At 37.2% G+C, this 134,175-nt stretch overlaps 5 protein-coding genes and 2 pseudogenes across 6 annotated transcripts; 4 read left to right on the top strand and 3 right to left on the bottom strand.

Moving 5' to 3' along the window:
* The first annotated feature begins 18,659 nt into the window (after positions 1-18,659).
* Positions 18,660-22,279, top strand: LOC143543455 (zinc finger BED domain-containing protein RICESLEEPER 1-like). Its single transcript, XM_077035772.1, has 3 exons — positions 18,660-18,830; positions 19,845-21,824; positions 21,932-22,279. Exons 2-3 carry the CDS (start codon positions 19,865-19,867, stop codon positions 21,982-21,984), a joined length of 2,013 nt encoding a protein of 670 aa, XP_076891887.1. The 5' UTR covers positions 18,660-18,830; positions 19,845-19,864; the 3' UTR covers positions 21,985-22,279.
* A 31,906-nt stretch (positions 22,280-54,185) lies between these two features.
* Positions 54,186-56,727, top strand: LOC143543439 (bidirectional sugar transporter SWEET2-like). Its single transcript, XM_077035761.1, has 6 exons — positions 54,186-54,531; positions 55,203-55,239; positions 55,372-55,588; positions 55,674-55,832; positions 56,113-56,232; positions 56,313-56,727. The coding sequence occupies exons 1-6, from the start codon at positions 54,465-54,467 to the stop codon at positions 56,424-56,426; spliced, it is 714 nt and encodes a 237-aa protein (XP_076891876.1). The 5' UTR covers positions 54,186-54,464; the 3' UTR covers positions 56,427-56,727.
* Positions 56,728-57,089: 362 nt separating this feature from the next.
* Positions 57,090-58,254, bottom strand: LOC143543447 (uncharacterized). Its single transcript, XM_077035765.1, has 2 exons — positions 57,762-58,254; positions 57,090-57,131 (listed from the first exon to the last, which is right to left on the bottom strand). Exons 1-2 carry the CDS (start codon positions 58,221-58,223, stop codon positions 57,090-57,092), a joined length of 504 nt encoding a protein of 167 aa, XP_076891880.1. The 5' UTR covers positions 58,224-58,254.
* A 970-nt stretch (positions 58,255-59,224) lies between these two features.
* LOC143543438 (S-adenosyl-L-methionine:benzoic acid/salicylic acid carboxyl methyltransferase 3-like) lies at positions 59,225-60,852 on the bottom strand. Its single transcript, XM_077035760.1, has 4 exons — positions 60,707-60,852; positions 60,218-60,625; positions 59,874-60,128; positions 59,225-59,791 (listed from the first exon to the last, which is right to left on the bottom strand). Exons 1-4 carry the CDS (start codon positions 60,779-60,781, stop codon positions 59,423-59,425), a joined length of 1,107 nt encoding a protein of 368 aa, XP_076891875.1. The 5' UTR covers positions 60,782-60,852; the 3' UTR covers positions 59,225-59,422.
* Positions 60,853-80,697: 19,845 nt separating this feature from the next.
* LOC143543446 (S-adenosyl-L-methionine:benzoic acid/salicylic acid carboxyl methyltransferase 3-like) lies at positions 80,698-103,450 on the top strand (annotated as a pseudogene).
* A 7,096-nt stretch (positions 103,451-110,546) lies between these two features.
* LOC143543437 (S-adenosyl-L-methionine:benzoic acid/salicylic acid carboxyl methyltransferase 3-like) lies at positions 110,547-111,998 on the top strand (annotated as a pseudogene). The gene is made up of 4 exons (XR_013137071.1): positions 110,547-110,624; positions 110,718-111,125; positions 111,247-111,500; positions 111,597-111,998. The product of XR_013137071.1 is annotated as an S-adenosyl-L-methionine:benzoic acid/salicylic acid carboxyl methyltransferase 3-like (transcript).
* A 6,278-nt stretch (positions 111,999-118,276) lies between these two features.
* On the bottom strand, positions 118,277-120,088 carry LOC143543436 (S-adenosyl-L-methionine:benzoic acid/salicylic acid carboxyl methyltransferase 3-like). Its single transcript, XM_077035758.1, has 4 exons — positions 119,634-120,088; positions 119,146-119,553; positions 118,771-119,025; positions 118,277-118,645 (listed from the first exon to the last, which is right to left on the bottom strand). The coding sequence occupies exons 1-4, from the start codon at positions 119,706-119,708 to the stop codon at positions 118,277-118,279; spliced, it is 1,107 nt and encodes a 368-aa protein (XP_076891873.1). The 5' UTR covers positions 119,709-120,088.
* Between the last annotated feature and the right edge of the window lie 14,087 nt (positions 120,089-134,175).

Below are 134,175 nucleotides of genomic sequence, written 5' to 3'. Positions count from 1 at the left end.
TATGAGGTCAATTTACGTAGCTTTGGTGTACCAATCATGCCCTAAGACATTGGTTAGCGTTTCGAATTTAAGCATGAGTGCGGCTGATAATAAACCACAAATGCCAATTGTTTTTCATTGTGATTGAATTCACCTGCATAAATAGGTAACAAATATGCAATCAAAGTGTTCAAATCATACCGTAATTCAACATTGTAGGGTCTCCCCCCTAATTTTAAATGTCAATTTTTTTTGGAGGTGGTCATGTTTTAAGTTTTAGATAATACCAGATGTAATAGTGGATAATTGGAATATTGCTTTTGTAGTTTCTACTTGTGAGTTTATGTTGTATGTTTCTTGGATAAGCTTTGTAGATTAATTCTTATATACAATACTACTACATTTCTGTTAGTGAGTTTTTAGTTTTATTGAATGGTATTTTTGGTTATATTAGTTAATTAGGTGCTATAATTGTTGCTTCATATTTGATTGATTATTGGTTAGCATAAGTCAGGTAGGAATGTTTGATTTGTGGTTGTTGTAGGTATTAGTGTTTGAATCATGTTGAAGAGAATCTAAGTGCCCTAATATGTAAATAGAATGTGTGGCTGTAATAGTCTGCTTATCAGTGTTCACAAACATATAGAATATAGTTAATTTTGGATTATGTAGAGATATGGGACCAACATTTTGATACAAGCAATTACTTTTCATTCCAGCTTGACAAAAGGGATTGCAGTCTTGGAAAGGAATGAAGATTCATACAGCTAGCTTCCACTAAAAGGCCATGGTATGTTTCTTCAAAAGATTATACAAAAGAAGTTCATTTTTTAAGAAACTTTACTTCGACTTTTAGGAGTCAAAAAGAGTCCTTTTCTAAAGTGTTAGTTTCTTCATTTAATTTTTCTTGTGTTTGTATTTTTAGATCACAGGAACCTTCTGCATTTGGTAAGATATTGTGCAGAGAAGGCTCAACACATGTTTATGTATGTCTATGTGCAAAGGTTGAGTAAGCTCTGTTCTTTCTATCTTTTGAGGTGTTAAAACTTAAAATGGGTGGGTTGGGGTAATGTGTCAAAACGGGTCGGTTTGACTAGAAAGAGTTTTATCTTTTTCCAAAAAACATTATTGATTGATGGGAGAGTTATTTAACTCATTGTAAACGGATTGATGGGCCAACTTGGACACACCTGTTTATTTAAGGGGTTCGTATTAGTTTTGGGTTAAATCGGAAATCGTCACCTTAAATCATGATCATGTATTCATTTATTTTTCTGTTACATCAAAAGTTGGGTATGGTTTTAAGATATACATATATATTAAGTTTTCAAATATGATAGTTTTTAATAGGTTGATGCAGAGGTATAATGTTCCTAAATGACTGTTGTTGTCAATAGATAGGGTGGCGAGTCATTTTTCCGATTATGAAGGGCATCTACTTCTGGTTCTAAATAGTTGGCATCATGGATCTTTTGGTCACAGGTAGCTTCAGCTACTGCAGCCTACAGTCAAAGGGTTACCACAACCTTTTTTTAACAATAGCCGTTCATTTAATACATACGTGTTTATTTTTTGTGTCGGACAACTCTGAAACTGTCCTGCGCAACGCGTAGGGCATTTAACTAGTTAAGATTAAAAGCGTTAGTTGAGCACGTGTTTGGTGTAGTGGTCAATTGAACATGACACATTATTTTGTGTGGATAGTGACTATTTCAAAGATAATGGTGTGCCTCAGAGCCTACTAATGCTCTAGACGAGTATCCAAATATGGTTTGTCAATCCTAATTACACTGAGGTGGTGGAAAGACAAAGATAGGAGAGAGGTCACTGACTATCAAGGCCAAGGCCCATGTACATGGACGATTCGTAAAGGAGATGACACTGAATGTACGATAGACGGTGATAGTTGGTAAGGTCCGTGACATTATATGGGTAAAAAACAAATGGAAGCTCAAACGAACAAATGGAAACCACAAAGAGTAAAAGAAGATTAAAATAAGGGACTCGCCTCCTTAATCATCCCACGAGTCTCTAATATCTCCGTTTAGTGAAAACAAAAGCCAACAGTCGCTGCTAACCCCGTTTATTGAAAACATAAGCGACACTATTCAAATGATCAAATGGAGGCCCAAAAGAACAAATTGAAACCTCAACGAGTAAAATAACTAGAATGTGGGAATCACATTTTTAATCATTTTACAAGTCCCTCATAGCTTTGTTCTGCAAAAACAAAAGTTCACCGGTCATTGCTAGCCCCTCTTATTGATAATAGAAGTGACACTTTTTAAACGTAAAAAATGAAGCCTAAACAAACAAATGGAAACCACAAGTAAAAGAATACCATAATAATGGAATCCCTCCTTAATCACCCCAGGAGCCCCTAATAGCCCCGTTCAGTGAAAACAAAGCCCACCAGTCACTGTTAGCCCCATTCAATGAAAACATAAGCGACACTTTTTAAATGAACAAATGAAAACCGAACGAACAAATGAAAACCACAAAGAGTAAAAGAAGACTAGAATGAGGGAATCACCTCCTTAATTATCCACGACTCTCTAATATCCTAGTTTAGAGAAAACAAAAGTTCGTCAGTCGCTGCAAGCCTCATTTAGCGAAAACAGAAGCAACACTTTTCAAACGAACAAATGAAAACTCAAACAAACAAATGGAAAGCACAACATAAACTAGAATATTGGACTCCCCACCTTAATCATCCCACGAGTCTCTAACATTCCCTTTCAGTGAAAGTAAAATCCCAGCAGACGCTGCTAGCCCCATTTGTTGAAAATAGAAGCGGCACTTTTCAAATGAACGAATAGAGGTCCAAACAAACAAATGAAAACCACATCAAAGAAGACTATAATGCGGGAATAACGATTTTAGTCATCTCATGAGTCCTTGATAGCCTCGTTTAGTGAATATAAAAACCGACCTCTCGTTGCTAGCTCCGTTCAGTGAAAACAAAAGTGACATTTTTTAAACGAGCAAATGAAACCCAAATGAACGAATGAAAACCACAACAAGTAAAAGAAGAATAGAATGGTAAACTTTCCTAGTTTGTCATCCCACGAGTCCTTGATATCCACGTTCAGTGAAAAAAAAGGCCATCGTTCACTGCTATCCCCATTCCATGAAAACAGAAACAACACTTTCAAACGAACAAATGAAAACTACAACAACTAAACGAAGACTATAATGAGGGACTCACTTCCTTAATCATCCAACTAGTCCTTGTTTAATGGAAACAGAAGCGACACTTTTCATAAGAACAAATGAAAACCACGAGTAAAAGAATACTAGAATGTGGGAATCACATTTTTAATCATCCCATGAGTTTTAGATATCTAGGTTTAATGAAAAAAAAATGTCAAACAATCGCTACTAGCCGCGTTTATTGAAAACATAATTGACCTTTTCAAATGAACAAATGGCGGCCAAAACAAAAAAATAGAAACCAAAACGAGTAAAAGAAGTCTAGAATGTGGAAATCACTTTTTTAATCACCCACGAGTCCCTGATAGCCCCATTTAGTGAAAAAAAAGTTCATCAGTCGTTGCTTGCCCCATTTATTAATAACAATAATGACACTTATCAAGCGAACAAATGGACGACCAAAAGAACAAATTGAAACCACGAAGAGTAAAAGAAAACTAGAATGAGAGAATCACCTTTTTAATCATCCTTTGAGTCCTTGAAGACCTCGTCCAGTGAAAACAAAAGTCCAACAGTCGCTACTAGTCACACTTATTGACAACAGAAGCCTCACCTTTCAAACGAACAAATGGCGGCCCAAACGAAAAAATGGAAACCACAGCTAGTATAACAAGTCTAGAATATTGCACCCCCTTCTTATCATTCAAGGAGTCTATGATATCCTCGTTTGGTTATATTGAAAGCTCTTAAGTCACTGCCAGCCCCATTTATTTTTTTTTAGAAACGACACTTTTCTAACGAACAAATATATGCCAAACAAAAAATTGGAAACAACAACGAGTAACGGAGCACAAAAATTTGGAGAAGCGACTTTTTAATCATCCCACGAGTCCCTTCTAGCCCCGTTAAATGAAAACAAAAGTCCGTCATACGCTGCTAGCCCCGTTTATTTATAATATAAGTGACACTTTTTAAACGAGCAAATGGAAACCACAACGTGTAAAAGAAGACTAAAATGAGAGAATCCCCTTTTTAAACATCCCTCAAGTCCTTGATTAGTTATGTGAAAAAAAACCCACCAATCGTTGCTAGCCCCGATCAGTATTAACAAAAACGTCACTTTTCAAACGAACAAACTAAAACCCAAACAAAAAAAATGGAAATCACGACTAGAATGAAAGAGTCCACCTATGGGTAGACCTTATTGTGGACCGGGAGGGGTCGTGGACCCCCTATTTTTATCCTTAGAAGTCTATAGTTTATGTATTTTATGAGGAAATAATTATATGAGAGTTGCAGGTTTCATAATTTTGAAGGTGAAATAGAAAGAGAATGATTAGGGAAGAAGATGAAGTTTGCATTGAGACTTGAGGAAAAAAGTTAAAAAGAAAGTTGTATTTTTAATTTTGTAGAGGTGATCTGCAAAAATTTGTTTTTATGTTCTAATACGTATTATGTTTCCTTCTTCATATACCTCCAATATAATGTGTAAAAATTGTAGTTTTTAATTATAAATTACACCCACCACCATAATCATCCCACGAGTCTCAGATATTCCAATTTAGTGAAAACAAAAGCCCAACAGTCATTGCTAGACCCGCTTATTGAAAACACAAGCGACACTTTTCAAACAACAAATGACGGCCCAAACGAACACATGAAAACCACAATGAGTAAAAAAAAGACTAAAATGTGGGAATCGCCATTTTGTTCATCCCACGAGTCCTTGATTGTGACATCTGCCCTGATCCGACCCGACCCAGGTACCCGTTTCTCTGACCCGATCTCTTTCTTTTATGATTTAATATTTATTTATACTTATATTTTACTTTTAATAATAATATATATTTTCCTTCCCGCCTCTTTCTCTCTTTTTCTTTCCGCCGTCCCGTCCCTCTTCTCTCTTTCCGCCTTCTTTTCCCTCTTGTCGCCGTCCCGCCCTTACGCCTTGTTTCCCTCTTTTTCTTCTCTTTGCTTGTCCTTTGTTCCTTCCCGCCTAAGGTTGTCTGCGCAGCTCCACGCGCCAGACTCCTTTCAAGGAAGCCTGCGTGAAGACCATCTGTTCCAGCGATACGCGAGACGAACTCTTCTCGCAGCGCGCTAAGAATTGTAATTCTTCTCGCAGCGCGCGAAGAACGGTAGTTCTTCCCGCGACGCGCTAAGGATTTGTAGTTCTTCTCGCAGCGCGCTAAGAATCGTAGTTCATCCCTCGACGCGCGAAGAATTATAGTTCTTCCCGCGGCGCGCTAGGAATTATAGTTCCTCCCGCGGCGCGCTAAGAAATGTGATTCTTCCCGCGGCGCGCCTTAGCCTCCTCGCGCTAAACCCTTTGAGTTTTCTTCTGTTTAATCTAGCCGTTGCTTTTGTGTTGTCTTGTCTTTTGTGCTGTTGACCTAATCTGCTTTATGTCTGAAAAGTTACTTTCGGCGCAGCATGCGCACCAACCCCATTGGTTGGCAGATAAAGTGACTGACATAATCTTTTGAGATCTGCTTTTGCCATGCTTGACCAGTACCTTTATCTGAACCGCCCATGCCTTTTTACTGTTCCCTGACAGCTTTATCTTGCCTCTGCAGCTGCCATATCTTTCCATATCTTTTGCTTTTGGATTCTTATGCTTTTTGATATCTTTTGCTTGATCCTGTTAAAGATCTTTTCCCCTTTTCTAGGGATTATGTCCCCTAGGGTTTCTCTATAAATAATAATAATATTTTCATAACACTACACACACAAAACACTTAATCTCTCCTGTTCTCTCTTGCTCCTTGCTCTCTCTGCCGCCTCCTCTCTGCCTCCGTCTCCCTCCCTGTTCTGTCCTGCTTTTCCGGTAACATTATATAATAATAATTTACTTATTAATTATGCTAACTTGTAATCAAGACTTAAAACAAATCATTAAAACGATAATCTTATTTATAGGTTAACTTGTGCTTGTTTAAAGTTGGTTCTTGCTTTATCTTACACCGCATCATTTATCAAGTGAGTAATCTCGTACCTAATCCCTTTTTGCTTTTAATGTTTTGGGATGTTCATGTGTTCATACAAACTTAGAGTCTTAAACTTGTTTATGAACTTTAGTCGCGCAGTATCCCATGTGTTGAGGATGTAGACTTGGCTGTTTATTTGTATGTGTGGATCATTAACCGTCTTGTCGGTCTATTCCGCAGTTCTCATGGTACCATTAGATGAACACGGGAGAACTATCGTTTATGATTTTCTCTTTTGTTTGCACATGCACAGTTTGTCTTGTTTGTGAGCTCAATTGTGAGCACTGGCAGTCTATGAATCTTAGAGTTGGTCCCGATCAGATTACACCCTTGTTGAAAACCAGACATACACATGTTGCGCGCAGATTTATTGTTATCTATGTATTGTATTAAACTTGATTTCTCACCAACACGCAAGTGTTTGACGTTTATTTTAACACATGTTCAGGTTTGCTGTAGCTGTTCTGAAGCTTGTGGACACGTAGGAAGTTTGTACTTTTGGACCTAGATTAAAATGTATCAAGACAAGTTATTGCTGTTCGAATATTATGATTTATAATATATTGATTTATGATGATTTATGTTATCTTGTGTTTACCCTGCGCGTGCGCGAATGAATGTATTTATTAAATATTGACACCCAATAGTGTCACGAGTAATGAAACAATATGTGGCGCCCCGATGTATAATCCGCCTTTGGTCGGGGTGTTACAGATTGGTATCAGAGCTCGTTGACTTTAGGATAGGTGGTTAGACGTAACGGCCTAGAATACCTAAGAGTCCCTTCTCGCGCATGAGAGAAATCTCATGTTTGCGCGCTTATTGTTAATTACTCGTTATTTATGAATATGCTCGCGCTTGCGCAGTGTATGATTTTATGTTTTATTTCGCGATATTTCGATTTTTGTTGAAATTCGATTTTATTGATTTTACTTACATATTCGTTTGTTGGGTTTGAAAATCCGAAAAGTCATGGTGATACATGAATAGTTGATTTTCAATTTCCATTTACGATTATGTTCTGAGGTTGGAGACTTGAAAAGTCATGGTGATACATGAATTGTCAACCTCCAATACTCATTTTCTTGTACATCTTATATTGAAGATTGAAAAGTCATGGTGATACATGAATCGTCAATCTCCAATACTCGTTTGCTCGTATATTTTAAATTGGGAATTCGGAAAGTCATGGTGATACATGAATTGTCGATTCTTGATTCGAATTTGTTACCTTTATTAAGTCTGCATTTAAAGTCATTTAATCTACTTTAACTTTTGATAGTATCTAACCCTGCGAAACCAAGCTTTATAAAGTTATACTTTGCGATAAAACCAAGATATTAACTAGAATTAAAACTTTTATAGAATGCCTCCGCTATCTCGTCGATTTCAGAGAAGAGAAGCCTCGCGCATGCGTAGACAGCAACGTTCCCAGGAAATGGCCACCGCAATAGCCCAAGCTTTGAGCCAAAACAGTACCAACACCTCTGGTTACAACATTAAATCCTTCAACGCGGGTAACCCTCCAAAGTTCACAGGTCTTGAAGGAGCCACCGTGATGCTCCAGTGGCTTGAGAAAATAGAAAACACTTTCCTCCACACCCAATGCCCCTCAGACAGACGAACCCTATATGCTTCCAGTGTCCTGGAATCTAGAGCGCTTACATGGTGGAATGGAATAGCTCATGCGCGTGGCGCAGAAGCTGCTTCCAGCATGCTCTGGGAGGAATTTAAGGAAATTCTTACGCGAGAATTCTGCCCTCCCAACGAAGTTAAGCGCCTGGAGGAGGAATTTTGGAATCTTAAGCAGTACAGTGGTGAAGCGCGCGAGTACGCGACGCGCTTCCATGAACTAAGCCTGCTTGTCCCTCACCTTGTTACCCCTTCCCGCCGAGCCATAGAGAAATTTCTTGGGGGTCTCCCCATGGAAATTCAAGATTCTGTATGGGCCAGAAACCCAGTAACCCTCTCTGACGCCATCGAGTTGGCCGCTGTACTCAGCGACAACCATGTCAGAGCAGGAACTCTGTTCCTGCGGGGAGCTGAGAAGATCAAACTCACCAAAACTGTCCCTGAACCCGCATAAACCAAACCAGAACCCTCAAACCATAACCAGAAACGTAGGCGCAGACAAGCTTACGCGCTTACCAGCCCACCCATTGTCCAGCAACCCGCATACCAACCCCCAGTTTACGCGCCTAACCCTCTGTCAGCCTACCCAACTCCCGCTATAGTCCACAACTATGCCTTAACCAATCCAGCACTCCCTGCCCCGCCAACCAAGAAACCTTACACAGGAAACCACCCCTTTTGCCCAACCTGTAGACTCCACCACCCACCTCAAGTCCCATGTCGACTTTGTACCCGATGTGGCCGCGCTGGTCACCTTGCTGAGAACTGTAGAGTCCTTCCCGCCAATCCAATTGCGCCAACACCACCAGTCTACCCGCAGAACCCACAACCAACCTACCAAAACCCACGACCCAGATCGTGCTTTAACTGCGGTGATCCCAGTCATTTCCGGAACGCGTGCCCGAGACTACAAGTGCAAATCACGCAAGCGAATCCGGTGAACCAGATTTCGAACCAGGCGACACGTGGACGAGCTTTTAACATAACCGCGCACCAAGCGCAAGCGAATAATGACGTAGTTAATGGTACATTTTTGCTTAACGGATTTTATGCTTCTGTACTTTTTGATACTGGCGCCGATCGAAGTTTTATTTCTCACGCGTTTGAGCAGAAGCTTGCGCGACCGCGCAACGATTTAAAAGAAAATTTTTCAGTTGAATTGGCTAATGGTGAAACTGTTTTAATTAACTCTGTGATCAAGGATTGCACGCTTAACCTTAACGAAAACGATTTTCTGATCGACCTCATCCCCATGCCTCTTGGAAGCTTTGATGTTATTATTGGTATGGACTGGCTTTCGAAGAATCGCGCCGAAGTTATTTGCGCCAAGAAGATGATTCGCATACCTCGAGAAAATGGTGGTCTTCATATTTACGGCGAGAAACCCTCCCGCGGTCTTAAACTTATGTCTTGCGCCGAAGCCCAAAGACTCATGCGGAAGAAGTGTATTGCATTTCTAGCCCATGTGGTTAAACCTGCTGAAGAGAAGAAGCTTCGCGATATCCCTGTTGTGCGTGATTTCCCTGAAGTTTTTCCTGATGATCTTCCTGGTATCCCTCCCGCTCGTGAAGTCGAGTTCCGTATTGATCTTGTCCCTGGTGCTTCCCCCGTAGCTAAATCTCCTTACCGTCTTGCGCCCGCTGAGATGCAAGAATTGGCAAGCCAACTTCAAGAGTTGACTGCTAAAGGATTCATCCGCCCTAGCTCTTCGCCCTGGGGTGCTCCGGTGTTGTTCGTTAAAAAGAAAGATGGATCGTTTCGCATGTGTATTGATTACCGCGAGTTGAACAAACTCACCATTAAGAACCGGTATCCCTTACCGCGCATTGACGACCTCTTTGATCAGCTCCAAGGTGCCTCTTGTTTTTCCAAGATTGATCTCCGCTCTGGCTATCACCAGTTGCGCATCCGCGATGAAGATGTTCCGAAGACTGCTTTTCGAACTCGTTATGGCCATTTTGAATTCTTGGTCATGTCCTTCGGTTTAACCAACGCACCCGCCGTTTTCATGGATCTAATGAATCGGGTGTGTAGGCCTTTCTTGGACCGTTTTGTGATCGTGTTTATCGATGATGTTCTCGTGTATTCTAAGACCAAGGCCGAGCATGAGCAACATCTCCGATTGGTATTGCAAAAGCTTAGAGCCGAGCAACTCTATGCTAAGCTTTCCAAGTGTGAATTTTGGTCGGATGAAGTACAGTTTCTTGGTCATGTTGTAAACAAGATGGGTATTCATGTCGACCCATCCAAAATTGAAGCAATCAAGAACTGGATTACGCCATCCTCTCCTTCTGAGATCCGTTCCTTTCTGGGCTTAGCTGGTTACTACCGGCGATTTATTTCGAACTTCTCGAAGATCGCTTTGCCTTTAACAGCTTTAACGCACAAAGGTAAACCGTATATTTGGGGCTCGAAGCAAGAAGAAGCCTTTCTGACGCTCAAGCGTTTGTTATGTGAAGCTCCTGTTCTTGCGCTACCTGAGGGTAATGAAGATTTTGTCGTGTATTGCGATGCATCCAACCAAGGTCTCGGTTGTGTTCTTATGCAACGAGGCAAGGTTATCGCTTACGCATCAAGGCAACTCAAGGTTCACGAAAAGAATTATACAACTCACGACCTCGAACTTGGTGCAGTGGTATTTGCCTTGAAGATCTGGAGACACTACCTTTATGGTACTAAGTGTATCCTCTACCCTGACCATAAAAGCCTTCAGCATATCTTTGATCAAAAGGAACTCAACATGAGGCAACGCCGATGGAACGAACTCATCAGCGATTACGATTGTGAGATCCGGTATCATCCTGGTAAGGCTAATGTGGTAGCCGATGCGCTCAGCCGAAAACCCTGCCAACTTAACTGTATCTTGCCGCGCACCCAGCTTCACTTCGCGCCGATTCAAAGCAACCTTGAATCGCGCATTCGTGACGCACAGCGCGCATCCATCAGTAATGGTAACCTTCGCGCCGAGTTAGCGTGTGGCGCGGAAGCGCATTTTGACCCTAATCTGAGTGGAATTCTCTGCTATCTCAATCGCATCTGGATTCCCTTTGATGAGAATCTTCGCGCTGATATCCTGAGTGAAGCGCATAAATCTCGGTATTCTATTCATCCTGGCGCTGATAAGATGTACAAGGATTTGCGCATTACTTATTGGTGGCCCGGTATGAAAAAGGATATTGCTGTGTTCGTAGCTAGATGTCTGACTTGTTCTAAAGTGAAAGCTGAACACCAACGCCCATCTGGTTTGCTCGAACAACCTGAAATTCCTACGTGGAAATGGGAATGTGTAGCGATGGACTTTATTACCAAGTTACCTTTGACAGCAAGCAAACATGATAGCATTTGGGTAATAGTGGATCGTTTGACTAAGTCTGCTCACTTTCTGCCCATTCGTGAAAACTACCGTGTTGAGCAACTCGCGCAGCTTTATGTCAAGGAAATTGTCTGCCGCCATGGTACTCCTTTGAGCATCATATCCGATCGCGATGGCCGTTTTATATCTCGCTTTTGGAAATCTCTCCAATCTGCGCTAGGAACTCGCTTGGACATGAGTACGGCATATCATCCTCAGACTGACGGTCAGTCTGAGCGAACTATTCAAACTCTTGAGGATATGCTCCGATCTTGTGTTCTTGATTTTGGAGGTAATTGGGATTCACACCTGCCTTTGATCGAGTTCTCTTATAATAACAGCTATCATTCCAGTATCGGTATGGCCCCATTTGAAGCACTTTACGGTCGTAAGTGCCGCTCCCCGATCTGTTGGAGCGAAGTGGGTGAAACTCAAATCACAGGACCCGAACTTGTTCAAGAGACAACCGATAAAATCGCCAAGATCCGTGATCATCTACTGACTGCCAGAAGCCGACAGAAGAGTTACGCAGATCGTAGGCGAAAGCCTCTCGAATTTCAAGTTGGTGATCTTGTTCTCCTCAAAGTGTCGCCTTGGAAAGGTGTTGTCCGCTTTGGGAAGAAGGGTAAGCTTGCTCCTCGTTATGTTGGTCCATTCAAGATTCTCGCGCGTGTGGGAAAAGTTGCCTACAGACTTGACCTGCCGCCCGCGCTCAGTAATGTGCATCCAACGTTCCATGTATCCAATCTCGAGAAGTGTTTAGCTGACGAGAACCTTCACATTCCACTTGATGAAGTTCAAGTTGATGAAACTATGCATTTCGTTGAAAAGCCTGTTGAGATTATGGATCGCGAGGTAAAGCAAACCAAGCGCAGTCGTATCCCTATCGTGAAAGTTCGCTGGGAGTCCAAGCGCGGAGCCGAGTTTACATGGGAAAGGGAAGATCAAATGAAGATCAAGTACCCGCACCTGTTCTCTGCGCAACCTACTTCGAGATAAATTTCGGGACGAAATTTCTTAAAGTAGGGGAGACTGTGACATCTGCCCTGATCCGACCCGACCCAGGTACCCGTTTCTCTGACCCGATCTCTTTCTTTTATGATTTAATATTTATTTATACTTATATTTTACTTTTAATAATAATATATATTTTCCTTCCCGCCTCTTTCTCTCTTTTTCTTTCCGCCGTCCCGTCCCTCTTCTCTCTTTCCGCCTTCTTTTCCCACTTGTCGCCGTCCCGCCCTTACGCCTTGTTTCCCTCTTTTTCTTCTCTTTGCTTGTCCTTTGTTCCTTCCCGCCTAAGGTTGTCTGCGCAGCTCCACGCGCCAGACTCCTTTCAAGGAAGCCTGCGTGAAGACCATCTGTTCCAGCGATACGCGAGACGAACTCTTCTCGCAGCGCGCTAAGAATTGTAATTCTTCTCGCAGCGCGCGAAGAACGGTAGTTCTTCCCGCGACGCGCTAAGGATTTGTAGTTCTTCTCGCAGCGCGCTAAGAATCGTAGTTCATCCCTCGACGCGCGAAGAATTATAGTTCTTCCCGCGGCGCGCTAGGAATTATAGTTCCTCCCGCGGCGCGCTAAGAAATGTGATTCTTCCCGCGGCGCGCCTTAGCCTCCTCGCGCTAAACCCTTTGAGTTTTCTTCTGTTTAATCTAGCCGTTGCTTTTGTGTTGTCTTGTCTTTTGTGCTGTTGACCTAATCTGCTTTATGTCTGAAAAGTTACTTTCGGCGCAGCATGCGCACCAACCCCATTGGTTGGCAGATAAAGTGACTGACATAATCTTTTGAGATCTGCTTTTGCCATGCTTGACCAGTACCTTTATCTGAACCGCCCATGCCTTTTTACTGTTCCCTGACAGCTTTATCTTGCCTCTGCAGCTGCCATATCTTTCCATATCTTTTGCTTTTGGATTCTTATGCTTTTTGATATCTTTTGCTTGATCCTGTTAAAGATCTTTTCCCCTTTTCTAGGGATTATGTCCCCTAGGGTTTCTCTATAAATAATAATAATATTTTCATAACACTACACACACAAAACACTTAATCTCTCCTGTTCTCTCTTGCTCCTTGCTCTCTCTGCCGCCTCCTCTCTGCCTCCGTCTCCCTCCCTGTTCTGTCCTGCTTTTCCGGTAACATTATATAATAATAATTTACTTATTAATTATGCTAACTTGTAATCAAGACTTAAAACAAATCATTAAAACGATAATCTTATTTATAGGTTAACTTGTGCTTGTTTAAAGTTGGTTCTTGCTTTATCTTACACCGCATCATTTATCAAGTGAGTAATCTCGTACCTAATCCCTTTTTGCTTTTAATGTTTTGGGATGTTCATGTGTTCATACAAACTTAGAGTCTTAAACTTGTTTATGAACTTTAGTCGCGCAGTATCCCATGTGTTGAGGATGTAGACTTGGCTGTTTATTTGTATGTGTGGATCATTAACCGTCTTGTCGGTCTATTCCGCAGTTCTCATGGTACCATTAGATGAACACGGGAGAACTATCGTTTATGATTTTCTCTTTTGTTTGCACATGCACAGTTTGTCTTGTTTGTGAGCTCAATTGTGAGCACTGGCAGTCTATGAATCTTAGAGTTGGTCCCGATCAGATTACACCCTTGTTGAAAACCAGACATACACATGTTGCGCGCAGATTTATTGTTATCTATGTATTGTATTAAACTTGATTTCTCACCAACACGCAAGTGTTTGACGTTTATTTTAACACATGTTCAGGTTTGCTGTAGCTGTTCTGAAGCTTGTGGACACGTAGGACGTTTGTACTTTTGGACCTAGATTAAAATGTATCAAGACAAGTTATTGCTGTTCGAATATTATGATTTATAATATATTGATTTATGATGATTTATGTTATCTTGTGTTTACCCTGCGCGTGCGCGAATGAATGTATTTATTAAATATTGACACCCAATAGTGTCACGAGTAATGAAACAATATGTGGCGCCCCGATGTATAATCCGCCTTTGGTCGGGGTGTTACATTGATAGCCTTGTTTAGTGTAAAAAAATTTCCACCGGTCGCTGCTAGCCCCGTTTATCGGTATCCAAAGTGACATTTTTCAAATGAGCAAATGGAGGCCCAAACAAACAAATGGGAACCTCAACGAGTAAAAGAAGACTATAGTGAGACATTTAATTATAAACCATTAATCTCTCATATATACACCCAATGTGGGATTCGCCTAAGGTATTACAAACACCCCGTTGGACTTATCGCCTTCGATGACGTTTGCCTCACCATCCAATACAGGATGCGGGATTCACCTAAGGTGTACCTCTCGACACCCCCGCGGACTCGCCATCCTTGATGAGGTTTGCCCCCACCATCCCAAATAGACCAGGAGTGGGTTTGATACCATTTGTACCATATGGTCCATCGTACCACCAATACTATCCGCTTTGCCCACGAAGAGCTCGCAAATTTGTTTTTGGCTGCGAGACTTACCAAGAGGTCACCCATCTTGCTACTACTCCCACATGAGCACGCTTAACTGTGGAGTTCTGCTCTCATCCACTAGAATTAAACTCAAAATGCGTTGAGATTTATGTGGCAGATTATTTACTTACGAACCAAAAATCTCTCATGTCCACGGCTGATGTGGGATTCATCCAGGGTGTTATAGTTGAACTACATTATATATAAATGCATGAGAGCTCATTTGAGTTCATTCATTAAATAATATATATACGTCTTCATCACCAAACAACCCTAACAAGTCAATATAAACGTAAATAAAATAAAAAAAATTAAAGTTTAACTTTAACTAACACCTAAACACATCATACAACAAAATATATATATTTGATAATACTATAAAAAATAAAAAAGCTAAACTAACCCACGTAACACACGTGGGCTAAAATATAGTGATTTATAAATATATAGACAAAATAAGAACAAATATCTAAGCCTTGGTGGCTTTGTATAACCTTTTTGTCTGGGTCATTGTTTCAACCTAAGCCCAATTTTATCACATCTTGAATTCAATGTGATTATTTTTTCGATTAAATAAAAAAGTATTTCAACTCCCATGTCTTGTCCCTTTTTTTAATGTAGCATGGAGGCATTGGCTTGTTAGAGCCGTTGATATTGGTATGTTGGAAGGGGTGAAGTGGGGGCCCGGTTGTTTCTCATATGCTCTACGCGGATGACGTCTTGATCCTTGGGAAATGGAGTAAGGAGAATGTGGAAAATTAATATCCATAAGTCTGTTTTATATGGCTTGGGAGTACGGAGGTTAATAGTATGTCGAATGTGTTGGGAAACTTCCTTTTGTTTACCTTGGTCGGGGCTAATATGAATAGAGTTTTAATTGGGAACCGATTGTATATTCGATTAAAGTCTTGGAAAGCTAAACTTTTATCTATGGGAGGTCGCCTTAATCGGTGCTTTCGAGTCTTCCGGTTTACTGCCTATCCCTTTTTAAAGTTCCTTTGGCGGTAGTGGAGGATATGGAGAAGATGATGAGAAAATTCTTGTGGACCGGGTGTAGGGATGGTAGAGCGCTTCATTGGGTTTCTTGGGAAAAGGTTACTAGACCTAAAAATAATGGCGGGTTGGGTGTTTCCAAGATTGTCGACGTTAATACGGCTCTACTTGCTAAATGGGCTTTCCGATTCAAAAGTAGCAAGGCTGGATTGTGGCGTTTGGTTATTCAAATTATTCATGGGGGGAAAGGACGATGGTCGTTTCTTCCTTTAAAAAATATGTACACCGGGTGTTGGAAGAATATAGTGCGTCCGTTGGATAGTTTGGTGGTTAGCGACTCGTCTTTTAAGTATTGTATCAGGGGTAACCTAGGGAATGGGGCTGGTATAAAATTCTGGAAAGACTTGTGGTTCGGCAATATTCCGCTTATGCTTCGATGGCCAACTCTTTATGCGCAGGATAAGTTTAAAAATGCTGCAGTGAACGATCGGCTTCTGCAGGTTGGAAACCAAGCTGTTATTGCTGATTCCTGGACTCTGAAGACAGATTCAGTGGCGGCGATTTATGAATTTCAAGACGTCTTGTTTGTCATCTCCCAAGTTCAGTTCAAAGAGGCTGCAGATAGTTGGAGTTGGGCTCCAAATAAGGATGGTTTATTCTCAGTTGCGGAAGTTAAGAAATGGCTTATTAAAGATTGTTTTCCTCCTTCGATCCAGTGTATGAAGTGGGAGAGTTGGGTCCCTTTGAAGGTTAACATTTTTACTTGGAGATTGGAGTTACACCGCATTCCGACTCGAATGGCGCTTCTGAATAGGAAAGTAAATATTCTAGATCCCTTATGCCCTTTGTGTAATGCTATAGACGAAACAGGTACCCACCTTATGATCAATTGCGGATTCTTTTTTGGAGTGTGGAATAACATATGGAATTGGTGTAAACTGTATGGGTGGTGGCCGGGTTCGATATCCGAGTTGTTGGAGCTGCAAGTCGTGGTTAATAATTCTAAATGGGAAAGGAAGATATTGCGAGGCATTATTACGATTACTTGTTGGATGATATGGAGGGAGCGAAACAAAAAGGTCTTCCAAAATTCGGCACCTCAAGTGATGGAGATAGTCGCTAGTGTGAAGGCTTGTTCCTTTTTTTGGTTGAAATATCGTTCTAGACTTAAGGATGTTGATTGGATTGAATGGGTTAAATACCCTACGTATATGTTGTAATTGGTGTGGCGGGTCTTGATTAGAGGCCTTGCCGTTTGTTAATGAAATTTTCTGTTCAAAAAAAAAAAAAATCAATCATTATTCATCCAAGAGTGCTTGACCATCTTCGTATCTTCATATTGTCATATTGGTACATTTAATTAAGTGATCAGAAAATATGTGTATATAAATTTATAAAATGAATTGATCAATTACATAATATGACAATATAACATAATCAAACAACACATAACTTAACAAATCATGTCGAAGTTGATGATCTTACAAATCATATAGATCATGGAACCTTTATAGGTATTGTTCAAATTTCTTTGTGGCTCCTCATACATAATTTGATGGAGCCTCCTCATCATTACCGTCACCACCTGACTAACTAGTTATGGTAAATCCACTGTTTTCTATAAACACAATATACATTATAACGCATGCATACATTATATTGTTTATCACTTCCGTGCTTCAAGTTGCTATTTTAGCTTCGCACAATCGCATACCGAGAGCCTTAAGGATACTGGAGGTCTTTCAATATCCTTTTACAACATAAAAAACTTATATCCTATTTCAAAAATATATTCAAGACACATAATCTATATACTTGAAAAAAAGAAAAAACATCACTAGTGTCTTGTTTCTTTTAAATATTTTTAACATTCCAACAAGTATCAAACACTACACATATACATAAAAGGCCACAGAGTAACTAACTAATCACACATATTCACTATATGCATATAACTATATAAGTGTATAACACTCGTTGCTCAACAATCAACATCCATCCTTCGCTCAATTTCATCGATGCATAAAACCATAAAAAAAATATCATATATTTATTTTAGTTTTTGATAATTTAGTTTATGCAACAAAAATAAATCCTAAAAATAATTTACATTTTTCTTTGAACGACCAACGAATCCTTAAAATGGATTACTGGTTAAATACATACACACGCCTTTCAATCTGGGGAAAACCCTCACCTAAAGCCAACGTCCGTGAACAGTCGCCCAAATGTACGACAATGTGGTGTGATAAAACCTCGTTCAGTTCTAGTATCCACTAGTGCACACCACATATTCGCCTAGTCTCTTATCATCACCCGGTGGCACAGAAACTAAATGATGGGGACATAATTTAAACATGGGTCACATAAAATACCAAATATCTCCTTTACCACTCCACCACAAACTCATTGGCAATGAAAATAAATCCTCAAACATGATTTAGATAAACAAGTAAAAGAACAAACAAACAAATAAATAAACAACTGAAAGAAAAAAGAAAGGAAATAAGGAGTTAGAAATAAGAGCTGATGGTGGAATGGTGAAAAAGAGACATGTTATGGGTGTTAAAAAAAAATTCGAATCCCTATCCGAAATGTCTGATGATTTTTTGAATATATTTCGGATACTTTGATAATTTTTTGGGTATTCAAAATATTTTAAAAAGTAGTTCTTTAAGTTTTTTCTATAATAATTATTTTTTCGAATATCCGATTCACAATCCGATCAGATATCCAAAATTTCATATTCGGATAGTAAAATGCATTGTTCGAAAGGTCCGGATATCCGACTATGAACACCCCTACTTGTTGTTCCATGTGACTCAGGTTCAATTCATACACCCAACATTTACTTTAAGCGTGACCCTAGTTATGATTAGAGATTAGACGAGTATGTGACATTCGAATCGAACAAATTTTATCTTACCGCACTATCGTGCCTTCGGACGGGTGTTCACGTGCGTTGACTTTAGATGAGGGCTTTCTCCAAAGCAAAAGAAGTATGTATCCCGGTAAAATAAATTTAGTCAGGAGTCTATTTGTAGGATTCGTTAAACATTCAAACAAAAAAAAATAATAATAATAAAAATAAAAAAAGAAATAGGATCCGGCAAGCACATCCATAACCATAAACCCACCCTAAAAGATTCGGCAAACAAACCCTAATAACCAAACCAAAAAAAACCCCAAATCCTGACCCAATTCGGAACCCTAATTCTTTAAACAATCTTCTCGGATCTTCCAATCGGACTCTGACATACCACCCGCTGCAAATAAGGTTCCAATTAATCACTCTTTATTATTATAATTTCCACATTCCACATTGTTTATTACAATTTACATTACATCTTTTTCTTTATTATTATTGTTATGTTCATACTGTAATTGATATGTTAATTTCATATACTATACATTCATTTATGTAACTCGATCGTACAGAATTGCCGTTTAATTTCAAAAGTACTAATTTTTTCATACAAGTATATACACAACTTGAGTTTTCAATTTTGAAAATCGGATACATGTTAATATTATCAGTGTTGTAAAAATCGGTCTAGGGCTCTAGGCGGTCGGGTACTCGTAGGCGGTAGGGTGCCAAGGCGAGTTTCTTTAACTCGGCCAACGGACAAACTCGGAGTAGTGACTCCAAATAGAAGCTAGTCGGTCCAACTCGGTCAAGTCGCATTTTCACAGTTTTTATCATCTTTCACCGATTTTCGCTGTTTTTTACGTGCTTTTCACCGATTTTCATTGTTATCACTGATTTTCGTTGTTTTACACTGATTTTAGCTGTTTTTCACATATTTTTCACCGAGCTTCATTTTTTTACACTGATTTTCTCTGGTTCTCACTTTTTATTCACCGATTTTTGCTGTTTTTCACGTATTTTTATAGATTTTTCCTATTTTCGACGAGATAACTTGGAAGAAGAGGGTAAATGATTACTATGTCTTTAATAATAAATAATGAATATTGGTTAGATGTAGCCTTTTGATTTATATTAATATTCACGTATTATGTTATAAATATACGAAAACTTATAATATTTGACATATATAGTTTTCCCAAAAATATTTTTTTTTTAATTTACCATGTCTGAGTACTCTGTCAACCGACCTAGCAGCGCCTAGTAACTTCAGCAACCATGATTCATGCGCTTTATTATTATTTGACTGCAACTACATATTAGAATAATACCTTGTTAATTCGAACTGTAATACAATTTAAAAATGGATGAATTAGTGTCCTTTCTTTAGTTATGTGAAATCTAACAATTTTGATGCTCAAATAGGTTTCTGTAAACTTTATGTGATGGAAATACAAGCTGAAATTCCCGCCAAAAAGCCGAAAAGATTAACATCAGTGGTGTGGAATCACTTTGAACGGGTCAGGAAACCTGAAGCATGTTATGCAGTATGTGTTCATTGTCAAAAGAGGCTGAGTGGATCAAGCAACAGTGGGACGACTCATTTACGAAATCATTTAATGAGATGTTTAAAAAGATCAAATTTTGACGTGTCACAAATACTTGCAAAACGAAAAAGAAAAGACGAGCCCGTCACGATTGCGAGTGTCGGGTATGATGACGTTCAAAGAGTTAATGAAACTCCTGTTCCAATATCTTACCAGAAGTTTGACGAGTCAAAGATCGATGAACCGGTCAACTTTATAAGTGTTAAGTTTGACCAAGAAAGGAGTCGGCTTGACTTGGCCCGTATGATCATGTTACATGAATATCCACCGTCTATGGTTGAACATGTCGGGTTCAAAGTCTTTGTCAAGAATCTTCAACCGATGTTTGACTTTTTGACGACGAGTGTTATCGAGTCTGACTGTTTGACCATATACGCGAAAGAAAGACAAAAAGTGTTTGATGTTATAAAAAACCTACATTGCAGAATTAGTCTTGCTGTTGGTTTTTGGTCTTCAGCCGATAACGTTGACTTTTTAAGTTTGACCGCGAACTACATCGACGAAAACTGGAAAGTTCAGAGGAAAATATTGAATTTTTTGACTTTGGATTTATCTCAAAACGAAGACGCGTTATCCGACTTGCTTATAAAGTGTTTAATCGATTGGGATGTTGACCAAAAGCTATTCTCGTTGACTCTCGATGATTGCTTCGGGTACGACAATTTAGCATCAAGAGTTAAAAACTGGCTAGTGGAAAACCGACCTGTTTTGAAAAACGGTGAGTTATTCGATATACGATGCGCTTCACATTTAATGAAAACCCTTGTTCAAGATTCATTGGAATCGATTAAGAGCGTGACCGAAAAGCTTCGAGAAAGTGTTCGGTTCACTAAACTTTCATTAACAACTCATGATAAATTCGACGAGTTTGCTCAACAGTCCGGGATTAATACCGAAAAACGTTTATTTCTTGATAACCAAATGCAATGGAATTCTACATATCTTATGCTTGAAAGTGTTCTAGAATACAAAAACGCGTTTATTTTACTTCAAGAACACGAACCGATCTACACAACGTGTTTATCGGATGAAGAATGGGAACGGGTAGGGACCGTTACATCTTTTGTAAAACTTCTTATTGAGGTTATAAACGTCTTTTCACAATCACAAACCAAATACTCGACTTCAAACGTGTTTTTCGCAGAATTATGCGATGTTCACATTCAACTAATCGACTACTGCAAGAATCCGGACGCGTTTATAAGTTCTCTCGCAATGAAAATGAAAGTCAAGTTTGATGAATACTGGGAGAAAAGCGGGTTAGCGTTAGCAATCGCAGCAATTTTAGACCCGAGATTTAAAATGAAGCTGGTGGAATATTATTATAAACAAATATACGATACCGAAGCTTCGGAGCGTCTATGTGAGGTTTCCGAGGGTATACGCGACCTCTTTAACGAGTATTCCGTACAGCTAGGTTCAGATGATGATGTGGCGGGCCAGGCTGGCAGTACAAGTAATGTCACACGGGATCGGTTGAGAGGTTTTGATAAGTTTCTTAATGAAACTTCGAACCAACAAAGTTCGGGTTCGGATCTCGAAAAGTATTTAGACGAACCCGTCTTTCCAAGAAATTATGATTTTAGTATTTTGAATTGGTGGAAAGTGCATACGCCGAGGTACCCGATTCTGTCCGTGATGGCACGTGATATCTTGGGTGTACGCGTGTCCAATATTACTGCTGACCTGGCGTTTAGTACAGGTGGCAGAGTGGTTGATAATCGTTTGAGATCCGTTGACTCGGATATCCGCCAAGCTTTGTTTTGCGGGCAAGATTGGTTGCGGATAGAGCCTGAAGGTAAATGTTCAACGGGTCGGTTTTGACTTTTGACCCGGCCCAGTTTGTTAATTTTAGTTAAATAATTTGTTAATCTTCACACTGACACGTTTTTCGGGTTTTATCAGATACGAATGGCTCAAGCCTCTCTGTGGTTCCCCTTGCAGTTGAATTGACATAATTGCCCTTGCCTAATATAGGTATGATATGTTACTGAACTTGGTTTTAAATTGTAGTTAGTTTAATATTTTTTTGCTAATTTTGTTGTTTATATGATTTGTTGTGATGCAAGATTGATAGGATTTGATAAGTATAGTTTGGTTGAAATGCTTCTTGGATAAGTCTTCATTGCAGCAGTAAGGGTAAAATGGTAATTAGAGCTACTGCATAAAACTTTGTTTCTTGATTTTGAACTAAGATTTTTATTGTGTAAAACTTCTAATTTGAGAATTGGCCATGATGAGTTTGATTTGATGCAGTTAGTGTATTGATTACATATAGTTAGACAATTCATAAAAAATGTAAAAATGCTTATTGACATGACTTTTTTTAAAATGAGTTTTAAAAAAAAAGTGTTTGGATTAGCTTTTGTGGAGGAAAAAACAAATAAGTCAATAAGCTGTTTTCTAATACGTGTTTGGATTAGCTTTTGTTGGAGTGTTAGGGTAAAGGATAGGTAGATTGGTAATTTTCAGACAAAAAGTCAAACATCATTCTAAAAAGTCAGAATTTACGACTTTTAGAAACTAACTTTATAATATTTTCAATAAGCTAAAATAAAAAGGATTTTTGTGATTGTCAAACACACTAACTTGACATTTTGAAAAAAACAAATAAATCAATAAGTTGTTTTCAAGCTCAATTCAAAAGATGTCCGAATTTTTAGTTTAATAAAAGCATGTGACATGAGGAAACAAACATAGAAAATATCCATCACACATGGGGATTTGGTTGCTCTAATGAGGGCTTATAGTTGGTTTTGAACTCGGTTCATGATCCAACTCAGTTGATCCATTTGTTGGCTTGCAATATATCAATTATCAAGTCCCCAATTCTTTAGCAAATTGTTTTGTTGATTTGGTCGTGATGATTAAGTTAAGTGCCTTGTTGCTTGGGTGTCCCTTGTGATTAGCGATGAAAAAATAACCGAAACCTCACTAAAGTTTCGAAACATGAAACATCCGAGACGTGTATTCAGGTATTGGATTATTGTTAAAATTCAAACATATTTTTTTATCATTCAAATTTTTATAGTTTTACTTTAATATCAAATAAAACAGCATATTTTTAAGCATATATTTTTATGATGATAATTAGGGATGGCAAAAAAAAAAAAACTTGAGCCCAATACCCAATACCCAAAACCCAAAACATATGAGATGGGTATACCCACAACCCGATGGATTAGCATTTAAAGTCATTGATAATATGTATGTGATTATCTTATTTTTAATATCTTTTGTTTGATATAAATATATAAAAAATAGAATTATAAGAAGAAAAAAAAGAGAAAAAGTATGCTTGAAAATCTTAATATTTTTATGCACTAAAGGCTATGCGAATACTCGACTGGTACACAATAAGATAATTTTACCAAAGAAAATGCATTAGTTACCTAAAATGTAACTAAACGAGGTCATTAACCATAGTATTAATCTTTATTATCACTTTTTATTGGAATATCTAGTTTATGTATATACATAGTATTAATATAGTCTTTATATTTACTTTTTTACAAATTAATGATTTTGAAAAACAAAAAAAGGTTTAGGTTTTGGACGGTTTGGCTAACCAAGCGAGTTTGTGACTAGTTTAAGTTGCTTTTTAAAAGCCAGATGGTCATCCAATATTTTCGATCAAACCATGTAAAACCAGACCATAAACACCCATCCTACTAGTAATGTTTAATTACTGTTATTGCCCGATTTTAATAGAAACATAGTATTGCCATAACTGATTGTACGTACCTGTTTTGAGTCATATTCACTACAACAAAGGAACAATTTAGAGTTCAAAAATAAACACGAAATTTGGTTTTACTACTAAAAGTGATAAAGTCATGAGTTTTGGAAGGATATACAAAGTTGACGAATATAAAAGATATGTTGCAAAGATTCGGACAAAAGGATCATCGACCCCACTTCTATGATCAATACCATCAAAAGATGATATTTTTCATTTAGTGATTATGGTTTTGAGGTTATTAAAGAGCCAAATGAGCTTATACTAACAAGAAGGTATAGAATATAGAAAATTCAACAAAAACATTGTCATATTCACTTTCCAAAAATAAATATCATAATATGATGAATCAATGGCCATGAACATGTTGGTTTAATGATTAATCCAATGGTTTCTAGTCTCAATCTTCACTCTAAGTTCGAATCATGTTACTCATGTAGTAAAAATGTTTAGTTTGATGAACGAATTAACAATGAAACGTACTTGAAAAATCAAAAGCATTTTCGTATAACATAATTTAAACGACTGACAATACATAGGCGAGTTAAAAATCCATGCGTCATGCAAATACTACTAATATTTTTGTCTGTCATTCTGAATTGACAAGAGAAACAACACGAGAGATTGATGACACTTTAGTCGAGGTTGTTAGGTAGTTTTCACTTATCGATGAAGGGATTTAGGAGGTTGTTGTCGTAGGAGCATAAGTTAATGCTGAACTAAGGATTGAAGAGTATAGAAACTCCGATATAAGAGAGATATTGATAAATGATGCGTAACCAACTAAGAACTATGTTTGATTGTTTGTTGACCTATCTGACCTAAATTGACCATCATTTGGCGAACACCGACCTATATGTAAATGCTTGACCGAACGTCTCATAATCTGTCAAGCATGTTATAATGGATCGTAATGAGTCATTATAAGTCGTAAACATGTCATTATAAGACATATTTTATCATACATGTCTTACATGTCATAATGGATGACTTTAAGCTATAACAACCCATAAGTTGTCTTATGGGTCATGTATTTCCATGTTTTGACTCTGGTTCACCATTTTTTAGTAAGGCTTGCCAAAATGGACTACCATTTGATCCACATATATAATGTTTAATCATGATTTACTATGACTAACCAAGTTTGATTAAATTTCGCCCTAACCCATCAATAACACCTCAATAGTAACATAGACATGTTTAGTGATATATGATAAGATATCGTATGAAACATTACCTATTTCATTACTTGTTAACGAGTTATATTAAGTCATATTATGTAATAACAAAGTTATATATGTTTATAGGTTCTATCCATATATGTTCTGATCGACAACTCATACTTGATCCTGTTGCGTTTTTGGAATTGAGAGAATACCCCAAATGAATTTGACTTTAGTCTGTTTATTTCCGAAGTAACTCGCATCAACTAGCACCAGTTTGAACTAGTTTGATGTGAACCTTTAGGAGTAATTCATTAAATTGGTTAGATCTAAACTAATAACATACCTTTCGTATGACTCACTAAAGATAGTCACATACATATAGATAGACCGGCGACTATAGTGTAATGTTTGATGAATATTAATCCTTTACCTAATTAACCATTTTGGGCTCTATTATTTGTGAACGAGTTATATTGGGTCACAATAAGTCATTTTAGGTCATAAACAAGTGATGGTAGGCGTTAATGAGTAATGTGCGACAATTAACTGATGTGGGCCTTGCTATGAGTTCACCAGTTATGTTAGGTTACAATAAGTCATTTTAGACGTTAACGTCAGATGTAAATTCTTATTTTATCCGACAATACTTTAAATACATGAGAGAAACCTTATCAACATATTCCTGTCTAGTAGCCTCTACTATTGTTCTGCAACCACCAGTTTTAACTTTGGGAGAACGAAATTTGCCCACCAAATAATTCGAAGGGTGGAACATGCTCTAACATCACTTATATAAGTGCCTAGATTAAAAATTCACAGTTATGTTTAAAAAACTTAACAATACTCCTATTAGCGTACAGAATTTGGCATGTAAATATTCATGAGTGATCTAATTGGAACAATTTTAAAATTTAGTTACTATTATATGAAATTGTCCCTATTCATATCTAACAAATTCCCTACAGCTAATAAGAATAAGCATATGAGGGTTTCAAGAACTCATTATACTTTATTTAAGTGTGTAACTTTTATGGAATTATAGAGTTTAGATATTTAAACTTAAATTGCCATGACTTATTTTCCTCACGAACATGGGCGGAACATTTAGGGGTGATGAGGGGGCTGAGGACCCGTCTGGTTTTTTTTTGGTTAAAAGTATACCATAGTCAATTTACTTTGAATGATTTTATGTTTAAGCACTATAATTTTAAATTCTAATATTTTTGATCTCCCGATTTAAAAGTTGAAGTTACGCAATTGTTCAAGAATAAGAATGCTCTCAATTATACACCCTTTTATGGGTAATATATTAAAAAAATATGCAGATATGAGTTGTTTATCATGGTATTGTTGCTTTTCAAAAGTTTTTTTTAGGAAAAATACTAAAGTTTCTTTTCAATGACTAGTTTAATAAAAGGGGACGAAAATAATAGTGCGATGTACCAAAGATTGTAATTCCTGACACTCACGTGGCCAATATTGAAACACTTTCAAACAAAGGCCAAAGGCATAATAATAGAGTATAGAAAGTAAGCCATGACCCATGTTATAAAACATTCAAATGTAAGGCTTTTGAATTTTAATTAATTACTAGTTTGAATAAAGTTTTTATTTATTTATTATTTTTTTAAACAACATTTGAAACAACCCTAATATTTGAGTGAGCATTCCTGAGACGGGATGTCAACCGTTCATACACATTTTGACACTCCAAGCCATACTCACCAGGTACATCATTAAGGAGGAAACTCGCCACTATGGTGACCCCCCCCCCCTCTCTCATGATTCAGGTTTCGAAGTTGAGACCTCAAGATCAAAAGTCTTAACCATCACCCCATGCCATTTGCCCACAAGTCCAACTGCTAAGAAAGGTTAGTTGCTTGATTAATCAAGATCAATGTTTAACTCAAACTTAAGAACACATAAAAACTTATAGTCACAATTACAATTAAATAATAACTCGCTTTGATTGTGTAACATCGTGAAAATTTCGAGTTCAAAGTATCAACTTTCCAAAGTCTATGTACTAAAATTGCCAAAATTCCAAAGTTGAGGGTTAATTATGAAAAATCTGTTTTCCTGACCCATCGCGGTACGTGATGGATCAGAAGGGACATCCATCGCGGTACGCGATGAGATGTCTGACAGGTTGTGACACGTGTGCCACGTGGCACACGGTGGCACTGTCTGCCGCCACGTGTCACCACGTGGCAATACTGCCGCCACGTGGCGCAACGTCTGCCACGTGGCAGACCTACTGGGTGACTCACCTGGGCTACGTCGTGGTACGCGACGAGTGCCCAGGGAGCGGCAGGGAAGCGATGGGATCCAAAATTTGCCTATAAAAAAAGGCTACGAGTTCAGTCAAAGCCACACCAAATTACACACACTTAACTCTCTCTCTAGCCTCTCTCTACATTCCTATAATCACTTACTCGATTTGCCTCAATAAGCGTGTCCGATCCCTCGTTTGTGTACAACGTTTCCTCGAAGTTCGTACCACCCTCCACCCACATATCAAGAAGGTGTTTGTCGTGATGGCGATGAGTCTAGATAAGTGTGTCATCATGTGTTGAAGATTGGCGTTCGTCGATTTGTTCGAGAAAAGAAGCGGTGTTGGAGTGCTGCTCGAGTCCCTGGATTTCTAAACGCCAACGAGGTTAGGCGTAACGACAATTCAATATAATATAACATTATATTCAAGGCTTTGGCCTTAAGTCGAGGTTATACTCGATACCTCGATAAAAGAAAAGAAAACATAACAAAGAAATGAATAAAAGAATGAATATTGAATATTGTGATTACATATATATGTATGTAAATATATACGTATATATTCTTTGTTATGAAATATTATTTAATGAATAAAGAGTATTCTTAAATAATAAAAGAAAATGATTACGTTTCTTAGAGAAGAAGAAATGTCGGGTTTTTATTATAAACTAAAGGTTTATAACTTACTTTTAAAACTAAACGTTTTAAAGTAAAAAGAATTGAACTAAAGGTTCAATCGAGGATTGAGATATAAAATAAGACTAAAGGTCTTAAGCCGGATCGTGTATCCGACTAATATATGTTTATACTCGTACTATAGGTGCGAGATAAAAGAAAGGGAAAGGCCCTTGGACGGTGAGTGAAGCCGATCCTAAAGCGATAAGGTGAATACGCCCCCAAACTTTTAAACTTGTTTTCAAATGAGTCAAACTTTTTATATGAAATTGTTTACAAGGAAGTATGTGTTCCTAAAACCGTTATAACTATGGGTATGAACCTAGCCCTCAGGCTGTGGTATACGTATGTCTGCATCCTTACATAGATGGTACTATGCGATGAATGAGCATGATCGCACCACCCATGGTCGTAGGACGCTCTCCTGCAGGGAGTACGATCTTATGTGTATATTTACGGGTATTTAACTAAGTCGACCGCTGCGGTGTTTGCTGATGACCTAGAGTAGAGGCTCTAGTTTATAATGTGTTATTTGACTTTGTTATTCCTAAGCCACGTTGGGCCGAGGCAGGCGTAGTTTCGAGGGGTAATAAAGTAAAAGAAGTTATTTTGCGTCAGCGTGTTCACCAGCATTCGTTGCTGACGTATTTTCTTACATTTTGCAGGTGAACAAGTTTAGCACTTGGAGTGAGAAGTGCTTATATATCCGATGGCTCGGATTTTATTTTGTATAAACATAAATGGTGGTTTGTAAACATAAACATGTAATCTTTTGTTAACAACTCTAAATGGGTGTTTTATAATCCCGTCTTTGAATGTATATATAAAAGTTATGTTTTGATCCTTAAAGTTTATAAGTCTTCCGCAAACTAACGCAACTCTGATTTATTTACAATATTTGTACCAACTATTGGGTCACGCTCCTAGGCCTAAGATGGGGGTGTGACAGGTTGCTATAAGAGCCATCGATCTTAGCGAATTGGGTATCATAAAACAATACTCAAGCTTCGATCCAAGTTTAGGAAATAATTGTTTATGTGTTTTAGGGATAAGATAGGCTGGTAACCTTTCTTTCCTACTCTACATTCTAAACCACCCATAATATTAGATGTCATTCAAAGCTCATATCGAAGAATTTGTACGCAAGGCAAAGGAAGCCGGAATCGCCGAACCCTACCCCGAAGACAACATGAGTGATGGATACTATGAGGCGTACTTTGACCAAGATGTGGAACGAGACTTGTCCAAACCCATGTACTACCCCGGAAGTAGACACTACCCGATAGACATTTCCGAGAGTCCACCAAAACCAAGTATTGAACCACCAAGACACTCAAGTTATCATCCATCAACAATACCAATGTATCAACCTTCCGAAATACCGACATACCATCCAACAGAGATCCCCACTTACCTACCCTCAGAGATACCACAATATTATCCAACCAGATACCTACCAAACTCTCAACCATCCTCCGAGTGGATGAAATATCTCTCTGAACAACAGGAATGGCATGCAGGAAGCTCCACCTTCAAAGAAGTTAGTTCCCAACCAAACAACAGTGAAGGACCGTCCCGTAGACCCAAGATTAGAATAATGATCCCTTCTGAGACTTTCCAGATGTCCCCAATAAACATTGATACTACACAACCCATGGAGGAAGATAAACCGGAAGAGGAAGAATATCCTGAGAAGAGGAGGACCCTGAGGAAGAATCTGAGGAATCCGACCCGGAAGAAGAGCATCCCGATAATCCCAACGAGATATCAAGCCCAATGGAAGGATCACTCACTTCCCAAAATGCAAGCTATGGTTCTGTGGATCCGTATGTCCAATACCTTGAGAAACTAAGGAATCAAGCTTCGTCAAGCTTCCTACCATTCCAAGGAGAAATTACATCAATCCAAGAGCAAGCCGATGAGATCCGAGAGCAGAACCAAGCTGCCAAAACTTATCTCTACCTTTCATCCGACATGGATTATGTTCCGTATCCAGAGCCGAGAAATCACTACGAGATGGTGACCCTGGGTTACTGCGACCCACCTCGACAGTATGGATACCCCAACATAGTCCCACAATCGTATGAAGAGCATTTGGATCGTGCCTTGTACGAAACTGACGATTGGAGGAAGAAGGTAGATGATGAAGAGAAGAAAAAGAAGAAAGTTGGAGAAACACTCCTTCGTAAGTGCAACAAACTAACGAAGGTTGTGAATAAGTTCTTGAAGAACTGAAGATGGTTGTATACGATGTGAAGTTATATGTGTAAAAATAGTCCTGTATGTTATGTGAATAAATAAAGGACGTTTGAAACGTTCTCATGTAATGATAGGACAAGTTATATATATATCGTTGGAACGATATATATATAAGTATATGTAATATGAAATATATGTCCTTGGGATATATATATAAAATGTATAATAAATAAAAATGTGTATTTAATAAAAGAAATGTTGTTAAAATTTCAGACTTAATTGAAAAAGAAAAAGAGAAATATGTCTGAACAAAGTAACAACAATGAAAATGCTCGTAGAGAGAAAGAGATAAAAGATAAGGGGAAAGGCCCCGAAAACGAGAACGAGCGAGAGGAAGAAATTCCTGAAAAATACCTGAATAAAATCCAAAAGATGATTAAGCAAGCCGTTAGGGAAGAATCCGAGTTTAGATCTCAATATAGACAATCCAAACATTCCCAAACTATTAATCCTTCCGTTCATCCTTCGAAATCCATGAAATCCCGTCTGAAACCCTCTCATGAGGAGGGTAGTTTTCATGAATCTAACACCGATGGTGGAGTTAGACGTGAGTTCAAGAAACTCAAGATAAGTGGTTGTTCGTTTAAGGACTTCAAGTACTATAGGCCGAAAGAGTTCCATGGTGACAAAGGAGCCATCACAACCGTGAGATGGCTCGAGGAAATGTAGACTATTGTTATCACAAGTAAGTGTTCTGAGGAGGAGAAGATCCAATATTCCGCCCTGATGTTTAAGGGAGAAGCACACGAGTGGTGGAATGCGTTGTTGATGAGTAAAGGAAGAGACGTAATGTATGGACTGTCATGGGATGAGTTTAAGGCCATGGTGATGGGAAAGTTTTGTCCTATGCACGAGACCGATCAGATCCAAACAAAATTCCTTAATCATAAGGTCGTAGGGACAAACCTCCGAGAGTACAATACCAAGTTTCTTGAGTACTGTCGCCTTGTTCCCCAGCTGGTTAACCCTGAGTCCAGCAAAATCACCAGATATATATGGGGACTACCGCGGGAAATCCGCGACATGGTGAGGTCTCACCTGCCTCAAACCGCTAACTCTGCGATGGAGTTAGCCGGTTATTTGATGGGCGGCTTAGTTCGCAACAAAGAAGAGGACAAGAAGGTGACACCAACCACTGCTCAAGGAAAGACTGGAGGAGGTTCCAACTTCAGAAGCAAAGGCGTAAACCGAAACAACTATACGCCATGCAATACATGTAGGAGGTACCACAAGGGCCGATGCAATTTCGCCCATCTCCTAAAGTCTGTGAATCCTGTAATCTACGGGACATGACGGTGCTAATTGTTGGAAGAAGAAGATGACTTGCTGTAATTGCAAGGAAATGGGACATTTAAGTTTCAAATGCCCAAAGAACAAGCCTGCTGCTGGTGGTGCGGGTGGAAGTGTCTAGAACAAGAAAGGAAACGCTCGAGTCTTCGTACTCGACACAAAGAAGGCCGCTGATATGCCGGAAACCATAACCGGTACGTTTCTAATCAACGGCACCTATGCTAGAGTTTTATTTGATTCTGGTGCCAATTTGAGTTTTATAGATTATAGTTTCTGTAGTCTATTAAACAAACCATTAATAAAACTAAATAAAACTCTAAGCGTCGAGACTGCTAGTGGTGAAATCGTTAAGATCTCCAAAGCCCTTGAAAACGGAAAAATACTTCTAGCTGGTTATATTCTGCCTATTTGTTTGTTACCCATGAGTCTGGCTGGTTTTGATATTGTACTTGGTATGGATTGGTTATCCGATAACCATGCTCGTATCATCTGCAATAGCAAAACTGTTGAACTTCAAACCCTCGATAAACGAACGATTCGAATTGAAGGGGACAAAGACGCTGGCCAAGTTAGCATAATTTCTATGATTAGGGCTAACAAATGTTTGAATCAAGGATTCCTCGCATTCATGGCCTACGTCACTGAAGAATCCAAGCCAAAAGAAATCAAAGACGTTCCTATCGTTTCCGACTTTTCCGATGTCTTTCCTTATGAACTTCCTGGAATCCCTCCCGATCGTGAAGTAGAGTTTAGGATTGATCTTATTCCTGGTACTGCTCCGATCGCCAAAGCTCCGTATCGTTTGGCGCAGACCGAAATGAAGGAGCTAAAGAAATAACTTGATGAGTTATTGGAGAAAAGTTTCATTCGACCAAGTTCGTCGCCTTGGGGAGCGCCAATTCTGTTTGTCAAGAAGAAAGATGGTTCTATGCGAATGTGTATCGATTATCGTGCATTAAACAAAGTCACAAAAATGAAAACCGATATCCACTCCCTCATATTGATGACCTTTTTGACCAACTTCAATGTGCTAGCTTCTTTTCACAAATCTATCTTCGTTCTGGCTATCACCAACTCAAAGTCCAATATGAGGATATTCCGAAAACTGCTTTTCGAACAAGGTATTGACATTATGAGGTTCACGGTCATGCCGTTTGGACTCACTAATGCCCCGGCCGCATTCATGGACATGATGAACCGTATTTGCAAGCCTTACTTGGATAAATTTGTTATCGTATTCATCGACGACATACTCATTTATTCAAAGTCAAAGGTTGATCATGAATTACATCTTCGAACTTTGCTTGAGATCCTTAGAACCGAGAAGTTGTACGCCAAGTTCTCGAAATGCGATTTCTGGTTGCACGAGGTGCAATTTCTTGGTCACGTCATTAACGTTAACGGTATTCAAGTGGACCCCGCTAAGATTGAAGCTATATCTAAGTGGGAGGTTCCGAAGTCGCCAACCGAGATTTGAAGTTTCTTAGGTTTGGCTGGCTATTACCGTAGATTTATCGAAAATTTCTCTCGTATCGCCGTTCCCCTAACTTCATTAACTCGTAAGAACATCAAGTATGAATAGGGAACAAAGCAACAAGAGGCGTTCGATATACTCAAACAAAAACTTACCCAAGCACCTATCTTGGCTTTGCTAGAAGGTACAGTGACGCATCTCATTCTTGTTTAGGATGCGTACTATTGCAACGCAAGAACGTAATCGCTTACGCCTCTCGTCAACTCAAAGTACACGAAAAGAATTACACGACTCACGATCTAGAGTTAGGCGCCATAATCTTTGCACTTAAGATATGGAGGCACTATCTCTACGGAGTAAGATTTACGGTGTACACTGATCATAAGAGTTTGAAACACATATTTGATCAAAAAGAACGTAATATGCGCCAACGACGATGGATGGAAACGATCAATGACTACGATTATGAGATTGTTTATCACGAAGGTAAAGCCAACGTTGTGGTTGATGCCCTAAGTCGTAAAGAGCACGAGAAACCAAAAAGAGTTCGAGCGTTACGTCTAGAGCTTCAAATTGATCTTTTCGAACAAATCAAATCCGCTCAAACTCAAGCGATCAATGAAAACCAAATCTCCGACAAAAAACGCAATGGCACCATTGACTCGTTAGTCAAGGGTGACGATGGTATCCTTAGACTCGGTAATAGGATTTGGGTACCAAACGTTGGAGGCTTACGTGAGAAAATCTTAAACGAATCTCACAAATCTAAATATACGATGCATCCCGGAAGTGATAAAATGTACCACAATCTAAAGGCAAACTATTGGTGGAATGGAATGAAAAGGGATGTCGCTTCGCATGTTGCAAAATGTTTAACATGTTTAAAGGTCAAGGCTGAACATCAAAAGCCTTCGGGATTGCTTCAGCAAAACTTCCCGTATGGAAGTGGGAGTTAATAACCATGTGTTTTATTACCAAACTCCCGAAGACGACTCGACAACATAATGCAATATGGGTAATTGTGGATCGTTTAACGAAGTCCGCACATTTCATACCCATTAATGAGTCATACTCAATGGATAGATTAGCACGTATCGATGTAAACACCATTGTTGCTTTGCATGGAGAACCGTTGTCTATAATATCTGATCGAGACAGTCGTTTTACGTCTCATTTCTGGAAAAGCTTCCAACAAGCTCTTGGTACGAAGTTAAACCTTAGCACTGCCTATCATCCGCAAACCGATGGGCAAAGCGAAAGGACTATTCAAACGTTGGAAGACAAGCTCCGAGCTTGTGTGATCGACCTAGGTGGAAGTTGGGATGACCACTTACCCCTAATGGAATTCTCGTATAATAATAGTTATCACGCAAGTATTCAAACCGCACCATTCGAGGCGTTATATGGACGAAAGTGTAGAACGCCCGTGTGTTGGTCTGAAACCGGAGACAATCAGTTATCTGGACCCGAGATAATCCAAGAAACCACCGGCAAAATACTCCAAATCCGAGAACGACTTAAGACAGCGTGTGATCGTCAAAAGAGTTACGCCGATGTCCGTCGTAAGCCGTTAGAATTCCAAATTGGTGACAAGGTTCTATTGAAAGTCTCGCCTTGGAAAGGCGTAGTTCGCTTCGGTAAGAAAGGAAAATTGAGTCCTGGATTCGTTGGACATTTTGAGGTACTTGAACGAATCGGCACTGTTGCATACCGTTTGCGACTGCCCGAGGAAATGCAAGGGATACATGATGTATTCCATATTTCGAATCTGCATAAATGTTTGACCGATGAATCTTTGGCTATGCCATTAAAAGACGTAGAAATAAACGAGAACATAAAATTCGCAGAACGTCCAATACAAATTGAAGATTCGAAAACAAAGAAATTGAAAAGAAGAACTTTGAAATTTGTGAAAGTTAAATGGGACTCGCGTAGAGGGCCCGAATATACTTGGGAACTCGAATCGGAAATGAAAAAGAAATACCCCCACTTGTTCGAGTAAAGCAATCTCGAAGACGAGATTTGTTTCAAGGTGGGGAGGATGTAACATCGTGAAAATTTCGAGTTCAAAGTATCAACTTTCCAAAGTCTAGGGACTAAAATTGCCAAAATTCCAAAGTTGAGGGTTAATTATGAAAAATTTGTTTTCCTGACCCATCGCGGTACGCGATGGATCAGAAGGGACACCCATCGCGGTACGCGATGGGATGTCTGACAGGTTGTGACACGTGTACCACGTGGCACACGGTGGCACTGTCTGTCGCCACGTGGCAACACTGCAGCCACGTGGCAGACCTACTGGGTGACTCACCTGGGCTACGTCGCGTTACGCGACGAGTGCCCAGGGAGCGGGCGCGATATGCGATGGGATCCAAAATTTGCCTATAAATAGAAGGCTACGAGTTCAGTCCAAGCCACACCAAATTACACACACTTAACTCTCTCTACATTCCTATAATCACTTACTCGATTTGCCTCGGTAGCGTGCCCAATCCCTCGTTTGTGTACAACGTTTCCTCGAAGTTCGTGCCACTCTCCACCCACATATCAAGAAGGTGTTTTTCGTGATGGCGATGAGTCTAGATAAGCGTGCCATCGTGTGTTGAAGATTGGCGTTCGTCGATTTGTTCGAGAAAAGAAGCGGTGTTGGAGTGCTGCTCAAGTCCCTAGGATTTCTAAACGCCAATGAGGTTAGGCGTAATGACAATTCAATATTATATAACATTATATTCAAGGCTTTGGCTTTAAGTCGAGGTTATACTCGATAAAAGAAAAGAAAACATAACAAAGAAATGAATAAAAGAATGAATATTGAATATTGTGATTACATATATATGTATATATTCTTTGTTATGAAATATTATTTAATGAATAAAGAGTATTCTTAAATAATAAAAGAAAATGATTACGTTTCTTAGAGAAGAAGAAATGTCGGGTTTTTATTATAAACTAAAGGTTTATAACTTACTTTTAAAACTAAACGTTTTAAAGTAAAAAGAATCGAACTAAAGGTTCAATCGAGGATTGAGATATAAAATAAGACTAAAGGTCTTAAGCCGGATCGTGTATCCGACTAATATATGTTTATACTCGTACTATAGGTGCGAGATAAAAGAAAGGGAAAGGCCCTTGGACGGTGAGTGAAGCCGATCCTAAAGCGATAAGGTGAATACGCCCCCAAACTTTTAAACTTGTTTTCAAATGAGACAAACTTGTTATATGAAATTGTTTACAAGGAACTACGTGTTCCTAAAACCGTTATAACTATGGGTATGAACCTAGCCCTCATGTTGTGGTATACGTATGTCTGGATCATTACATAGGTGGTACTATGCGATGAATGGGCATGATCGCACCACCCTTGGTCGTAGGATGCTCTCCTGCAGGGAGTACGACCTTATGTGTATATTTACGGGTACTTAACTAAGTTGAACGCTGCGGTGTTTGCTGAGGTGACCTAGAGTAGAGGCTCTAGTTTATAATGTGTTATTTGGCTTTGTTATTCCTAAGTCACGTTGGGCCGAGGCAGCGTGTTCACCACTTTTTTATTCCTAAGTCTCGAGGGGTAATAAAGTAAAAGAAGTTATTTTGCGTCAGCGTGTTCACCAGCATTCGTTGCTGACATATTTTCTTACATTTTGCAGGTGAACAAGTTTAGCACTTGGAGTGACGAAGTGCTTATACATCTGATGGCTCGGATTTTATTTTGTATAAACATAAATGGTGGATTGTAAACATAAATAAGTAATCTTTTGTTAACAACTCTAAACGGGTGTTTTATAATCCCGTCTTTGAATGTATATATAAAAGTTATGTTTTGATCCTTGAAGTTTTATAAGTCTTCCGCAAACTAACGCAACTCTGATTTATTTACAATATTGGTACCAACTATTGGTTCACGCTCCTAGGCCTAAGATGGGGGTGTGACAGATTGGCTGTCAGACTTATTTGTACATATATTTTTATTTTTTTTAAAGGCGCGTATATAAAGAAAACAAAGGGAACCTTCTAGCTAGAAGCTAGAAGCCCGAACAAATAAGAAGAAAAAAAATACAAACCAGAACCAAAACAGAAAAAGAAAAATAAAACTTGAAATATACGATTATTTAAAGCTAACATTCTCTAAGTAAAGATAATTAATTAATTATAATGGATTAAATAAAGATTACAAGAGAGAAATAGAAAAAACTATAAAAAAAAATATGTGAATGTTTCCTAGTCAATTATGCATATTAGAGGTGTTTTCACTACACGGCGCCCCATTAGTCTCAGTTGTGGTCACTTCCCAAATAAGTCTATGGCATGACGAAGGTTTAGTCAATTATGCATATGCTATAGGTGTTTCACTTCACGGTGCCCCACTAGTCTCGGTTGTGGCCACTTCCCAGATAAGTCTATGGCATGACGAAGGTTTCCTAGTCAATTATGCATATCATTTAGGAATACCTCAACGATTATGTAAAGGTATGTGCTAGAAGTGCTTGCACCTCTCATTGATCGGGAGTTGGCGTCACTCCCCTGATTAGTCCATGGCATTCACGTTGTATGTGCCAAATGCCATATAGTTTGCAACTTGCGGTTTTCTCTTTATTTGGTCACACGTATCTACTACAATAAAAGATATATTATAAAAGAGACAAGCATTGCTTAATCACTTGATATAAGCTCCCAAACCCCAAACATCAAGATTCAAATCAACCCATGCATCCATTTCGATGTTATGTGTTTTAAAGTTATATTACCCATAGACCATAGTACAATAGATGGGAAGAGTGTTCGCATGAGTAAGGAAAGAGTAGAGAACCAAGGCCCAAGGGATAATGAATTAGCGAGACGTTGAGTTACTTGTTTGGAGTCATTTTCCTAACGAAAGTTGCAAGACCAAGTGGACGTGGTTGATAGCCGACTATAAATCGATAGTTGACTGCAATAAGGTTGACATTGGTTTTCAAATCATCATTAGCAACACATGACTTTTGTATGGTGTGTACCACAAGGGAAGCTCATATACTTGGTGGGTCTAGATGGTTAGGGTTTGTCCCGTTGCTTTTATATAGGATATTAATCATCACATATAAAAAGATTAAATCACATTTTTATTAGTGTATATAAATAATTAAGAAAACTTCACGTTTATTAACTTATTCAAAAGGTTAATAATTCAGAATATCCTGACTTATTAACTTATTATCTTACAGAATAAGCAATCCCAAACAACTTATAACTTTTCAAAAGGTTAATAAGTTATAAATTGGTGAAACTAAGCAATCCAAAACACCCTCTTAATATCTAATGGTAATGTATGTGCATGAAGAATTGAATATCACACAAGTACGTTTATATATGGAAATTGAACAGATTTATTTTTAACAAACTTTACTAGAGTCTCTATCGAGTCAAGTTCCTCGATTTCAATCATTTTTTCGATCAAACAAAATACCAAACCTAACTGAATTCCAAATAGTGAAAATCAAAATTCGATCAATTTCAGTTTTAAGTTGAAAATCAGAGTTGTAACAAGATGGCTTCCTCGGTTTTTTAATGGGTTGTACAAATAGAAAAATGAGTAGCACAATATTTAGATTCAGTTTCCTATACTTCTAACCTAATCGACTTTCCCAACCTGAGAATGTGATTCATTTCATTTTAAATGGTTTTGCTTGGTTTCAAGTGTTGGTTTAATCGATTGTTAAATGAATACTAAACCACCTTTAAATTCACACATATTAAAGTGTTGGGATCTTAATAGTTTGTTTTAATTTACTATTAAGTTTAAAGTCTTTTACCGGGTTTGGTACAATACTAAATGTAAACCTTTATATTTAATTTTTAAGGATGTTTTTGGTAACATTTTCTTAATTATACATAAATTTAAGTGTATGTGTGTGTATATTATACATGTATATATATTTATATAAAAATGAAGTAATTTATTATAGTGGTTTTTTCTTTTCAAAAGTTTTTTTTTATTAAAGAAACCAAAAGTTTCATTTTATTTGGCAATAAAATGTTAATAAGAGGGTAAAAGGAGACGAATATAGTGGGATACTATAAAGATTTGATTTTGTGAGACCCAAGTGGCCAGTGTTAAAAAGATACTCTTTTCATCAAAAGCCAAAAAGTGTATAATAATCGAACATAGAAAGTGACCCAAAGTCTGACCAAATTTATAAAATAAATTGAAGTGTTTTTATATAATAAAATATTGTTAAAATATCAGTTTATGACAGGAAAAACGTTTTTTCTAAATTAAAAATCTATAATAATAAATCATAGAGCATGTCATGGAGAGTTGGAGGCCCACTGGTTTCTAATAAGAATATTCTAGCTAAACAAACTTTATTTACTTTAATTTAGGGTCATGATATTCATACATCCTTTCTAGAAACTTACACACTCTATCTATAGGGTGGTGGTCTGTTGATAAAGTTAAAGCCTTTAAACACTTAGGTTTAGGAACGGAAGGCTTGGGTTCAAGTTTCATAGACAACAAGGATTAAAAGTTCACTTTTCAAAAAAATACATACGATCGTATAGAAGCTATACGATCGCATGGAATAAAGTAAAACAAAAGTACACCCGCAAGCGCAGTGTACGAAGTTTGACTGGGAGTCATACGATATGACTCCCATACGATCGTATGGAAAAAAAAACAAAAACCAAAATTGATTGAGTTAGCCGAATGAACAGGACAAGCATATACATTATAAAAGTTTAAGCCTTTTAAAGTTATAATTTCTTAAAAAAGTTATACCCAAAGTTCCGAATAATAAACGGGTAGTTAACACATCGATCTACCCAAAGCTATACTCTTTCTCAAAACTCACACGTCCTAAAAAAGGGATTGTATAGTTGCTTGTTTAAAAAGCTCATAAACCCAAAGTTCATACGAAAGTTGCAGATTGTTAAAAAAAACTAGTTATATGATCGTATAGTGTCCATACTATCGAATGGAATGTTCCTGGACAGCAGGTAAAGCCTGCGAGAATTTGACAAAAGTTGCATTTCTATACGATCGTGTAAGAGCCATACGATCGTATGAATTCCAAGGGTGTGTGAATAAGTCAAATAGTGTGTGGATAACCGAAGCCTTAATTTATTAAGCAAACAAACATTTATTTGATTATTTTATTTGTCAAACAAGATTTATCACTTCTCGTATTCAAAAGCAAATTTGATGCTATAATTTATATAAAAAGTAATTTTTTTATTTTTGTTTTATTCTTTTTGGTATGGCAGGGATATATTAAAACAAAGGCGTCTCTACCATGAAGCTAGAGCCAACTAAAAAGGAAACTAATTAAATTCTTTTAATTACATTATTAACGGATCATCAACTCACCCAAATGCCCAATCATTTATTTCACCTTCGGAAGAAAATCTGTTATAGGTAAAACTATATGTGGTCTGTATAGGACCCCCTGCTTTCTGAAACATGTAGGACTTTAATACAAAACCTCCAATTTCTTAAAATGAAACTTTTGAATATGTCATCCCAATCATTTGAATCGGAGATCATTAGTCCTAAATTTTTATTTGTAACTAAACAACGTTAAAAAGATAAATTTCATATACAATTAAATATGCCATATATATTAAAAAGAAAAGCTCGTTTATATATGTTACTAGACTATATAATTTAATATTTGTATATTTGAAACCCAACATCACTATTTTTCGGTATTTAAAATTCATTGTTTGAACACCTGAACAAAGAATATCTTAATAATGTTTTGATATCAATTATGCATTGAATATAAGATTCATATAACCACGTGAACTTCGTGTTGGATATGTGTGGATGACAAAATATAAATTGGTGCAATTTATGTGTTTAAAAAATATCTATTGCTAGAATGAGAAAAAAAATACTTCAACATATGATCTTTCTTCTTATAATACACGAGTTAAAAGAATCTAACATGCTAAAACCGTAAGATTTATTTAAGTTTCTCTTAATCGTAATATAAATAAAAAAAAATCAAACACATGTGTAAAATATATTTTCTCTAGCAAATAAAACAATGCTTTAAAGTTATGTGTAGACACTACAAGAAAGAAATCAAATACCATCGTCACATCCAAATGTTGGGCACCAAAACAGCTTTAAACAAAAGTTTATTTCTTTTGCTTTTATGCCTCCTTTACCGTTGTGACAAAGATCACACTTGTTCTCCTCATCTCAAACTTTCATTCCATTTCCAGGTTGTGGAACCGTAATCAACGGTGGAGGTGCGTGGCGGTGGAGCTCCATCGTGTGATCAATCAAGGTTAGTTTTCCATAACTTAATTGTGAGTTTGAATTGAAATCTATCAACTCTAAATTCATTGTCATAACGCTGACTCCAAATACCATATTTCCTTAAAAAATCACTCGAAAATCAAATACTATATTTCCTTAAGAAATCACTTGAAAACAGATGAAGTCATAATTTTGAGACAACGTTTGCAAATATGAAGTGTGTATACATGAAAGATTAAATTTGATTAGAGCATTTCTATTCATATCATTTAACTTTGTTATTATATAATTTTTTTGTATGGATAATTTTATGATAAACTTATACAACTCTATTTATGCCAAACTTTTAACTTTTACACGTAAAAATATTTGATACATTCACTTTCATGAATCCTTAAAATTGTATTTGAGTAAACAAATTAACCTGACTCCATTAGACTTTTGAAAAACTCTAGAAAATAACTCATGCACTCAAAATATTTTAAATACTCATATATGGGATAGTATTTTAAATAAAAATCTGGTTATCCATATCTTATAATCTTTTTGTGTTATATTGAAATAATAATGAGAGTATTAAATAAAATCAATCAAAGACTTGGATAAGAAGAACAATAAAGAATAATTTAATTCCAAAATTCTATATATCATCGAAACAGATAATTACATTTGAATATATAAGGATAGACACTCACAGTTGCACTCTTCGGTCATAATATTTATTATTATCATTTTATTTTTGGTATATATCTTTCTTTATCGGTAGCATCACAAACTTAGTTCATTCCCAAAATATAATCATGGCAATAAATTAAGTTACACATATAAAAACATAATTCATTACTGCAAAAATTTAAACACTACATGCAAATTTAAATTTAAAGCTGTTTCTTATTTAATGTGATAATCTTTTAATCCTTTTTTTGTTCTCATTTCATTGTCAAAGCTTGTAGTTTAACTGTTTGAGCTTATTAGATTTATAAGTTCAAAACCGTTGGTTAATCATCGATCTTGTTAAAGTTTCGTTAAATATTTCGTTAGTTATTATAGAATAGATTAACTTTGTTAGACAGTTCAGTTAACAAAGTTAGGATACAAAGTGTAATTAGTTAGTAGTTTGTGTATATTATTGTAATTAGTTAGAATATAAACGAAAGGTTGTGTCGTATTTACGAACCGTCGTGACGGTAGAATGTAACCGTCGGCAAGGGTATAAAATACCTCCGGCCACCACCATTGTAAATCATCCGTTTTCAATTACAAATTAATAATACAAGATTCATTCATTATAATTATTGTTACTTACGTATTATTGTTCGTTTAATCGATCCGTGTTCTTTAAAAACTTCAAATGAAGTAACCATGTAAGCATTTATATTTATATAATTACATGATAGTTATTATTTATATTTCCATATTTATTTTCAATTTGATGGCAAATTCTATAGACCACTCATTATGTTACTTCCAACCTGCCCCTGTCGAAGTACCCCACTTGCAACCATTCTTCTTGATTCTCACAATATTTTTTCATCATAACGTACTAGATATTTTCTCTATAATCAAAATAATACTAAAAGATAAATAAAATATGTATATCATAAATTCATAATATAGTAGATATTTCCACAATGTCTATGCATGTCTTTTTTATGTCAACATTATCCATGTGTTGATTATATTTATGAAAAAAAAATCTTAATTTAACCAACTTAATAACTTATAGGATAATTTAGAAAATAATGATTAGGTTGGTTGTTAACATTCACGTTTCCTTCGTCTATAAAGCACAACCTAAACATGTGAAACCGAATTTGTTGTTTGAAAGCATATATTATGTTCTTTGTTACTGGTACTTTTCAACACAATAATCAAACTTGTTTAATACTTTCTTAACATAAAGTAAAAGAGAAATGACTGGCATGCTTAACTGATGTGCCTAAATATCAACCAAACAACAGAGTAATACATGACAACATCAGAGGAAAATAAGTGAATTAAGCATACTTTTAAGTTTACTCTTTAGGCTTATAAATTATAAGTTAATAAAATAAAAGATCAACACTAAAAAGAAACCTATTCTCTCCATGTCATAACATTAGACCTCTCATGTTAAAGTAAAGGTAAGAATATCTATATCTATATACTTATGTAATATAATATATTTTGAAGGCTCGAGTTAAGAATTTTTTTTAATTTAAGAGTTTTACAAGTTTTTATTTATATTATCCAATATTTAATGCATTCATGTTATTGCGTTCCCGAGTTTACTTAACGAAAAAAAGGAAAGTAAAACTTTTCCCTTTCATCTCCTTTCTCCCTTTCTTCTTAATTCTTTTCATTTTGAAAAGAAAGTTTTCCATCTATTTTTTTTCTTTATTTCTCCCTTTTTTTCATTTCCTTTCTTTCAATTAATGAAACTTTGAGTTAGATATTACTCTTAAATTGCTGCAAATTAAGCAAGGGCCACCCACTAGTCTTAATTCATACGTGAGACATAGTCTAATAAAATCCAATTTGTTGAGGATACCACAAAATGGCTGGATTGGCATCACGGCATGGACTCGATCGAGTCAAGGATACCATGTATATATTTTGAAGCGGTTTGTTTTGATGTTTCAACTATTGCTGGTGATGTTGCATATTTTTTATTTAATTAAGTTGTTGTTTAAGAAAACTATACTTAAAGCAACAACTAAAAAAGATTTACTAACTATATAACATTTACTAAGAACATATTACAAATAAAACAAAAAAAATTATTTACTACGTATATATTTAAATGTACAATATTACCATCTTCAGGAGAATAAACCTAATAACAACTTAATCAAATAATAAAAATTAAAGTCATGAAAAGTTGGTCCATCTCAAGTGTGAATCCGATCTCAATCGGGTTTATCGTAGTTGGTCTTCGGGGGACAAGTTATAATAATTAATAGCGTTTGGTTAATTAGACAATGCCAAAGCTGTAACTATAATAAATATTTTCTAGTAATTAATAAATTTTTTAACAACTCCTAATATACTCCAGTTAACCATACAGGATTTAAACCTAGTAACCACATATATATTTTATAGATATGACACATATTACCACCAGAATATTCTTGGGGGTTTTTAGTAATAACTATACAACAACTTGTTTGACAGATATTTTTAAACCTACTAATTTTAGTTATTTCAAATAGCAGGAAGAAGTTATATAAAACACAAAAATAGCAAGGAGCTAGTAAGTGCCTACTATTTTTAGAAACAAACTATTCTAGCAATAATAACTATTTTATACCAACTGTTGTAACAATAACTTTTCAACAACTTTGATAACCCAAAAAAAAAGGAAAAAAAAACTCTAAAAATAGTGGCTTTTAAAAAACGATATCCTAGCATTTACACCAAGGAATTTACTAATTACACCAAAAAAGGTAGGAGTAGCTTTTATTAACATATTTTTCTATTTTCTTTATATTTATAATATATAGTGTCATCATAATTTTGCCATTAAATATATAAAAATATTTACACTTTACATAATATATAGTATCATCATCTGCATTTTTTAATAACCCAAAACAAACGGTTGGCCTTCACTCCTCAGGTCTAATAGTATGAAGAGAAGCCGGTTAAGATTTGAAAATTTTGAATTGTTAGATTTGAAACATGACTCAATGAGCTTTTTCGTAGTAAAATAACTAAAAAGCCCTCATGTGAAATGAATTATGTCTTCTGCTATTTGTTTCGATAAAGGACGTCTACTGAAAATCAGATCAAACATAAAGAACGTCTTTTGCCATTCTGTCTGACATATTTCCTTCTTGATGATATTCCTAGTTGAATCAGGCTTAAAACATCCACTACTAGAAAAAGAAATGTTTTTCTACAACCGAATTGTAGGAAATTTGTTGGAAAAATTCAGTTTCTAACAAAAAAGTTGTTGGAAAAACACATGCTTGAAAATCGTTTCAACCGTTTTCCAACAACTTTTCTTACAAAATTGCTACAAAAACATGTGGTTGTAAACTTACTACAACTTTCCTACAAAAACTATTCATAATGTTTATTAGATAATATTTTAGCAATGTTTGAGCTTATTTTTTGTTGGAAATCTGTTGGAATTACTTGTTATAGAATTTGTAAGAAGTTTTTGTATGAAAATGACTTGTTTTATAGTAGTGATCAAAATCAATATAGACGATTGGATATCTCGTGTAAAAAAAAACTCAAAAAATTAATTTAAGAATTACAATTCTCAAGAAACTCTCAATTTCAAACAAACCTTCAATTCAACCACTTATGACATAAGCAATCATTAAATGTATTTTTTTAGTCAAATAAATTAATTGAAACTTCATCATCACACAAGTACCCTTAGGTGTTTCATCTGCATGGCTGTAAGACACCCAAATTCACACCCTATAAAGCTTACAAGTGTGTCTACTTTGTCTCCTTTCATTCCTCCACCATCTAACCCTCCGGCCACCATATTCTCCGGCTAAATTTCCGGCAACCGTCTTCACATTCAAACTCAGTTTTGGTGAGTCAGTATTTAATATTTTAACAATCTTTTTAATAGGGTTTTCTTAGTTTCTCAAGTTTATCAATTTCTTCATACATCAACATCTTTGTTTGGATTTTTTTTTTGTGAACGGGGAGCTGCTAGTCAGCTACTTGAGATCAGCTTGCTAAAAACTCAAATCGATCCAAGCTTAAATAAGCTCGAGCTTTTATTAAGTCTCTTTTAATAAACGAGCCCGAGCTTGGGCTTCACATATCAAGCTCCAGTTAGCTCACGAGTGAGGTTTTAGTTTATATAACTTTTATTTAATATATTTATATAACAACTATTATAATTATATATAAAAATATGATAAAAGTAATTACACCATCGAATCCTGTTGTCGGCTTACACCATCATATTCGGACCCAAATGACAATACCCTGTTGTCGGCTTACACCATCGAATCCACCACATAATAAACACACGTTTTAATAAAAATGTTCACCTAACACCTACAATTATTCTGGTGAAAAATCAATATTATTATCCATTCTAATATTCTTTAACAAACTTTGAAAGGTTGGTATTACATTCCTAGAAGTGTATAATTTGATAAAAGTAATTTTACCATCATATTCGGACCCAAATGACAATATCCTGTTGTCGGCTTACACCATCGAATCCACCACATAATAAACACACGTTTTAATAAAAATGTTCACCTAACACCTACAATTATTCTGGTGAAAAATCAATATTATTATCCATTCTAATATTCTTTTTACAAACTTTGAAAGGTTGGTATTACATTCCTAGAAGTGTATAATTTGAATATTTACAATTTGTTCCAACTTCTTTTTCAATAGTGTTACTATTCAAATGAAATATAACGTATATAGTAGTGGCAAGAAAAGATGATATTGTGTCATTATTTGAACCGAAAAACTTGAAATTTGGATCGAATCGAATTAAAAAGTTTGCTTTCCGAAACCCGAGTTCAAATAATATATATACTTTTATTAACTTCAATTTATTTTTTATATATTTTTTAATAATTAGCTTGTTCGGGTTATTCGTATAAACATATTAGAATACATTTTTCGAATCGTATTCGTATACATATTTTTCAAATTTTTTAATATTGGATAATCAAACTCGAATAGCCTGATAAAAATTAATTAAATTCAATGTCTGAATTTCCGGTTTTGATAGAACCACAAAAATAACGATAATGTTTCGTAACAACGACCAAAACTAAAATTCACAATCAGGTTCTTTGAGATAATAATAACCATTTAGAAATAATAACTGAAGTACTTAATTAATTTTGAAGAAACACTAAATGACTTGTAATGAAGTTGCTGTGAACCAGTATGCTGTTTTCTCTCATGCGGTTGTGGAGAAGGTTAATGAAGTTGCTGCTGCTGATGATGGGCCAGCTGTTCTCAAAACTTTCCTCGAACCGCCGCAGCCGACTGATGGTGCGGGTTCAAGTGGGTTTGGAGGAAGTGGCCCCGAAGCCTGAATCTTCAGAATCCTCCAAGTTGTTAGGATAAATTTGTACTTTTTGTAGGCGGGTAGATACCTAGCCATTTTGTAATGTTTGAACAGCTTTTAATGTGAATATAAATGTTTTGTTAACGCCTTGCCTTGTAAACATTATATGATTTGCTCATGCATATTTTTAGTTTAACTTAGCAGTTTTCTAAGTGTTTTGAATAAGTTAACATTTCGACGCGTGTCAGATAATAGGTTAATGTTCTGTTTCCTCTATCATGATTGTGCGGGTAGGACCGTCACTTTCACTTAGTAGGATGACCAAACTTCATCTATGTCTGACCTGCGTGAAGGTTTTCCTCATCTTCCCCTTAGAAATTTTTACTGTTTTTTGTGTTTATGCGGGTTGTGCCGCTTTCCACACGCAACGACTTACTTCCTCCCTCACTTATTTATGCGGTGAATACCGGCATATCAGTGTGGTCAGTTCATAAGTATAAAGGTAAGGCTATCAACATCAATGTGATAAGGAGAATCATTTCCATTAGAAGTGGCTCTAGGCCTGTTCGTTACAAGTTTGGAATTGATCTACATGTAGCATCTGCGTAATTGAGCTCCATTCCATGTTCTTGGGATGGGGGTGCCATCGAGCCTTTCGAGCCGGTATGCGCCCTTTCCCAGAACTTCTTTAATAATGTATGGCCCTTCCCAGATCGGGGCCAGCTTTCCTGGGCGCTCCTGGTTCGAAACCTCGTTGTTACGCAGTATGTAGTCTCTGACATTGAAGTTGCAGAGTTTCACCCGCGTGTTGTAGTACTTTTGCATTTGTCGCTTGTAGTTCTCTTCACGCGTTGCGGCTAAGTCTCTGCGCTCTTCGGTTAGCATAAGGTCTAACCGTCTTTCCGCATCATTGTCTTTTGGTTGAGTTATGACTCTTGGTGAGGGTAGACCAATCTCGATTGGAACCATGGCTTCAGTGCCATAGGTGAGGCTGAACGGGGTTTCGCCCGTGCTTGCTTTTTTCAGCGTTCTGTTTGCCCAAAGGACATGTGGAACTTCGTCCACCCAGCCGGATCTATGCTCCAAGAGTCTTTTCTTTATGTCGTCGACGATGCTCTTGTTTGCTCTTTTCACCTCACCATTACCCTGTGGGTGTGCCACTGAGGCAAAGGTGTGGGTGATTTGAAGCTCTTTCAGCCACTTTTGTAGCTTCTGGTAAGCAAAGTTGGTGCCGTTATCGCTCACCAAATTCTGTGGAAGTCCAAAACGATAAATAATAAATTCCCAAATAAATTTTTTGATATGTTTTGCGGTTGTTTGGGCTAGGGGTTTTGCTTCTATCCACTTGGTGAAGTAGTCGATGGCTACCACTAGGAACTGAACGTTCCCTGCTGCTGTGGGAAATGGGCCCGTCACATCGATGGCCCAATTCTGGAACAAGTTCGTTCTTCGGGCGATGCGTGTTGGGTGCGTAGAGCTGGCAGGACCTACATTTTCTGATGTAGGCCAGCGCATCCGTGTGCATCCCCGACCAAAAGTATCCCGCGTTGTTTAGCTTAGCTACAACTGCGCGTGGACCTGCGTGTATCCCACATATGCCTTCGTGTACTTCCCTTAGGAGGTAGTCGGCATCTTGGTCGTCAACGCATCTGAGGAGTGGGCCAAGAAAATTACGCCTGTAAAGTATGTCATCAACGAGTTGATAGTTTAGTGATTTACAGCGTGTCTTTCTTTCCTGTGTCTTTGACTCTGGTAGTACACCCGTCGCAAGGTAATTTATGATTGGCGTCATCCAGGTTTCCGTACCGGTTTGGATGACACAAATTTCCTTGTGCGGGACTGATGGTGCTCCAAAGAGTTCAACGCGGATGTCCTTTCCCAAGTGGGTGAAGGCTAACGATGCAAGCTTGCTTAACGCATCCGAAGATTTGTTTTCGCTTCGCTTGATGTGCACAACTTTGCAATCGTTGAAATCGCGCATAAGGGTTTTTGCTTGTGCGAGGTACAGGGCCATTGTGTCGTTCACGGCTGTGTACGTCCAGTTTATCTGGTTGGCTACTAGCATGGAATCCACGTGGGCTTCCAAGTTTTTCACCCCCATCTTATGCGCAATTCTTAATCCGGCCAAGAATGCTTCGTACTCCGCTTCGTTATTCGTACTTGGGAAATCTAGCCGAATAGTGTAAGTGTATTCTTGGCCTGATGGGTTGGTTAGTTTCAACCTTGCGCCTGAACCTTAGTTGTTGGCTGCTCCATCAGTATAGAGTCACCAGACATCGTTAATGTCTTGTGCTGGAGAGGGTTGAGCCTCTTCCTGGCACTCTTTTTCCCGCGAAGCGGGGACTTCTGCAATAAAGTCGGCCAAGACCTGGCCTTTTATGGCTGGTCTTGGCTTGTACTTTATCGCGTATTCTCCCAACTCAATTGCCCATTTGGCTAGGCGCCCTGACAACTCGGGTTTGCCTAGAACGTTTGCAAGTTTGAAGTTTGTGAGAATGGTGATTGGGTGGCCTTGGAAATATCGTCTTAGCCTGCGTGAAGCCTGTACAAGCGCTAAGACTAATTTCTCCAGGGTGGAGTACCGGGTTTCCAAGTCTGTTAAGATGCGGCTTACATAGTAGATGGGCATCTGGATGCCTTTTCGTTCTACTAGTAAGACTGCCTTGGTTGCTGTGTCTGTGGCGGAGATGTAGAGAATTAATTCCTCCCCCACTTCTGGCGCTGTGAGCGTTGGGAGTTCGATCAAGCGTGACCGAATCCCTTGAAAAGCTGCTTCCGCTTCTGGGTTCCAGCGGAAGTGCGTTTTCTTCAAGCAATTTCTCAATGTTGACACGAATGGGAACAACCTATCCGCATGGTTTGCCAAAAAGCGGTTAAGTGCGACTAGTCGTCCATTCAGTGTCTGAGCCTGTTTGATGGTAGCAGGTGATTCCATTTTCATAATGGCTTCGACCTTTTAAGGGTTCGCTCTGAAGCCATCTTTGGTAACAATGACTCCTAAGAACTTCCCTTCTTCCATCCCAAAGGAACACTTGCTCGGGTTGAGCTTCATGTTTATCTTTCTGAGCGTGTTGAAAGTTTCTTCGATGTCTTTCAACATCGCCTCTAGCTCGAGGCTTTTGATGACCAAGTCATCCATGTAAACTTCCAAGTTCCTCCCGATTTGGGCATGAAACTCTTTGTCCATCAGGCATTGGTATGTGGATCCGGCATTCTTTAGTCTGAATGGCATCATTTGGTAACAAAATGTGCCATCGGGCGTCCGAAATGCGGTTTTATCCTGATCGTCAACAGCCATATGGATTTGATGGTACCCTTTATACGCATCAAGGAAACATTTAAGGCGAAACGGTACTAATGAATCTACCTTAAGGTCAATTTCGGGTAACGGGTAACAATCCTTGGGGCATGCTTTGTTTAGGTCTTTAAAATCTATGCACATGCGCCATTATTTGTTCGATTTTGGTACCATGACGGGATTTGCAACCCATGTTTGATATTTACTAACGCGTACGATGCCTGCGTCAAGGAGTTCCTTGACTTGGGTTCTACACGCGTTAGCCTGCTCAGCACCAATTACGCGACGCTTTTGTATGACCGGTGTAAACGCCGGGTCACACTTGAGCTTATGCTCAGCCTTACTTCGAGGTACACCAGTCATGTCAGCTGGTGTCCACGCGAAGATGTCGGCGTTTTTTTGCAACAAGCGTTTGAGTAAGGTGCGAGTGGGATTAGTGATCGTTGGGCCAATGGTAACAGCCTGGTCAGGGTATTTGCCATTGAAGGCCCATTCTTCTGGCTCAGAGATGGTTGGTTTAGCCTTTTTTGGTTTGGGTTTAGATGAGACGGATGCGATGCATACCTGGGGAATGCCCGTGATCATCGCGACGCCCTCAGCTGTTGGCCATCCCATCATACCATGGACCGAAGACACCACGGCATTAAATCTTGCCATCCCGTCTCTCCCGAAGAGAATGTCGTATGTGTGGTGTGGCTTCCTCATTACAACGAAGTTCACGTCTTTCGTGCGGGAGTACTTCCCGCCCGTGAGAGTGACGGGGAAAGATAAGATTTCCAAGGGGGTGTTTGTGCTGCCGTCGAACCCTTCCATCGAGGCGTAAACTGTTTCTAGGCGTTCATTGTCTTCGTCGTCTAGCTTGTCGAAGAACTGCCTATACATGACCGTTGAGGAAGCGCCATTATCAGCAAGGGTGCGGGAGGTGATTAGTGCCATAGCTGGCTTTTGATGACTATGGGGCCTTCTTTGTTGGCCCCCCCTGGCACACGCGGGAAGCGCACTTCTGCTTCCTTCCACGCACTTGGCTCTGTTGTTCGTCGTTTTCTTCCGCTGATGTTGCCGTGAACCATGTGAATGCTGATGTCGACGGGCTTCCTTCCGTTGCCCTTGTACCGATTGTCTTTCCTCCCTCCGTTCTTGATTGACGCCACGAGGTGTGTGAGTTTCCCATCCTTGACGAATGTTTCGACGACATCCTTCAAGGATGTGCATTCCTCAGTGGTGTGGCCTTTGGTCCCGTGGAAGTCACAGGATTTGCTCTGATCAGCGTTTTGACGCTGTCGGATTATTGGAGCCTTTTGCCATGGGAGCCTCTCGGTGGCAAATATCTCGGTGACACTTTTGGTGAGTGGTGTCCATCTGGGATTCCGGTTCGACGAGTGCATGTTGTCCCTTCCGCCTAAGAGAGGGCGAGAGCTGGATGAGGTGTCAAAGTTTATCCTTGACTGCCAAATACCAAGCTTCCTCTTTTTATTTTGTCGGGCGGTACGGGCGTTATTTTCTCTTGTTCTCTGCATGTAGAGGTTTGTGCTCTGGGGAAGATTTCTACCCAGTTGCTTCTCCGTTTCGGCAAAGCGTTTAGCTGCCGTCATGATGGCATCCCACGTGGATGGCATGCCATCTTTACCTGTCAACGTGCAGATGAGCTCTGGGTACTCAGCGCCCTGGATGAAAGCGGCGCGAACAAGATCTTCGCTTATAGTGCCCAGACTTAACTTCTTTGCGTTGAAGCGAGTGATGAAGTCTAGCAAAGATTCGTCTTCCTCTCGGATGCAGTTGAGGATCGTCCATTGCTCTTCAGTATATTTTCTTTGTTGACTGAAGTGCTGGCTGAACTTGTGCTGGAAGTCTGCCCAATCATAGATGTGGTGGCCGGTAGACGATCAAACCACGCTCTGGCTGCCCCGACGAGCGTCATCTGGAACATGTAACACCATGTGGGTTCCGTCCAATTACTGACGGTTGCCCCCGCTATAAATCTGTTCAAGTGATCGTCCGGGTCAGATATGCCATCGTAAGTGCCTATGTTGGACATCTGTTTGGCACTCTTTGGAGCGATCGCTTCCGCAATGTCCCTTGCAAATTTGGACGTTCCCGCATTCGCAACAGTTGGTCTGAAAGTTTTGGAAAAGTCACGTGGGTTTCCCCCCGTGTTCTTTGGTTTGAAGGTTTCCTCGAAATTTCTTCTCGAGTGGAAGTCTGCTTCTCTACGCTTCCCTTTTGCCTTATGACGAGGGTTTGCGTCACTGTCAGATTCTTCCCAATCTTCATCATCCACATACTCGCAATCATTGCTCATGTTGAGCTGTTGTCGAGTGCTTCCGAATTCGTCATTGGCCTGTTGGAGTGAACGTAAACGTTCGTCCAACTCGGCTTGGAATTCTTTCTGACGTGCTTCCGCCCAAGCTTTAACTTGTTCTGGTGTTTGTCGCGGAAGTCTCGTCTGTTGTTTCCCCAACTGGGTATCAATGAATCCCAGGAGGGGATTTTTACTGCACTTGCCCCGGCTTGGGTAACCGGGGTAGTGTTCGTAACAATCGTGTATTCACCGGTGTTCCCCCCAGTAGCTGGGGTTGTGGTTACCGGAGTTTCTTGGTTACTCGGTGGTTTTGGCATCGGGGTAACCTTAACCATCTTTCCAGAAGTTTGAAAAAACTGAGAAAAAGAAGAGTAAGTTCTAGCTTAATGCACGGATGGCGCCAATGAAGAAACACTAAATGACCCCCGCAGATTAAGGATAATCTTAGGGTTAAGTAGATGTTTCCCACGAGGGTTAGGTCCGGCAGAGATGGTTATTCTTCTCAACCTGCAAAACAGACACTGTAAGCTCGTCACTGAGAAGGGGGGGTTCCTCCTTGTGACCACCCTCCGGCGTGAGAATCAGACTAGGTTGTTCTGAATATAAGTGTATATATAGAGAAATAGCTAGAGAGAAGATGATGATACCGTTCCAAGGTGTTGGAGTATTTATAGCCGAAGGTAGGTTTCCAAGCAGGTACGGCCAGCTGTATAATATTCATTTTCCACCAACTACGGGCTACGTTCGTGCCACGATGGGAGTTGGTGGGTAGGCAGCGGCTGATAGTGACATTTTGTACTGGAGCGTGCTCCTCCTCGTACTATTGTCAGTGAGCTGTCACCATGTGATTGGTTCATGGGCTGCTTTTGTCAGATCTTGTCTATTTGTCCATACCTTGGTAGGTATAGTACAAAAGATCTTCTGGAAGCGTACGGACTGGCTCTTTTGGGCGAGAATATTCCCGCCCTGCTCATTCCTTCTTCAGGTGACATTGCTGAAGTATAAGAGTTAGTGCCTTATGCGTGTAGCCTTACTGTTAGTGCGGGTAGCCTTCCTTCTTGGCTTGTACCCACAACTGCGGGGACAGGCAGGGTACTGTACCAAGGGAGGCTTTCCTACGGGAACAGCTGGCTTACTGCGTGTAAGGTCTTCATCTCTCTGAGCATGGTGGGTCCTGCGGATCCGGTTGGTCTTTGCGCAGACGTACCTCTTCAAGGTGAGTCTTGCGGGTCCAACTGGGCTTTGCGAGAACCTACCTCTTCAAATTTCGACACTAATTTATTTTAATTATTATGCAACATGTATAGATTAATATTTTTTTAAGTAAGTCTCAGGGTCAGTAAAACCGTAATATACATTACATATATATACTACTAGCTGGGACGAATAATATGAGTGGCAAGAATGTCAAGTTCTTAAAGTACAAGGACTGATTAAAAGTTAACCAAAAGTTGAAGTCTATTACTGTTAATATGGATAACATATGGTATTCATTTGACTAGTGGCATGCGCAATTATACTATGCCATGGAATATACTCATACTCTATACTCTAGTTCTTTAAGTTCATCTTTGATTTGGCTTGCCACTTGTAGCATTCAAAAAAAGACTAAATATTGGATCCTAAACACGAGTACACGAAGATCATCGGGTGAATATACGCGGTTAATGTTTAAGAAAGAAGATATTTACTTATTTAGGAGTTGAGGAAGAACAGTTTGAATCTATATGCAAATGGCTGGTTTAGTTTCACCGCAAACGTTTGATGCTTACAAACAGGCTGCCGGGATAGCTGGTTCGTAATTCTTGATTCCCTTATCTCTGTGTTTGATGAAATGCAAGTATCGAGATATTACTTGTAGGGCTGTAAACAAACCAAACCGAACAACTGAACAAGTCTTGTTCATGTTTGTTAATTCATTAAGCTTTTATCGGACAAGAGAATGGTTCACGGACATCAAACCGAATGGAATTTCTTGTCCGTGTTTATTCATTAAGATAATAAACTTGTTCGTGAACGGTTCACGGACACAAATGAACAAAAGCAATGTTGTATTTGATTTGCTTGACTAAGAATGGTCAAAGTCAACGGATCGGTATGGTTACGAAGTTTTTGTTGGTGTTTTTCTTGAATATTCATATTCATGTTGTCGAACGTCCACAAACACCATTGAACAAACATGACCTCTGTTTGCGTTCGCTCATTTGGTTCATCTAACGAAATTCCTTGTTCATGTTCGTTCATGTATTAAATGAACGAACATAAACAAATTTCCCACTGAACAGTTCGCCGAACATTTGGTTCACTTACAGCCTACATTAGTCTTTTAGGTTCATTGCATAGTTAGTTAACAATGAATTTAATTTAATTTTTTTTTTTTATGTTTAACACTAGAACCTATTAACTGCTTAATATTTACCTTAATTTTGTTGTCTAATTATGCAAATTGTTATCAATTTTGGCAGGTAACATATTTGCTTTTGGGCTCTTTGTGTCACCAATGTAAGTGTTTTAACAATTTCCCAAATACTTTCATTAAAAAAACTAACTTATAACAATATATATATATATATATATATATATATATATATATATATATATATATATATATATATATATATATTTCCATTTCAGACCAACTTTTAAAAGAATCATCAGAAACAAATCAACAGAACAATTCTCAGGAATCCCATACATTTACTCCCTCTTGAACTGCTTAATATGCGCCTGGTACGGCTGCCCGTTAATATCATATGATAACTTGTTGGTTACAACAGTTAATTCCATCGGTGCGGTCTTCCAGTTATCCTACACTTTAATCTTTATAACACATGCTGATAAACACAAAAAGGTAAGAATCCAATATTTACATAAACATATCAAAACATTATTCAAATTATCTAAATATGTGATATGTAATATGTTCATGTTTACAGTTCAAGATGTCCGCATTACTACTGGGGGTTTTCGGGTTATTTGCCATCATTGCATTTGCGAGTTTGCTCGTTACGGAATTTAAAATTAGGCATTTACTTATAGGGTATTTAAGTTGTGCTACCTTGATATCAATGTTTGCTTCCCCATTGTCTATAATGGTATGTTCTTCGCATGTGGACCCCATGTTTTAATTTAATAACTTAGATTATATTTAGAGGTGTTTGGGTAAGCTTTTGAAAACTGCTTATTTGATTTTTGAAAAGCAAACACTATTTGGTAGACAGAAATTGATGTGCATTGAAAAGCTTCAAAATGAAGCTTTTCCAAACTGATTTTGCTTTTTCAAAAAGCAAATAAACAAATAAGCAATTTTCAAAAGCTCACCTAAATATATGTATTTAATAATTTAAAATATATATGTATATGTTTTAATTTCAGAATCTAGTGATCCAGACCAAGAGTGTTGAATTCATGCCATTTTACCTCTCACTCTCTACTTTCTTGATGAGCACATCATTTTTGTTATATGGAGTATTTAATATTGATCCATTCATTTATGTAAGCTTCTTTTATCAAGCAAAGTTTCAAGTTTTTAAAACTTTTATTTACTTTTTATATTTTTATGTTTTGGATTTTAGGTTCCAAATGGTATAGGAACCATTCTAGGAATTGGACAATTGGGCTTGTATTTCTACTACAATGATAAATCAAAACAAGGAACCAAAGAACCGTTAATAGGATCGTTGGCGTGAAGAACTTCAAGTTCTAGTCTTTCCAGGTAATTAATCAAACCCGCATCGGTATTTTCTTGTGAGAACTTGATTGGTTGTTGAGTTTGATCTTTGATTATCATCAATGAATGTGTGTTGATCATCATATTTGTGTCAATATGAGTTTTTGTAGTTCAATTGTGCATTTGTTTGTGAAGATGAATATGAAGTGTGTGTAATCTATGTTATGTGTATGTTTACATGTTGTCATGTATGCCAAATTTGTGAATTTGTAAGTTTTGAAAGTTGATGCATGATGAGTGGTTAGGGGTGTAAACGAGCTGAACAGAATCCGAACTAGCCTAAGCTCGAGCACGGCCTTTTTAACTTCTTGCTGAATTTTTGAGTTATAGTTTTCATAATTATATATAATATACTTACTATTTATTATATAACATACAATGATACAAAGTTGTAAAGTTATTTTTATTAGCAATAGGCTCATTTAGGCTACTTAAACTCGGTATTTGCGGCTCGGCTCATAATGACACATTTGAATGCAAAAAAAAACAAAAACATAAACAAAAATCGTGTTTGAGCTCGTGGTCTTGCTGCATGAAGTTTTACTAAATTTCAAAAAAAAAAGAAGTAATTAATTACACTCATATTTTGATACACAAAACAAGAACGAAAATTGATAATGAACTACAGAAGATCTCTCAAAGTAGCTCTTACATTGGGTTGTTCCTGCAATAAAAAAGTACAAGAAGTTCAAATGTTTTGTACATATAATGTACAAATAAAAGTATTTGATCAAATAAAATTGTTAGCTAAAAGGGGAACATATTAGTGATAAGTTTTGATATGTATAAATATACTTGACCCACTAATTATTGAGGTTTTCCAAGATGAACCTTAATAATTAATTTGAATTGGATTTTATGAAATTGAATTTGAATTGGATATAACTTGGATGTAGCATTACTGATTAAAATTTCAAATTTCAAATTTCAAACCCCGGTTCATTCGAGTAAACCGAATTAGAAAAACTTAAATTCATTACTCGATTCGGGCTGATTCAAATTGTGTTCTAAATTCATAACTCAAATGGTATAATTCGGATTTTCGGGGTAAGTTCAATTCAAAACTCACAAATCCGAAATTTAAAAATTAACAATTTGAATTTAATTTGTATAATATGGATTAGGAGCCAACCCAATAACAAACAGTGGGGCCATAGGGGAGGGACCATACAAAAAAATGTAGTGTTATTTTTTCACAAAATCCTGATCGCCCCCATAAAATATCGGTTAAGCCTCCTGATAATTCTCATTGATTTTTTGATTTGATCCGTCACTGATTAAATCGTATACATACCTGGATATCAGCAGAGTTGCCTTGATCTAGCGGCTTTCCTCTTTCATCATAAAGAATAAGCCCACTAAACCGCGGAAACTCACACTTCTCACCCATTAATATGGGCCTCTGCCACACGGGAGAACCCGCATTATGGCTCGGCCAGCCCACCTCACCACCCCCTCTAGCAAGCAACGGTGTGGGCTGCTCTTTTCGGCTCGCACTCATACTCCCATCCCACTTATTAGCTTTACTCCACCTAACCGAACCGGTTAAACCCTTCTTCACCTTTAACCATTGACCATGTGACCCTTTTGCCGCCACGGGCTCAACCACAACATTTTTGGCATGTCTCTTCCTAAATGTCATGGCGACACAAAGGCCGATAACAACGACAACTAGGATGGCGGTCCCGGCACAAAAGATGACAGCTTCTTGTGTTGTAAGGTTCCATTTATCTTCTAAGTTCCAAAGTGCTTCCATTGATGAAAGTATTATTATGGGAATAATAGACGTTGTTAATTGTTATGTGTTAATAATGTTTGTAGAGGTTGTGACTTGTGTGACCGACAACTTTGGGCTTGGTTTGGGCTTGAAGTTGGTGTTCAGTCTCTTTCATTTAATTAGCCGTTGAGAATTTAATTAGGTGGTCACGAGGGTGTCTGATGCTACGGTGGATCATTAAATAAGGTCTAAGAGAAAATAATTCTCTTTCTTATGTTTGGTTTTGTCATTACATAAGGATATGTATTCTGGTTTTACTAAAAATTTTTTTAATGTTGTACTACACTACTATCATGTAAGCAATGGACTTTAATTAATTTACCGTTTAAAAGCGTGCTATAATTTAACTAAAAAGTAAATAAAAGGAAAAAAAATGAATGTATGTTTACATGTGATTGGTGAAGAATACTGGACCCCACCTCTTCTTTGTGCTAAATGAGTGCTAAGGGGATAACGCCTCCCTTCCCACTTTAACAAGTTCAATGTAGTGTTCACTAAGGTTTCAAGTGAGGTGTAATGCGGATGCCCTACAGCCCACAACAGATAGTCTAAAGTACATGCTATTCTTATAATATTAATTGCATGTGCTTGGTTTCCTAAAATTCGTTCGTTTAATAACCATTATCAACTGATCAAATTATTTTATTATATATATACAAATAGAGTATTTATGTAATTATATCATAGAGTGACTACTTTATGATGTAATTACATAATTATTCTACTTATATATACAATTACTCTACTTGATTATCATGTTTAGCATGTTAATTTCACTTGTATTTAATCCAAACACTATATGTTATGACTAAAATGCCCTTGTTGTGGTGCACGCATATAATGTATTTATGTGTGGGTCCTCGGGTGGGCAAAAGTGAAATTGCACTAATCTTGACGTTATTTTACTATTTTATGAAAATCTAAAATAATATATTAACTTATTACATACATGTAGTAAAGAAATCAAACGTGTATAATCAGTATTGATTACCAAAAAGATATATGTAGGTGCTACATCCACTAAACAAGATATTGGTGGTGCATGCAAGTCTCAATTAACCAAAATAATCAAACCTTCAAGCCTTGGTATATATATTGTTTATGCAATGACAAGAACGCATATATCAATACATGAAACTTAAAATTACCAATAGAGTGATTTTCGACACATGAACCATTCATTTTCTTCTCAATGAAATGGTTAGAAACGAGTATCTTGTTTTCTTTTTTGCAAGATATTCGGCCACATGCTTCTCAATCTTCTTAAACAACACGTCAATAATCGAAGATCCGAAATGTGAAACCAACAATGGTTCAAGAGCCACCCTAAGAACATTTGATGTGTTTTTCCCATGGATTTTGCTTAGCTCGTCTGAATCTTTCGTGTTAGCGTAATCCGTGTCATGTGGATCCCAATTGAGTTTAAAAACATTCATGTTTTCAAGGGAAAACGATCCCTCATTTTTAATAATGTTCGTAACTTCATCCTCGCATGGAAAATAAAATGGTAAATTAAATGAGTTAATATCTGATCCTCGAACCAACCCCTGCAGTAGTATTGGTTAAACTTAATTGGTTAGTCACGCAAGCAAAGTGGAATAACTAGAATTTTTGACAACATATATATACCTCTTTGAGTATGTCGACGAGTGATTGTCCAAGTAGCTCGAAGAGTGCGCTACCATCCTCCGAAGTTGGATCAACTATCCTTCGACCTGGAAATGTTAATATCATGCATCCACCATGTACTACTTCCTCTGAGCGCATTTGCAAAAATTTTGTGAAATCGGTATGAAATTGTTTTTCATATGCTTGGTATACATTTGAAGGACTAGTTTTTGCCATGTATACATTTGATCCATTATTTTCTAGTCCTTGAGGCATCTATCAGAATTTTAGTTATAATTAATGATATATATCACATATATATGATAACTAAAAATGGAGTTGGATATTAATCATATTATGAGTACCTTAGATAGCCAATGATTACTAGTAGAGGAGTGGACAAGGTGCAGACTTTGGTCAGGAAAAAGTCTATCATAGAAGGAACCTGGAACAACCGAAACAAAACAAGGGCCAAAACTTTCCCCTTTATCCTTCTTAAGCTTGCCATAAAAGTCGGGTAGTAACTTGAAAATAGTATTGAAATCATTTCCATAGAGGTCATTTAAAAACACTTGAAACTGTGGTGTTTTACGGTTATTTTCTTGACACACCTCATGCACTATAGTAATAATATTAGACGCAACCAACAACGGATTTGGGCCAGACGAGCATCCTAAATCTGCAACGATGATACAATCTTTGAAGACATTATCACTAGCTATACTCTTGATTGAAGGCTTTAAAAACGGCACCGCATTTCGTATCCCTGTTTCCTAAAGATCAAAAGAACAAAGAAGATGACTAGATGTGACCAATTGTTGAATATATGCAAAAGTTTATAGTATTACTCAAACCTGAAGCAAGGAGTTTTTGGCATAGCTTGATTCTCCATCTCCGGTATTCATATGTAAAATGTTCACTAAGGCCATATTTTATATATTCTTTGCCTTTGTTACCCTTCTTAATTTTTGTTGCTTTAAATAAGGCTACTCGACTTCTTAAAATTGCTTTAAATAGGCCTCAATGTTGATATTTATCTAGTTATCTACTATACTTTAAACTCAATCGTTGTTTTAATCACAAACGCTTATTTTATTGTTTTTTCTCAGTTAATACACTCACAAGATTATATAGAGATTCCAATGAAGAAAATTTTAGTTGTTTTTTATTTTTTATTTTTTTTTATTTCATACTCTATATTATTATAATTATAAGGAAAATATGAGAAGCTTCAATGTAGACGGTCTTACGTTGTGTTACCTTTTAATAAATAGTCAAATATTTTTATAAAGATTTTTTTAATTATTGTTTTTTGCAAATCACCATTCAAAAGAAATATAATGTCACAGAAGTTTGTTTAATTTATAAATAATTAATAAATATGGGTTGTTACAAAATTATTTAAACAACTTGCTACAACGTTGTTGCATATATACTTGGATTACAACACGCAGGAGGTTGATGTAATTATAGAGAGGGTATGTTCTTTAGATACGACAAATATAAACACGAGTTTAAAACACAAAAAAAGTATATAGAAAACTTGAATTAAATTGCAAAAATTTAGACCCTTTATTTGTCACGTGAGATAATTAATATAAATATATTTTATGTAAATAAAATATTATATTATGTGTTCAGATTTAGACAATATCTCTACATAATCTGGCTGAAAAGATCGATATGTTATATTACTTCCGTTACTTTTAGAACTGTAACATTTTACCATAAAACCAATTTTTATATTAAACTAAAGTATCATCTAGAATCTTGAAAATCACATATTTTCTTAGTCTTCTTGATTAACAAGTGTGTTTTCATGATTTTCCTTTTTAAGTCAATGGAAGCATGCGATTTATAATATATCAATAATGACTAAATTGAACTAGTTTAAATGTAGTTGTGTTTGTACGAGTAGCTCCAAGGGCGTAAAACAATTTATGGTTGGTTTGATAACATTGTGTTGAGCTATTAAGAGTTCTGATAGGTTTAGAGGTAGTCTCTGAATCAGTTAACATGTTTATGAAACTCACCCATTAAGATGCTTCATGAATCACTAATAGCTGTCTTTTAGATGAATCAAACACACTCTAGTGCTCTACTTCTGATTGATTCAGAGGTAGGCTAGACTACCAAACAACCCTTGATTAGTCACATAACTACACTTAGAAAATTAAATGTTTTCGATATGAAAAGCTTTCACCACCTGCTAACAAACTTTGAGAACTGTTTTCAACATGCCTAGAGAATTTTAAATTTTTAGCGGTGAGTGTATAAAAAAATAATTTAAGTGAACCTATAAATAAAATTGGAGTGAATTCATATAGCAAATTTGAAATTGGTGAAAATTCATAGTAGCACTCCACAAATTTATTTTCAAATACGAAACTATAATAAAGTGGCAATAATTTGTTATAAATTTGCTTTAATTACACTAGCACACGTGCTCGATATTTTTTAGGGTAGTAGGGGGGTAAATATTATATTTCTTTCAATTGATTTCTTCTATGTTTGGTTGGGTAATTGAATATGTGAATTGGAATTCGTTGTGAAATGCGAACTATTACTATGATCGCGAGTTGGGGGTATGAGAAAATAAGCGGGTCATTGCTTATATTGATGCAAATATGGATCCACCCGATGATGTTATAAAAAATGGTCAATGGGGTTAAAGAAGTATTATGCAAACTTATTGAATGAAGAGGATGAGGTTGAGTCCGTGGATAAGGTTATCCTCTATGGTGAGGGGCTTCGAAGCCCCTTCACCGTGACACATCAGCGTCACGTAAGCACCGGGGGCATCGAAGCTCCAACCAATAATGTTCCGCTATGGTTTAATGCCCCCAAAGGCGCCCCTATATATATTTGCATACGTATGTATGTGTGAGAGGGGGCCCACCTCTATACCTAACCGTGCTGGCCGTTGGGTTGATGGGCAAGACGACGCCCACCACCAAGGGTGTCACACCTTCAATTTTCGACTAACAAGGTTTTACTGCGAGGCGCGTGACATACCAGGATCTAGCCATGTGTCATAACGAACAACCAATTTATAATGAAAAATATTTAAATATTATTGCTCAACATAAATGAGGTAAGTACATTTACAATAAAGTTGTTACATTTGCGGAAGCGTATAATTAATGAAAAACACTTAGAAACCCAGAGTGCGTGTCAAGACGCCCAGATATAATATTTCATTAAAGACTCCCAGCATAATTCGATGCTTAGTGGGATTCATGCATCCTACACTCATTTCAACTTTGCACGTGCACCTTAAACACCTGAGAAAGACATGCTAAAACGGGTCAACACAACGGTTGGTGAGTTCACAGGTTTGAGTTTAAAAACCAGTTTGTCAAACAAACCATTTAGTAAATAAACATTGTAAGCAATAAAGCATGGATAATGTATGCATTAGTAATACCGCTAGTTAATTACGCTAGCAATCATGTTACATTAGTGTGAGTTCCATTGTGACCGAGGCTGACTTGTTCGTTTATTTGCTACCCACATAGTCTAATATAAGACTAATGCATATTGCGTTCCTAGTAAACGAAACGCCCGGCGACTCCCTCAACCGAGAGCCCCGAGGGGGTTCGTCAAACCCAATAGTACTACCTTTCATTACCGAGCCAGTGTACAATTGCTAACGGTCCAATGTGCATGAGGGATTTCAGTTTAAGTGCACCATGTACACATGAGGTATTAAAAAGTCTAAAATTATCCAAAAAGTTTGTATGTTGCATGCTTTCCCCCCAAAAGGAGTAAGTAAAAAGTGGGGTAGTGAAACTCACCTCGAATGCGGTTCAAATTGAAAGTCAACTGCTTAAGTCAAAGTTGTTCTAGTGCCTAAATCATACAAGCACTACAAGAATTCGCTAAGCGATTCATAGAACCCTTAGTATCCAAATAATTCCCTTGTTTATTTGAAGTTTGACCAGAGTTTAACTTTTTGTTGACTTTGGGCAAAGTTTGACTTTTGTTGACTTTGACCCAAGTTTGACTTTTCGTTTGACTTTTGATGAAAAGGTCCAAGTTGTTGACCGTTGACTAAAAAGTCCAAGTCTCGATAACCGAAGACTAAAAGTTGAGTTTTATTGACCGTTGACCAAAATGTTGACCGACAGTCCAAAAGGTTGACCGTTGACCCGTTGGTGACTTTTGACCAGTATTCTAGACTTAGAATGATTACCTGATGTTCCTAGTCACAATTTAACAACAATCAAATAATGTACACTTAGCCACCTTTCATATAATCCTATGACTAAGTCTAACTTTTACCACTTTCTACACTTCACAAGTAAGACTAACCACTTAGTCAAACAGTTCTAAGTTGACACATAAAGTCCAAATTCAATCTACCACAATCATTCTATTACAAACTACAATTATTTTCACTAACCAATATGTTGATCATCCTTAACAAGTTTTCAATCATCAACACTGATTTTTTCCAACCAACCAAAACTTGTGATTAAATTACCAAATAATTCACACATATTCGTTCAAGTATTAGGTATAACATATATTTTTCTTATAATTTTCCAATTCACACAAATATACAGAATATTCACACTCTACAACAACCTAATTTCAGTCTTTATTTTAACACAACAGTACACAAATATTTTCCAAAAATTCTGTATTTGTTCAATTGATGCAAGACCAATTGGGTTAGATTCCCACTTCAATTTTTAACATTTCAGAAGTGGAACCACACCCATATCGATTTTCAATATCAAGTTATACAATTTACAACACAACTCAGAAAGTTTCTCTTTCAATCAGGATTGTCACCCGATTTTGTAAATTAATAAAAACTAGTTAAGAAATTCCAAAAATTATGATTCTTGACTTTTTGAAAACTAGATTCAAAGTAATTAATCATAGTATCAAATATCAAATCAGAAACACACACGTATTATCAAGTTATTCAATCTACAATCTAAAACACAGAATCTGTCAACAAGCAGATTCAAACTAAAAGTCACAAAAATCATGATTCTTATATCCTTATGATCTTTAATCATCAAAGAACATTTTTATACAATCAAATCTCATGTATTTAATTATTTTACTGATTTATAAAATAATATTTATGTACAAAAGGTTTCCATATTTTCTTTTATAACAAAACACAAAATTTTTTTTAACAATCAACCTTGATTATTCTTGGTTCATTTTCACAAATTCAACTATTTGGATACTAGGTTTTCATGAACCAAAATCAAAATATGAATAAGAATATATACTAAACTATACTTACCTATTGCTTGATTCAAAATCCAATACTCTTTCTTCCAAATTCATCAAGTTGTTTATGGTTTTTGAGAGAAATTTTGAGAAAATAAAATGTGTGTGTGTGTTTGTGTGAAATGGACGGCCCAAGGAAGAGAAAAAGAAAAATATAACATTCATTGTTATTTACTCACCATTTACACCTTCATTTACACCCTCATTAAGTCATCATCAATTTGATTAAACTTTAGATAACTTTATTTTATTTAATTTGTTACATGTTACATTTTATTATAAACATTTTCTAGTAATCATATGTTATGCACTTCTCTTTTGTTACTTATCATGTAATATATTATATGCTATGTTATTTAATTGTTCAATATCTTACAACATATGGGTATGCAACAACTAATCATGTAACATCTTAAGCATGTAACCCAATTACATCTATCACATATAATACATGTAACATATCATGTGTGACAAATTTATTATAACATATAGCATGTGTGACAAGTTTATTATTCTAGTTATCAATAACTAGTCACCCTCACTTAGGTCACCAACGACACGACTAACTCAATGTATGCATACATGACACTACATGTATAAGAGTTCCTTAACTTAGTTAACAGAACTAACTGGGTTTATTGACACAGTCAACATGATTTAACTGAGTTTAGTTAACAGAGTTAACTTGAAAATGCCGGGTGTCACAAAGAGCGCCCCTTGGTGGTGTTAAGCGCCCAACGGCGCCCGCCATCTCATCTAACGGAGCCCCATAGCGAGCCGTCTAATGAGCGGGCCGTTTCATGACTAAAAAAGTTAGATCTTGATCTTTTTTCCTCTTCGATTGACTTCGTTTAGATCCTTTGTTGTGCTTGGACCTAGTGTTAGGCCTAGTTTAGATTGTTTTTAGTTTGGTTAGGTTTCTTACGTGTTTCTTTGTATGGGTTTTGTCCATTAGTTTGTTTTTTTTAATCTTTTTCCATCCATGGTTACACCGAGGAGGGGGGGGGGGGGGGAAGTAGGGTTGTCACGAGTCAAGTCGGACCGAGTGAAGGCTTGCTTGTTGCTTGGCTCGTTTACAACCGAACCAAACCGAACGGCTGAAATTCGAATCGAGCGAAAACCGAAACGAGTCAAAATCGAATCGGGCATTTTTCGATCGAACATCGAGCAATTTCGAGCATTATTTATTTCTTTTTCACTTTAAAACTTTCAATAAGAAACAAGTGTGAATGTTGTAAATTATATATTTTATATATAAAGTTAGTATTTTTTAGACAAATGTATAATAGATTGTAAATTTTTATAAAAAATAAGTTTGAAGTGAGATATAATGATCATGTAAACAAACTTATAGTATTTTAAAAACTTGAAGCGAACAATTAAAACTATAAAATTGACGAAATAGGAAAAAATTTAAGGGGTTAAAATAATTATAAGCTTATATTTACGTGTCTTGTTTCTATATTTATATATTTGTTTATATATAATTATATATAAAATAAATTAAAAATATTCAAGTCGAACCAAACCGAGCAGGCCTTTGCTCGTTGCTTGGCTCGTTTACAAACTGAACCGAGCAGAGCAGCTCATTTAAAATCGAGCGAAAAAATGAGCGAGCATTTTCCGAGTGAGTGGCAAGCGAGATCGATCGATGAGCGGTTTGAACGGCCCTTAGGGAAAGATGCGCTTAGTTTGTATATAACTTTTTTTAATGAAATGTTTGGACCCACCATCGTCTCTTTATACCAATCACTCCCTCCCTGTTTCTCCCTCTCCCGTGTAACACCCCCACCGCAAATACCACTACCACAAACAGTTCCATTAATCTAGCCACCACCACTAGCCTCCTTCTTCGTCAGATTCTATTTCTACAACATGATATAAGTATAAATGTGACATCCGTCAATTTTCTATTTCGAAAACCTTACTTGTTTTATATTTCGATGTATTTCGGATTTTTTTGAATTATGTCAACTACATGTGTATTTTATTTTTGTTACTTATAATGAGTCATGTGTTACAATCTCTATGACGCTCATTATTTTACCCTTTCATGCTCAAAATACATATAACCAAAGTCAAGTGACTAAAACTATCATTTTCCAAAACTTTCTGAGTTTTTGATCCTTCGTGACACACGAAGAACCCTTCCCCCTTCCTTTGCAACACTCGAAAATCCTGGGGCACAGCCACAAACTCATTTGGGTCGCGACACGCAAAGGTTTAGGCCAAAGTCCTTCGTGGCACACAAAGAAGTGCATGTTACACGAAAATGAGCTTCTTAATCAGCTGGTTTTATGTTTGGCCAAGTTTCAATTTTTCTCTTTTTGTCTCATTTTAACTTTTAACGTTATTCTATTAACCTGGACTCCTTCCTATCACTATTACATCATTCTCTTACATCAATTTAGTCAAAGATGATCAATTGCATTGATTCTTGCTTAAACAAAGCCTTAAGACTAGCTTTGGCTCATTAAATGAATTCAACTTTGTTATTAACGAATTCACTCTATAAATTGACCTCTAATCTTCTTTTCAACCTTTACGTACCACACTTCAATTCACTCTAAAATCGTGCTCTGATCAACATTTTGGTGCCTCTAAGAACTTTTACCATAAAATTTAAACTGAGCTATTTTTTACTCAACATCTAGCCTTCGATTCAAACAACCCTCGGGCAATTTGTTATTGATTTATGTTCTATATTATGTCTAGATCAAAACTCGTTTGTCAATTTCAATTGACAAAGGTGTTATCACTTTCGATTCGTTAATCTCACATTCTAACGGTTTATGGCCTAGAGTTTGGGTTTTTCTCAATCACCAACTTATAATCTGACTTTTTCATTCTTAAATTTTTTTTACTTTATAAACTTGTTGGAACCGAACCCGACTTAATCCGTGTTCGAGTCTAGCCAAACCAAACTTTTCACTTAAATACTTTTACCTATTCATTTTATCATCTAAATTCAGTTCACTTATTTTAATCAAACCGAAACTATTAACACTTGACTAATACTTATTTCAACCACGTTTTTCGTTAAAAGCCGAACGTCAACACTTTTAACTCGTTAATCACATAACTAACATTTTAATAACCATCTCTTTCAAAAAAACAACCAAATCATAAACCAAACCTTAGATATCCATGTCAACTGATTTCAAGCCGATTTGAAATTAGGACTTGATTTTATCTAGGCTAGCTCATTGAACTGAACTACTCACTTATCTCACTTTGTCTCATCTCTTGCTAAAACTCCATAATTCATGTGAGTTTTCGTAACCCTTTTTTGGGTATAGCATGTTCTCACATACACTCTTTCACAAATTTTATTTCACTTACTCATTACAATTCAAATTCATTTTATTGTGTGATAAAATTGCATGCTTTATGTTATGTTATTATATGTTTATTTGCCCATGTGTATTTATCTCAAGTATGATAATACACTTACCCAAGTAATTTGGCTTTACCCCAAAGAAAACGGATCCACATTTGTTTACTCATTACCCAAGTAATTTGGTTTTACGTCAAAAGAGAACATATCCACATTTACATTTACATTTACATTTACATTTACATTTACGCATTTCATATTTGTATGGATTTTTCACCATTAACATGTGAATTGTATTTTGTGATATAATATATATATGTGTGTGTGTATAGTTTAAAACTTGCGATTACTCACCAACTACTAGTTAATTCACATATATTTTACACATGCTACATGTACGCTTGATTGATTAGATTGCTCAAGATTGAAGATCATGTAGATTGTTTTTTAGGTTATCATAATAAAAAAAACATATATGTTTTTTTTTCTATTTCAAATTCCATGTAACATGTAACATTTATGAAATTATATGAATAAATTATTATCACTATAATAGTGCCATGGTGTTGTTAACAATCAACGTTACGTCCTGCCGTATAATCCGCTTTTAGTCGGGGTGTCACAACATGCATATTTAAAAATCTCGAAACCATCGCTTAACTTGAACTCAAATATGTAATCTAGGTTTGCATTGGTTAAGAATATGGATGAGCAAATGGTACAACTACCGTCAGACTTTTTGAGGCTTTAGGATTTGTACAGAACATGTATTTTTCCGAATTTTTGCCTTTGGTACCGCTATCGTGCCATACCGATTATTTTTGGCACCACTACGAATACCATTTTTTGGGGATTTTCGATACCGACACTTTTGGTAACGGAGATGAATATCGGTGGTTGTGACATGTGGCGGTTGAACCCTGATGGGATTCAGTTTTTGTCGAAACATAATTTGGTTGTTTCAATAATTTAGTTTGAAGGAGCTAGAAATTTGAACAGTGGTGTAGATTCTGTTGAAATTATTGTTTGTTTTTTTAGTTATAATTGTTTGATCATTTTTGTATGTTTATAATAATACAGTTGAAAATGTCAAATTGATTTAAGAGTGGTGGGGGTGGAAGCGGGTTGCTGGCTCAGGTAAGGCGGGTTAAGCGGTAACACCGCTGCCACCCCCATAAAACCTGTGGTAAAGCAAAACGTTAGATAAAGCGAAAACTCTGGTAAATCAAGAACTTGTGGTTTTTCGCTTTTAGTGATGAGCTTTATAGTTGGACTTTGCTCAGTTGTTCAGGTCCAGTTCGTAATTGAGATTGAAGTATAACATATCAAGTTCGTCTAGAACCCCAATTTGTATGTTTTGGGGAAGTGTTCATACAAGTATAGTTAGTTATGAGTAAAGGGCCATGCATTTATGGTCGTGACACAATTGCAAGATAAGCCATAAATGGTTCTATCGCTGGCAAAGATCTCAATTGTGTCACAACCAGTAATAGTTCTATCCCCGGCAACGACAAAAAAAAAATTTTGAACGGCCAACAAACACATAATACCTAGGCACTCCATACGGGGTGCCCCAATGTCTAACTATCATCGCCAGGCAGGACGCCCTGAGGATCGAACTAGAGATCACAAAGATCTCAGTCTTCTTTCATTGAGCCACCTATATCCCCTCAAGTGCTATAAGTGAGGATTGAACTTGGGTTTCCATTGAGAAACTCATGTTTCCTACCACTACACCACATTAGAAAGAACCCAACGAACAAAAATTAATCATTTGAAAGTTTGTGTATTATATTATTTCAAGTAATTTATACAAACAGTCCTTTGCAAAAGTTACATAATCAGTCCTTCTAATATGAAAAGAATGAAATGCATGTCTTTAACTAAACAGAAAAGTAAACATGTGTTAATTTTAACACCAGACTCATTACCTTGCTCAAACTAGATGGTCACTGTGTGTAATTAACTCCACCAGTTATTGTTGCTATATTATATATTACCAACTATTTTAAATGCATGATATTATATTTTATAAGTACGTTATCGATATGGAAAAGATGATATGGATGTATTTCTAGCATCCTAAGAAGCCAAAAGAAACAAACGAGGATGTTGAAGAACAACACTTTGATGAGTGTCATGACCGAGTTGATAACAAGAAACCCCCGTGTTTTACGAATCCACACCAAGTCTTAGACAGTTCGAACGGTGCTAGCCACAAAACCTAATATGAAGGTTATATAGTGAATTCAAGAAATCCTTCTTGAAAGTCATTATTCATTACAAGTATTTATATTTTGTTTTGAAAAGTGATGTACAAACACTCATGTAATATAAGTGAAGGAATAAAAATAAACTAGTTTTCAAAAGCACCATTTTCTCAAAACAAAATTTCCCCTTGTTTTTAATTTCACATATTTTCAAAAACTAATGGCAAGTTTAAGGCTTTTTGTTGTTGTTGTTGTTGTTGTTGTTTGTTTGTACTCATTGTAGATGTTTCTCTGTAATTCTTAATCATCTTCGGTTCATAAGAAATCCGAATAATTGAAATTTGTATTTTAAAATTGTTTTTCAATTCTAGATTGTCTAAGATATTATTGATTTCATCATATTTTTGTTAAGGGTGATAATGGATTGAGTTTGGGTCGGGTTTCCCATACCCAATTATCGAAGCCCGTCTCAAACCCGCCATATATATTTCGGGCAATTCCGAGGGTCAAACTCTGGCACTCTTCTTTGATCCACCACCGGTATACTTATAAGAGTAGTATTTGAAGCTTTTTTTAGGCTTTATCTAGGCGGTGTAGCTGGGAAGGAAGATCCGGGAGGATCGTCCTTCCTGGTGGCTAAACCCTTGAAAGTTGGTTTACCGGCTACAAGTATTAAATAAAATAACCTCTTCGGGCCAAGGGAGGAAGCCAGGAAAACCCTAAACCTTTTGGGGTGCCTCGTCTTCCGTAGAATAATCCCGAAGGGTTATTCGGTTAGGGCAACACTTTCCAAAAAAGTAGGAATATTTTTTCCTTACCATTGGGAAGGGAGAAAAGTGCTTCCGTCCCTTGTCCTAGACCACTCCTATTGGGCTTTTGATACCGTATGGAGCCACTACTCTTTGTTCGACATGCGCAAGAGCTCTTTGCTCTCCTAAGATCGGCCCACCGTAACCGACGCACGACTAGGAAGGTTACGATGCCACTCCACTTTCCTGATCAATACCCGACTTTTTGTACTTAGATATGTTCCCTTCCCGAGTTCCCTCTACCTATCGTTGCGGTAGGCCAAACTATAATTCTTTAAAATGAAAGGGAAACAATCTTAAACTTTCACAATAGTGTCTACTCCCACTCAGAATCCTCTAACTCGCTTAGAATCCATTTATGATATGAAAGAGATCCCTTCTCTTTTTAAGAAAGACTTACTCCCCAGTCTAAAGATAGGAACGACAACTTGTACTTTACACAGACTTACTCTCCTTTTATCCATGTCTCCTTTTGCATTATCAAAAGGTACACGTGAATTAAGCAAATATGTTCGGATAAAAGTCAAGAGGTCATAGTTCAAAGCATGTACTGGACAAGGATATGGGAGATATGAGAGATATGAGGGATGACATGGTTTGTCATGGTTCGAGTCCTGATCTCACCCGGGTTTACCGGCTCCTCGCTGTCGTGCCATTTGGCGGGCGTGGGGGTCGGGTTTTATCCGGTGAATCCCTCGTCCGTCCGGACTAGTGGCCGGCTCGGGCTACCTTTAGCCAATGGGGGCCGCGTACGAAGTAACCGGCGTTACTTAGTTGGTCGTTCAAAAAAATGTACTGGACAAGGATGGGGCTAGCTACGCCTGCGAAACTTAAAACTTGGGTAAAGCATCATCCAAAGTTGAATCCTCCGGTGTTTTGAAACCCGGCCCGGCCGGTTGGTCCGGTCCGACCGGGACCCGGTCACTATACCGGTTCGGGTCACTATATTTGGCCCGTTTTCGAAAAACCCGGCCGGTTTTGCGGGTGACCGGTTGGCCCGGACCGGTTGGACCGGTTGACTCGGCGGTTGAACCGGTAAAACCCATTTTTTCATTAAATCTAAAATGTAATGTGCATGCCGGGATTCGAACTTGGGTCATTTTGGAGATAGAAGCTTTAATAATTACCCACGAGCCAACCAACCAAGCTTCATTGATGTCTTTATTAATCATACATATTTAAAAATCAATGTATAAAACATAGATAAACACTAAAGTTTGTTTTTATTATTATTTTGGTTATCATTATTTTTTATATGTATATGAATTATATATATATATGCAATTATATATTTAAATTATTTATGACGTCATCCGGTTCAAACACCGGTCCGTCCTCCCGGGTCGGTCCGACCTTTGACCCGGTAAGGCATTCGGGTCGACGCCCGGGCTGGGTCTGAAAACATTGGAATCCTCACTTTAGGATTGTATCCCCGCATAATTCAACCCCTCTCCTGTGAATCTCTATCGAGATTCCTCTGTGGCCACCCGACGGATAGAGTTGGCAAGGCCCCCGTCACACAAAAAACTATAGTTAAAAACCATAAGTTTAGAGACTTATTGACGGTGACCCCGTTACTTCCCATGGGTTAAGAAATTAATTGTTTACGCCCCAAACAGAACTTCAGGATTGACGCTAACGGGCGATTTACCCTGTTAGAATCTCTACAGCTAATGGATCGCGGATAATGGAGTAGATACCGGTTCCAGTGGTTCCAGACACTATTGCTACTCGATCTAAGTTCAATATATTGATTTCGAGTATTATATATGTTATTTTGAGTTTTATCTCATATTCTATCATGTTTATATTAGAAAGTGGGTTTAAACGCACTTTAAATTCACTTTTAAGCCATTGTCTTAGGCAAGTGTAGAAGGCTTGTTAGCTTTCGGCTTTCATTGTTAAGTAGTACTTAAATGAATCACCTGCCGGGTTTCGGTTTTTGCATCAAGTTTTGACAAAATCTAACTATCTAATCTAACTATACTAATAAAAGAAAATAATGAAGATGATGTGGCAATTCCACATTCATTCTTGGCCTAATCTCTCTTCCCATTCATCCTACTTATCCATGGGTTATGAAGCAAAACCATATTGATAAATGGGTTATAATTTCCTTTCTAATTCTCTAATCTCACATTTAATTCATCCTAACAATCCATGGGTCATGGGTCAAGATAATTTTGACAAATGGGTTATACTTTCATTTCTAATTATCTTATTTCTCATCTTATTTATCCTAACAATCTATGGGTCATGTGACAAAAAAATTTTGAGAAATGAGTTATAATTTTCATTCTAATTCTCTAATCTCTTATCTCATTCATCATAGTTACCCACGGGTAATTGGTCAAAACAATTTATGCAAATATTGTATATAAAAAAATCGATTTTGTAAATTGGAGATTCTAGACTTCTTATTATTTGTACTATATATTTTATTTTTACTTTAATTTTGTTCATTTCTTTCAAATAATGAATCTTTTTATTTTATTATTTGACAAGTCCCATGTAATACACGGGTTTAAAAGCTAGTATAACTATATATATATAAAATGTTATAGAAATTAGATACAGAAACTCCGGTTCAAATTTCATATTATCATATAGAAATTAAATATAAAAAAGTTACACCACGTTCAAAATTTCATTTTCAAATAGAATAATTAATTAATATATTTAGAATTATAATATACAATATATAAAACAACTGGATCAAGGATTATGTGAGAACTTTTTTGTAATTGAAACTATGAGAACTATTTTGAAACCACAAAAAACCTAAAAATAAAAAAAATCACAAAATAAAAACACACAAAAATGGAAAAGGTAAAAACCAAAATTCTCATTTTATCATCCCGATTTCATTAAAAAAACTCTGTTTAGCTAAATTATATACACATATGTATAATATATACATATATATATATATATATACATATACATGTTTTTATACACATATGTATAATTTAAGATAAATGATATTGTACATACGTGTATATTACGTAACTAAAGATTACATAAAATTATACATATGTGTATAATACGACGTGTTTTTTTAATGTAACAGGAATGAAATATAAGAATTTTGGTTTTTTTTTTACTTTTTTAAAATTTTCGCTTTTTTTGTTTTATAATTTTTAAAAATATTTTTTTTTATTTATTTTAGTGGTCTATAATCGTAAATGTTATAAATATATAATATTGTGGTTATCAATACCTAATATAGATTAGCTTTCTCCCCAAGTTTTCCAATCATATATATACATCTCATGTAATACACACATAATTAATGAAATCTTCATCTTTCTCCCTACATGTTCATCTCTTATTGTCTGGCTATTAGGCTTGTTTCACAACACGTTTTCAGCACGAGTCTCTCAAGTTAGATGCTAATCCCTTACCACGGTTCTCAACACTCAAGTCATCCTTAATTGGTCCTAATGGGGTAATCTGCAAATCAGGTCAGCATATTGAATCCATGATTTTATTACTGTCTATTAAGCGTTAATATATTGTGTTGAGTTGATTTATTGAACTATCTTTTAAACGGTGAAACTAAGTTTTTAGAAAGACCAATCTTGATTTGAATATTTATGTTTTTAAGCAAACAACTTATTTTTGAGCACTTTCGATTAGCCCATATTTTTTTGTTTTCAGTATCATAATTAAGCCAAACATAACTGATTATATTACATTTTTCTTTTAGTTCAATGCATGAGAATAATTTCTTTTATAACAAACTGATTACTATGCATTGGCCATATACATTATTAATGATTATAATTATTTCAATATTAAACGTGCTAAATTGAAAGGTTGTTTGGTTCCATATGCATTAATTCAGATTTATATAAAGTTTATATATGAATTTTACATAAGTTTATAATTATCTAAAAGAGTATATTTGATTTTGGAGATATTATATGTAAACATCTACTATTCTTAAGAACGTGATTTATGTTATTCCGGTTCCACACATTTTTATTAGCTGTTTATTTATTATAGAGTTAACATAATAACATTAATATTTTATTAGATAGATGATAATCTATTAAAGGCATTAGTTTATATTATATATAGTTTTATTAGCATAAATTATTTGAATCCAAAATAAATTGATATCATTCTACATCCAAGTAATTGAATTATTACATGTGTTTGTCGCATACATCATGATTTTTTCTTATGTTTTACTATATGTACTTGCAATAAGTATTAAGCTCGTTATAATTATGTAATTATTTTGGTAGAAGTTCTATGCTAGTCAAACACATATGTTTGTTTTGGTTTTTGTCAGTGTAATAAGATAGTAAATTATTAATAAAATATTTTCCATTTATATTGAAGAATCATATAAGAAAATAGTTGTTTACGAGATTTTCTAATCTTTTTGTAAAGGAAATTAATGTTTTATTCTATATTGATTTATGATTAATAAATGGTTTAGTTTATTATTATGATTATTTTGTTTCCAAAATTCTATCATTTATGATTAATATATGAGATTTTATCGCCATACTTATAATATTTATATTAGACCAAAATTGGATTGACTAGTTCAATCGGTTAAAACTTTTATTGATATATATTTGTATTTAAATGTTTGGTTAGTCAAAAATACCTTTACATGTTTAATATATTTGAGTTACATGGTTAATAAGTTAATGTCATACTAATTAAGTTAGAAAATTACGATTCTAAAGTTTCCATAGATATAAACCTTTAATAAATATAATAAAGGTGATACAAGAGTTGGTTAATTAGCTAGATTAAATCTTGTAACCTGACATAAATATTATATTGACAATCGTGTATGTGATATTACACATCTACTTAGACATACATAATTCAATCATGTATTAGAATTTGCAAACTTCAAATAGTTATATACTTGTCAATAGTAACTTAGTGAGTGCAAATTGTAGATGGATTTGTATGCATGTGATATAAGTCGTGCTATGTATAACACCGTTGGGTTTCTATCATAACTTGTTACGATGTAAATTTGTCTCTGATATAAAATGTTTTCTACATATTGTAATATCTTTATGTGGATGGTATTGAATGGACCAAGTAAACCAAAGTTGTGGTTTATATCACTCTCATAAAAAGTTTAAATGTAATTAAATATAGCAAATGAAGTGTTAGTCTTCCTGAATCTCATTATTAATGCTTATAAAATATTAGCATGATAAAACTTACATGACTCATTCATGTAATTACTACTCAATACTTTTTATACGAAGAGAAGAATAATTATGAGGAAAAACCAGATAAGACAAATATTCAATTTTCAAACTTTAAATATGCTCATGAAGAAGCATATCATTGAAACAAATGAAGTGATTTTCTATTCGTGTCCTAGAAAGTTATGAATAAACCATGAAATTGGTTGGTTTTATACAATTTTCTAAAATGAATGTGAAAATGTATTGATGATTGCAATCATAGTCATGATTGAGAAATTGTAATGATAATAATGAGATCAAACACTAGAAGTGGCAAATGAATTAATCATATATGAGAACAAAATATGGAAATACAAATATGGAATCACATGATCGCTTGAAGAGATAATACAATGTTCTCACATATTTATAGTCTTGTATTAAAGAAGTGTAGTACATATACGGTCATAAACCTGAAGTTTATGAATCACGATTATCTAATGGCATGACCGGTTAGACCACATCGAGTCAATGATATGAAATATATTGAAAATCATGAGATTCTTAATGATGATTAAACATGCAAAGTTTGCTCTCAATGAAAATTACTTATATATTAACTAGAGTAGGGTGTGAATCCCTAAATATTATGGAATTTAACATGATACCATTTAGTATTTTCAAAATCGATGCATCGTCTAAATGGTTATCAAGATCGCAACTTCATGTTTGAATGATCTATGGCTTAGATAATAAGATAGCAAACATCTTATTCCATATTGTTATTTACATTCAGTTATAATAATGAATTTGATTCCCAAGTTAATAATGATCATTGGAATAAGTGTTGAACTTCATAACAGATTATGTTCTTACATAAATTGTTTTATTAAAGACGGTTACTCAACGTCTATAATTTGTTGCAAATGCAATATCACAAGAACAAAGGTTCATGTTTGAATTTGAGTACATATGATTTTATATGTCTTAGAAACTAATTCATATCAAGCTAACAAATTATAATACTTCCTCCCCATTATAATTGGTTTTTGGTCAGTAACCAAGCTATTCTCATCTAATATTTCGTGTGTGTTATATACTGAAATTAATCCACCATAAAACACAAAGATGAGGTCACAAAGGAAGTTGGGAATTTATGTCGGTATTAAATATTATTTATGATTATATATTTAGAGCCATTAATGAGATATTTGCTTATGGCTCATTAGTTTTAACTTTAGTGAATCAACATTCCCAACATTAGGAGGAGATATAAAGCAGTTGGAATGAATTATCATTGATCCTAAAACTAAATTATATGAACTAAAATTTCAAAGGATAATTCATGAATAAAGATTAACGAATGAATTACCAGACGATTCATTGACCAAAAGAGAGTGTCTAGCTAAGACGCCTATACGAACTGCTAATGCTCCAATTAATAAATGCCCCGGAAGGACACACGCATATTGATAATAATTCTAATGCACACTTGTAGCGTGGTAGATTGATCGGTTTCAAAGGTAAAATTTCCTCAAAAATTGGAGCAAGTAATAAAGATGGTCAAGTTGAGGTGCAGTAAAAGGTCTCTTGAATGAGATTAGACATGATAGTTCTTAAAGAACCTTAGGTACCTGAAAACAAAGAGCTCTCAATAAATTATTGTATCATGTCTATAAAGATATATGGAATCGAAATAAAGTCGACGTCGTTATATTTTTATATATATGATTAGCGCTTGAAATGATGATGAGGATCAAGATTTAATATATGCCTATGAATGAAAACATATAAATGATTGGCCAATATTGAAAGACGCAAGTAAGGCATAGTTAAAATTCTTAAGAGAAACGGAAAGTTTTCGGACCAGCAGTCCATACAACTGAAGTTGTAAAATATGTTAGATATAAACGGGTCTTTTGTGTGAGTTATGAAAATTCAATAACTGATATAAGACAAAATTGGTAGCACAAGGATTTTGCAAAGACCCATGATTTAATTATGAGGAGATGCATTCTCCAATACTGGAAACATTGACTTTCCGATATCTAAATAGTCTGGTAATAAAAAGAGAGAATTGATATGTGTCTAATAAATATTGTGATTTAGTTGATACTGAAAGTTTACAAGAAAGTCTTCGAAGGATTTGAATTATCAAATCATGTAAATTAAATTCTTGAGAACACTATGAGTCATGTTGTATATAGATTCATATTTGAATATGTTACGATTATTGAATATGCTGAACATAAATGTAACTCCTAAAGAGTTTCCTAAGGTAGTTGAATACCTGAAAGGTTAACTAATACATCTTAATGATGGAATTCTTGTGCATCAATAAGCATACACATAGAAGAGAATCTATATGATGGGTACAATATCTCAATAAACAAAGAAATGGTACAATATGGTTTTTGATATGCGATACAAAATTGGTGTGCTAAATGAGCAAGTTTATGCAGCAAAAATCCTAGAAAAGTGAATACACATGCATAATTTATCAAGTTGGAAAGAAGTTCATGATAGATTGGAAAATGCATAGAGTTATGCTTATTGCGTATGGACTAATATAGTCGGATTGAGCATGGTACAATCAATAATTATTTTGATAAGGAGGGAGATAAGTTGGATGCCATTAGTCATACTTTTATCAAAATTTTACTCTTAAAGGTTCATATAATCACAGTTTACAGTGATGATGTACACATCCTCGAGAGAAACTGCAGAACTTTTAGAAGGATAATTTTTGAAATATCTTCACATGATGTGATTATTGCTCGACCTGCGGTTTGAGTATATGTGTAATTATATGTTTATCAATCTATCAAAGTACATTTAAAAATGTTGAGAGAATTTACCAAAGACAAGATTGTTCTCGGAGTACGTTAAAGGATGTCCAACAATGCACTCTATATAATTTCCTATCACAATATGAAATATTATGGGTTCAAAAGTATCATAATTAAATGCATATGCACATTAATATTTGTTGCTAACTATGTAGGATTTCTTTATCTTTTATTATACGCTAGGAGACATCAGAATGGGTTAAAATATATATTTCAGGTATGAAAGATATGTACTTATATTTTACTAACCCATCAAAACAAGTTTGGCTAGTATTGTCGATGCAGAAAAACACAACAGGGTTATCAATACAGTGGTATATGTTTACGAGATGATGCAATAGAAGTTTTCAAGTGAAAATCATGAAACGTTATTAAACCTAAGGATTCGCAAGTCAATGGCTGAAGATGCAAATGATTGACTATAAAAGTTTTGGACAACTTTCACAGAAGATCAATATTTACCATATTAACGGATATATAAATCAGGGAGAGATAATACGCGTTGCACTATTTTTCTCTTAGCTATGGTTTTGTCCCACTGGGTTTTCCTAGCAAAGTTTTTAATGAGGCAACATTTCAAGCGTATTATGTTGATAACCAAGGGGAGTGTTATAAATATATAATATTGTGGTTATCAATACCTAATATAGATTAGCTTTCTCTCCAAGTTTTCCTACCCTATATATACATCTCATGTACCTCTTTGTAATACACACATAATTAATGAAATCTCCATCTTTCTCCCTACATGTTCATCTCTTATTGTCTGGCTATTAGGCTTGTTTCACAACAATAAATAATCTCTGCTACGTAAACTCTTTTATGTAAAACACTAAAACTGACTAGTTACCTAAGAGTGGTGGTGGAAGGTCAACGACGATGTCGTTAAAAGCCAGACAAGAGTTAAAAATTAAAAATACCAAAATTCACTCCAATTTAACACATGTATATGTATGTAACAAAGTTAAAAGCTCGGAGTTAAGAAAATGAAAAATCATGAACTGAAACCGTAATTTTAAACTATTGCATGGGTTAAAGTAGTAATTTTCAACAAACAACAAGGACGAAATCACAATTTACTATGATAAAAAGTAAGTGAGAGCTAGATAACAATATACTGGATGAGTATCAAGGTGCATATAATTAAGACCTCTTGGCATCTTTTTTAAAGCAATAATACGTAGACCAAGGGCAAGGAACAATAAAAAAGGCCATGGTCTTAGTAAACATCCTACATATGAATACTGGCAATGGAGAATCAAGCTATGCCAACTCATTGCTTCAGGTATAAGTGATACATACTCATAGTCTCATACCATACACTTTTGCATATATGCAACAATGGTGTCTTGAATTACTTTGGTACTTTTTTCCAGGAAACCGGGATACGAAAGGCTGTGCCATTTCTAAAGCAAACAATCAAGGATTTAGCTAATTATGAGGTCTTCAATGACTGTTTCATGTTCGCAGATTTAGGATGCTCGTCTAGCACAAATACGCTATTGGTTGTGTCTAGTGTTATCAATATTGTGCATGAGACATGCCAAGAATAAATATTAAAGTACCACAGTTTCAAGTGTGTTTAAATGACCTCTTTGGAAATGATTTCAATACTCTTTTCAAATTGTTACCTGACTTTTATGCAACACTTAAGAAGGAAAAAAGAGAAAGTTTAGGGGCCCTTGTTTTGTTTATGATGTTCCAGGTTCCATCTACGAAAGGCTCTTCCCCAATCATAGTTTGCACCTTGTTCACTCTGCTAATGTTAATCATTGGCTTTCTCAGGTATGCATAATTTCTAACTCGATCTTGATTTGATGTGTGATATGATGATAACTAAACTTGCTTATAAGAAAATATTTGGGAAGATAAAGACATAATGTATAGTCCCTATACATGTGATAGGTGCCTCAAGGCCTTGAAAATAATGGATCAAATGTATTCATGGCCAAAACAAGTCCGCTAAATGTATACCAAGCATATTGAAGAGGTAGGTCCCAGCAGAGCCCAGTTGGACCCGCAGGACTCACCTTGAAGAGAGACGTCTGCGCAGAAACCAACTGGATCCGCAGGACCCACCATGCTCAGAGACGTGACGTCCTTACGCGCAGTACGCAAGCTGTTCCCGCAGGAAATGCCTCCCAATGGTGAAGTACTCTGCCTGTTCCCGCAGCTGCGGATACAAGCCATCAGGGAAGGCCACCCGCGCAGCAAGGCTACACGCACAAGGCACTTAGCTCTCAATAATTCAGTAGTCACCTGAAGGAATGAGCAAAGCCGGGAACAATCCCGCACAAAGGCGGGAGGGGGAATACTCCCGCCCAAATGAGCCAGTCCGTACGATACTGGAGGATCTTTTGTACTGTACCTGACGAGGTATGGGCAAAAGATCTGACCAGAGATACGACAGCTCATTGACAACAGTATGGCGAGCAGCATGCTCTTGTACTGTATGTCACTATTAGCCGCTGCCTACTCACCAACTCCTGTCATACCACGTGCATAGCCTGCAGTTGGTGGAAAAGGAATAGTACACAGCAGGCCTGGTCACTGTCAGCCGCTGCCTACCCACCAACTACCAGCATGGCACGTGCGTAGGCCACAGTTGGTAGAACAGGAATACTATTCAGCCAGCTACACCTTCTTGGAAACCTACCTTCGGCTATAAATACCCCAAATGGTATGATCATCTCATCTTATTTTGTATCTTATATCTTATACCTGATATCTGCTCTAGCAATCTCTTAATATACACTTATATTCAAGAGCAATCTAGTCTGATTCTCACGCCGGAGGGTGGTCACAAGGAGGTACCCCCCCCTTCTCAGTGACGAACTCACGGTGTCTGTTTTGCAGGTTATCAGAAGAACCATCTTTGCCGGGTCTAACCCCTCGTGGGAAACATCTATTTAACCCCCAGATTATCCGTAATCTGCCCGGGGTCAATTAGTGTTTCTTCATTGGCGCCATCCGTGCATAAAAGCTAGAACTTAATTTCTTTTTTCAGTTTTTTCAAACTTCTGGAAAGATGGTTAAAAGTACTCCGGTCCCAAAACCAATGAGTGACCAAGAAGCCCCGGTAACCACAACCCCAGCTACTGGGGGGAATACCGGCAACTATACAGTTTTTACGAACACTACCCCGGTTACCCAAACCGGGGCAAGTGCAGTAAAATTTACGAACACTACCCCAGTTACCCAAGCCGGGGCAAGTGCAGTAAATAATCTCTCACTGGGATTCACCGATACCCAGTTAGAGAGACAACGAACGAGGCTCCCCCGCCAAACACTCGATGAAGTTAAAGCATGGGCGGAAGCACGTCTAAAAGAATTCCAAGCTGAGTTGGATGAACGCTTACGTTCACTCCAACAGGCTGATGAATTCGAAGAGCACTTGTACGATGATTCGGAGGAATCCGATAGTGACGCAAACCCTCGTCATAAGGCGAAAGGGAAGCGTAAGGAAACGGACTCCCAACCGAGAAGGCGTTTTGGAGAAACCTTCAAACCAAAAAACGCAGGTGGAAACCCACGTGACTTCTCCAAAACATTTACACCAACTGCTGCAAAGGCGGGAACGTCCAAATTTGCAAGGGACATTGCGGAAGCAATAGTCCCGAAAAGTGCCAAACAGATGTCCAACATCGGCACTTACGATGGTATATCTGATCCAGACGATCATTTGAACAGGTTCATAGCGGGGGCAACCGTCAGTAGTTGGACGGAACCTACGTGGTGTTACATGTTCCAAATGACGCTTGTTGGGGCAGCTAGAGCGTGGTTCGATCGTCTACCGGTCCACCACATCTACGATTGGGAAGACTTCCAGCAGAAATTTAGCCAACACTTCAGCCAACAAAGAAAGTATACCGAAGAGCAATGGACAATCCTCAATTGCATTCGAGAAAAAGATGAATCTTTGCCAGACTTCATCACTCGCTTCAACTCAAAGAAGCTAAGTCTGGGTAATATTAACGAAGATCTTGTTCGCGCTGCTTTCATCCAGGGCGCGAACGACCCAGAGCTCATCCGCACCTTAACGGGTAGAGATGGCATGCCATCCACATGGGATGCCATCATGACAGCAGCTAAACGCTTTGCGGAAACGGAGAAGCAACTGGGTAGAGATCTCCCCCAGAGCACAAACCTCTACACCCAGAAAACAAGAGAAGACAACGTCCTTACCGCCCGACTAAACAAAAAACGGAAGCTAGGCATTTGGCAGTCAAGGATAAACTTTGACACCTCATCCGGCTTGCAACATCGGTTAGGCGGAAGGGATAACGTACAGTCGAACCAGAACTCCAGATGGACGCCACTCACCAAAAGCGTCACCGAGATATTCGCCACTGAGGAGATCCCATGGCCAAAGGCTCCAATGATCCGACATCGTCACAATGCTGATCGGAGCAAATACTGTGACTTTCACAGGACAAGAGGCCACAACACTGAAGAATGCACAGACGTAAAGGACATCGTCGAAGCATTTGTCAGAGATGGGACGCTCGCGCACCTCGTGGCGTAACGAACGCTGAGCAGGCTGATGCGTGTAGAACCCCAGTTGGGGAAAACACGAATAAAATTGCAGCTTCAATGTTGGAGACTACATACTGCGTAAACAACGAGATCCCGAACCAGGTGCATATCAGCTCGATGGCACTCCCATCCAAACAACATGGAAGGGAGCTCAATTACACAGTGCATGTAGATCAATTCCAAACTTGTAAAAGAAAAGGCCCAGAGCCACTTCTAATGGAAATGATTCTCCTTAACACATTGACGCTGATAATCTTACATTTATACTTATGAACTTTCCACACTAATATGCCGGTCTTCACCGCATACATAAGTGGGGAAGTCGTTGCGTGTGGAAGGCGGCAAAACCCGCATAAACACAAAAAACGGCAAACCTTCACGCAGGTCAGTCATAGGTAAGGTTTGGTCATCCCACTAAATGAAAGTGCCGGTACTAACCGCACAAATCATGATAGAGGAAACCGAACTAACCTATTGACAACCGCGCGTCGAATGGTTAATTTATTCAAAACACTGATGCCGGTTTTCACCGCATAAATAAGTGTAAAGTCGTTGCTTGTGGAAGGCGGCAAAACCCGCATAAACACAAAACGGCAAACCTCCACGCAGGTCAGATATAGGTGAAATTTAGCCATCCTACCAAGTGCAAGTGACGGTTTTACCCGCACAATCACGAAAGAGGAAGCAAAACTTCAACCTATTATCTACCACGTTCAAAGGTTAACTTATTCTAAACACTTAGAAAATTTCTAACAAATAGATGAGGAAAACCTCCACGCAGGTCAGATATAGGTAAAGTTTAGCCATCCTACCAAGTGCAAGTGACTGTCTTACCCGCATAATCAAGAAGGAGGAAGCAAAACTTCAACCTATTATCTACCACGTTCAAAGGTTAACTTATTCTAAACACTTAGAAATTACGAAAAGATGAGGAAAACCTCCACGCAGGTCAGATTTAGGTAAAGTTTAGCCATCCTACTAAGTGCAAGTGACGGTCTTACCCGCACAATCACGAAGGAGGAAGCAAAACTTCAACCTATTATCTACCACGTTCAAAGGTTAACTTATTCAGAACACTTGGAAGGTTGCTAATTTAAACTAAAGTATGCATGAGCAAGTCATATAACGTTTATAAAGCAAGTCATCCAGTGAAAAAAGATTTATATTTCATAATAATTCAAGTATTACAAGAATGGCCGGGTAACTACCCGCCTACAAGAATATAAATCTATACAATGTAAACCTATCCTAACAGTGGGAAGGGATCTTAAGGTTCAAGCTTCAGGACCACTCCCCCCAAACCCACTTGTACCCGCACCATCAGTTGGCTGTGGCGGTTCAAGGAAGGTCTTTAGAATGGCTAGCCCATCATCAGCAGCAGCAACTTCGTTCACCTTCTCCACCACCGGATGCGGGAAGGCGGCATACTGATTCACTGCTTGGTCATATAGCTTCAGTATCAACATCATATAAAGGGAAGTTGGAAGGCGGGATGCCTTTCTCAACGAACCCTAGACCAAGCAGGAAGCCGGCCTTTTCCCCATCCTCATGAGAAGCGTTGAGGGCTGCGCTCATGGCATCATCGTATGATGTGTCCGTGAAGACTCGATGCACAACCTACAAGAAAAAATACAAGTGTCAGAACCTTTTCTATGTACAAAGAAAAGTGTAAAGATATGAAATTACGCATACCTGAGACAACGCTTCTCGAAGAAGCCATTCCTTGGCAACCAGAGCCTCCTGGAGGGCGGCTTGAGCTTGGTTACGGGCGCGTTCGGCTTCACTTTTGTTAAGGTTGGTGAGCAACACTTCCTTAGCAGCAGCCTCTTCAACGCCCTTTAGCTTCCGCTCAGTGTGGTCAAGCACGCCCCTCTGGTCCAAGATCTCTTGGAGCTTCTTGGCGTCTTCCATAGCCAAGGCATCATGAGCCTGCTGGAGCCCCTCTAGCTTGGCTTTAAGCTCCTCGTTCTCAATGCGTAGAGGCTCAGCAATAGCTTCAGCCTTGGTGGCCCTCTCAGTTGCGTTCCTTGCAGTTTCCTTAGCCAGCCGAAGCTGTTCGTTGACAGCTTGGGCAGCCTTGGAACGGGCCTCGAGTCGGGCCTGAACTTCAACCTCGAGGGCCTTGAAGGCCTTCTCCTTTTCCGCAGCCACTGCGGTAAGCCTCTTGTTCTCCTCCCGGACAGCCCGCGCCTGAGCTGCTTCTTGGATACGAGATGCTTTTAACTTGTCGTTTTCACGACAAAGCAGCTCGACGCGCGGCTGCATACGGGCCAGGAGAATACGAAGCTCATTGGTTAGCCTACCCTCCTGGTAGCTAGCCATTGCTTCCCCCAACGCACCACTGGGAGCTGCGTGACGAGCCCACTCCACGCACTCCACAGGCGTGCGAAGGGTTGTTCCTCGGCGGATGTTCCATCGTGGAACATACACTTCATTGGAATCCGACACTGCAAAAACAAAAAGCAGTTAGGAAAAGATGATATATAAAAAAAAAAAAAAAAAAGGCCAAAACAACCCTACGCACCTGTAGGGTCGACAACAGGCCGATAGCCGCCAAACCCATCACCTGAACCCAAGGGAAATCCATCCAAGAGGTCAGGCAGATGGGAAGGAGGCAGAGGTTGGCGAGAAGCCCCAAGCATACCTGAAGGATCGGCCGTAGCTGCCGACGTCGGAGGAGGCATAGAGGCTGCCGCGGTAGAAACCAACGGAGGTGAACTCACCGGAGGTGAACTCACAACCGTGGTCGTCGCTGCGGAAGTACCCGCAGAAATAGTCACCGCCGGCTCAGTGAAAGATTCAGTAAATATGGCACTGACAGCCGGCGGAGATGTCATCACAGTTGGAACAGTTGGCTCAACTGGGTGAGCAACTGAACCAACTGAAGCAGGCGCAGCCGCCTGGGTCATCGCCTCAGGTAGGTTGACCAAGCCTACCGTCATGGGTCCGGAGGTGCTCCTCCCCGCTCCACCCTGGAATGCGGTAGCATCCACGCCTGCACAAAGAAGATATAAGTATAATGGCGGAAAGATATGAAGTTAAAAAGTAAAGTTTGTACTTACGGGTTTTCTTGAGCCTAAAAGTGCGAACAGGCGGGGACGAACCCGATGGAGCCGGCCTCTTCACGCCGCTCACCGTCGTTGTCCTGGGCTGCTCGGAGGTGACGGTCGTCTCAGCCTCCGGAGCAGTGGTCTTATCACCACCAGGGTTCCCCGCCACCTCCTCGCTTTCGGTCTCTGAATCAGACCGATGCACCTGATCGGCAGTGGAGGCAACCTTCACCTTCCCCTTCCCGCCGGCAGCCTTCTTTTTCCGCACCAACGGAGGACCATCTGCGGATTCCTCATCAGAACACAAGATTAGAGGAATTCCAGCAAAGGTTTCAGCATTGAGAGGTCGAGGGTTGAATAACTCCTTACCTGGCCTCCTGGCGCTCAGGATCTCGTGGCCTGGCGGGTAGACCTCCACGAACCAATCCGCCGTCTGTTCAAGGATGGGCAACTCGTTCTCATCTAGAGCACGAGTACCCATCCAAGCAGAACCATCACTCTCCCGCGGCTGCAGGAGAGACTGCAAGTCGTTCCCCTCTGAAATAAAAAAGAAACAGTTAGAAGAAAAACCTAAATAAACAAATAAGACAAAGCATACCGTAAGGGACAGAGTTCAAACCGTATTCGAGGACGATGGGAACCTGTGACGCCTCCTTCCACACCCGGCTCATCCCAAGCATCACCATCCCAGACTCCGCAAAGCGGTACACCGGAGTCTGGATCCGGGAGATCTTGGCGAACCATTCCGCCTCCTGGTAGTTTGGGGCGTGAAGGGCGGGGAGTGCTATCCCATTCTTAAACGTCATCGCTATCGGGACGACGCGAGCGGAGATATAAAAAAACTCCCTCTTCCACGACCGAAGACTGCGCTCGGTTGCGCAGATCTTCAGCCCCTTGATCCGGTTGACCAAGGTGTACCACCCCTGGATGCACCTCCAAGAATAGAAGGTCATCAACCGGTCAACATGGGGCTCCACGCCCAGAATGAGGCACACCCACTCAAAGTGGCGGATCTTGGCGATCGCCATCGGGTGTACCTCCGTCAAATGCACCCCGTGCCTCTCCAAGACACGGTATACAAACTTCGTTAATTGGAACCTGAGATTCCCATAAACGAAGAATGCAGCGTACACCCCTATCTTGCCCTTGGGGGCATCGTACACCGTCTGGTGTGGCTCCGGAAAACCAGGCTCGAACGGCTCGAGCATGAACTTCAGGACGATGTACTGAAAAAGCTCAGTGGGAAGAGCACACTGGCATTCGCCAGCAGTGCTCTTATCGTCTTTATCAGACGTAGACGTCGGGATCTCGACGTGCACGTCAGATTCCTCGGCAGCAGCTTCGAAATCGTGAGTAGAAGACATGGTTTGGAGGTAAAGGAATGATTTCAGGAGAATGCTTGGCAGAAAGTATTCGCCGGAAATCGTTTACAAGAAGAGGAGTGAAAGTGTAGGTTCCTGGACGGATCTTACACGAGATATCCCGATATACACAGGTGCGGAATCCCTGTGTAGATCGTTACGGACGTAGAATATTAGCTCACGAACACACGTACACACAATACGAACAACCACACGTTATATTGATAACTCAAACCGAGATGCTTACAGACTCACGTCAATAGACTCACACGTAACTGAAACCGATCAACCAAAAACCTAAAATGACCAACACTGAAACAGTAACCCGTAGGTTACTTAAATACACGACAACTTCGCCTCAGGCAAAGTTGTCAATAACTTCGCTCGTTGAACAAGTTCGCCTAGGCGAACTTGTTAACAACTTCGCTTGGTTAACAAGTTCGCCTAAGCGAACTTGTCAACAACTTCGCTGTTACACAAACAATTACATAAACAATATTACAGACTCGATTACAGACTTTATACATATGAACTACTGACATCTATGCACCAACAGACTCCCCCTTGGCAGTAGCTTCATATCTTGATCTTTCAGCTCTTGTCTTGTAATCCTGTATCTTCATGCGTGCACTCCTTCTCTAACACACACCGTGACTACTCGCTGATATTTCCTTGCTTCATCCTTCCAAGCAGGAATATAGAATATCTTCTTTTCGTTCAACGCTTGCAAATCAGCTTTCGATAAGTTAACAAGATGCATCGGGTCATACACCCTCAGCACTTCTTGTTCATCTTCGTCTTCCATCACGGCTTCAGCAGTCTGGCAATCAACGTACCACCATTTTAGATTCTTCAACACATCTTGAGGCATATTCTTCATTGGAACCTCCTTGATGCATCGGATCGGCTTGTACTTCATCACCATCCATGGCTTGCCATCTGCTCTCAATCCCCTCTCTGTATCCTCCATGAGCTTTCCCTTTTGTGGCTTTAATAGTTCAAACTTCTTTTCTTTTACGCCTTCTTTCCACACAATCTTCTCAATCATTCTTGCCATATTGTTGTTACTTCTGTTTATCAGGCCCAATCTGCCCAAATCTTTTACCTCGCATTCCGGCAACGTGTTGAAAGATCTCAACATTCTCTTGAAGTATTGAATGCCATCATAACGTTTTACCACAAATAACTTGATCTGTTCATCATAAATCCAACAGATGATTCCCTTCTTCGCCTCAGCATAGCCTTTAATGTTATAGCTTTTCTTGAACATGGCTGGAATAGCAGGCTTCTTGGTCTTGATAAACCAATGAGCACAACCTTCCTTCCACCTAGGCTGCTCCTCCCACTCAGTAGTCTCATCCATCTCAGCCCTCACATCGGCTTTCTCAACCTCAGGGATCTCGTGCTCGACATTTTCATCCACAATCTCTCCTTCCTCTATCACATCTTCAACCATAATTTCTGCACCAATCTTTTCAATCTCACTGATTGGCAGAACATCTTCATCAAATAATACATCGTCGCTGAACATGTCATCATCAAGTTCCTTCAGCGCATCGATCACGTCATCATCACCACCATCCGCTTCGGTAGACTCCCCCTCAGCTGTGGAAGCCCCAAGAGCTTGTGAGGTTCTTGGCAGCTCACCACCTGCACCTTCCGGTGCATTGGGATCATCGTCTCGGTCTTCTCTACGCTTGGTCCTCAACTCATCTCCTCTACAGCTCATCTCCCCCTGAGATGCCAAGAACTCCTTCAAGGCATCTATTATTTTCCCGTGCTCAGCCAGGAGGGATGCCTGCAGTTGATTTGCTTCCACTAGGCTTTGAATAGTCTTTGACTGCTGAGCTACAATCCGCTCTAGTGAAGTTATCCGTTCCGAGTCAGAACTGGGCGTGTCCGCAGGTGGTACCGTACCCGATACTCCTGCAGAAGTGGTGACCGTAGACTCAACAAATCGTGCTACTACCACCGGTGGAGTACGCGTTTGAGGTGGTAGAGACACAATTTCTGGAGCCGACGTCTAGACGACTGTGATCTGTGGAAGGTCAGTCGATGATGTAGCCACTACGGGAACAACCGTAGCGCTTGTACTCGATACCTGAACAGAGGTAGGAACAAGGGACATACCAGACAAGGCAGGTGGAGCAAAACGTGCAAACCTTGAAGTCTCTCCGGCTCCAACACCCATACCTGTCGTTTCCCTTCTTGAGCGCTTTCGCACCAACTGCACAGCCTCTTCTTCATCATCTTCCTCATCTTCGTCATCAACAATTCTTTTCTGCTTACCCACTGTTCTCTCATGTCTCACCATCATCTGTCTGGCCTCTTCCATCACATCATCAAAATCAGCTTGTGGACCCGAGACTTGACTATTCTCATGTGGATCAAATCGGTCCATATCAAACAATCCTTGCCCGCCGAACATGGCGTCAAAGATCAATCTCAGAAGCTGGCACAGCAGCAGATACAGCAGTAGATACAGCAGGCGCAGCTGATACAGCCTGTGGTGCTGCCGCCTGTTGTGGTCTTGGGTCTCTGAACTCGTCCCCCGCCGCAGGTACATACTCCGGGTTAATAAGATACCCAAAAAGCGGAGTATGCCTGGGACGCAGCTCAGGCTTGCTTCGTGCGCTGGAAGTGCGACACTGAGCAAAGATACGTTTCGACACACATTCCACGTATCGAATAGGGCGTCTTTGAGGTAGCGACGGAGCCACATGATTTAAAATCATCTGTAGGAATCGTGGATACATTGTAAACCGCTCACGCGCCACAGCCCTCCTCTGACGATCGATCTCGTAAAAGATCATCTGACTAAAAGAATATCTTTTATTGTAAGTCAGGGCAGTCATAGCAGACTGCATCGTCGCACCCATTCCATCCGTGCCCGCCTTCCGTCCCGACATACAGACTATCATGACATGCATTAGGAAGCGCCACTGATCTAATAAGAATCCTTTCCTTCGCTGTGTATCACCTAAGAGACCTGAATACCCCATCCTTAGGAACGCGCCATCACGAAAAGGAGCAACAAACTCCGTGGGGTCATCTCTTGTTTCTTCTCCAAATTGCAACGCCACCTGTATGTGTTCAGAGGAAAACTGAACAACTTGACCATTAACGGTGGCTCGCATCACCGGGGGCTCAACCCGGCAATCATACTCTACCGTCTGCCAAAAGTCTTCAATATTCGGCAGTGAAATAGGCAGGGTAGTGGTGATAGCGTGAAATATTCTTGAGCGCAGTAGAAAGGTAATAATCTCCCGGTAGTCCTCCACGCCTTTTGCATCTGGATCTAGAGTGATGAACTGGTTATGAGCTGGAAAGAATAGCCTCTGATCGTCACCGTCATCACCACCAGCTCCTCCAACAGCAGCCATATCTGCACTAAAAGAACTAAGTTAGATACCCGTTAAGCAACTCACAAGTTCGCTTTATACCATGAGCGAAGTTGTGATCAAACATGTATAGGCGAACTTAAAGGTGAGGCGAAGTTGGGAACAACTTCGCTTCATCTGTAAGTTCGTCTAATTAAATTTAAGTAAAATGATCAAGGCGAAGTTGATGTTAACTTCGCCTTATCACAACATCGCCTAGGCGAAGATAAGAGTTAGGCGAAATTAAGCTTTAGGCGAAGTTGTGGATAACTTCGCCTCAAGCGAAATTAAGCCCCAGGCGAAGTTGCGGATAACTTCGCCTAAACCCTAACTTCGCCTTCATCTGAATCGGCGACTGTTCAGATTCAAACGGCCAATAATCCGATGATTTCGCACGATTTGACGATCCAGGAGAGAAGAACACAACATATTAATGTTATTAAGACGAAAAGTTCGTCCATGAACACGTAACACAAGTTTGAAAAACTCGGTTTTGAAGGTCCGACGACCCGAGGTCTCGAACCGGGTAAAAAACGACCATGAAAAGAACATGTTTTTGAGGTATAACGACAACACGTACCCTCAAGTGATAATCGAAACTGGAAACGAAGATCGAAATCGGAATAGGAATCAAGTTCGCCGGAAAATTCTTAAGTTCGCCGGAAAACTCGGAGCTTAAGTTCGCTGAGAATTTTGAAAATAATGAAATTTACTGTTTGAAAAACCTTATATAGGGTCAGTGTAGTTCAGGCGAAGTTACGGATAACTTCGCCTAGGCGAAGTTAAGCATAAGTTCGCCTGATTCAAGAACTTCGCCTATAATTTCAAAATCAACCTTTAAGTTTGAACATTTTGCAATTAACATTTGAAACTTCCAAAAAGAGTTAAACAAATATGATCATGTCTAAGTAACCAGTTATAAAATAATACAACTACAAAAATAGGAAAAACTTATAAAAATTTAACAAATAAGGGATCAAATTTCAGTCGAGTCAGGGACACCACGTTTTAGAAAAGAGCATAACAGGAATCATACTAACTACGTGACTGTTACATAGATCCGTGTTTAGCTGTATTATGACATATAGAGACAGGTTGTAAGCAGGTAATATACTTAAGATGGTTTTAATCGTTTCTGTGATACGAGTTAGGTTCAATTAATCCTTAAAATTTAAGTGGGCAACAACTCAGAAATATTGATGCCTCCTATCTATCCTCAAAGCGTATTTGGCTTTCCCCAAGTCACCCCGAATTGACTTCGACCCATAGTGTCTGATTAACTTGTAAGTATTCTATGTCTGGATCCCGTATTCATTCTTACTCCATGATTGAGAAGTCTCGATCTCTTGAACTCTCGAATGTTACAATAACTTCATAAGTATATATATATATATATATATATATATATATATATATATATATATATTCAAACATACTTATAGACTTTAGAGTAATAATCAACTGCAAGTCCCGAATCTGGATCACTGCAGTGTCTTGAAACGCTTTCTTCACGGGAATCAGAACACTTACGGGCTCGTGTATGACTGGGTAATCACTTTTCTGCCTATCATTCGGAAAGATGTACATGAAGACACGCAAAACTCTTAAGGAGTTTCCACATAAAATCAAGTAAACTTTAATTTGTATCACATCTACTTTTACGCACCATAAAAAAGTTACCATGACATACAATGGTTGTCCTAAAGCCTTTTAAGCCTAATAACTTCACCAGTTAAGCACACAAAGTTAGTATATATATCATTTTCCACGGTTGGATCAATTTTCTGTTAAACATAGCAAAGAACTTCTTTACGAAGTATTAGACTTGAAAAGTAATTTCATTTCCCTAAAAAAAATTTGACTTTAGTCACCCCGATCACGTCAAAGTCTTCAGGTAAACGGCAATCCCGAAGATCCAATGGATCAACTGGACCGACCACATACAAGTATGTGTCCTTCTTACTAAGAATGACCGACTAATTTTCAGCGACAGAAAGAAAACACATCTTAACTGCCCCGGTCACTTTCAGTCATCTGGTTAATGGCGACCCTCATTCTCTAAGTAGAAACGAGGACCAAAACATATCCGAGGATATGTCCATCAAACTGAGGTAACCGACTAATTTTAAGCAATAGTGATGTTTTTTTTTTTTTTAAATAATCACAAAAACATGGTTACTCGGGATTGATCATCCCGTTCAGCTCAATTAGGTTTTGAAATCTGGATTTATCAAAAGCTTTTGTAAATAAATCAGCGAAATTTTCCAGCGTATCGACCTTTTCGACCTTGATCAGTTTCTTCTCAGCACAATCCCGTATGAAGTGATGACGAATGTCAATATGTTTAGTTTTACTATGCTTCACGGGATTGTTAATTACTGAGATGGCAGCAGTGTTATCAATTAAAATAGGAGTGAGTAAGAAATTCAGACCATAGTCGCGCAATTGTTGTTGAATCCACAAAACCTGAGAACAGCAGTTGGATGCTGCCATATATTCAGCTTCGCACGTTGAGATTGCGACTGAAGTCTGCTTCTTGCATTGCCACGACACTAATCTGCCACCAAGAAACTGACAACCTCCAGTTGTTGACTTCCGACTCTGATTGCACCCTCCATAATCAGAATCTGTATATGCTACCAGTTCTACGTCTCCTCCCTTCGGGTACCACAACCCTAGCTTCGGCTTGCCTTTAAGATACCGCAAAATCCTCTTCACACCCTTCATGTGAGATTCCTTTGGGTTTGCCTGAAAACGAGCACAAAGACAAACAGCAAACATTATATCAGGCCTAGAAGCAGTTAAATACATCAAAGAACCTATTATAGCCCGATACTGAGTTGGGTCCACATCTGCGTCACCGTCAATTTCAGCTCCCAACTTGTGGTTGACGCAAATTGGAGTGTCAAATGGAGAAGAGTCCTCCATCTTGAAACGCTTGAGGACATCATGAACATATTTTGTTTGATGAATGAACATCCCATCCTTCTTTTGATCAACCTGCAATCCTAAAAAGAACGTTAGTTCACCCATAGCACTCATCTCGAATCTTTTCTTCATAACGGCCTCAAATTCCTGACACATGGAGACTCTTGATGCAGCAAATATGATGTCATCCACGTAGACTTGAACTAGCAGGAAGTCACTTCCTTCTCTCTTCACAAACAAAGTACTGTCGATCAAACCCCTTTCAAAACCATTTTCTAGCAAGTAGTCCGATAACGTTGAATACTAGGCACGAGGTGCCTGATGTAATCCATACAGCGCCTTGCTCAACTTGTATACGTGATCAGGAAAGTCTGGGTCAGGAAAACCCGGAGGTTGCTCAACATATACAACCTCATCCACTTTCCCATTGAGGAACGCACTCTTCACGTCCAACTGAAACACTTTCATCTTCTTGAACGCAGCAAACGCCAAAAACAATCGTATCGCTTCCAACCTGGCCACCGGAGCGAACACCTCATTATAGTCTATCCCCTCTTGCTGATTAAATCCTTTAACGACCAGCCTCGCCTTGTTTCTTATAATGATCCCCTTTTCATCTCTCTTGCACTTGAACACCCATTTTGTGCCAATTGCATGCACATTCCTTGGTTTTTCAACCAAAGTCCAAACTTCTATCTTCTCGAATTGAGCCAACTCTTCTTGCATGGCCTCGACCCACGAGCTGTCCTTTAAAGCCATTTGATAATTTTTCGGTTCAATCTGGCTTATAAAGCAGGTATACAGGCATTCATCGATTATTCCTGTCTCCTTAATGCTTGTATAAACACAGGTGTGTTCATTCAAGCTGCTTCTTGTTTGTACACCTGAGGACACATCACCAATCACATTATCCAAAGGGTGATTTTTATGAATTCTCGTGGTCGGAACAGAACCGACATGCAAATTATCTTCCAAATTAGAAGAGATCTCATCAATGGTTGTGTCATGCTGAGAGTGAAAATGATTGATAAATTCTTCTTCAGTTGAGGCAGCAGGGGTATCGATAGTGTTTGATGAGGAAGGTTGACACTTATCAATCAGCTGTCTTTGCAATAGATTTTCTTCCTCATCGAGCATCATCTTCGTCGCAGCTCTTTCTTCTTCTTCAGAAATCTCCAAATCCGGTACGTTAAACGACTTAAAAAGCTTAACATAGTCGAAAAGCTCAGCAGGTCCATTGCTTGGTTTTGGCGGTTGGTAACTTGTGATGTCAGTGTTACATACCACCTCCACCTTGCAAGTCGAAGTATTGAAGACACGCCTGTTGGGAGTCCCAACAACATAACCGACTAAGATTCCTTCATCGGCTACTTCTCCAAATTTCGAATTTGTCTTCAAGATCGAACAAGGAGACCCGAATGGTTCAAGACCACTCAAGTTGGGCTTCCTTCCATGCATAAGCTCGTAGCAAGTTTTACCAAGTCTCTTAACGGTTAACACTCTATTCAGTACATAGCAGGCTGTAGCGACTGCTTCAGCCCAGAACATCACAGGAAGCTTCGAATCTGCCAGCATAGTCCTGGCTCCTTCAATTAAAGTTCGGTTCTTCCTTTCAGCCACTCCATTCTGTTGCGGAGTATACGGAGCGCTGTATTGATGTTCAATTCCTTTCTGAAGACAGAAGATCTCCATTTCAAAATTCTTGAACTCTGTCCCATTGTCACTTCTGATGAACTTAACTGTTTTACTCATGACGTTCTCAACTTTAGTAATCAAACTCTTCACCATTTGAGCCGTCTCATCTTTCGATTTCAGAAAATATACCCACGAGTATCGCGAGTAGTCATCAGTGATCACCAAGCAGTAAGAAGTACCTCATAGACTTTTTACATTCACTGGACCGAAGAGATCCATGTGAAGCAGTTCTAGAGTACTGGCAATTGAGTTGACCTTCTTGGTGAGATGGGATTTCTTGTGTTGCTTTCCCTTCTTGCATGCAATACATTTGTCTTCAAAGTTAAAACTTTTCAAGGGAACGCCTATCACAAGCCCATTTTTGACAATGTGGTTCATCTTCCGAAGATGAATGTGCCCCATTCTCTTGTGCCATAGTTCGGATTCTGATTCGCTTGCTTTCGTCAACAAACATGATTCTCCCAAGGCCATTTCAGTAGACCTCATATCCATTACATACGTATTTGTATCACGTGGAGCTGTCATCACTATCCACTCTTCTGGTATCTGAAAACCAGGCTTCAACACGATCGCCTCATTCTTCGTGAAGTGAACAGTATACTCCTTATCACAAATCTGCGACACACTCAGCAGATTGTGCTTCAGCTCTTCCACAAAGTTCACATTCTCAAGTGTCATCTTCCCATTGGACACCGTTCCTTTCCCAGTAATTCTTCCTCCACTTTCACCAGCAAAACTAACTCTGGCACCCTGAACAGGTTTTAAGTCCTGCAACAAGTATTTGTTGCCCGTCATGTGCCGGGAACAGCCGCTATCTACAATCCAAAGACTGTGGGCAGCCCTGTTCAACTGTTCCTGCACAATAAAGCAAATGATTAGAATCTAGGGACCCAAGACCAATTGGTCTTGGATCTATACATCCCGTACTTCTGCTTTCCAAAGCTAGCATTTGGATAATTCCTGTCAGTCCTAGTAGGAAATCTCCTTGGAAATTGAATGTGAGGCCTTCCAAACCTATGTGTATTGAAAGTATTATATCTTGCGGTTTGATTATAAACATTGTAAAACTGAGGTTTGTTTCTGTGAAAACCTGAATTAGTTACATTTTGAAACTTTAAAGGGTTTTCATTTTTAACAGTATTAAAATTACCAGTAGACTTATGCTCAGTTTTAGTAGACCTCCCACCTCTGAATTTCGGCGTCAGAGGACAATCTGCAACAAGATGTCCTACCTTATTACACCGAAAACAACACCTATACTCCATTTTCTTTTCAAATGTTGTTTTGGATGTAGAGGCAGTGTTACCAGCCGTTCGTCTCACATAAGGTGGGACGTACGGGTTGAGTGGAGTACTCTTTTTAGAAGTTTTATCTTTATCTCCACCAGTGGGTAACCCTACCTTCTCTTTTGTCTTACCCGATTCGGACAACCTATCCGAATCCGATGAGACTGGACTCGTAACAGAAATATTTACACTTGAAACAGGCGAACTCGTTTCGCCACTACTAACACTTGAATCTTTACTTGTAACCTTGATAGGAACTGTCTGAGGAACTTCAAAATCAGCAGATTTCTGTACACTAGGGTTAAAAGTGTAATTGTGGTTATACGGTGGTGGAACCTCGTGATAACCAATTCCTCCTCTCTTTGTAGAGGTACCTTGATCACTAACAAGGTGATCAAGAATAGCTGAGGAATTTCGGAACTGCTCCAGTTTTCGGTTCAGTTCCACCACTTTCACCTGGTGGTCAGCAATCTGCTTTTCACGTTCAGCAATAAGTTTAGTCTTTTCTTCTAAAACCTCATAACTAAGATCAATAACTTCAATTTTCTCAGCAAGTTTAGTTTTTAAGCTTTTAACATCCTTTTCACATGCTTTAATTTTAACTTTGTAACTGTTTTCTCTTGCTTTTGTGAAGTGATGATCTTCTTTAAGAGTTTTAAATTCAGCATCTAAACGAACATACTGATCAGTCATGGTAGCAAGTTGCTCAGACAAATTCTCACATTTAGTACAAATAGATTTAGAACTTACCTCGGAGCGTTGATCATCGTTATCTGCCATGAAAGCTTTTTCCTTACCAGCAGCTTTCTCTTCTCCGGTAGTCTTCTCACGTTCTTCATTCTCAACCTTAGCCATATTTGCCTGTTCATTATTTTCATTCCAATGCAGGTTCCAGTTATATTCACCTGCTTCTCTGGACAGCATGGCATTGACTTCTTTAGTACTTCCAGTGTGCTGTGGGGACCGGCCCTGACCACGCTCAACTCTCTCGTTTCTGCAATCTTTGGCAAAGTGCCCGTTTTGTTGACAGTTATAGCACCTTACCTTGGACTTGTCGAACCCTGGCCTGCCACCAACAAACTTTCTCCCCGTCTTCCTCATGAACTTCTTCACTCGCCTCACTATCATGGCCATCTGCCATTGTAAATCCATCTCCTCCAGATCATCAGCATCGATCTGGTCATAATCTTCATCTAGCATTGCCGGATCAACTACCTTTCCTTGAATATAGTTTTCGTATGAAGCAATAAATGAAGCATAGAGGCCAAACTGTTCTTCAGCAGATTTGACGCTCATTGGCATCTTTGAGTAATTATTGCTTGAGGAACTTGAAGATCCACCACTCTGGCTTGCTGTCTGTTGAGTACCACTTGACACATGCCCCTCCTGTGAAGAATTGGCACCCGACTCACCTTTCGAGTAGTAGGCGGCAGAGTCAGTTTTTGAACTTGTATTGGAGTTCACTTTCGCACCATACATGCTTGGATCTTGAACCTGATCCATAGATGTTTCTTTTCTTACCATATTAAGCTCAAAAGTTCTGAGCTTGTTGACCGCGGTTTCAAGATCATAAGTAGAGAAGTCCTTGTCTTCTCTCATCAGTACAGTATACATCTCCCATTTTGGTGGGAGAGCATCGAGAAGTTTTTCTACAATCTCTTCTTCTCGGTAGGAAATGGAGTAGTTACTCAATTCAGTCATGAGATGATAATATCGAGTGATAATATCATCAAGAGATTCGTTCTTTAAGTACTTAAAGACTGAAAATTGAGTTTTAAGCAGCTTTATCTTTGAGGCCCGAATGCCTACATTTCCTTCGAATCTGCTCTCAAGAGCTTCCCAAAGCTCTCTAGCCGATGTATACTTTCTGAATGTATGGAGGATCTCCTGCGGAAGAGCCATTGTGATTGCAGCATGAGCCTTGCTTTCGGCTTCGTACATCTTCTTCTCCTCCTCTTCCATTTTACTGTATTTCTTTATTTGGTCTCGACCCTCATACTGCATGATTGGTGGAATATATCCATCTTGGATGCATACCCACATTTTTACATCCTGGTACTTAACATACTGTATGAACCGATCCTTCCACGCAACAAAGTCGGTTCCTTTTAGCAATCTTGGGGCCTTTGTGGCTGACCCCGCTTCAACTTCCATCTTGACAAGCTCTGAAATGTTGATTGACGACATCCTTCTTGAAGACTAAGAAACCCGAATAAATTCTGAAATGGGCGAAGTTAGAAAAATTTCTTCGAAACAGTACTGTAGGCGAAGTTAAGTATAACTTCGCTTAAGTAAAAACTTCGCTGGATCCTTTGTAAATTCGCGTAAATGGGCGAAGTTGAGAATAACTTCGCTTAGGATAAGCGAACTTAGAAAGTAAGCGAACTTGAAGAGAACTTCGCTGAACGAGGCGAACTTGAGAAGAACTTCGCTGAGTTAGGCGAAGTTGAGGAGGTAGTCGAAGTTATGAATAACTTCGCTTCTCCTTATATCTTCGCTGAAACCCTACGAATCCTGACGGCAACTTCGCCTGATGAACAGCAACTTCGCCTGACGAACTTGAACTTTCTGTAGATCTGAAAAACGGATTTTAACGACGATTTTGACGATTTGAAGGCTTAAACACACCGGTAGGAAGCTAGAATGAGCAAAAACACCACAAACTCGTCCCGGTAACACCCGAAATGGAACGAATTCTACACCCGCGTGAATATCCCGAACCACACAATCGAGCAAATGCTCTGATACCAATTGTAGGTTCCTGGACGGATCTTACACGAGATATCCCGATATACACAGGTGCGGAATCCCTGTGTAGATCGTTACGGACGTAGAATATTAGCTCACGAACACACGTACACACAATACGAATAACCACACGTTATATTGATAACTCAAACCGAGATGCTTACAGACTCACGTCAATAGACTCACACGTAACTGAAACCGATCAACCAAAAACCTAAAATGACCAACACTGAAACAGTAACCCGTAGGTTACTTAAATACACGACAACTTCGCCTCAGGCGAAGTTGTCAATAACTTCGCTCGTTGAACAAGTTCGCCTAGGCGAACTTGTTAACAACTTCGCTTGGTTAACAAGTTCGCCTAAGCGAACTTGTCAACAACTTCGCTGTTACACAAACAATTACATAAACAATATTACAGACTCGATTACAGACTTTATACATATGAACTACTGACATCTATGAACCAACAGAAAGTGTGAATTACAAAGGACCCTCTCCCACTTTATATACTCATCGCAATTAATGCGATGAATTTAATGCGGAAGAGAGAGAAATCACAGGTGCAATGAAACTATGACACGTGGCAAAGTGCAAGCTGGCAACAGCTGTTGAAAGGACGCGTGCCATTAATTTCGCGGCCACGCGCCCGAAAAATCGCGCCCACGCGCCTGAAAAAGCGTCTGGAATGACCATGTACTGTCACGTCGCCATAACTTCCTGCACGTCCTGACACAGTCAGAAGAAACCGTCGGACGACGTTTCAACAGTTTGGACTGTTCTTATCCTTTCACCAACTCTTCGAATTTCAAAATTTCAAAAAGATTCAAAAGTAAGCGGGAAAATACCCCTTACCTTGGCAACCAAGAAACTATAAGACAGGTGCGAGTACAGTGTTAAGGCAAAACCCTTCACATACTTAGCAACCGGCAGGGAGTTGAAGCCAAGAATACCTCGGCGACCAAGTAACTATAAGACGGGTGCGGGTACAGTGTTAAGGCAAAACCCTTCACATACTTAGCACCCGCAGGGAATTGACGCCATGAATACCTTGGAAGTAAAGTAACCGTAAGACGAGTGCGGGTACAGTGTCAAGGCAAAACCCTTCACATACCTAGCGCTCCGCAGGGAATTGAAACCAAGAAGGATCTTCTGGGCCATGCTTGCGGAAACGGGAATAACATCCCCGCATAGCGGGAACGTCGAGAACTATATTGTTTGAAGCTCCAAGATGGAATTGGTGGTTTTAACATAATTGATCACTATGTTCAAAACTACCAAAACCTCATGGAGAATCCACACAAGTGGGACTCAACGCTCCTGACTTGCGAGGAGGTTACAGACCTACCCGCATCATACCCAAAGATCAAGCAGGAAAGTCGGGAATTTCTGCAAGTGACATTAGGACTTCCGCGGGAAGAATCCCCGTGGAAAACCTTAAAACTAAACCCTTTTCAAAAACCCTTTGCTTAAGTCCAAAAGTTCACCTCACTTATTAAACATTCATGAGAAGAACATTGGACTGGGGGGACTTGAAGAGGTAGGTCCCAGCAGAGCCCAGTTGGACCCGCAGGACTCACCTTGAAGAGAGACGTCTGCGCAGAAACCAACTGGATCCGCAGGACCCACCATGCTCAGAGACGTGACGTCCTTACGCGCAGTACGCAAGCTGTTCCCGCAGGAAATGCCTCCCAATGGTGAAGTACTCCGCCTGTTCCCGCAGCTGCGGATACAAGCCATCAGGGAAGGCCACCCGCGCAGCAAGGCTACACGCACAAGGCACTTAGCTCTCAATAATTCAGTAGTCACCTGAAGGAATGAGCAAAGCCGGGAACAATCCCGCACAAAGGCGGGAGGGGGAATACTCCCGCCCAAATGAGCCAGTCCGTACGATACTGGAGGATCTTTTGTACTGTACCTGACGAGGTATGGGCAAAAGATCTGACCAGAGATACGACAGCTCATTGACAACAGTATGGCGAGCAGCATGCTCTTGTACTGTATGTCACTATTAGCCGCTGCCTACTCACCAACTCCTGTCATACCACGTGCATAGCCTGCAGTTGGTGGAAAAGGAATAGTACACAGCAGGCCTGGTCACTGTCAGCCGCTGCCTACCCACCAACTACCAGCATGGCACATGCGTAGGCCACAGTTGGTAGAACAGGAATACTATTCAGCCGGCTACACCTTCTTGGAAACCTACCTTCGGCTATAAATACCCCAAATGGTATGATCATCTCATCTTATCTTGTATCTTATATCTTATACCTGATATCTGCTCTAGCAATCTCTTAATATACACTTATATTCAAGAGCAATCTAGTCTGATTCTCACGCCGGAGGGTGGTCACAAGGAGGTACCCCCCCTTCTCAGTGACGAGCTCACGGTGTCTGTTTTGCAGGTTATCAGAAGAACCATCTTTGCCGGGTCTAACCCCTCGTGGGAAACATCTATTTAACCCCCAGATTATCCGTAATCTGCCCGGGGTCAATTAGTGTTTCTTCACATATGGAAAACAATTTCATACTGATTTCACAAAGTTTTTGCAAATGAGCTCGGAGGAAGTAGTACATGGTGGAAGCATGATGTTAACATTTATTGCTCGCAGTAAGCTTGATCCAACTACAGATGATTGTTGTGCACTCTTAGAGCTACTCGGGCAATCACTTGTCGACATGACCAAAGAGGTATATATTTTGGTTAGAAGGTCTAGTTATTCTGCTTTTTCTTATATATGTGACAAACCAAATAACCAATATATTATGATTAACTGATAATATAAATAGGAGTTGGTTCGATAATAAGATATTAACTCCTTCAATTTCTCGGTGTATTTTGCCTATAAGGATGAAGTTAAGAACATTATTGAATATGAGGGGTCATTTTCCATAGAAAACATGAAAGTTTTTAATCTTAACTGGGATCCACATGACATTGATAATTTTCCTTTTAATTTCATATATTGTCAGAAACTATGAATTTAGATTTCTATTAACACTAAACATGATGTACAAACTTAAAATTAATCAAATATAGTCATGAACAATCCAGTCAAGAACAATACAAACTAAAAATATATTTTTTTTAGGAAGACTAGCAAAAATGCTCGCGTGTTGCTGCGGGTTCACGCAAGTTATTTATACTTGTATAATTTTATTTTCTCATGGTCCTTTGTTCCTAGTTAATATTTGTTTACGGTTCCAAATATTTTCTAGACCCATGGTTTTGGTAAGTACTTGTATATTTATTTTCTCATGGTCGCGCTTCACATGTAGGAGGGTATATTCATTTATATATTGTAAGTACAATCCAATAGCGTTAGATTGTATGTGTGTATGCGCTAGTTAAGGGGTTCTAGACGACCAAGTTTCCAGTATAGCGACAACATAAACATATGAGGCCATTAAGAGTTGTATGAATGTTGAATTCACGAGGATTTGCCTCGCAAGGTAGTGGAACAATAGTATCTGACATAGGATTCGGGTATGCTGAAGTAAGCGGATAGACTATGGTGTGCCATGGTCTGAGCACTATGATTTTGTTTTTTGTTTTTGTAAATTCTTTGAAATTAGTGACAATGCGTTGTGCTAAATATTTTTGTTTCAAGTAGTGAGAGCCATTTTTTGCATATGGTTTTACATTGGCCTACACACCTAGCCTTACTAATATGTCGGACAAAAGTATATCTGTATGGGCATCTTGAATCGAATTCGTACAGGGTTCGTACGTAGATTTGATACATGTTTTTGCACTTTTAGGCATGCCTTCCACGAAGATTTGTATTTACATCGCAAGGTGTTATACATGAGTCATTTAGACGGAGTGTTTGAAAAGCAGTGTGAAACAACATTTAATCGATATGTGTACGATGTGGTTATATTATGAGTCGCATGTTACTTACAAAGTATGATAGGAAGTGACAAGTGTTTAGAAGGGTGTTGGGGTAATACACAAAAATAAACATTAGACTTTATGTAGGCTTAAGTCGCGTGAAGGGAAAAAAAGGAGATAAGAAAATTATATTTTAATTTTTTAGCTAACAGTCATAATAATTTTCTAAGAATGAAGCCTTCAACAAAATATATGTATAAAAAATGGTTTTATTTTGTACAGATTACAACTCCAATGTCATTTCTTAGAGAGATTATATAGATATCGGGCAGATCTCTTTCATTGAGAATAATTACAAGCCAACTAAGTTTGTTAAGAAATGTCAAAGTGTGGCTATTAAGATATGAAGCTTCACCTAAAACCATGTAACCTAAACATGACCCTTTTAATTAATTATTTAAACGTGAAAACAATGTTGACGAGTTGGCAGGCAATAACCAACTTAAACATGTGAATCTAGTTGGTGAGTGGTAAACAAACAGGTTAAATGGGTTATAAGCGGGTTAGCGGTTTGTCGTGTTGAACTGATTGGGCCAAACAGGTCAACATGAACACGTCGGGTTATGCAGGTTAAATAGGTTATAAGAAGGTTTGTGTCGTGTAGTTTTAGCCATGCTCCATTTCTTGTAAATAATAATGCCACGTACTTTGACATAGACAATAATTATGAAAATAATCTTATGTTTTCTAAATATGTTTATTTATTAAGTTTCTTATCATTCTTTAAATAATTTAATTTATATATTCATAAGACAATTGAAAGCGTAAGTAACTTGAACTTTATGTCGGTTTAAGTCGGGTGAAGTGACAAAAAAACAAGAAAAATGAAATAAATAGAGAAAGAAGAAAATTAAATTTTAATTTTTAGCTATCAAACATAATTTTTATATATACAAATAGCAACTTATTTAAGCATCATAAGTTGTATCTCAGGCTTTAATAAGTTGTACCCCCTTTTGTTTTTTTTTCTTTTACTTTTAACCCTAGACTTTTACATTTTTTACAATTTAATCCTAACACCTTTTTACATTCAAGTTTATTTTCCTATACTTTTTATTTTTTACAAACTTCCCATTTTACTTTTCGTTCTAAACTTGACAAGTTAGCATGTCGCAATGTGCGTGGTTCAACATTTCTATGTATATTTTTCCCCATTTAGTCTGGTTTCAAACTTTCATTTTTTATACGAGTTTTTCTGATGTTGGTTATCACTTGCGGTGATGTGGCATGGGTGCTACTTGGTACGGTTTTATGCCCCGTCGTAACGCGGGGCTTAATGCTAGTAATATACTAAGAATCAACCATTCAGGCAAATATTTGAATCATCAACTGATAAAGTAAATATAATTTTAAAAGGAGGTAGTAAGGTTGAAACACTAAAAATGGTTCATTTAAGTAACTGCGTACATTAAACATGGGAAGCAAGTATAATCATATAGCCGGTGCAATAACAGTTTCCATGTACACAAGGAACACATCGATGATTCAGTCACTACCATAATGAAACAATAAACAACATTTGTTCTTGAAAAGCTAGTGTCGATGCAGCTTTAGTACATTTCGATCATAAAAGTCTACTCTTGTTTCAAACCAACTTTGGCCCCAAAAAAAGTGAAAACTACCCAAAATGTAAACAACGACTAAGTCAACGTCTTTTAGCAAATTATACTTAAAACATAATAAAATTAGCTACAAGCATAATGCCAAACGTGTTGTACAAACAACTTTATACACTACAAGACACAAGGACAAAGCACACAATTTGGACTTTCACATATAATCTTGTTACCCAGCCTTGTGTATTCAGTTAAAATCTTGTAATTAACCGGCCCGCATCCACCTCATACTAACCCAAAAGCCAAGAAAATTAAAATACGACCCAACTGCTTTTATTATTACTTAAAAAGGATTTTAGGCCCGGACACCAATCTTGAATGACCCAACTGAAAATCCACAATGGCCATGAAAACTACTCATATTATTTAGAAACTAATTATATGAATGAAAAAGAATATTTGAAACTAATTAACTCACAAGCTGTAAGAGAAAATAAAAAAAGATTATTATTATTATTATTATTATTATTTAGTTACCCGGCGTGAAAATGAAACTAACCTGATCACCTCGTTTCTGGTTCAGACTCGCACAACAGAAATTGTGAATTTCATTTTTTAGATATATATAGCAACTACATCGGATATGCATATTATCATAGTGTATAGAGAGCATGAAAAGTAGAGAAAAAGAAAATTCTTATTCATTGGTATGTATGTATATCTAATACAAGTAGACAAAGCGACTATATATATATATAGGCTAATAGAGTTAATACAAACATAATGAAATATGAGAGTTAAGAATGTAGATAGTCACCATAATAACATATTTATAACCATAATTAACATTATGTAATAAAAATAATATAGATTTAAAGAAATGATGGATTAGACAATGTTCATCTAAAATACTTCTTTGTTACAAAATGTCACCAAAACACTCAAGAAGAGTCTTATTCTAAATAGAGCAAAAAAAAAAAAATATATGCCCAAATGTCTTATAGAGGGGCAATTAAAATATAATATAAGGTATACTTAAATATCTTCAATTGAAAAACAGAAATTAAACGTGAAAACTTAATAAATATTTAGTAAAAACACAGAAGTGTCATAACTCTGTAAGTTGGTTTATTAAACAAAAATGAGAATCATTTATGGTTAATTTTGGTACACGAATTTGATATGAGTTATTATATAAAATAAAATGGAAAAAGCAAATCCGCAAAAGGAGAATGTATTATACTGTCATCCATCTACAACAAAGAGTCGTAGCACGAACTGGTTTGAATACTAAACTTTTTGCAATTTTTACGTAACGCAAACAACCATTATTTGAGACATATCTGCATATTATTACTAACAACCACATGAAAGCTGAAAATTGAATTTTGCCACATATGTTTAAAATATAAAAAAAAACAAAGAAAAAAGAGAGTAATAAAACAAGACATCATATGACATGATTAACATGTGAGGAACCTAGTCCTTATTAGTTATAAGTCAAATGATAAAAATCATTATTTTCAGTATTAAACCTTGGTTGGAGATTTCAAATGTTTTAATCATATTTATCCACTCAATGCTTCCTTAACCCCCTAGTTAGACACCATTAAAATAAAAAGCGTATAAACAAATATATTTATTCAAATTGGACCTTTCGTGTGGTTTTGTGGTTTATCCAATTTATGACACATATATATATATATATATATATATATATATATATATATATATATATAGTTAATGTAGTTGATAACCTTTTGAATGGTTAAAGGATATATGAGTAATTTAACAAAATATGAAGCTTCGTCAAGTTGTACCGAAAGCTTTAAAAACGGGTGGAGACATTGGTAAAATACTTTTCTTGTCCAATTATGTAATGACTCTTTTGTCCTTGTCATGTAATTATGAAATTACTTTGTTGTCCATCACTCTTCCTTTATATATAAAATATAGATATAGATATAAATAAAGATATAAAACATGTCACCCACATAAACTTATTAAGCCCAACTTCAAATCCCATCAGATATCAAGACCAACTGCTCAGTGGCGGATCCAGAAAATTTAGCCAGTGGAAAGTTCAACCTAGAACTCGTCAATTAAATTAAAACAAGTCAAACCAAAATGGGTCGGGTCAAACCGAAATGGGTCGAGTAAAATATTTACATTAAACAATGTAAACAATAAATTTCATTAAAGATAAATAAAATGCATATTAAAATTGACATTTACGTGATTTTTCTTTTGAAAACGGTCAATTACAGCTTCATTCGTAACACTTAAAAGTGCTTCTTTTTCAACACTACAAATTACACAAGCATTCAAAAAATCTTCACCAATTCGACTACGTAAATTTGTCTTTATGATATTCATTGCCGAAAAACACCCCTCAACCGTTGTGGTTGCAATAGGTAAAACTAATGTTAGCTTTAATAATCGATATACCAAATGAAAAGAGATATGTTTCCTTGTTTCCATCATAACTCTAGCAAAATCCGCAATGCCTTTCAAATTACAAAATATTTCATCTTTTCGCACACTATCAATGTACAAGCTAAGTTGAGATGCAAGAATAATTTTGTCCCCGTTATCAAAATCATGGATAAAACTCACACAATCTCATTAACTTTGATGCATCAAACTTGGAAAATGAATCATACCAGATAATAATTCACCATAAGACAACAAAGATCACATGCCTTTGGAATTTGAAGAAAATGTCATTATTTTTTTAAATAGAATATCAAAATTGGTTACTAGACTTGCAGTTGAAAAATTCAAATACAAAAGAAATAAATTAACAAGTGATGAACCATGAATGTTTGTTTTATGTTAGATTAAAATCAAGAATTCGAAATTACAATTTACAAAATAAATCTATCCTGAGATGTCACATGTGAAGCCGTCATCACCCTAATCTGTTCGTCTCCCACTAATACCAAAATTTAAATTAAAGTGGTTGACAATTAACTTTTTTTTAGAACGACGACTTTCTTGTATTTAAGCTACCGCACTCTCCGAAACTGGAGAGCCCCGATGCCCCACTCTTTCCAGACTATATTGTCTTACTCGGGCCCATATTGTGATTAATTGTTATTGTTCATAACAAAATTAAATTTTGACTTAAAAATATTCGCTTAAAATTTTAAAAGTTATGTTTTGGGGCTGTGGCACTAAATTATTTTGGATGGGTCACTAAAATTTTTTGGGTGGGTCACTTAGGTCTTTGGACCTAATATATTACAAATCTATAAATCAAACTATGGACTTGAGTGGGTGCAAATGCTTCTCTGGCTGAACACTGGATCCGCCTGCATCTGCTACTAGACAAGCTTCAAGTGCATTCGTCACTTGGCCAACCCCTGTTAACAATACGAGAGCAAACAATTAAAACTAAAACATGCAATATATATTATATACTCCCTTCGTCCCATTATAAGTGTCCAGGTTTGAAAAACACAAAGTTTAAGTTGGATTGAATGATTACTTTTTTTTTTCTTATCAAATGACAATAATACATTTGAAAAGTAGGTCTATCAATATTGTTTATTAATGTTAGTTGTGTGTGTTTAAGGGTAAACTTAGAACATGGCTAATAAATTTTAAAAGTGAACACTTGTATTGAGACAGATAAAGAAAATGTAGACACATATAATAGGGCGGAAGGAGTAATATTTTGATTATACGAATTGAGTTTAGACACATTTCAACACAATTTCAAAATTTAATAGCAATTTTTTTGCTCATTGTGAGTCTTTTGTCTAGAAGATGTTTCTTTGTAATTCTTAATCATATTTTGTTCATTAGAAATCCAAGTAATTGAACATTTGTTTTGTCAATTGTTTACGGATTCTAAATTGTTTGAAATCTTATTGATTTCATCATGTTTTTGCTCATATATTTCTAGAATGTTACTTTGACACAGGTGAGGGACCAAAATGAATATGGAAATTAACGAAGACGAATATCGTCCAAAACCCAAGTCATTTTCAAAATCGTTCATGGCCCCTCACATATGATTTTTGCTTCTATTTTTGGAAATATTTATACAAGTTATAAATCCATAAATAATCTCTTCTACGTGGTTGTGGCATCAACTAGTGGTGGTGGAACGTTGGAGGCGTTCATCGTGAACGATGGTATGGTTAAAAGCCCGGAGTTAAAAAATAAAAAAAAAACAAAATAAATTATGAAAAAACCAAAATGCCATGCTATTTAACACATATACTTAAACAAAATTAAAAGCTTGGAGTTAATTGCAACGAAAATAATAGATCATTAACTAAATTATTAAATTTTAAACTTTATAAGGGTTAAATAGTAATTTTGAATAAACCACAAGGACGGAAACCACAATTTACTCTGAGAAAAAATAAGTGACAACTAGATAAAAATATAGTAGTTAAGGTGTGATATATGAGGTCATGGGTTTAAGTGAGATGATAAGATTGTTAAGGTGTGAAATAAGAGGTCACTGGTTCAAACCTTATAGACAACTAAGATATAGTTAATAAAAAAGAATATAAAAAATACATTTGGATGAGTATCAAGGAGCATAAAGGCCTAGTTGCATCTTTTTTAAAGCAATAATACGTAGACCAAGGGCAAGGAACAATAAAATAAGGCCATGGTCTTAGTAAACATCCTGCATATGAATACTGGCGATGGAGAATCAAGCTATGCCAACAACTCATTCCTTCAGGTATAAGTGATATAAACTCATAGTCTCATACCAAAAACTTTTGCATATATATAGCAATGGTATCTTGAATTACTTTGGTACTTTTTTTTCCAGGAAACCGGGATACGAAAGGCTGTGCCATTTCTAAAGCAAACAATCAAGGGTTTAGCTAATTTAGAAGTCTTCAATGACTGTTTCATGTTCGCAGATTTAGGATGCTCGTCTGGCACAAATACACTATTGGTTGTGTCTAGTTTTATCGATATTGTGCATGAGACGTGCCAAGAAATAAATCGTAAAGTACCACAGTTTCAAGTGTGTTTAAATGATCTCTTTGGAAATGATTTCAATACTCTTTTCAAATTGTTACCTGACTTTTATGCAACACTTAAGAAGGAAAAATGAGAAAGCTTTGGCCTTTGTTTTGTTTCTGCTGTTCCAGGTTCCTTTTATGAAAGACTCTTCCCCAATAATAGATTGCACCTTGTTCACTCCGCTAATAGTAATCATTGGCTTTCTCAGGTATGCATAATTTCTAACTCTTGATTATGATGTGTGATATGATGATAATTAAAATTGCACATCATAAGAAAATATTTGGGAAGATTAGGACATAAAGAATAGTCCCTATTACATGTGATAGGTGCCTCAAGGACTTGAAAATAATGGATCAAACATATACATGGCCAAAACAAGTCCACTAAACGTATACCAAGCATATGGAAAACAATTTCATACTGATTTCACAAAGTTTTACAAATGCGCTTGGAGGAAGTAGTACATGGTGGAAGCATGATTTTGACATTTATTGCTCGGAGTAAGGTTGATCCAACTACAGATGATTGTTGTGCACTCTTTGAGCTACTCGGGCAATCACTTGTCGACATGACCAAAGAGGTATACATTTTGGTTAGAAGGTCTAGTTATTCTGCTTTTCTTATGTATATGTGACAAACGAAATAACCAATTATGATTAACTGATAATATAAATAGGGGTTGGTTCGAGAATCAGATATTAACTCCTTCAATTTCCCGGTGTATTTTGCCTGTGAGGAGGAAGTTAAGAACATTATTGAATATGATGGGTCATTTTCCATAGAAAACATGAATGTTTTTAATCTCAACTGGGATCCACAGGACACTGATTACACAAACATGAAGGATTCTATTGAGTTAAGCCAAATTCATGGGAAAAATGCATCAAAATTGCTTAAAGTAGTTTGGGAACCTTTGTTGATTTCTCATTTCGGGGATTCCATCATTGATGTGCTATTTAAGAAGTTTGAAAAGAATGTGGCAGAACATCTAGCAAAAAGGAAAACTAGATACTGTTTTGTAAGTATTTTGTTGACCAAGAAATAAACACTTAATGTGTCGAAACTCTAGTTAATTTAAGTTCATGTGTTGATATATGTATTCCTGTCATTGTATAATGCATAACCCTGTATATACGAGGGTTTAGTGATTGCTTAATCTAGCCTTGTTTTTGTTTGGCCATATAATCAATCCCTTGCCTCGTTGTGACGTCCGAATTTTTATTACAATCAATTATATTTTAAAAACAGACTTTGCGTGACAATGTACAACTTATCGAAGCACACACATATACTTGCTTCAAACTTTTTATTTACTTTTATTCTTATATTTTTTAATTGCATTTCAGTATGTATTTTTTACACGGGTTGACTTGAGTACTAATATACAGGTCATCGAAACAGAACCTTACAAATTTAAAATCTCGTGGCAGGATAACCAACCCCATAGCAAAACGTGGTCTAACATTCTAGTTTCCCAACATTTAAAAAGATAGACATGATCAAAATGTAAACTAACTATTCTAAGATATATTCATTGTCGTGATCATCCATCCATGTTAGTTCTCGATGCATGATCATCCATCCGGTTTAGTGACAACATTTTGTAATTGTCACCATAGAGCGTTGCAGCGGATTGGTTTCGAATAGAATTTATAACAAAACACAAATACTACTGTGCGCATCACGACAATACATATACTCGTAATTTTATAAAACGCTATATTTGAAAACAAACATCATATTTTACATCAATCCAAAAGCATGGAAACAAATATCAACACAGGTTTTGATAATACGGATATTAGTACCAACATTGTTCAAGCGGTATAAGTTCGGTTCATTTTAGTATCATTATGATACTGTCAATTGATATAGTTTACGTCAAAAATAAATACATTATTCCGAACACAACTCTGTTTGTTACGGTACATGGACCCGGTATACTTTACATACACATAAAGAAAGGTTTATTTATAATGGTTTAGTAACAAAAATTTCTTAATTGATATGCAACTAAGTCAATAATATTCATTTCCATTTTTATTTTATTTTTTGCTTTTTAATAAAATTTAACGGTTTATATTTCATGGTATTACAAATTTTACGGTTTAGATTTCATGGTATTACAACTGGCCACTTTGTTTTTTTTAGTATTCCTTTTTCGTCGCTCATACTCTTATCAAGACAAAAAACAAATTAAAGTTTGGGAAGTTGATGTATAAAATTAAGAACAAAATGTCTAGTGGATAACTCTCATCATTTTGAACGGATATGAATGAAGTAAATGAAGATAAAATATAGAGATATCTAGTGGATTATATTTTACACACGTATATAAATTACGTAATATATATATATATATATATATATATATATATATATATATATATATATATATATATATATATATCGTCACATGCCACAATGCTACGACACAATGTATCATTCCAACTTATTAATTAGGGGTAAATTTAAAACTTACAAAATTAAAAAAAGTTATTAATTTAATATTTCATTTAAGAACTATAGGGCATTCTTCGTCTTGCTCATAATTTTCAAGTGAGTTTCCAAGTATTGCTACTGTTGTGGAAGCATAATCTGGAGGGTAATTAGAGCCGGCTATGAGGCAGGCCTGGGTGGGAGATCAATCCCGGCACGACAGCTCGATAGCCCGATATTTTTTAAATTATATCTTTTTCTTATGAAAAAAAATGTATTTTTAATGTTTAAACTCTATTACTCAACTAATTTAAGGCCTAAATTTTTTTTCGCTTTCGGCTAAAAAATTCTTCATGATTCTCGTAGACCCTGAGGGTAATGATAGTCTTGAAGCTAGTCTCAGTAGCCTTTGTGTTGTAATCATCCTTTTGTGACCTTGATTAAGAATTAACACTTCTAGAAATGATCATGCAGGCTGCTCAAAACCAACCATTTGGTTGAAAAATCGACACACAACACCCATGCATGTTCGATTAATGCATATTTATAATGTATTTTCAATGAAACATGGAGACAAATCCTTGACCCGGCCCAGTACTTAATTAGTAAACATGTACATGTAGGAATTAGGATGGTATTAATCGTTTACGCATGTTAACTATGACCAAGTACGCACTCACTTGTATGTATACGTAACAATTCTAGGCAACTGGTTTGTGCATTTAGTGAACACAAAACTATATGCTAGCAAGCTGATAGGCTGATTAAACTACTAAACTATATGATCAAAGTAATTGTTATTTATTATTTGACATTGATCGTTAGGAATCTCAAGGACCCAAAGTTTTGGATGATCGTTTTAAGCATGTCTCACATATGATCGTTAGGAATCTTAATTAAGCGTATCTCACAAATGATCATTAGGAATCTTAAGGACCCAAAGCTTAAGACTTTCATGGACAAAACTGTTTAGAATTTTGAAAAGGTGTTTAATTCGTAGTAACATGTTTCAAAACTAAGACAAGCATGTTTCAAAACTAAGACAAGTGCCATGTTATAGATTTGGTTGTTTTGTGATCGAAAAGAAAGAGTGAACTATGGTTTTCGTCCCTGTGTTTTGTCTAAAACTACGGTTTTTAGTCCAATAGTTTCAAATTTGTGATTTAGTTTCATTTCACTTGCAATTAAACCTGACCCCACTAACCCTATTAAGTCTTGTTGTTAAACCCATCAGCATGCCCCTCGCGTTAAATGAAGGACAATTAATTTGTCCTTTTTTCCCCCTATACATCTCAACCGCTCACGTAAGAGGGCTTACAAATTAGGGCTAATGTTTATTTGGGAAGAAAACAGACAAAACTGGCATTCACGTCAGGGGTACGTTGACGGGTTTAACGACTAAGCCTAATAGGCTTAGTGGGGTCGGGTTTAATTGCAAGTGAAATGAAAATTTTGAAAGTAAGACAAGTGCCATGTTTCAAAACCACATGGACGAAAATCGCAAATTTGAAACTATTAGACTAGAAACCCATATTTAGACCAACCACATGACGAAAAGTGCAGTTTACTCATAAGAGAAAAAAAACTTGAATTGATAGTGTATTAATATTTCAAATATTCTTATGTTAATTACTTAATTTACTTCCATAGACCATAGTATTAAGAAACTGGTATGAACGGGACGCAACCGACCAAGGTTCCACCACCTTACAGACAGAATGTGACAGGTTGGTATTAAAGCCAAATGATCGAAAATGGAACTATCAAAAGTGAACCAACCTCAAACAAACCTTAAGATGATAAGAAATTTTTTTATTAGGCATCATCAAGTACAGAAATTAAAGGGAATAAAACGGTGCCCATATAAGGATATGACAAGTAAACAATTGGAACTTAAGGGATTAGTGGAACCTTTAGCTAGTTAATTAACCTTAAGGGATTACATGGATGGAAAAGCAAATTCGATATAATTTGCCACAATGACTCACAGGATGGGTCATATTTGCTACATGAAAGAGTTAAAGACGGGTGGCATGCGATAAAGCAAGAGAAAGGTAGATAAGGGACGTGGAACTTATCTTAAGAAGACTTCCAGAAAAATTTCTTGAAATATTTTTGTCCATATACGCTATTAATGATTGGATTACAAATCACTTCGTTTACGTCAAGTATATGAATAAGTGAATGAAATTAATCATTATAATTTTCTTAGATAACGCAAAGTTTTGTCCTTCTTTGTTAACTATGGAATAAATGTGGATGAATCGTTATCAGTTATCATGATAAGAGTTACGTAGTGTTTGAGGTTTTGTCGATAGTTCTAAATAGAAATTGAAGGGGAAGCGTTCTATGATTAGTTATTATTGCGCGAATGGATTGATTATCTTGTAACCATGCCGCTCCATAATATGTAATAGGAATTAGGGCTGTGCACGGTACGGTTCGGTTCGGTTTTTTCAAATATGCAAACCGATCGGTTTCTGTTTTCGGTTCGGTTTTTTTCGGTATTTTAGAAATGGGTAACCGAACCGAAACCGAAATTTTGGTTTTTCAAAAAAAACCGTCGGTTGATGTTTTGGTTTGGTTTTTTTCGGTTAATTCGGTTTCGGTTCCGTTTTTTCGGTTTTCTGCTCACTTGAAATCGTGTCCGTGGCTCCCCCCCCCCCCCAACCAGCCAAGAAACAAGGTCCAAACTTCGCCACCGAATTAGCAAGCGCTCCACCCGAAAGAAATATTAAATTCAAAATTGATCTGCTTCCTAGAGTTAAATTTGTAGCTAAAACCCCCCATATCATCTTGCACCTACAGAAATGCAAGAATTCATGTCTCAACTACTAGATATTTTAGATAGATGTTTCATTTGATCAAGTGTGTCACCTTGGAGTGCGCCTATTCTATTTGATAAGAACAAAGACAGTAGCATGCAGACGTGTATACCGAACTGAACATAATGACCGTAAAAACAAGTACCTTTTGCCAAGAATTGATAACTTATTTGACTAGTTACAAAGGGCTAGTCGTTAAGGTTCGATTATCATCAAGTAAAGGTATGAGTAGAAGACATACCAAAGGCTTTCCTCCGTACTCGGTATGGCCACTGAGTTCGTTTTCATCATTTCATGCCTTTAGGTTTAATGAACACAATAGTAGTTTTGATGGACCTTATGAATCAACCTATGCTCTATCAAGTTTTCATCGACTTCATTGATGACATTCTTATATGTTCCTGAAGTGAAGTAGACTATACAAACACCATAAATTAATGTATGGAATCAAACAAACTCAAAATCATAAATCAAAATTAATCAAAACTACAATCAACTCTAAAGATTAAAATATGAAATCGAGTAAATAATATGGATTTTAACAAAATATGAATCAATGATAAATGTAGCATTAATCTTGTTTTAAAGTATATCTTCAAGATATGATAGCAAGATGTTTAACGTCGTTCCTGATATCCAATGAACTGGATTGATCGAAGATGAAAGAAACAACTTGTTACAATAGATCCAAACAATTTGTTACATATTTTATGATCGAAGAGGACGGCTGAATACGAGTGAGAGGGATTAGGGTTTAGAGTTTAGACAACCGTGTTATCAACTCAATTTGGGTATTTTGACATCGATAGACCATGATCCACATGGCAAATTAACTATATCATTATTTTGTTGCCTAATTTTCGAGTTATGGAAATTAAGTTAATTAAATAAATCAAAGATAAATTAAATGAGTTGTATTTAATTTCGAATAGCTAATTAGATTAGTATATTAACATCCCGGGTTTTTTATTATTCAATAAGAAGTTCGAATCCATCTCTAATTGTAGTGAGTCATGGTCTAAGACTTTTGCTGTTGTGTCAATGTGTCATCCACAAACTTTTAATCTATTAAGCCGTTTACTATTTTAATTCCATGTTCATTATTTTTCTGGAGTCAAAATTTATTAAGCCCAATTAATATGATCCTCTAGCAGCCCAACAAACTTTTAGTAAGCCGATTTAACATAATCCTCTTGACACACTTTAATGAGCCTAAACAAGATTCATATGCCCACTAGCCAAACTATCGTATAATCATGTCCAGTAGCCCCACACTCAAATTATTCAGCCTTTTACTAAACTTCCCGACAAGTCCCAAGGCCCATATATCATCATAATTAACAATCGAACCATTTTCCTCTATACACATCTTATTACATGTACTTATTTTCCTCTATACACATCTTATTACCACTATCCAATTTGGTTATCCAAATACATAATTCTTGAACAAGACTAAACGCTCACCATTAATGGTATATTCCATACATCACTTTGCAGCCACCGGCCCACCAAATGCGGCTTTCGATTCTCACATGGTCGCGGACGCTAGTGCATGACAACCTTTGAAAGCGAAGCATGTTCTTTACTCCTATGGTGCCTGTGGGGTGAAAAAGTTGTTATTTTGGCACCTTTAGGCTTCTTCACATACTAATGTAACAAGATTTAAAGATATATTTCGGCTTTGTCATGTATAAATGTCTTCGAATAGTCGCATACTGATTTATAGAATCTTTACTCACAAAACAATTTTTGTTAAAAATTTGATGAAAGCTTGCATCCACATATTTAGTCAATGTTCATATTATATATATCATGAAGTTCAGAGTGTTGACTTGCCTATTTTAGCCCAATATTGCATACAGATTTGCATAATTTAGTTCTTAAATTATGGATGTTATTATCTTTTAAATAAGATGTTGGTGAGTATTTTGCTATTTTCATTTAATAAAGAGCAGGTCTAGATCAACCAAAATAACTATTCCTTCATAAATAGAGGATTCAAGGATACAATGACAAGAAATCAAGAATAAATATTATATCAATATAGGAAATCAAAAATAACCAGTAATATTATGAACACACTAATTGTTCATGTCTTGGTCAATGAAATGGTTACAAAAAGGCTTCTTGGTTTCTTTTTTGTGAGATATTTGGCCACGAGCTTCACAAACTTCTTAAATATCACGTCAATAATGGAATCACCGAAATGAGAAATCAACAACGGTTCAAGAATCGCTCTCATAAGTTTTGTTATGTTCTCCGCATGGATTTGGCTGAGCTCATTAGAATCATACGTGTTTGTGTAATATGTATCATAGGGATCCCAATTTAGTTTAAAACCATTAATGTTTTCTAGAGAAAATGATCCTTCATATTCAATAATTTTTCTAACTTCATCCTCACATGGAAGATACAATGGAACATTGAATGAGTTAATGTCTGAATCGCGAAGCATTCCCTGTAGTATTATAAGCGCAATTGGTTAGTCTCATGAGCAAAGCGGAATAACTAGAACTTTTAACGATAATATTATTGATCATTATTTTGAATTCGAACTTGGGTACTGAAGAACCATATACATACCTCTTTCGCCATGTCGACAAGTGATTGCCCGAGTAGCTCCAAAAGTGCACAACAATCATCTTTACTTGGATCAACCGTACTCCGAGCAAGAAAAGTTAAAATCATGCTTCCACCACGTACTACTTCCTCGGAGCGCATTTGTAAAAACTTTGTAAAATCAATATGAAATTGCTTTCCATATGCTTGGTATACATCCAGAGGACTTGTTTTCGCCATGCATATATTTAATCCATTATTTTCAAGGCCTTGAGGCACCTATCTCATGTTATGAGTGAATATAGTTTAACCATCCATAATATTTTCTTGCAACCAACTTTACTTAAAATTATATCACAAAAGAGAAGTACAAAGATGGATATCAATTATCATGGATACCTGGGAAAGCCAATGGTTACTATTAGCAGAGTGAACAAGGTGCAAGCTTTGGTCAGGGAAGAGTCTACCATAAAAGGAACCTGGAACAGCTGAAACAAAACAAGGGCCAAAACTTTCTCCTTTGTCGCTCATAAGCTTTTCATAAAAGTCGGGTAATAACTTGAAAATGGAGTTGAAATCATTTCCAAAGAGGTCATTTAAACACACTTGAAACTGTGGCATTTTACGATCATTTTCTTGGCACACCTCATGCACTGTATTAATGATATTAGACGCAACCAATAGCGTATTTTTGCCAGACGAGCATCCCAAATCTGCAACCGTGAAACAATCGTTGAAAACATCATGGTTAACTAAACCCTTGATTGATTGCTTCAAAAATGGCACAGCTTGTTGTATCCCATTTTCCTGGAGAGAAAACAATAACAAAGTAGTTTAAGACATACATCTTGTTAAATATGTGCAAAAGTTTATGGTATCACTCAAACCTGAATCAAGGAGTTGTTGGCATAGCTTGATTCTCCATCACCGGTATTCATATGTATGATGTTTTCTAGGGTCATTGTTTCTTTTTCTTTGCCTTTGTTCTACTTATTGCTTTGGCAGCTTTGCTACATGCATGCACTTCCTTTATATAGGCCTAACTTTTATTGCTTTCGCCACCTTTAGTCCTTTACTAACCCTTTCACATTAACAAATCAAAAATACATTAATTACTATACAATTATTGAAATTTTTTATTTTATTGGGCGTTTGAAAATTGGACAATTTCTGGATAAGGAGTGTTCAGAATATGTTATTGATGTATTATTACATGTTGACCTTGCAAATCAAAGTTTGTGTTCTTGACTAATGACATTTTTTTGTTTTTAATATCTTCAAGATCTTGGATCTTCTTTGAAATCTAATGAACAGCTCACATTTTGATTAATCATTTTCTAGCCGGAAATTGTTTTATAAATGTCATGATTTTGAATATATTTTTGTCAAATGTATTCATATAATATATAAATCATAAATTACTAAACAGTTATATTTCATTATACTAATAAGGTAACTTGTCGTTTAATATTATTAAAACTGTTTATTTAGTAAAGAAATAACATTTGTTTATCGAAAAATTTTGTGTAAGGATGTATTATCTTAACTTGTGTGTCTGACATTTTGAACAATTTATACTAATTCATGTAGTAGGCACTAAATAGTTCCCAAATTTGTTGGATTCCGTATATAGACTCGTTTTGATAGACTTCTTGATGAGGAAATGACCGATAGGACTTCGTAGAAACGTAAGATTAAAGTTCAGGACCATCATGACTTTTCAGTCATTAAGGAATGGTACATTTTCGTCTGAGTTTTGTCTATGGATATTAGTTTCTTCTTATGTTTACTGTGGCCTTTGCATGCCACCGTATTCTTGTCTTTATGCTATTAATTTTGCCTAAAATTCTTTTCATGCATGTTTATCTATGGTGTTTTATTTATTATATAATCTCATCATATTTCTGCCATGGTAGCTTACCAATGCTAAAACTTTTTGTCCATCTTGTTTTTGTTATCTATGTTTCTAATATTCTTTTCATGTCAAATATGTTTTAGAGTTGGAGCTTTACTAGAAGCAATCTCTCTATCTTCTAGAATAGAGTATGGCTTATACACCATCATTCCCAGACCTTACAAATAGTTTCGCTAATAGTGAGATTTTACTAAGTATGGTTGTGGTTTATATTAAGGATAATCATAAGGGAAAACTCCCAAAATAAGCGTTTATGAAAACGTTTTTCAAGTTTTAAGTGTCATTTGTAAGAAATTCCTAAAATAGGTATTATATTCTAGTCGTGACGAGTAGTTTGTATAATCAATTAAAACTTGACGCGTGTCTTTAAACTAACCATAACGAGCAGATTTACTAACCATTTACCCGTCACAACTAAATAAGTTTTATGCCTTATTATCAAACAGTGAGATTTTATGGATTACTTGTGGCCGTTGATTACGAAGGTGCTGTTTGTTTTTTAGATGAATGTGTTGTTTGTTTTTTAAGACAAAAATTGTCTGCAATCTGATTTCATCTGATTTAATGTCTGCAATCTGAAAATATAATACTTTGTTTTATAAACTGGATATCGTCTGCATAAGCTAAAAATTAGTTACCTATCATATATATATTACAGTAGATAAAAGTCATTTAACGTTTGTAGACTGCTAAAATAATTGGTAGTTGTGTACCAACTATGGAAGTGGGTGGTGGTAGACGATTGTGGTAGGTGGTGAACGATGGGTGGTGGTGATGCACGGTTGTCGTGGTGGGTGGTGGACGGTGATGGTGGCCAAGAATGGGTGGTGGTGGTGGATGGTGGTGGCGGCGGACGGTGGGTGGTGGTGGTGGCGAGTGGAGGTGGATGGTGGTGGCGGGTGGTGTGGCGACGGACGGTGGGTGGTGGTGGACGGTGGTTGTGGCCGACAAGGGTGGTGGTGGGTGGTTAACGGTGGTGGTGGTGAGTGGTTGACGGTGGTGGTGGCTGACGGTGGTGGTGGCTGACGATGGGTGGTGGTGGTGGCTGACGGTGGTGGTGGCGGCAGTCGGTGGGTGGTGGTGGACGGTGGTGGTGGCGGCGGACGGTGGTGGTGGTGAGTGGTTGACAGTGATGATGGCGGACAGTGGGTGGTGGTGGACGGTGGTGATGGGTGGTGGTGGTGGGTGGTGGTGGCGGTGGACGGTGGATGGTGGTGGTGGTGGTGGCAGACGGTGGGTGGTGGTGGCGTTGGACATTGGGTGTTGGTACTTGGTATGATGTTAAGAAGTGTGAAAAAGTATGAAGATAGTGAAAAAAGCTTATTTTTTAAGACCATAAAAGCAATTTTCAAATCTTTTTTTTTTAAACAAACAGCTTATGTCTGCGCGCCCGCAGACATAGGCTCATTGCAGACCTTATAAGCAAAAACAAACACAACCGAAGTCGATATCCGATGAACTTGCTTTGGTTCAAGAACTCATCAAGGATGAAGACCTCACTTCGCATGCTTCAGTCCAAAATTACATTCTCACGACTCTTTGAAAAATTGGTTGATTTTTAAAGAGAACTTAATCTCACCAGTTCAAACACCAACCATGATGGCAACTGTGAACTACACTCAAAAACAAAATAGGTCCGGATTCAGATCCGGAACTGACCGCCGCAATCATCAAGGAAATTTCAACAAGCAATCTAGCCAACAGTGGTCAGGTTCCTTGTCCCAAATGGTGGTAATCGCGAAAACCGAACCACTATATACTGTCAATATTGTAATTTTGCAAGGCTTGAAGCTAAAGAATGTCGGAAACTTGCACGCTTCCTTCGAGAAAACCAAGTCCTCACAGGAAATTCAATGACCCAAAACAAGGCTCCACCAACCGCTAATGTCACCACTCCTTCATATATGTTTGACACCGGGGCTCCCGGATCGTTCCTCGCTCCACTCTCTCTCTCTCTCTCTCTGAATATGGTGGACCCGATGAGATCCTTCTTGGCAATGGTAACACTCTTTCCATTACTCATGTTGGTCAAACACATCTACGAACGTCCAAGGGCACACTTTCGTTAAAATACGTTCTATGTGTTCCACAATTTAAAAATAAACTCAATTCTGTTGCAAAATTGTGTAAGACTAATCACGTTTATGTGGAATTTTTTCCAACTCATTTTTTGTCAAGAATCTTTGAACGGGGGCACGTCTAATGCGAGGCAAGAATTACCTTGATCTCTATTATGCTATTCTTCCATCATTGCCTCAAATTAATGTTGTGTCAACCACCTCACTTCTTGATTGGCATAGTAAATTGGGTCATCCATCAATTCGGATTCTCAAGAAAATAACCAAATGCTTAGGTTTACATTTTAAATTTGAAAATTTTCATTGTAATTAGTGTTCCATCAATAAAAGTCATAAAGATTCATTTGGCATGAATTCGTTTACCACTACCAAGCCCTTACAATTAATATATTCGGATGTTTGGGGACCGGTAGAAAAGTCAATTGATGGTTTCACCTATTACGTGCTATTTTTCGATTATCACACTAACTATATTTGGTTATATCCGATGAAAAACAAGTCCGATGTCTCCATCTTATTTCCTCAATTCAAACTACTAGTGGAAAAATTTTATCAAATACCACTAGTTTCGTTTTTCACCGATAATGGTGATGAATACATTGGTCTTACTTCATATCTACAATTTCAAGGTATTTCTCACTTCACCACCCCACCGCATACCCCGGAACAAAATGGTTTTGCAGAAAGGCGTCATCGTCACGTTGTGGAAACCGGCTTATCGCTTCTACACCATTCCTGTCGTCCATTAAATTTTTGGACACATGTATTTCGAACCACGGTTTATTTAATCAACCGATTACCCACTCCGACTCTTGATCTCCAAATCCCATATTCCATCCTTCATCACAAAAACCCCACCTACAGAAAACTTAAACCCTTTGGTTGCTTGTGTTATTCATGGCTTCGCCCATACGCAAAATCAAAACTTCACCCACATTCAGAAAAATGCGTCTTCTTGGGTTATTCATCGTCAAAATCCGCATACAAATGCTTGGACATGAAAAAACGACGCTTATATCACTCAACGCATGTTGGGTTTATTGAAACTCAATTTCCATATCATTCACTTTAAAATTCTCACATTCGCATACCCACTGTTGACATGTTTCTAGGCAACTCCACTGCACCAAATAAAAATTCTCAACATTCACAACCCATTTCACCCGGCCAATTTATCGACCTCTACTTCTACTGTCTTCACCACGGTTCCTACCCACTCAACTCAACAAGACCCACCCTCACCTGTTTCATTATCCACCTCCTCTACTAACATAGATTCATCATCTCCAGATGGTGTTTCAACCGATAACAACTCTGATCCCATCTCCCAATCGCCAACCCCCTCCCCTTCTGTTCCTTCCACCTCCTCACTACCTCCGTGTCACGCAAACGGAATCCAAAATATTTTAACTCTAAGTTTGTCAATCACACTAACCTTCACCCGCTACCTGTCCCCGTCGAACCGACCACTCCCGCACATGCTATGAAAGATACTGAGTGGCGCAAAGCAATGGATAACGAATTCAATGCGCTTTTAAAAAATGCCACGTGGGAACTTGTCCCTCTGTGACAACACAAACCAATAGGATGCAAGTGGATATTTCGTATTAAATGACGTCCGTATGGGTCAATTGACAAATATAAAGCCCGTATTGTGGCGAAGGGATTCCTTCAAGAACATGGCAAAGTCTAATTTGAAACATTTAGTCCGGTCACTAAACCCGTCACCATCCGCACGGTGTTTGTGATTGCCTTGTCTCCAAATTGGTTGATTCGTCAACTTGATGTAAATAACGCCTTCTTGCATTGTACCTTGCATGAGGATGTGTACATGACTCAACCACTGGGGTATATTCATCCTGACTTTCCCACTCATCTGTGTCGCCTTCGAAAATCTCTATACGATCTAAAACAAGCACCTCGTGCTTGGTATTTATAACTTGCCACCTTTCTTCTCACACTTGGATTCAAAAAATCATTAGCTGACCCATCATTATTTATCTATATTCAAGGTGGAAATGTGGTTTATTTTTTGGTTTATGTTGACGATATTGTTTTGACCGGTAACAACAATTCTTTTGTCAACCAGGTCATTCGTGATTTATCCATAAAATTCTCAATTAAAGACCTTGGCATGTTACATCATTTTCTTGGGATAGAAGCTATCTTCACGACTATGGCTTATTTTTATTCCAACATGCTCATATCCAAAACCTACTCACCAAATTCAAAATGGATGGAGCTAAACCGGTCACCACACCTCTTAGTTCAACTGAGACGCTATCACTTGTTGATGGCTCGTCTAAGATATATCCTACACCTTATCGTCAACTTTTCGGCTCTCTACAATACCTTGCTTTCACTCGACCCGATGTATCTTTCGCTGTCAATAAGTTATCTCAATATATGCATGCACTAACTCAACTTCACTGGAAAGCGTTAAAACGAATCCTAAGGTATCTCAAAGGTACTCTTCACCATGGGTTATTTCTTAATCGTGGTTCTCCGCTCGACCTACGAGCTTTCACAAACTCGGATTGGGGTGGAAATGTCGATGGGGGCGTTCCACGACTGCGTATATTGTCTATCTCGGGTCCAACATTCTCTCATGGCGATTGGCTCGTCAAAAGTCGGTCTCCCATTCCTCAACCGAAGCCGAGTATAAGGCATTAGCAAATGGTGCAGCTGAACTTTCTTGGGTCAGAATCTACTGTCTGAACTTGGCTTATCTATGCCAAAATCCCCTATATTATTTTGCAACAATGCGGGAGCCACTTACTTATGTGCAAATCCGGTTTACCACTCACGCATGAAACATGTGGCTCTAGACTATCATTTTGTTCATGAAAAAATAGCAAATGGTTCCTTAAGGGTACAACATATACACTCAGCGGATCAACTAGCAGATGTTCTTACAAAACCGCTGAGCCGAGGACCTTTCTGTGGATTACGGTCCAAGATTGGAGTCTCCGATGGATCCTCCATCTTGCTGGGCATATTAAGGATAATCATAATTAACTATTTTACATGTATATTTCATTTGTATTTTTAGATATTATTAAGGTTGTTATTGACTCCCACAATTGTAGCCTAGATCAACTCCTTTCCATTAGAGTTTCTGTTGTAAATGGCTTATTTAAGAAGCCTTATATTTGCAATGTAAATCAAGCTTTTCACAATATTCAATAAACATTTATAGTTTGTAAAGTTAAAAGTTATATATTTCGTTTCATGTCATGTATAACTATTTATGTTATTGCGAGAGGTACAATGAGAATGAAGGTAAAAGAAGGATAGACCATGTGTGGGTAATAGGGCATTGAAGAAGAAAGATGTGTCGGGGAATATGGTGGGGCCAGTTAGGATCGTTGTAATTGGATTTGTGACTGTGGTCGGCTAATGGTTAGGGTTATGGTTTTATTTCATCGCTAAAGCCGCTTGTCCAAGTTTGTATAGAAACATTGTCGGTTTGGTTAGGTTTATGGTTCTATTTCATCGCTAAATCTGCTTGTCCAATTTGTATAGACACGTTGTCGGATTGGTTGAATGGGCTTGTAAAGCGCCATGGACAAGGATTATGAATTTATTATAGTTATTATAAATTGTAAGAAAGTTAATTCAATAAAAAAGCATATTTATAACGGTTAGGTTTAGAGATTTTTAACAACTTTTAGACTAGCGAGCATACCATGTGAGTTGGATGCTAGGCTAGTTTACACTCACTAGCACACCATGCCTTGTGTGAGTGAGTGGGACGTGAACACCCTCCCGTGAGTGTGGCAACGAGCGTGGATAATGTCCTAATATATACTTTTCTTTTGTAGCCAATAATATGGCGACAACAATGCATTTATTTTTTATTATATTTATTTTTTTTAAAAACCTACTCACATCTCGTTATTCCTATCTGAATATGAGAGGATATAAATCGACTCTGTCCGAAAATTTGTATACGTAGTTTAAATTTACCTATTTTGAATTGATAATTTGAGCCACCCCTAGTTTATGATTTTTATAATACATCTCATCCAAGCTTATAGATAGTATAATTTTATTTTTTAATTGTTTATAACTTATTTGGCTAACCACGGAAATTTAAATGAAAAAACTAAAAGAAAATTAATAATCAGTCAATCTTGAGAAGGGTTTGAACCAAATACAAATAGCGTGCTAAACATGCGAATTAAATAGTGTTATTATACTACATACAAAGCATTGCATACAAAACAACTATTTTACATAATTACACTACTTGTATATATAATTATACTATTTGATTCGCATGTTTAATTGATACAGTTTTTATAATTTGTATGTTAACTTTCCTCATCTTTAGAATATCAAAAGTGAAATAATTGCATTTAAAAAAACAATTATCAAGAGAAAGACCGAATCATAACAATTGAATCAAAAGAACATCTTATCTTAAAATCAATATAAAAAAACCATTTACCAAATTAATTTAATATCTAGAGTTTGTCTAATATATTCAAAGCAAATGGAGAAAGCTAATTACAAGTTGATGTAAGAAAACATGGTTATCTATATAATATAACTAGGTTATTAACCCATGTACGACACGGGTGGAAATATTGAAATTTTCAAACTAACACGTGTCATTTGAAAGGACAACATAAGTTGTTATATGTTATTCAGGACGGCAACATACTTTAAGTTGTAAATAATATTTGTACGAAAACAAATGATTGTGAAATACAAAGACAAACCAAAATAACATTCAAATTACAGTGAAAATACAATCAAAAGTTAAAAATGTAAAATACATAAGCTATTAAAAAGACTTCCTTATAAACAATATTGATTCTTTATTTGTAACTTTGTCTTCCTTTTTTAATATAAGAATTTTGGCACCACTCTTTGCTCTTGATAAAGCTACATAGAGTTGTCCATGTGTAAACACCGGGTCTCTGAGATATATGTCAACTCTTGCTAGAGATTGACCTTGACTTTTATTAATGGTCATAGCAAGACAGAATACAACCGGAAAAAAAACTACATTCTCTTCAATTTAAATGAAAGTTTCTTATCTAAAGGTGTTACACCATAACGAATTATATAAGTGCGATAACCAGCATTAGTACCTGAAATAACTTTTACTTCAACAAAACGCCTACCCAAATTAATTACTCGCAATCTAGTTCCATTACACAAACCGTTATTCTAATCAATATTCTTTAGTAAAGTTATTGGCACATCTACTTTTAGAACCAATCTATTAGTCAAAATAATTTTGGTTTTTCTGATTTATTTAGCATAATGTGTTTTTGAAAATTTTAGTTCAAATTAAAATATAAAAATATAATTGGTATGGTCTTAATTAAAAACTAAAAAATTGATTTTTTTATATGGAACACAACTAAATTTGTTAATTTTGTTGCTAAGTATGGAAACAATATAAATTGAGTAAACCATATATAAGTAAAAAAATAATTGTGAAATATCTTTGCGCCTCTAATTAACATAAATTTATTCGTATACACATCTTAATTAAAACATATATTTTAATTGGTTTTAAGAAAATAAAATAGTATGGATAACTGGAAATTATGTTTCCTATCAATTCTAAAAAAGAAAATAGAAAAAAGAAATATATAAACATGCATTAAATGTTATTAAAAATTCGTTTATTAAAAATGTATAATGTAGTTAATAATAAAAATATCAAAAATCGTTTATAAATTTCTGTTACAAGTGCCAAATTTTTAGGTAATAACATATTAATTTTTATTTACTATATTTTAGTTAATAAAGAAATTATACTTTAGTGTATTAACGCGTTTAAAATAAAGTGTTACCGTTCATCATGTTAATAATTAGTTCTCTTGGCGTTGAAGCTGCACGCTTACAAAAAATATGCATACTTAAAAAAATTTAAAGGGTAACTAAAAAATATTAAACCGACTAACCGTTTGAAATCTTCTTATTGGAAGGCGTTGATTGACAAAAATTACTTTTTCTTTAATTTTGAATACATCTGTAATAGAATATAATATGGTTAGCATATTAAAAAGATGAACATAAATATAAAAACAGAATTTTATAGAGCATAATGTTTCAATTTCGTTGACTTAATTAATGATTTAATACACAAAATAGATAAATTAGAAAACCAGGAAACCAATTAGGTTATTTATATTTGATATTCATAAATATATTAAAGACATGATAATTAGAAATATTGCACAGAAAACAACAATAACACAACTTACTCAACTGGATATGAAGACTATCGGCTAACATGAATCCACATGGATGATCAGAAATTCATTTATGTAAAAGTATCTAACCCACCAATATATTTCTAGAATAGTAGCCCATGTTATAAATGGGTTGAAAGCATATCAACAACCATATACATATAGACAACCATAAAATTTCATAAAAAATATATTAACCAACAAAAATATTTAACATAAGTTTGTAACTAAAATATTAAACATTTAGATTGTATAAATAAAAAGGTAATACTTACACAAACTTACTATACACCTAAACTAAAAAACCAAATGAAGATATGAACATGTTATAATCGTATTAGCCCACCATTAACTTCTTCGACATTTCACAAACAAAGAAAGTAATTTTGCTTCACGATCTAAAAAACAAAACAAACCATAGCAGCCTTATTAATATACAACTAAAGTTTTTAATGTATTATAAGTTTCATTTCAACATTAATAAATAAATAAAGATATATTTTATTATAAATTATTTTGTAATTAAACTTTTGTTTTATTTCGATTCAAAGACCTTTTAGTTAAATGTATTAAGTTAAATCGAAGTAATAAAGATTTATTATACTAATTTCACTAATGAAGTCTAACTAAACTAATATAGATATAATTAAAATTAAACCGGTTAATTTTAATTTTATTACATAGAAGTCATTCCCTAATTAAAGTTATATTAAAGTGACTGCAATCTAAAGTAAATTATGTTTCAAACTCTTTAACATCATTACATTATTTAAAATCAATTTCATTATATAATTATTCTTTCAATTGTATACATTAATCTGGACATTTATGCGTAACTAAAAATTGTTCAAATATAAAAGATGGAAATTTTGTTGAGATTGGAGACTATTAAAAAGTACAAAAGAGTTGTTAAATTTCGGTTATTAAAAACAGAAATATATAAATGTGTAAATGATTGGAATGTATCATTAAAATTAAAGATGATGATTATTTAGCATTAATAAGCAATTATAGTGAATATCTAAGATTTTTAAAAATAAATTTGAAATAAGTAATTAACAACATATTAAATTGGTCAAATAGATTAATGGGTATTTAATACAAAACATATTAACTTTGTAGTATAATCAAAAGTAAATTATTTAAATTTTCAGTATACATTAAATTTGTCATTTATGCTAATTAAAATTTGGTCAAATATAAAATATGGAAAGTTTTAATACATTAAATTTGTCATTTAATACAAAACAGGTTAACTTTTTTAGTTTAATGGCATTGAATACTATTAAAAACCACAAAAGATTGTTGCAAAGTCGTCAATTTTGGTTTTGTAAAAACATAAATAAATAAATAAATGTGAATATTTTTATAAAAAAATTTCCATTTTTCTTGGAAATTCAGTTCCTAAACAATATACTGTTAATTTTTTTAATTATCACGAAATTATTGTCAACACTTTAGCATCATTACCTTATTTAACAATAAATTTCATTAAATAATTCTTTTTTACAATTTTATACATTAATCTTGACATTTATGCCTAATTAAAAATTGTTCAACTATAAAAGATGGAAAGTTTTATTTTCTGTGTACTTTATTAGTTTATTTTTTAATTTAGCCTGAATAAATTAGACAAATTGATAATTCTTGACATTTATGCCTAATTAAAAAATTTTCAAATATAAAATATGGAAAGTTTATTGAGATTGGAGACTAATAAAAACTACAAAAGAGTGTTCAAAATTTGGTTCTTAAAAACAGAAATAAATAAATGTATAAATGATCGGAATGTATCATTAAAATTAAAGATGATGAATATTTATCATAAATAAGCAATCATAGTGAATGTTAGTGCACAGAAATTTGACACTGTGGATATGTTATCCTGACATATATTTTGGATCAGTTATCCTTAGCGTGTATTCCAGATCCCGTCAGGATCAAGGATCCACAGTACTTATTATTTATTAACGGTTGTTCTCATGTGTAGTCTTATATTTAGCAGGTATAACGGTTAGAAGACTCAGTCTATCCACTAACTTGCAGTCAAGAAGATATTGACGTGTCTGGATCAATTATCCTTCTGAAGAGTTCCAGAGCTACGTCAGGATCAGTGATCCTCAGTACTTATTGCTTATTAACGATTTTCCTTTGTTATGTTGATATTTTTGGCAGGTATAACGGTTAATGACCAAGTCAAAGCTATAATCTCGCAATCTAATTAATATACAGCGTGGATAATGAATGAAACAATCACAATTAAGGAATGGCTTGATTGGCGGCTTAAATTAGGGATATTTGTTATTCTTTTCTTGTATATAATGAAGATATGATCAGCTAGGTAAAACACATGTACGAACACACACACTAGAGCAGAAGCAAACATTCTCTCTACACACTAGCTTACTTTGTAATCTCGATCATATACTCCACAACACTTGTAACCACCTTTTATTATCAATATAATCAACAGTGATAGTTTTCACCGTCCGGGGGTTTTTGTGCCGGAGACCACGATAATCATATACTTATCGACCAAAGGTTACCTTGTTGATCATTGACTAAAGTAATTCGACCAAAGATTATCTTATTAATCCTTGACCGAAGTTATTTTACCAAAGATTACCTTGATAAGTTTTGACCGAAGTAAGACTATCGTATTCAAGGGCTTTTTCCCTCGTGATCAAATCATTGTGTACATCAAGATTTCGATTACATATTCATTATTATCAATATAGCACTATACCTCACTTTACAGATTTGGATACTTGATCCTTAGCTGATTTTTATCCAAAACAATTTGGCGCCCACCGTGGGGCAATTGGTGCTACAATCCAGATTATTTCCTATCAATTTTCAACTTTTCATACCCATATCACCATCAATGGCCTCTCAATCAACCTCTGCTTCATCAACCATGCCATCCTCGGTTTCTCTCTCATCAAGAACTTTGTCGCCGATGTCTCCTCCAATTACGGGAGCACCAATGACCACCGCGGCAGGAAACAAGACACAAATTCCAGTCTTCCAGAGCTCAAAAACCACTGCTGCCACTACGGTGGTTAAATCTAACAATAATGTTTCTGATATGTTTTCACAAGTTAAAGAATACATGAAGCAGCAGAACAAAACAAACCAGAGGATCCTACATGAAATTGAAGATCTCAAGAAAAGAAAGAGGCCAACGGAGGATCAGACTCCCTTGATGCCTAGGGTGCTGGATTTCACCACTCCAGGATCCGTGGCTCAACATACTCAAGGATCCTTGATCCTTCAACAGGGGTCCGTGGGTCAACAAACTCAAGGATCCTCGTTCCTTCAACAAGGATCATCCATCCTTCAACCAGGGTCCGTGGGTCAACAAACTCAAGGATCCTCGTTCTTTCAGACAGGATCATCTATCCTTCAACAGGGGTCCATGGGTCAACAAACTCAAGGATCCTCGTTCTTTCAGCCAGGATCATCTATCCTTCAACAGGGGTCCATGGGTCAACAAACTCAAGGATCCTCGTTCTTTCAGCCAGGATCATCTATCCTTCAACAGGGGTCCGTGGGTCAACAAACTCAAGGATCCTCGTTCCTTCAACAAGGATCATCCATCTTTCAGCCAGGATCCTTTGGGTTGTATCCTCAAGGATCCTTCAGCTCCCAACCTCAAGGATCCTTCTGGCAGAATCAAGGATCCTCAGTTATTCACCATCAAAGGTCTTCTAAGGTCCATGAATGGGACATCATCCCCATGCAGACCATTGCCTCTGGTGGACCTGCTACTATAGCAGATGCCTCTTATCTTAACTACACTTCTGGGATACCAACGTTCAACCAACCAAGAGGTAACGCCTATAATCACATATCCTCATATACTAACCTTGGCTCTATGCAGGATACAGCTATCAATCAGGCTATGGCTAAGGAACTTCAGAAGCTTAAGGATATGATATCCAGCGTGCCAGGAGTGGTCCATCCAATTCCTGAAATACCAGAAGGGAGCCACAAGCTGTCCATATTTTCTCCACCGATATGCGATGCGGAGATCCCGAAACGCTTTCAAACCCCCAACATGAAAGTGTATGATGGGACCACTGATCCGGAAGAACACGTGGCTCAGTATAGGGAAAGGATGGAGATCAATCCAATTCCTGAAAGACTCAATGAAGCTTGTCTATGCAAGGGTTTCGGATCCACACTAACAGGATCTGCACTTAAATGGCTGCTAAGTCTTCCTCCTTATTATGTTACATCTTTTTCATATTTAATTAACTTGTTCAACAGCCAGTTTTCTTGTAGTAGGAAATTTGAAGTTAACTAGTGATTTATATAGAGTTGTCCAACCTTATGATGAATCCTTAAGGGATTTTGTTACAAGGTTTGGCAGGGAAGCCCTAGAAATACCTAATATTGATATGGCTACGGCTGTTGAAGCATTCAAGATGAGACTTCAAAGGGTCTCCCCATTTTATGACGATCTTGTGATGACTCCGTGCAGGACCTTAGATGAAGTCAGGAACAGGGCGTTAAGATTCATCCGATCAGAAGACGACAAGAGGATCCAGGATCGTCTTAGGGGGGAAATGAAACAAGAAACTCCCGAAAAGAATAAAGGATCCTGGAACAGGAACAACAATTCGAAGCCGTACACCAGGTTCAACAATCAGAACGTATGAGCAGTTGAAGAAGGAGACGACGATGAAGACTATCCCTGCATCTCCAACTATTGCTTCTCTGTGGACACTCATGGCTTGATCTGTGCCATGAAGGATCTGGGAGAAAAAGAAAGGTGGCCCCGAAAGAATGAGAAGACGACCGGCTTTAAAGACAAGTCTAAGTGGTGCGCCTTCCACGAAGATTTTGGCCACATGACAGACGAGTGTATCGGCTTAAGGAAGGAAATTGGATACCTCCTGAGCAAGGGTCAATTTAAAGAACTCCTGGGAAGGAAAAAAATCCAAGATCCAGGATCTTGAAAACCTTCCACAAAAAGCAACGCCACCACCACCAGATGCTCATGTAATCAACTTCGTTGCCAGAGATTACGACATGTTTCGAACCTCTTGTCCTGCAAAAGTAGAGCTTGCAGAAGAATTTAAGTTGGACGATGAAAGAAGACCGCTCATCCCCACTACTCGAGTGACTGATCAGAGAATCTTTTTCAATTCAAGGATCCAGGATCGTCATCAAGATAAGCTGGATATGCAAACGGTCAATTTCATCTCCGGAG

This window comes from Bidens hawaiensis, unplaced genomic scaffold (assembly GCF_021521415.1).
Source record: "Bidens hawaiensis isolate Kalapana, Puna unplaced genomic scaffold, B.hawaiensis_p1.1 tig00013121_1, whole genome shotgun sequence".
In the NCBI taxonomy this organism is placed as follows: domain Eukaryota; kingdom Viridiplantae; phylum Streptophyta; class Magnoliopsida; order Asterales; family Asteraceae; genus Bidens; species Bidens hawaiensis.
This window is presented reverse-complemented; position numbering and strand designations above follow the sequence as displayed.

Coding starts and splice junctions, on each gene's coding strand:
- LOC143543455 (XM_077035772.1), top strand. CDS start 19,865: ATGGAAATACAAGCTGAAATTCCCGCCAAAAAGCCGAAAAGATTAACA. Junction 21,825..21,931: donor GTTGCGGATAGAGCCTGAAG/GTAAATGTTCAA, acceptor GGGTTTTATCAG/ATACGAATGGCTCAAGCCTC.
- LOC143543439 (XM_077035761.1), top strand. CDS start 54,465: ATGCAAATGGCTGGTTTAGTTTCACCGCAAACGTTTGATGCTTACAAA. Junction 55,589..55,673: donor ATGCTGATAAACACAAAAAG/GTAAGAATCCAA, acceptor TCATGTTTACAG/TTCAAGATGTCCGCATTACT. Junction 56,233..56,312: donor ATATTGATCCATTCATTTAT/GTAAGCTTCTTT, acceptor TTTGGATTTTAG/GTTCCAAATGGTATAGGAAC.
- LOC143543447 (XM_077035765.1), bottom strand. CDS start 58,223: ATGGAAGCACTTTGGAACTTAGAAGATAAATGGAACCTTACAACACAA. Junction 57,132..57,761: donor GCAACTCTGCTGATATCCAG/GTATGTATACGA, acceptor TTTTTATTGCAG/GAACAACCCAATGTAAGAGC.
- LOC143543438 (XM_077035760.1), bottom strand. CDS start 60,781: ATGGCCTTAGTGAACATTTTACATATGAATACCGGAGATGGAGAATCA. Junction 60,129..60,217: donor GTAATCATTGGCTATCTAAG/GTACTCATAATA, acceptor AAATTCTGATAG/ATGCCTCAAGGACTAGAAAA. Junction 59,792..59,873: donor TCGTCGACATACTCAAAGAG/GTATATATATGT, acceptor ATACTACTGCAG/GGGTTGGTTCGAGGATCAGA.
- LOC143543436 (XM_077035758.1), bottom strand. CDS start 119,708: ATGACCCTAGAAAACATCATACATATGAATACCGGTGATGGAGAATCA. Junction 119,554..119,633: donor CCAACAACTCCTTGATTCAG/GTTTGAGTGATA, acceptor TTTTCTCTCCAG/GAAAATGGGATACAACAAGC. Junction 118,646..118,770: donor TTGTCGACATGGCGAAAGAG/GTATGTATATGG, acceptor ATAATACTACAG/GGAATGCTTCGCGATTCAGA.